At 47.5% G+C, this 144,179-nt stretch overlaps 2 protein-coding genes across 2 annotated transcripts in view; one reads left to right on the forward strand and one right to left on the reverse strand.

Moving 5' to 3' along the window:
* The window catches only part of LOC107123070 (cullin-9-like), a 29,972-nt gene extending 17,713 nt beyond the window's left edge, over positions 1–12,259 (forward strand). Inside the window, 19 exon segments of the mRNA XM_015426243.1 lie at positions 37–262; positions 1,433–1,538; positions 2,212–2,439; positions 2,970–3,060; positions 3,164–3,335; positions 3,754–3,859; positions 4,691–4,786; positions 5,146–5,321; positions 5,664–5,797; positions 5,878–6,063; positions 6,633–6,748; positions 7,718–7,900; positions 8,206–8,363; positions 8,636–8,876; positions 9,034–9,219; positions 9,863–9,895; positions 10,388–10,493; positions 10,708–10,904; positions 10,990–12,259. Of these exon segments, the coding sequence (XP_015281729.1) occupies positions 37–262; positions 1,433–1,538; positions 2,212–2,439; positions 2,970–3,060; positions 3,164–3,335; positions 3,754–3,859; positions 4,691–4,786; positions 5,146–5,321; positions 5,664–5,797; positions 5,878–6,063; positions 6,633–6,748; positions 7,718–7,900; positions 8,206–8,363; positions 8,636–8,876; positions 9,034–9,219; positions 9,863–9,895; positions 10,388–10,493; positions 10,708–10,904; positions 10,990–11,271 (3,023 nt within the window). The 3' untranslated portion in view covers positions 11,272–12,259.
* Positions 12,260–15,536: 3,277 nt separating this feature from the next.
* LOC107123071 (phosphofurin acidic cluster sorting protein 1-like) lies at positions 15,537–83,808 on the reverse strand. The gene is made up of 25 exons (XM_015426244.1): positions 83,804–83,808; positions 81,579–81,666; positions 54,416–54,505; positions 53,953–54,078; positions 53,601–53,763; positions 53,112–53,203; positions 51,121–51,201; positions 48,220–48,279; positions 40,812–40,963; positions 33,060–33,153; positions 32,574–32,645; positions 31,286–31,410; positions 29,304–29,436; positions 28,990–29,094; positions 27,824–27,930; positions 27,289–27,443; positions 25,548–25,658; positions 25,322–25,424; positions 24,828–24,899; positions 21,592–21,634; positions 21,299–21,341; positions 19,304–19,445; positions 18,215–18,438; positions 17,927–18,040; positions 15,537–17,663 (listed from the first exon to the last, which is right to left on the reverse strand). Exons 1-25 carry the CDS (start codon positions 83,806–83,808, stop codon positions 17,548–17,550), a joined length of 2,616 nt encoding a protein of 871 aa, XP_015281730.1. The 3' UTR covers positions 15,537–17,547.
* Positions 83,809–144,179: the final 60,371 nt, after the last annotated feature.

Here is a 144,179-nt window from a genome sequence, read left to right on the forward strand (position 1 = left end):
GTAAAGTTCTCCCAAATATTGTTTCTCCACAACCAGGCTCTGCAGCCTCCTTCAAGCTTAAGGAGACCGAAATTGCAACGTTGCTGAGCAGCCTGCACGAGAGCGGCATTTCCAAGGAGATGGTGGCGGTGCTGAAGCCCTGCTTGCACGGCTTGGGTGCCTGCCCTGGAGAAAACAATTATGAGTTTTTCACAGAGGTGCTGCTTCTCAGAGACTTGGCACAAGGGGCATCTGAGAAAGATGTCATGCTGGGAGCACTGAAGTAAGTTTCATGTCGTTCAGCGGTAGAGCACGTGTGTCGTACGCATGAGGTCCTAGGTTTAGCTTTCTGTTAGGCTAAGAATCCCTAAAGCATTCTCACCAGCAAGGGTGACCGTGCTAAGATGGGTGGATCGTAAAGGCATTGAGATGGAGTATAAAGATCCTCGTGTCACATGAAGCTGCATTATACTTAGTCAGACCTTTGTCCATCCCTGTATTGTAGTGCTCCTGTAAACATCTATGGTGTGGCCTCCTTTGGAATACTGTGTACAATTCTGGTCATCCTATCGTAAAAAGGACGTTGCAGATGTGGAAAAAGTACAGAGGAGGGCCACCAAGGTGATTAGGGGTTTGGAGCACCTTCCCTATGAGGAAAGGCTGGGACTTTTCTGTTTAGAAAGGAGACAGCTAAGGGGGCGTGTGGGGAACATGATAGAGGTTTATAAAATTGTGCATGGGGTGGAGAGAGTTGACAAAGAGAAACTTTTCTCCCTCTCCCAAAATACTAGGACTTGAGGGCATCCAGTGAAACTGATGGGCAGTAGGTTCAGGACGGACAAAAGGAAATACTCCCGTACACAGAGAGTGATTAAAATGTGGAATCTGCTGCCCGAGGATGTCGTGATGGCCACAGGAATACCTTTAAAAAGGGATTAGATACATTCATGGAGAATAAGTCTGTGAATGGCTATTAGCCATGGTGACTAAGGGGAACCTCCACATTCAGAGGCACTAAGCCTCTGAATCCCAGAGCCAGGAGGCGACATCAGGGGAAGGCCTCGGCCTCTCTGCCCTGTTGTTGACCCTCCAGAGGAACTGATTGCCCACTGTGTAAGACAGGATACTGGCCTGGATTCCAATTCAGGGCTCTTCTTATGTTCTTAAGGTCAGTATTGTCTGTTCTGACTGGCAGCAGCTCTCCAGGGTCTCAGGTCAAGGTCTTTCACATCACCTCCTACCTGATTCTTTTAGCTGGAGAGATCGGTGATTGAACCTGGGACCTTCTGCATGCCAAGGAGATGCTCTACCATTTGGTCATGGCCGCTCTTGATAGGTCTGGATAAACCGTTCAGTGAAGAACTGAATTTCCCTGAGCTGTTTTCATTGGTATATCTGTTTTCAGACCCTCCTTTCAGCTTTCATCTTCTAATGCTCTTTTTCTTTGGCGCAGGCTTTTAGACAACTGTGTGGATAGTCCATGGTGGGATAAAGTGCCCTGGCATGAATGCATCGAGCCCTGTTTGTCTTCCATGACTGCCCACATAAATGACAGACAGGTAGGGAGGAGGTATGAGGGGGAACCGATAGCCACCTCAGAGTAGCTAGCCCCATTGGATGCCATTACATGTAGTAGTAATTCCATGGAGTTCACATACGAGAATATTATTGACTCCGAAAGAAAGACATTTGGGCTTTGCATATCATCAGCACATTTTTGCATGACACAAAGCAATATTTGTTTCTTGTTTTCCATGACAAACACAAACATTTGGCTACTCTGTGTCTCTGTTAGCTGACTGTGTTATGTGAAAGTGCTTAAACAGGCTGTATTATAATAGTGAGTGTCTGCTTTGCCCGCAGAAGATCCCAGGTCCAGTCTCTGGTATCTCTAATTAAAATGCTCTTTTGTGATAGTTTTGAGGAGCCTCTGCTTGACACACTTCAGTAGCCTGACATTATATGATATGAATTTGGAATATAAAATTCATTTCTCAGAATTTTCCTCCTCCCCATTTGCTCTTTAGATGAACAATTTCTTGCCTGCTTTATTGTGACCCTAGCATAAATGCACACAGGCCTATTCTGAGAAAGGAAAAAACACTGAAAAAGAGGGGCAGAGAGAGAGAGAAAGAGAGAGAGAGAGGGATGTGATCTGCTAAAAAAAAAAAAAGTCCCACAAACAGCTGTTACTCAGTTAAGTGAACAATGACACCTCTCCCTTGCTGACAGATTGTTCAGGGGTTCATCAGCTTCCTGTACTCCCTCGCCACCCTCGACAAAGATTGTGCTGTCATGTTGTGCTGTATGGGTGCTAAGGATGCCTTGACTAAAGTCCTGGAGAAACACAGCTCCGGTGTGCTGCTGGGGATGGAACTGAGGGACCTGGTGATCCACTGCGAGAAATACGCCAGCCTATATAAGAAGATGACATCCAGTATCTTAGCTGGCTGCATCCAGGTAATTTGGTGCCCTTTGTCAGGTCTGGTTTGGGACAACAGGCCAAGAAGGCAGAGCAACCTGCAGGAGGGGACATGGAATGCTGAGCTGAGAATGAGCTACATCCAGAGGAAACCAGAAGAAATGAACTGGGATAGCAGGAAGTGAGTGGCATAGAAACAGGCTCCCCATCCCACTCTGGCTGCGGTGCAGTGGTTAAGAACGGTGGACTCTAATCTGGAGAACCAGGTTTGATTCCCCACTCCTCCACATGCAGCCAGCTGGGTGACCTTGGGTCAGTCACAGTTCTCAGAGCTCTCTCAGGCCCATTTACCTCATGAGGTGTCTGTTGTGGGGAGAGGAAGGGGAGGCGACTGTAAGCTGCTCCAAGACTTCTTAAAGTAGTGAAGAGTGGGGTATAAAACCAACACTACTACTACTTCCACTTTTGGGTCAGGTTTCATTTTATTAAACTGGTCACGTCTTGCTATTAGTTTCATACCATTTTTACTACCCTTGACTCTCTGTTCCCTGCCCTTCCTTACTCACAGATAGCTCTGGTCCAGATAGAAGAACACAGGCGGAGCCATCGGCCTATCACCATCCCACTCTTTGACAAATTCCTGTGTAACCTTTGTGAAGGTGAGTCTCCTTGTAGGGTTTGGAGGTCATGGTGACGCGTTCTTTTCGGGCCCTTCCCCTGCTTTCCAAGCTCAGGTCCTTTTGTAGTTTCTCCCTCGCTTAGGCTGCAGCTCAGAGGTAAAGGAGGACAAGTGTTGGGAGAGAGTGGAAGTTTCCTCCAACACCCACCGGGCCAGCAAGTTGGTGGACGGAAACCCCCAAACCTACTGGGAATCAAATGGCAGCACCAGCTCCCACTACATTAATGTCTATTTGCATCGTGGAGTGATAGTCCAGTGAGTGGATTCGGGGGTATAAATCGAACTAATAAAATAAAATAAAGTAAGCAGGGGTCTCTTGGTAGACAAGATCTGGGAGTTGGGTGTGATGAGTGAAGGGTACCCTAGGCCACGGTAATATATGGGGTTGAAAAGAGGGGGCATTTCTGCCTGAAATGGGCTATGTCCCCAAAAGACAATCAGTCTTTGCTGGAATATCCAGCTCTGGGAGGGTTTTCAACTGGGCTTTCTTGTGTGTGTCATTTTGGGACCAACAGAAACACAGCAGCAGTGTAGAGCTAGCTTTCTTGTTGAGCCCAGGTGTGTTGGTTCTTAAGAAACAAGCCAATCATGCCTTCTTGTTCTGACAAGCTGTCAGAATTTCAACGAGTCTGCCTCTAAATCTAAAGTCCACTCTTCTCTCTCTCTCATACAGGAAGATGTCTCTTTTGGTGGCCAGTGAGGATTCCAGCTACATGCCAGCCCGCATTATAATCATGGGAGGGGAGAGCGCCTCTAGTATCAGCACCAAGCTCAATATGGTCAGTGCTGTGGCCTGTCTCCATGCCCAAAAAGTGTACAGCCCAAAGCTTATTCGCATGCCTTGCTTTATTGTGAGGAACATTGCACATCATTATCCTAGTTTTCCTTCCTTTGGCGGCTCTGTGAACCTCTGCCTGCTGTCGGAATGTTGCTGGTCTTTTAGATTGTCACTCCTTTTGATGTCCTCTCACCCTCATTTAGACATTCTGGGAAAAGCTTGCCAGTCACCTTTGTGCAGCAGGCACATAGGTGGCTGGAATCAATTAACAGCAAATGCCTCTGTGTGCTTCGTGGATTAGAGAATCTCTCTTTATTGAGAAACACAGAACTGCGCAAACATAGCATGCCCACTCAGTTTTTCACATGCGGCTTTGGGAAACGAATGGGTGATGTACTGAACATGTGCTTCACAATCCCCAAGAAAAATATGGTGACTGTAGACTGCCTTGCATATACCAAGGCCTTTTAACTTGGCACTTAGGTCTCTGCGCTGTGTTCAGCTGATGATGTGAAAGCTGTTGCAGCATGCTTGGAAGACTTCTCGTTCCAAATCTGAGAAAGCTCCTGAGTCTGTAGAGCTGCATGCCAGGCATTCTGTTTCCCACCTGCTTTGGCTTCTTGTGGCTTCTTCTCTATCAGAGCAATTGACTTCTGGCTGGAGGAGACTTCTTGTGGTCTGTGGTGGTTCCTTGTTAAGGGTCAGTTGCATGGCCTTGCCTCCTCTACAGAAGCGATGAGCTTCTGTACGTATTTAAAGTCCCTTCCTTGTCTTCACAATATTACCCTGTTCTGTGCGGTGGTAATTACTGTGCCTCTCTCTCTCCCAACAGGTGAATGTCCCACCATCAGCCAGCAGAGTGACCCTCTTGGAGAACATGAGTTGCTTCTGGCCGGTCATACAGATTAAGATCAAGCGCTGTCAGCAGGTAGAAGGGTCTATATCCTAAAGTTAAATCGGTTAGAAGGGAAGGACTCCAGACCTGCTCGTCTTTGTTCTGTCAGTAGTCCTGGCAGCAGTGCTGGCTCATGTGAGGGTCCTGTGTGGCCCTGACCTAGATAGCTCAGGTTAGCCCAATCTTGTCAGATCTCAGAAGCTAAGCAGAGTCGGCCGCAGTTAGTATTTGGATGGGAGACCACCAAGGAAGTCCAGGGCTTCGACGCAGAGGCAGGCAATTGCAAACCACCTCTGAATGTCTCTTGCCTTGAAAACCCTGTGGAGTTGCCAAAAGTTAGCTGTGACTTGATGGAATGTTACACCTGCAAGGGCCCTGTCTTCTCTCTGCAGGGAGGGATTGACACACGTGTGCGTGGCATCGAGGTGCTGGGCCCCAAGCCCACCTTCTGGCCGATCTTCAAGGAGCAGCTGTGCCGGCGCACCTTCCTCTTCTACACCACCAAGGCCCACACCTGGTGCCAGGAAATCTCTGAAGACCGGAGGCAGCTGCTGCAGCTCTTCAACAGGTATCCTCGTCCTTCGCCTGGGGCTGCAGATCAGGGGGCCGCCCGGAGAGCCTCACCCCTAGCCGGGAGGGAGGGAGGGAGGGTCTCACCCACCTCTCGTTCCCAGGCTCGGGATGAACGGGAAGGGCTTAGCGGCCTCGCAGGCGGAGATACTCCCGGCTCAGGTGGCCATTCCCAGCACCCGCTCGCCTGTCGGTCTTTATCCACTGTTGTCCTAAGCATCCGTATCCTACATGGGCCATCGTAAGGGCCCAGTCTCTGGTCCAGATGTGCCCACAGCCAGGGGTTCTCCGGGCTTCTGTTGGCAGTCATGGCTCACACAGCACCTCCTTGGTGTTGCAGGCTGAACAGTGCTCTGCGCCACGAACAGGACTTTGCCGACCGCTTCCTTCCCGACGACGAGGCTGCTCAGGCCCTGGGCAAGACCTGCTGGGATGCTCTCATCACCCCCCTGGTGCAGAGTATCACCTCTCCAGGTACCGCCTCTTCTTCCCGGCAAGGCCCCTTGGCTGCCGCGGTGGCCCTCTGCTGACACGTGTTCTTCCCGCCCTTCTAGACCCCAGTGGCGTCAGCCCCCTGTCGTGGCTTCTGAGCCAATACCTAGAGAACCTGAAGGCAGCGGCAAGGGCCAGGAAGCGAGCGGCCGCTTTCAACTCTTGCGTGCGGCGACTGAGCCACCTGCTGGTGCACGTGGACTCCAGCAGCCCCGAGCCCGAGGAGCTGAAGGCCCCTGTGAAGTCCAGTGAGTGTCGTCCCGCCCCGTGGGGGGGCAGGCGGGTGGATGGGCAGCAGAAAGGACGGGTCGTCCCTTCTGAGCGGAAGGCGGGAGGGTAGCCGGGCGGGCGGGAGGGAGGAGTCTCCTCACCCACCTCTTGTTCCCAGGCCGCAGGATTAACAGGAAGGCAGAAGAACGGGAAGTGGGGTGGGGTGGTTCCGTAGGGAAGGAGGGGAGCTGGGAGTGGGGTGTGTCGTTCTCGCTGGGAGCCTCCCACCAGGTTTCCAGAGCCCCGTAGGATCGAGGGGCGTGCGTGTGTGCGTGCCTGCGCGTCCCCTACCCCGGCTGGAGACCTTTGTCCCCTGCCCCGGCAGGAGAACTTTGTCCCCTGCCCCGAGACCTTTGTCCCCTGCCCCGAGACCTTTGTCCCCTGCCCCGAGACCTTTGTCCCCTGCCCCGGCATGAGACCTTTGTCCCCTGCCCCGGCATGAGACCTTTGTCCCCTGCCCCGGCATGAGACCTTTGTCCCCTGCCCCGGCATGAGACCTTTGTCCCCTGCCCCGGCATGAGACCTTTGTCCCCTGCCCCCTTTGCAGACGGGAAGGACGGGAAGAGCAAGGAGTCGAGTTCCGGGGTTGCCAAGCCGGTGGAGAAGAAGCCCAGCAGCACGGCCGGCATCACGCGGTGCTGGAAAGGGGTGGTCCAGCAGCAGGTGAGCTCCCCTCCCAGAGGCACAGGCTGCCCATTGATGCACGTGGATGCACGTGGATGCTGTCACGTCCTCACCTTCCCCTGGCAGGCGGCCAGCGGCCTCCAGTGCAGTGTCCGCATGTCTTGGGGTGTCTGTGTGTGCCTGTGTGTGTTGGGAAACTGCTGTTGCACGTTCAGAAACCCCGAGGCTGTAGCTCGGTGGGGAAAAGGCTTCTGGGCTCCGGTCCTGGGTGGTGCTGGTGACTCACAGGCCTGGCCTGAGGGGGGGGGGGGTTGGGGCCCTGGGGGAAGGACGACTTTGCCCCCCCCTTTACCATACGGACGCCGACATAATGAAACATCACTGTTGTTTTCTGTAGCCCGAGAAGGTCGGACCAGAGCCAGTGGGTTGAAATTAAATCAAAAGAGTTTCCGGCTGAGCATTGGGAAGAACTGCCTGGCCGTTTGGAAGGGGCTTCCTCGGGAGGGGGTGGGCTCTCCTCCTCTGGAGGTTTTCGAGCAGAGGCTGGGTGGCCACCTGGCAGCAGCAGCACGGCTGGTTGTGTGGACGTGGGCACAGCGGGAGAGGGGGGGTAGGGAGGGTTGCCTCGGGGCTTGGTTCTCGTGGCCCTTTCTGACACGCCCAGGGAAATGCCAGTCGCCACTTTGGGTTCAGTCAGGAAGCGGTTTTTCTCCAGGCCAGTTTGGCCCCCAGGGATCCTGGAGGTTTTTTGCCACCTTCAGGGCATGGAGCAGGGGGGTCACTGGGTGGGTGTGTGGTGGTGGGGGGTATTTGTCAATGTCCTGCATTGTGCAGGGGTTGGACTAGATGACCTCGGAGGTCCCTTCCCACTCTAGGGTTCTGTGATCACCCAGCTCATTCCAAGGGCTGCACCCCTAAGCATGCTTGCCTGGGGGTGGTCTTTGGAACGTCTGAAATGTCCCCACGGGCCGCCAACGGGTTTGCCTCCGCTCCTGCCGTTCTGCCCAGGTGAAGCGGTTCCTGGAGTTCTCCTGGCAGGACCCTGACTTCGTGGAGCAATACTGCAACGTCTACCTGCGGCTCCGCATGGCCATGGAGGAGCTCTTTGGCCAGCAGATGTGCTTCATGCTCGCCCTGCGGCAGGGATTCTCCGGGGGGCTGCTGCAGCTCTCCTTCCTGACGGCCATGCACGTGAGTCGGGGCTGACGGGGGCTGGGAGGAGAAGGGCACTTGGCCTGTCTTTGGTCTCCTCTGAGGCCCCTCGTGCCAGGCCTGGCCGTTAACCTTCCTTTGGGTCTCCTGCAGCTTCTCTGCCTTCTCCAAGCCCCACCAGAGGGCTGTTCATGGGCCGTCTCTCTCCCGGGCTTCAGGCCCCAGGGAAATCGTACCAGCCCCTTCTGTGGCGTTCTTGCTGCTTGTCTGGTGGGAGGAGGAGTCCCTTCGCTGCCCTCTTCCTGTGGCTCATCTGGCTTCTCCCGCTCTGTGCGCCCCTCCAGGTGAGTGAGCAGTTTGCCCGTTACATCGACGTGTGGATCCAAAAGAGCTGGGCCGACTTGGGCAACGTGGAGACCCTGCGGCGCCTGCAGCGGAGCCTGGAGCCTGTCCTCTTCCTGTCCGGTCTGGAACTGGCCAACACCTTCGAGCACTTCTACCGGTGAGGCCTTTGTGGTAGGGAGGAGGTGCAGGACCATGTGGTGCTGGTTCTGCGGGCGGCGGAGGGGAGGAAGGCGTTCGGCAGGGCCTGCTCGGGACAAGGGAGGGCCAAGCGCCTCCGGGGGGTGGTGGTGAATGAGGACCGGTAGAGGCTCAGCCATTGGGATTGGAAGGGGAAAGGCCTGCCTGCGGTCCAGGCAGGGCAGGGGGGGCCTGCGGGACCCATCTGTGGCTGAGCGAAAGGCCTGCGGTTGGTCCTCCTTGTTTCTCCAGGTACTACCTGGGTGACCGGCTGCTGTCCCAGGGCAAGACGTGGCTGGAGAGCGCCGTGGTGGAGCACATCGGTCTCTGCTTCCCCAACCGCTTCCCCCAGCAGATGCTGAAGAACCTGAGTGAGCTGGAGGAGGAGCAGCAGCAGTTCCACCTCTTCCAGCTGCAGCAGCTGGACAAACATCTGCTGGAAGTGGATCAGGATGGGAAATACGAGGAGGAGGAAGAGGAGGAGGAGGGCGAGGTGAGCGGAGGAGGGGGGGGAGGGATTGTGCAGAGACTCAGTGGTCAGACCCTCGGCCGCCAAGACCTTTTCCCCTGGCCCATCTCCCCGGCTCCTTGGGACCCCCTGCTTGTCTGTCAGGGCTGCCGTCTGGACACTGGATCTCTTGCGCTCCCAGGTCATGGAGGAGGAGCCGAACGGTCAGGAGGAGGAGCCGGAGGTGAAAGTGCTGGCTTTGTCTCCCCGCTGCTGGACCATCTCCCCGCTCTGCTACCTGGAGGAGCCGGCCAGATTCTTCCCCCCATCCCTCAGTCAGCACTTGGGCAGGTTTGCTGACTTCTATACCCAGAGTGAGTGTGGGGCTGTCAGAGCGCTGAGAGGGTGGGCCAGTCAGTGCTGCTCATGGTATAGCTGTAAAATGGGGAAGGGCCCCAAAATCAGGAAGTGGCCAGTACTGAACCCTCTGCAGTCCTTCTGTGCCCAGGCCCAGAGTTGAAGGCAGTGCAGAAGGTCTGTCTTTTGAGAGAAGGGGCTCTCTGTGGCCTCTCAAGGACACGCTCACGCACACGTACGCTGGGCTGGTGCCAGAGGAGATCCTGCCCCAGCACGGCTGCATCCCGTCCCTACATAGTGGAAGAGAGAGGATTGTTGTGCTGTTGGGAGAGGAGTTCGCCTAGCCCTGGAAGAGTGGCTTCTTTCTCATATTTTCACCCTTAAGGCCATTGTGTGGTAAGAGCTGGCGTCCCTGGCATAGAGAGTGGCACGTCCCCGTTTCAGTCCTGTTAGAAGGAGGAGCTCGGTTAGGTGGGAAGAGGCTCACGTGGGAGGGCTGCAGCCAGGCAGAGTAGAGGGGGGGGGGCGAAAGGGACCCACGGTCTGGATGGTGAGAGGCAGCATCAGATGACGTATCCTTTGCGAGGTCTCGTAGAGCCGGGATTTTGAGGGCTTGGAGAAACGGGGGGGGGGGGGTTTGGGGGGGGGGGGAAGCACGATCCCCCTGCCTGCAGATGTACATCCTTCTGTGCTTCAACAGTGCTGAGGTTCTGCCTGCCTTGATATTAATGACTTCCTTTGCCTCTCTGGTTTCCCGTAACTTGTAGGACTGAGCACAAGCTCTCATAACCAAACCCCTGTGGATTTTGCACTGTGAGGTCCCAAGCTCTACGACATGGGTATTTCCCAGTGTCAAGTCTGCTCCACCCCCATTCTGGTGATTTATGCAAACCTTGTACTGTTCTTGCTGTAAAACTTGCAACATCTTAGTGGAATTTGGAAAAACCCCTGCCAAGAGGCATGGGGGGGGGGTGAGAATTAAGAAATGGTATTGGGACACTGGCACATTGGAGATGAAGGCTGAGATCAGAGTAGCAAGCGTCACTGCACCAAATGCCATTCTTTAATTCTCACCTCCACACCATCTTGGGGTAGGGAGTTCCGAATTCCCTAAGGTTTCCTGTCTCAGAAGGGTCTCATACTTGCAATACTAATCCCTGTTTGGTTGTGTGTCCCCCCGTCCCCCCCGTTGACCCTAGGAAGTTCTTCTGGAGACATTGTTACAAGCTACAGGTCTCTCCCTGACCCTCCTGGGTCATGCACTGAAACCTCTGGTGGAGAAGGAGCTCCTGATCCAGAATCAGGGTAATTATGGAGGAGAGAAAGGGAAGGTGGCATGTAGCTGGCTCTGTGTGAGGCGGGTGGGGCTTTGATAGCTTCCTTCTGTGGAACACTTCGCTTGCCAGGCCCTGCTGGAATAGCAGTGCACAGAGCCTTCCCAGCTACATCTCACAGAGAGGAACCTGGATTATTCCTGCTAATCTCAAACCTTCTGTTGTTGTTGTTGTTTTTGCACTAGGTGTGTTGAGGCTGAATGAGAAAACGCTGGCCCAGTTTTCTGGCCAACACTTGGCTCTGCAACCAAAACAGGCATACTTGAATATGGTGGAGAATGAAGGAAGCGCTTTGGAGAAGAAAAGGAACTTCATCTGTGGCCTGATTATCCAGATCCTCAAAGAAGAGCGGGCATTGCACATCGACAGGCTCGTGTTCAGGGTACGGAATGTCAGGATTCTGTCTTTGCAGTGCGGTTCTGCTGGTAGCCGTAAAGGAGGTTGATTCACTCTTGTGCTCTTCTCAGGTGATAGATGACTGCCAGAAATTGGACTCTGACTCTGCACCGAAGTTCTTGAGCTACTGGAGCAGCACAGACGTCCTGGCTTGCATTCTGCATCTGCTGAATCAGGGCTCCATCCAGCGCCAGGACAACAGGCCACAACTCCTGGAGCTCGTCTCCCCAGATCTCCCACCCCCGGCACTGCCAAAGAACCAGCCTCAAGTAGCATTTCAGACCGTCCAGATCAAGAAAGTGCCCAGCGTGCCCTGCGTGGAGAAGAGACAGACTTTCTCTACCTTCAGGTAGAACTGGCTGCTGGCCTGCGTTTGTGGGCCTGTGTGCAGGACTGGTTGCTTATGAGTGTGACTGTGTAGACTGCTACCAGTGAGTTCAACAAAGAGCATAGTGTCGGGTCAGCAGCACAAGCTTCCACCGCAAGTGCCTGCTCCATCTGCAGGAAAGGGGTGTCCTGCCCGGTGATTGTCCAGCTTGTCTTTTACTGCCTTGTGGCATGTCTGCCGTTGCAGAATAAGCAAGCATAGTTGGCACCAGAGAATGTAGAAAGCAACACAAGCCTCCCTCAAATGTCCAAAGTAGCTTTTGCACCTAAAAATCCAAGCCATTCGGAAAGTTCCTCCTTCCTCTAATTTATCTAATCACCTTCTTTTTGGAGTATGAAATTGCCACGGGAGTTTGGTCATCCCCCCTCCCCCCCGTTTCCTTACACGGAATGTCTGATGAATGGTCCCTTTCCCTGTCCCTAGAAGCACCTTCTCTGATTGATGCCTCTGGCATTAAGGGAGGGAGGAGCCGTGCTGATCCATTTGCAGATTCATCCCGCTACAGGCCAAGGATGGTGACTCAGTGAGCTGAAAAATGCTGTTCTCTGGGCGTCCTTCAACCTGTTATCTCTATGAATTTGTCCTTGAAGCCTTAAGCAACCTTTGCTGCAGAAAAGAGCAAGAGTCCAGGAGCACCTTAAAGACTAACAAAATTTGTGGCAGCTTTTGTGAGTCACTCTGCTGAGCAGTTTTCTGTCACAACTCTTGTTAGTCTTTAAGGTGCTGCTGGACTCTTGCTCTTTTCTCCTGCTGTGGACAGACTAACACGGCTCCCCATCTTCATCATTTGCCATCATCTTTGTCTTTACCTATGTAAGAAGCCAGTGCAGACGTCCATATTCAGCCACTCACATACCTGCCTGATGGGTGCAATACAGAATGAGCTTAATCACAGGAAGCTATGGGCCATAAGAACATAAGGATCAGAACAGGGGGTCCTGTCTCACACAGTGGCCAGCTGGTTACTCTGGCGGGCCAACAACAGGGCGCAGAAGCTGATGTTGCCTCCAGACACTGGAATTCAGCAGGTCGCTGCCTCTGAATGTGGGGGTTCCCTTTAGTCCTGAGTAAAATGCCAGTGCTTTAGGCCTCCACAGACCTTGGGCATGTGCTGAGAGAGCTACAGATTGAGCCATCTGCCGTCATTCCACGATTAGAACTCAGCAGGAAAAGGTGGCTGAGTTCTAATCTATGCTTGTGGCTGTTCCTAGGTTTGTGGAAGCAGGTGGCAGCTTTTGCTCTGGGCCTGCGTTCCTTAATTCTGGATTCCCTCAACCATAACTGCGAGCTGGTCCATTATATAAAAGTGTGTTGTGCTTCATGATGTCATAAAGTGCAAAATATAAGTAAGTGTGATCTGAACACTGTCAGCGATCAGTCTCGTTTTGGAGAGGGCGTGTGCAAAACGTCACTTTTCCTGGCACAGCTCTGGCAAAGCCCTTCTTTCTGTCTATTGTCTGGGTTGCTGAAGAGAGACTCAGAAGTGAGCGAGGTGGTTTCTCCCTTATTGGGACTGCTGTAGCCATCGTTCTGTTCCCCGCTTTCCTCTTGCCTACTTCCAGTGCTACCCCCTTTCTTCCCCCTCAGCATTGTCTTCTCGCCCTGTAGTCCAAAATCCACAACCCTAACACTTGGGAGTGTCCCAATAAATAGTCACGTTTGCCCAAAATGTATTGTATGGCTTCCTTGAACTACTGGAGACAGGAAGGGGATGGAGCCATGGGGCATCTCAGTTCAGTTGCTTTGGAAACTAGCCCAAGACATCCCACCTGTCCCAAGGCCAGTGCTTGGAATGATCAGTGTTTGTCAGCTGCACGGCCTGGGGCAGCTTGCAGCTCCTCTCTTCCCTTCCCTTCTTTAAATGCTTTGAGCTCAGTACACAGGAGGCCATTCCGAGGCAGCTCCCAGCACCTTGTGGGTTCCCGGTATCCCAGGCAAGTGCCTTTGTTCTTAATGCAGGCAGTGGAGGGTCCACACAGCCAGTTATCCCAACCCCACACGCGGCAGCTGTTCTACACAAGCCAGGAGGCCATTTGTACATACCATTCACCTGTCATTTATACAGGCCTTTTCAGGAAGCCTGTGCACTCTTTTCATCCCTCTCTGCCTTCTCGCTCTGTGTGCAGCACAAGACCCAGCAGTTTTTAGGTGAGACTGCCAAGACGCCAAGGAGGGCAGAAGGGAGTAAGACCCCATTGTGGCCGGCTTGCTCTTTTAACATAAGAACATAAGAGAAGCCAATGCTGGATCAGGCCAGTGGCCCATCTAGTCCAACACTCTGTCACACAGTGGCCAAAAATACCAGGTGCCATCAGGAGGTCCACCAGTGGGGCCAGGACACTAGAAGCCCCCCCCCTCCAAGCCCCAAGGATACAGAGCATCACTTGCCCCAGACCAAGAGTTCCTATCTATACCTTTGTGGCTAATAGCCACTCATGGACCTCTGCTCCATATGTTTGTCCAATTCCCTCTTGAAGCCGTCCATGCTTATAGCCGCTGCCACCTCCTGTGGTAGTGAATTCCATGTGTTAATCACTCTTTGGGTGAAGAAGTACTTCCTTTTATCTGTTCTAACCTGACCACTCAGCAGTTTCATGGAGTGCCCATGAGTTCTTGTATTGTGAGAAAGGGAGAAAAGGACTTCGTTCTCAACCTGCTCTATCCCATGCATAATCTTATAAACCTTGATCATGTCACTTCTCCAAGCTAAAGAGCCCAAGCGTTTTAACCTTTCTTCATAGGGAAACTGTTCTAACCCTTTTATCATTCTAGTTGCCCTTTTCTGCACTTTTTCCAATGCTACAATATCCTTTTTGAGGTGTGGTGACCAGAATTGCACACAGTATTCCAAATGAGGTTGCACCATTGATTTATATAGGAGGGCATTATGATACTGGCTGATTTGTTTTCAATTCCCTTCCTAATAATCCCCAACATAATAATAATAATAATAATCTTTCAATTTATTAATCGCTCAATCCTGCAGAGCTTGCTGGCTCTGAGCGATTTACAGTTACTCATTCACGCGGGACTAACAATGATTTATGGGGGTAAGGGAGGACAACATATATCTTTTAAATCACACACATTCACAACCGGCGGGGATTTGTTCAGCTGCAGGGTCAGACGTGTTCCGGCGGCATATTCACTTCGGCTTGGCTAGATGACGTCAGCTTCTCCAGGTCTTCAAGTGCAGCGCCGCACTGCCACCGCCTGGCCGGAACGGCCCATTACAGGCTTCTCGGAGTTGAAGAGATTTTCTTAGGCTTTTCGATCTTGCGAGCTGAGCATTCCGTTAGCCGGCTAACACCTCCCCCACCAGGGTTTTTTTTTGGTGTGCCCACCCTCTCTAAGGAGTGGTACCCATTTTATCTACTCGCCGAAGCTTTCAAACCGCTGGGTGGACGGCAAGCTGGGGACAAGGCTGGTAGCTCACACCAGCACGGGGCTAGAACTGACAGCCGTACTGTTCAGCTCAGATGTTACTATAACCAGAGGATAAATCCTCTGTGCCACCGCTCCCCGGTGGCCTTTTTTATTGCAGTCGCATACTGTCTTGACATTTTCATTGAGTTATCTACTATGACTCCCAAGATCTCTCTCTTGGTCAGTCTCTGCCAGTTCGGACCCCATCAACGTGTCTACTTTTCTCAGTGGTGGCAGCGGCATTTGTACTCTTTCTCCTCTGCGGCCAGCTTGCTCTCCTCCTGGCAGCACTTCACATGCAGATATGAGAGTGCAGAGACGACAAAGAAGGGTGGGAGCTGTTGGAAAGGATGAGCCCTCTACTTCCATCCCTGGCACGAGGCTCGCACTCTACCCAGCCTCCAGTCTCTTCAACAGCAGCTGTGTCAGAGTGAGAACCACCTGCCAACCACTGGCCTCACCAGGCAATAGCCTTGCCCCATATTCCTGAAACACGGAGTGGGTGCCACACTGGGGACACAGTCCTTGCATGAGCCACAGGCGCCGTGTCACAGAGCCATTTGGGGCTCCTGAGTGAGTATCGCTGCTTTAGACTCTTTGAGCTCATTCAACCATTTCCATAGTTCTCTGGATGGACTCCAACCCCTACTGCACAAACAGCCAGCCAGCCGGCATTTCAAACCGACCCACAAATCCAAGCAGACACCTAGTCACAATGGTACCAGCATTAATTTATTAAAATTAATCCCGAAAGCAACCTTACATTAAAGTTTAACAAAAATAGAATCTTGTAAAAAATGGGGTTAACCCACCATCCCTGCTCTCCTAACCATGAGCAGCTGCGTCCGCCAGGCAGGCGCAATACCACAGTTTAGGTCTCTTGAGTTCGGTAGGATACACTTTCAAGGGGGGGGGGGGTCCGGTTTGGCAGTTCTGGTGGCACAAGCTCCAGGAAAGCCAAAGCTCTCGCCTTGGAGCCTGCCTTGTTGTGGGGGGGGGAGGGGTGTAAGAGAAAGGAAGAAGGGGTGTGTAATCCGGTCAGGGAGGGCAAGGAGGCACCAGCAGCTGCCACAAGAAGGCTACCCTCATGACGCCTTGCTGTGATTTCTGGCTGTCTTGTTGAAGCCACGCGCGTACTTTCTGAAAAGGACGAAGAAGAGGCCCGCCTTCCTGTTTCGACAGCCGTCCCATCCTACGGTTTGTGACAGCTGATGCTGCCACTGCGCTGCCCGCTTGCCTGCCTCTGGTCCCTCCTGACAGGGTGAAGTGACCCACGATGGTAGCCCAACAAGGAGTGGGGCTTGGCTCAGCTTACGGCTCCCGAGACTGGCCTTGGGGCCGTTTGAGAGAAGGGCTGGTCTAGGGGGCTGGTGCTGGTTACAAACGGAGTGTACGACTCCAGCTCCTTCCGTTACAGGAGACGGCCACCTTCCGTGCTGGAGCCTGAGGCGTGGTGGAGAGGGGCTGGGACCTGGCCTGCCCCTCACCGGCATGAGCAGCAGGACTCCCTGGCACCAGGCTGGAGGACACAGCGGTGCTGTTGCACACAAGCAAACATGCAGTGGTGACACGTAGTGGAAGTACAGCCGGGGGGGGGTACAGCCGGGGGGGGGGGGGCGAGGGGCAGGGCTGTCATGGCCCAGCCTCATTCCCCGCCCCCCTCCCGGACCCTCTGTAAAGGTGGAACAAAAGAGTCTGAGGAGGAGTATGCCTCTCCCCATAAGGTATTTCCGTCTTTTTCTCGCTGAAGAGCACTCATCTAAACTTCTCTGCTGTTCCCTCAAAAGGCAGCTTACTGTGCTTTAAAATAGCAAAGAACTCATCCTCTTGCCCTTCTGCAGCTGCAACAGCGGGTCCCCTCCTGCCTGCTGAATTCTAGCAGGTCCTGGCCCAAAGGCTGCTTTGAACCCTGCCAGTTATGTGCCATCACCTCCTTGTGCGGCCAGAGCCGATGAACAGGAGACGCTTCTGCCGTTGTCCCCCCTCCCCCCCTCACTCACACACACTGCTTGAACCACAGTAGTAGGAACCGTATGCAGCAGCTCAGAGCCTGCTGCTGGAACAGAAGCCCCTACCCGCGTGCCTTTCCCCCCTGCCATCTCAGTGCCTCTTGCGCTGGCTCGGGCACACATCCCAAGAGAGCATGAAGCTGAACACCCCCAGTCCTCTCGCAGCAGGGACAGAGCGAGCTGCTTCGTGTTCAAAGGAGACGGGATGCTGAGGTCCCAGCAGCCCTCTGTGAACTCTGTTAGGTGTGACTGCAGAGCAGCACTTGTGGGCAGAGGTCCAGCTTGCCCAGAATGCAACTGGGAGAGTTTGGCTGGGTAACCCTACAGGAGGGCACTAATACAATATTCCCTACTAGAGCAGTTACAAAATAGCAGCATGTCAAGAAACCAGCTTCCCCTTTCTTGCCTGTGACAGGAAGGGGACGGGGTTCCCAGCCGCCACTGGCACAAAGCCCCACAGGGAGCGGTAGGAATCCCCTCGGCCTCCGCCCCACCTGACCCCCTCTACTGGAGAAGGCTGGCCTGGCACTCTAGTCTCCCGTTCAGGCTGAGAAGCCTGCTGTGTCTTTTCTTCCATTTCCCTAGGACCCAAGTTCATGTTAAACTAAAATTCATGGGTGAGACGTAAAGCAAATCAGGATGCTCCGTGCCTGGGGCGAAGGGATCGAGCAGGGCCCCAGCCAGATCGGGGATCCAGCACGGGGCAAGTCAGTCTTCAGCAGAAGCGACAGAGCTGGGAACGTGTTCTCTCCGTTCGGCGCGGCTGAGCTCCGGCCCTTCCAAGCTGCCCATTCTGCTTCGTTCGATCACACGTTCTTTGTGTAGCCAAAGATGCCAACCGGGAAATACTTGACATGTGTTGGCCACTGTGCAGCCAGCTGGAAAAACTTCACATCATTCCACTCCACACCATCAATACAAACTGTAAGAGGGGGGACAGAAAGATATTCAGGGGGTGGCAGGAGTGAAGACGGGACCAAGTGCTCAGTCTCACAGCTGGGGTGAGGAACCACTCTTTTGTTAAAGTTTTCTGTGGTAGTGGAGAGGGCGTTCAGCTTAGCCAAAGATGGGCCATTTTCTGGAGTATCGGGGGGGGGGGCTGCTGGGGATCACGGTCCAGCGAGGTGTTCAGGGAAAGGACCACAACTCACCCGTGATAAACCCTGCGCAGGGGAGGCGACTTACCACGCAGCATGGTGTTTTGGTGCTTGGCCGTGCAGATCAGACGAGTGATCCCCTCTATCACTTGGCTCTTGGGTTCCAAGTCCTTCTCTTTCGGTTTCTTGCTCAGAAACATCACTACCAAGGACAACACAATAGATTTTATAACAGAGGCATGGCCAGGCAACAGGTGAACCAGCACACAGTCAAAGGCCTGGCCTATTCCTCAGACTATGCAAAGAGCCGGCCACCAGTTTGCCCACAGGAATGGAACAAAAGCGATGGACGGACAGAATGCTTGCGGCCTGGTACCTTTCTTGTTCTTCTCCTTGGTGACCACAGTCATAGCCATTGTGTTGGGCGGGGCCAGCTCACCGGGGCTGGGGATGCGGCTGACCTGGAGGGAGCGGAAATTACTTTTCAGGGTGTTCTTGATGCCCGTTTCCCGCTTGTCAGCCTCTTTTCTTTTTTCTGGCCCCTGAGCTGTCCAGTAGTCGACCTGTAGACCCATCACCTCCACACCAGGACTCAGAGAGCTGGAGGAAGAGGGAAAAAGTTACGACAACTCTGAGCTGAGACATAATCAGCGGGATCATGGGTGGTGCAGCCCTTCCTGGAATGAACCACTTCCAACAGGAAGGAGGAGGGGTGTCTAGTGTTTAAATGTCCCATATAAAAACTGCCCAAATATAGAAAGCTAGGAATTCAGAGAATGGTTCTAACTTAGCATTCATTCTGACATGCTATTTTCCCCCTGCAGTTTTTAATATAGGGTAAGCATTCAAACATGTAAAACACTGTCCCCTTACAGTCTGCAGTACCTATGTAGTGCAAACTATACCGCATCTGAGCAGCCATCTCTACAACTCACCCTGCCATCCTCCATTCCCACAGCAATCATAAGAACATAAGGAGAGCCCAGCTGGGTCAGACCAGAGGTCCATCCAGTCCAGCATCCTGTCTCACACACTGGCCAACCAGTTCTTCTGGATGGCCAGCAGCAGGGCACAGAGGCCCAGGCCTTCCCCTGAGGTTGCCACGCAAGCATTTGTCTCCAACTATGCAAGCGGTTGTCTTTCTACTTCCACGCTCAACTCCCTTCTAGCAGTTCGTGCACAGATGCTGCCAGTGAAATCTCCCAGCCTAATGTTCGACAGCAGGCTCTAGCCCTGTTATGCACCACAGCCTCACTGCACAGACGGACCTATCGTCATCCTCCTGCTCTGGGGAATGGGCAGTCTTTCTAAACCCAGCTGCTTTCTCTCACTGTTATTTATCCTTGCACTCAGCACGCTAGCTGAATCACTCACAGAAGATTCAACAGTGAAGTCACTGGCAGTGGTCAACTGTTAGTCCTCCGGGCCAGAATTCCCACCGTGGTTGTAGCTGAGAGGTGCTTACCCTGCTCCCGAGAGCCCACTGCTCACTGATGGGGAGGGCGGCGGGGTGCCCACGACCTCCTTGGTATAGGGGACCCCTCCGCCGGATGGAGAGGATGAGCTAAGTAGCGAGGGGGTGCAGATGGTGGCATCATCAGAATCAACTGCAGGAAAAGGAAAACGGACACACCGGTTATAACGGGGAGGTTCTCACCTCTCGGCCTCCGTGCACTAGGGTGGTCCCTGCCTGACTGCGGTCGGGCGCAAGTGACCCCACTGGAGGCAGCTGGCTGCCGGTTGCTTGACAGCAGGGCCTCCCGAAGGATGGAGTCAGGCTCCCTGGGTGCCCCCCCCCCCAACTCCTGGTGGGGAAGAAGTGAGCTCTCATTGTCTAACTCTTCCCAGAATGGATGGATTCGGGCAACAGGCGTGCCGGCCTGTCCTCCCTTCTTCTCCAGAGAGCAATGCCCCCTTGTGACCACAGATGGCACTGCAGGCCTCTAGGGCAGCCCGCTGTTTTCAGGAGCACTCTGAGCTTTTTGATTCCTGACAGTCTCCTCTCCAGGGACGCACCAGCGCATGAGAAACGCAGGCACAGCACACAGCCAAAAGAGTAAGCACCACTGGGGGTCACACCTTCCTCAGATGGGCAATGCAGGAATTCTACAGGCAAACGAGGCAGTGCCCCTGTTTCTGATTGGGATGATAATTTTTGCCTCAAGTTCTGATCAGTTGTTTCCCCGTCTTCAATGTAACAAGGCCTGAGAGGCTCCAAGGTCCTTGTGGGCTTCTGTCGTCCATGCACAGACTGCCTTGAAGTGTGTAAATGTTTTACGACCTTTGCCTGGTGGGCTCTCAGAAGAACTACGCAGACACCTATTTAAAGCATTTGTGCCCTGACCTTTCCACTATCAAGATTTAAAAAAATAAAGTCCATCTCAGTCTTCGGAGATGAAATGTCTGCTACAGTCACTTTACAGAGCAATCGTTTGCCTGACGTGATTTCAGTCTTCTAGGGCCTGCCTCACACTGGCCCCACTGGAGTCTGGAGCCAGGGTGGTACAGTGGCTAGAGTGTCTGACTAGGATCTGGGAGACCCAGGTTCGAATCCCCACTCATGCCAGGGAAGCTTGCTGGGTGACCTCGGGCCAGTCACACTCCGCCTAACCAACCTCACATGGTTTTTGTCAGGATAAAACAGAGGAGAAGAGAATGTTAGAAGCCACTTTGGGTCCCCACTGGGGAGGAAAGCTGAATGCAGAGGTCATTTCGGGGGGGATCGCGGGGGATCGCAGTTCCCCCGGGTGAGGTGCGAGGGGGTGGGGCACACGACGAAGCCCTGCCCCTTGCTTCTGGCCCTCATTCAGCCAGGAGGCGGCAGGAGAAGAGGGAGGGTAAGTTGCTTCCTCCCCGCCTCTCCCCACCCCTGCCTGCCTGGGGCCAGGGAGGGCCTTGGCGGGGCTTCCTTGCACTCCCGCCGGCCTTGCAGGTTCACCGCCGGGCCCCTGATGTCAGGGGGTGTGGCATATGCTAATAAGTTATGCTAATGAGTTCCCCTAGCTCTTTTTCTACGAAACTACCCCTGGCTGAATGTAAATAAAGTAAAAATTTTAAAAGATTTTGGGGCCCTGGGGCGTTGTTGGCTAGCAACCCCTTCCAAATGGGCCTTCTCTGCAGCAGGCCCCAAGCGGTGGAGCCTGTTGCCAGAGGAGGTGCTCCAGGACGTAGATCTTTGCCCATTTAGATGGAGCACAACATCCTGTTTATTCAGCCAGGCTATTTTTTTCCCAGGTTTGTTAATGTGCTTGCATGTTCTGATTGCTGCACAGTCTCCTGCTTTCATCTCCTGTTTTGCATTTTGTTTGATTTTACTCATTTGGTGGAGAGCTCTCACGACTGAAAGGCCAATTACGCATCCTCCCTAGCGAAGGAAGGAACCGGCAGGAGGGGAGAACAAAGGGAGGCCGGCTTGGCAGGAGCCCGGAGGGCCCGTCTTGCCGCCCCGGCTGCTGCTCACCTGAAGTGCTGAAGGACTGCTCCACCAGCCCCACCTTCACCACCTGCCAAGCAAGAGAGAAGAAAGGGAGAACTCTGCATCAGAGCTGAGCCCAGGGTCGTCTTTCAGCGCCCTCCCTCCGACCTTCAGCCCAGCAATGGAAACTGCACCTCTTAAAGGCAGGGCTTTGGCTTTCTTTCCGAAGGCGAGCCTCTGTCCTGTTCAGCCTCCTCCTGAGAGCACCTCAGGGCTGGTACTCCACCAGAGAGTCCTCCTCCTGCTTATTTACGGTCCCCACCCCTGACAATACTCACCCCAACAAATGGCACAAATTTCTGGCAGGAATCCTCGTCTGGGCTGCAAAATGGAACACAGGCATTTAAAGGTTAAGAGTCCTCTGCCTGCCAAGGCAACTGTGAAGCGTGGCTCGTGCGCCTGGCTTCACCTCCCAGAGTCCCTTGCGTCTCACATCACCAAGAGCCTTCCAATCTGCAAGGGAGCAGCTCTACCCCTACCAAGGTGCCATCTGACACAAGCAGAAAAGGCCAGGCTTTTTGCTGGCTCGGGGGCTTTGGCTGCAGACGTCCCAGCAAAAGCCTGGCATTATAAACAAGCAGTGATTGCAGAGCCAAGCAATGAGAGTTCTTCCTCTTGGGAGGTGGGAGCAGGGGAGGAAAAAGGGGGGGTGAAGCAGGACCGGTTCTTCTGATTCACACAGCACAGCACTCCACCACCACCCCCAAACACTGGAGTACAGGATCACACAGTACCGGGGGGGGGGGGGACAGCAGGAGTCAGATGCAGCTCAAAAGGGGAATTTTCCCCTTCCTTCTCCTCCCCCCCCCCACTCTATTTCCACAGCAGGGAATTCACACATGCAAACCAGAAGCAGCCAGCAGCCCCCGCCTCACACAAAGGCAGGCAGGGAGGGGATCGGTTCTGTCCCTAGACAAAGAGATGAGATGGACGGACACGGGAAAAGGCAACACTGCAGCAAGCCACAGTCCAATACCTGATATAAAAATCAAAATAGAGGCTTCTTTTCCTTGAATGCCAAAAAACCAAGAAGAGGGACAGGCATAAGCACTGCTGGAACACAAGCGGTTAAGACAGCGGCGCTGGGAGGCACCACACGGCGCTGAGTGAGGAGGCCGAGGCAACCCATGTTGCTCGCTCCTCCATGGAGGAAGGCGTGGGCTGCACTGGTTCTCGTGACAGCTACGACGAGGCCAGATATTTTCCTCCAAGCACCCCAGGTCTGCCTAAGCAAAGAGGGCTCCAAAACCCTTGAGGACATAAATGGGACTTCCCTTGGTGTATTCAAGCAGTGGCTTTCTGAAGCTCTTAATTTTATACTTGCAAACTAAGCCAGAAGCACAGAAGGATGGCGGAGAGGAGCTTGCAAAACACGGGAACCCTTTTCTGTTTGCATGCGCGTGTAATGCTTATGCTGCTACCTTAGCCATGGAGGCTCCGCTGTCATCTCCACAAGTGACCGGAGACTGATGCCAGAGCAGCTTAGGTGCTGTTCTGATCAATTATAAAAGCACCTGTAAAGTATTCCAGGGCACAATATAGGAATCAAAAAGTTCTGCCTTCCATGCCATGCCTTGTAAGGAACCCCTGAGCACTGGCACACACACCCGTGGAAAATGTTTGAGGACATTCTATGCCGTGTGCTCAGTCTATTGAAGGCACTGATCAAGCCTCTTGGGTTCACTGTCAACCCATGTGAACGAAGTGCGCACTCAGCACTGCACACAATGCTCTCCTATGGCTGCATGTTGCAGAGTATTAGGGCAGGAATGTTCCCTTTCAGTGGGATTTTGTCTGTCATTATTAGCCACAGCACTGAGGAACCCCAGAAGTCCTGGAAAACAGGTCTGAAAACCACTGTGTTAAGGGAAGAACTGCAACTGCATGAAGATCGGTTGCCAGTGGAGTGGCGTCCTACAGCTGCAGAAGGCTTCTGGTCTACTTTACTGCAATCACTTAGACAAATGGAAGGTGCGATTGCTGATTTTTAAGGGGGAAACAGTGCCGAGGCCTACTTCTAGTTCTAGACCTTTGGCACAAGTCTTGCCTACTGTTTCATAGATTCTATGTGCGGACACCATGTTATTGACTATTTTTTTAAAAAAATCACTGGTTTTAATATGCTGCTATCGTATCCATTCTTGAGTTGGGTCGCCTAAGCGATTTTGTGTGTATCTTTGATTGCACAGCATTAGCCCGCTCTCTCACATGACTCATCCAAGGCATGGAATTCAAGCAGCCAGAGAGTCCTCGTGCTTGAAACTCAGCTGCTTCCCGGAAGCCCAAAGCCTGCACAGGGCAATAAAGACCAGCCCAAGACGTTCTGAGATCCCCAAAGCACCTGCAGTGCACTGTCCTCAGACATGTGCCCCAATTGTCCCCCGCCACCTTGCAGAAGGCGCAGGGGGCACACTCTTCTGATCAGACGCAGCTTCCCTGGCATTCCCCAAGAGCATCACTGAGGGTGCTGATGCTGCTGGGTCAGCTCTGAGCGCAGTGGGCTCATGCAGAAGCCAAAGACATGCCAGCCCAGAGCTCTCAGCGCCCTCTCTCCACTCAGCGCCCTCTCTCGATAACGCTCACTCCTGATCTGCAGCCGCGCAGATTCTTGACACAGGCACCTGTGGGCCTGCTTGGACAACCCCCTGGCTGTGTGGGGAAGCCGTAGCGAAAGCCTGTTCACATTGGCCCCCCAAGCTGGTGGCAAGCTAGTCAAGAGCATACATAGCTTCATGCAGCACTAAGGTTTTGGGTGCACCGCACGGCAATTGTCTTGCAAAGCAATGCTTGAGGTGACATGCCAAAAACCACAGCTTGTGCACAAGGTCAGCCCACCACAGGCTTTCCCCATAGCTCCCATGCCCCCCCCCCCAGGTGCTTGTGTCAACAGGCCGGCTGGAAGCAACTTCCAGAGCTAACCCCACCGCCACGTCCCTTGTCTCTTCCTCCTGGCACAACATGGCTGCCAACGGCTGCTTTGTGCAACGGCTATTCCAGCAAAAGGTCTCTCCTGTTGCTCTGCTCATCAGTGCAGGCCAGCGGCTGTCACGTTTGTCTCAGGAGGCCTTAAACGGCCACAGGACAAGAGTGGGCGATGAGTTCATGAGGCAGCCTGCCTTGCTAGAACAGACTCCTTTGACCTGGCCTGAGTCGGTGGCTCCTCTGAACCGGCAGCAGGTCTGCTTACAGGCTTCACTTTGCCAGCTGCCATTCCCTGCCACAGGCTTCAACCGCTCCCCTTTAGTGGCGATTCAAACTAAGCGGTGAACTGGCTGGAGGGGAGCACAGGAGGCACCGAGAGCCGAGTATAAGCTGGTGCCCGTTTCGTTGCCACCTAGGCCAAAACCCCGGATGGTGGAATGAAAGCTCTTGTTCTACAACTGTGCAACGGGCATGATGTCTAGATCTTGGAAGCCTCTCCATGGATGGGGCATGGGAGCAGCAGAAAAGCAGGTGCTCGCCCCTCCTTCCCCAGGCACCCCTGCAGTGAATGCAGCAAGCCAGCCGTACGTACTGCGTGCCGATCCCTGTTGGCTGTAGGGGCAAGCAGAGAACAGCAGGGAGTGAAGTACCCCGCACACCTGAACTGTGGCAGGAGGAAGCACAGAAACAGCACTTGCAATTCCCAAAGTCACCGTCTGGACGTGCCTTTATGCAGGCACAGAACTGCCTTCTCCCCGCCAGGAGAGGAAAAACTGCCCGTCTGTTGCACCCTGCTGTCCTGTGCTTCAGGGGAGGTTCAGGCAAACCAGAGCCACAGAGTAGCCCACTTACAAGGTTACCCAAGTGGCCTGATGAATGCATGGAGAGGCAACGGTCTGTAGCCTCCAGCTCCCTTGGCTGCCTGTCTCACTGCCCGACCCCCTTGGGGAACTGCTGGGAGCAACCGGAAACCGTGTTGGATAGGTCCAGCACAGATTCACGAGGGGTACAGTGTGGGGCCACATCTTTTGCTGAGCTGGGGGGGGAGGGATGGATGTAGAAGAGGAAGAATGCCGGCCCCCTTACCTCTTCTGCTTGTAGGTTAACATGGCTTCAGAAATGGGCAGCTGGTGGGACAGGCTGGCACCCGCAATGAACTGGGCAAGCCGGCCAGGGACATCCACGGTGTCTGGGAGGGGGACAAAGAGAAGTGTTAGACGATGCAGAGAGTGGGCAAAGCCCCTACAGTCCCCTTCTGCACAGTTGCTTTCCCATGGCTGCTGGTGCTCCTGCCTGTCTCCTGGGCTATTACCTGAGCTAGGGGGCTCCGCTCTGCTGAAGAGCTCCCTCCACGCTGTGTCCAGGAACAAAGTGCCGTACCTGTTGTCCACAGAACCAAGGTACTTGGCCAAAGGGTGAGAGCCTGGGAATGACACAGAGGAAACGGAGGCATTAAAGAGAGTGTGTGTGTGGGGGGACACACACAGTAGAACCCCCCATTGTGTCTGTGACCCACAGCCATACCCTATTTCGGTTAGCCTGTCTTTCGCCTCTCTAGCCCAGGTTTTCTTTTCCATCCTTGGAAAAGCTGACAAGACAGTCCTGGTTGATTCCACAACAGCCATTTCAGCTTAGCATTGCCTTGATTCATTCCCTCAATGTTTACGGACAGTCCAAGTGATAGATGTTCCAATATCCTTGGTGTGTTTCCGCCTTCTCTTTGTAGCAATTTTCTCTCTGATCCGTGGCAACTTTTTAAAACTAGAAACCACTGGAGCACCAGCACAATAGCAAAGCACTACTAAAGCTTCCCAAGGCTACTGTCCCTTTAAAATGTCATCTTTTCCATCTCCTTCCTGCTTAGTTGCAGTCTCTTCTCCCCTGCAACTGCTGGTCCCTCTTGTAGCATTCATGAATGAATTATAAATTATAAATTATCAGCTGGGAGGAGGATGAATTAAGGGGGGGGGGGTTTGTACATTTTAGCCCAGCAAAATAAGAAACAGGAGCTGAGGAGTATCCATTTGTTCATGAGTGGTGGGAGAAAAACAGCCAGTCAGGGAAGCCCAGGAGATAATTAACTGGCAGGAAACAAAGAAGTGGGACCTTAGCGGAAAGGCAGTTACTTCTGTGTAAATCTGTAGAAAAGTCTTGCCTGTGGGGACGGATCTTTATGGGGAAAGTAGCTCTGCAAGCTGGTTAACAGGTGAAGGAGAGGGAGTCCCTCCTCCCCAGCATCTCCACCATTTATTTATCCACTTGCTGCATTTATAGTCCGCCTTTCTCCCCCTGGGAACCCAAAGCAGCTGACGTTGTTCTCCTCTCCTCCTCCGTTTCGTCCTCACCATAATGATGTAAAGCAGGTTAGGCTGCGAGTGTGTGAGGGAGCTCAGGCGGTCTGCTTGTGACTGGGCCAGGGCCATCCAGTCAGTTAGCTCCATCTGCTGCCCCCTCCCGTATCCCCCACGGCACTCGCCCCGCGTCCCTGCTGCCTCCACCTCCATTCCACACACCCCTCCCGCCTTCTCAGTCTTCCCTCCTGCCTACCCTTCACCGCCTTGCTTCTGCCTTGCCCCCCGCCATGTTCCTTTCCGCTCTCTTTACCCTCAAGTCCTCCCTTGTCTCTGTAGTCCCCACATGGCAGATGTCTGTTCACTGCTTTGGTTTCTCTTGGCGGCCCAAAATGGCAACTGAAATCCTGGCAATGGGTTTTTGTGAGATCTCATGCAACCAGTGTCTGTGCACCTGATGAAGTTGCATGTCTGGGGTTTTTTTAAGCTTTTTGACCCACCCAACTTGGGAGGGGGGGTGTTCTGCCACCCTGGAGGTTTCCCTGGGTTTGCAGGAATATGTATCTCAGCCCTGGGTGACTTTTTCTGATCCACATAATGGGGCCACCCATCACTATTGGGCACGATACTAAGTTTTAAGTGGAACCCCCGCCTTGAGCGTATTCTTGTTCTAAAATAGATCATTATAAAACCACACTCAGTCAACCAACATCAGTGCCCTAGGCTAACAGAATGCTCTGGCCTTTCTGCGTCAAGACTTACCCAAGGGCACCACCAGGAAACGGAGGTAGTTGAGCCAGTCGGGGGTCTTGCTCGCCAGCTGCTCCACAAAGAAGCGCAGGATGATGCTCAGGTAACTCTGGTCCCCCGCCACAGCCACTTTCACAGGAGGAGGCATGTGGGAATTACAGTTGCAGCTGCCGGAGAAAGAGAGATGCTGAGAGGTCCAGAGCGAAGCAGCACCAGAACAGGAAAAACAAAGCAAAACATGCACGGCGTCCTCTCCCCGCCCTCCAAGTGTTCACAGATTCTGGATTAATGGCAGAGCCTTCGGTCAACCTAGAAAACCATCCAGACTCAGACTTTTGATGGAGCTGGGATAAGCATGTGCTCCAAAGATGGGGAAACAGTCTCTGTAAATGCCTCTTTGGGATACAGGGCCTGAGCAGAATTCCCTAGGAGAAAGCAGGAATCACTGCGTGCTCTATGGATATTGAACTGCAGAGAGGGTGTTCTGGCAACAGCTAATGCGTGGCACACACCAGCTGGTTCCATGCTGCCTGCGGGCTGTACTCACTATCTCTGGATGCGAGCAACAATAGTGTTGAAGGCAGCCTGGACATCCGCCATGGAGCAGGTGGAGACGATGGGCTGCTTGTGTTCCTGGAGCTGATCACAGAGATACTGCCAAGACAAAGCCAAAAATAAGAATATGAGGGCCTGCTTTCTACAGAAGCAGACCCACTGACCCATCTAACCCGGTATCGGCTCCTGTGACTTGACAGCCACTTTCCGGTGTCTTGGGAAAAGGTCTGGCCCAGCCCTGCTGCCAGGTTCATGTGTTCTGAAGTTGACAGAAACGGAAAAGTGTCTCCTTTCTCTGAAAATAAGCTTCCACCACACCAAAATCTTATTCTAAATTTCTTATTTTTAAAATCGCTTTATCGATATATTTGGTGGGTGCCGCATGACGGAGTGAGTTCCTGTCTCTGGCCCAGCTCCTGCCAACCTAGCCGTTCGAAAGCAAGAAATTGCAAGTAGATAAATAGGTACCACTTTGGTGGGAAGGTAACAGCGTTCTGTGCGCCTTGGTGCTTAGTCATGCCGGCCACATGACCACGGAAACGTCTTCGGACAGCGCTGGCTCTTCAGCTTGGAAACGGAGATGAGCACCGCAACCCTAGAGTCAGATTCGACTGGCTTTCGAGCAAGGGAACCTTTACCTTTATAAGTACTGTCCAGACACAGCCAACTTGGGTTGACCCTGGAGAGTTTCCATGGCAAGAGACACTCAGAGGTTGGGACCCTGGACTTCCTTGGTGGTCTCCCCCATCCAATCACTAACCAGGGCCGACCCTGCTTATCTCCCAAAATCTGATGCTATCATGGTTAGCCTGGGCCATCTGTTTATTTTATTTATTTACCTCTGTTTATTTTTATATGATTCTATCTAATCCTTTGTTAGAATCTGAGGACTACCAAACTCTCCCAGTGAAACAGGAGAACCACCCCAGCAATATTTCACCTTTGCTTGGCTGGCTCAGCTGAGTTATCAGGAGTGGCTGCCTCGCCGCGTCCCTCCTCCCTGCTGGGGCGCTCTGGACTGCACAGGTTGATCTTGGGAGGGCTGGTCTTGGTCATAGCAACAAGGGGGTCGGGATCAGATGCGTTGTCACCAGGTAAGGCATGCAAAAGATGCACCAAAGCCCTACCTGCCTACCCAGCACACGATCCAGTGTTTACCTGGCCTTGCCACTCAGTGATGTTCACCAGGATGATGCTCTCTGGCAGCTGCTCATCCGAGACCAGGATCTGGTTCAGTTGATCATATACAGACTTGCGGGGCACCTGCAGCAGCCAAGCAAAGCGGCCTTCAGAGCAGCATGAAACCCACCGTGCCTCTCCTGGGCTGGCAGGTGATTTGAAAACATGGAAGAGTTCCCCCCCCCCCCGCAAAAGCAAGAAGCTGCCTCTTTCCTCCACCCCTCTGCCCATCCATCCCTTTCTATGGGGGTCAAGTCAATCCCAAGAAAAAGAGGGCTCCCCCACAACCTGACCTGAGTGCTCTGCCGTGAGTCTGGGGAGCTCTCGCTGTCCAGGCTGCTGGTCCGGTCCGCCTGGCCCTTGGAGTTCTGCCTGTCCTTGACGGACATGCTGCGGGGTCGCCACAGCGGCTTGTTCTCAACTTTGCTATAAGACAGAAAGGTCAAAGTGAACAAAGGGGTCCCCAGGGAAACGCTCTCCTTAGCGACTGAGCAACCACAACAGCTGGATTGTGCAAGTCGGCAGTGATGCACAGAGGTCCAGAGAGAGACCATCCAGCCCATGATATTCACAGGGACTCCTTTTCAGGAGGCTCCAAAAAGGCAATTCAAGTGTCTGGCAGGTCTCATCACCTCCATTGAAATCAACTGAGTGTGTCCTCCTGCACCAATGTCCATGTGCCAAACTAGCACTGGAAGGATTTTAGGGATTATTAGGAAAGGGATTGAGAATAAAAGGGCCAATACTGTAATGCCCCTGTAAAGATCCGTGGTGCAGCCTCATTTGGAATACTGTGCACAGTTCTGGTCATCCTATCTCCAAAAGGACATCGCAGAGCTGGGAAAAGTACCGAGGAGGGCAAACAAGATGATGAGGGGGTTGAAGCCTCTTCCTTTTGAGGAAAGGCTGAAGGGTCCGGGACTTTTCAATTAAGAAAAGAGACGACTAAGGGGGAATAAGTAAATATTGGCAGCTGTGTACTTCGAGAAGTGTTGTTTTCTTCCATTCATAATGTGATGGTAAATTTTTAAGAAGTCAGAAATCTGCCTAGCTAATTTATTTGCTGTATTTGGGTTATCATACCGTAACACTGCAAATGACAACATTTTCAAAGTATTAGCAGCAGATTTCTACAGCAAAACATCCAGAGGTAAAATGGTGAACTCCTTGGGGATGGGGAATGGTGTGATACAGCTTTTTGTCTATTGTGTTTCTGTTTAAGCCATCTGTTTCTCACTCATGTCCTTAACTCTGCTGGGAAAGCATTAATGGCAGACTGTAACCAGGAAGGAAAATTGGCCAAAAAAAGAAGAAGCCCACACCTGTTAGTACATGGCTTGTGTGGTTTTTTAGGTATTTAGAAATAGTATTGATTATTGAGTGAGTATTGGAGCGCCGATATTTTTAATAACTGTATTATGTTGTGTTATTGTATTTTTATACTGTTCTTACTGTTTTAATCTGGCATTTATGCCCTTGTTAGCCGCCCTGAGCCTTCGGGGAGGGCGGGATACAAATCTAAAGAATAAATAAATAAATAAATAAATAAACATGACAGAGGTTTACAGAATTATGCATGGAGTGGAGAGAGTCGACAAAGAGAAACTCCCCCCCCCAAAAAAAAAATACTAGAACTCAAGGGCATCCAATGAAGCTGATGTGCAGCAGATTCAGGACGGAGAAAAGGAAACACTACTTTACACAGAGAGTGATTAAAATGTGGAATTCACTGCCAGAGGATGTAGTGATGGCCACAGGATTAAACAGCTTTAAAAGGGGGCATCAGACAGATTCATGGAGGATAAGTCTATCAATGACTACTAGCTATGGTGACTGAGAGGAATCTCCACATTCAGAGGCACTAAACCTCTGAGTCCCAGAGCCAGGAGGTAACATCAGGGGAAGGCCTCGGCCTCTATGCCCTGCTGTTGGCTGTCTAGAGGAACTGGCTGGCCACTGTGTGAGACAGGATGCTGGACTAGATGGGCGTCTGATCTGATCCAGCAGGGCTCTTCTTATGTTCTTAGAAGCTTTCCTGATGACTCCCTTTCAGATGGAGTTCATTACAATTAATTGAATTTCAGCGCTTTCAGTGATTTACCTTCATAGGGCAAGATGGCCAGAAAGACAATAGCTCAGCCAAAGCTGCCAAGGGAGCTTCCCATATTGGTGGGTCTCTGGCAGACAAAACCAGCACACTCTGATCCTCTGGCATGTGGCCAGTGTGGCAACTATTCCCCATCAGGCCGGTGAACACGGACCACACCTTCCTTACCTGGGGGAGACAGTGGCTGGGAACTCAGGCTTACTGGTGCTGCTCAGCTGGGCTAGTCTGTCCACACTGCTGTCCTTCAGGGATGTCTCAGTTGTTCCTGGGCAGGATTCGTCCACTTCCAATTCCTGAGAGGGTGCACAGAAAGTATTGGGGGGGGGGGCTTTAAGCCCTAAAAGAACATCAAGTGGAGGTTTCAACTTGGCAGCCCCCCCCCACCCCCGAGGCTTCCAGAAAGCTGGTTACTTCACCACACAGTACACAGTCACTTTTCCCATCTCCTCCAAATTAGGCTCTTGTCTGCTCCTCGGCTTTCTCTACACACTCAGTACCATGACTATATACAAGTTTTCAGACACATCTGCTAGATTTACTGGCCACATCCAGAAGGAGAAGGAAAGAGAAGTATTTCCTACTTCTTGGGGACATTCCTACTTCTTGGTGGCCCAACACTTTCAGGACCCTGACAGTTGTGGGAAGATCCAGGAGGGCAATGTGGGTTTCATGGCTCTACAAGGCACATGCTATGCAACCGAGCCACAGATTGAGCCACGCAGGTCAGCTGGCTAGCAGGACACAGCTTCCATTAAATGGACCCACGAGAATGATACTGGTGCAGAGGATACCATTTTAAACAATCACACTGCTATACGCACCCGTTTTCCCCAGCCTGTGCTTCCTACCAGTGTTTCCTTTCGGGTCCTGACCAAAAGTGGGTTGCAAAGCCTGTGAAAGTGGGTCCCAGGATTTTGCAGTTTTATTGATCTGTGCATGTTGGGTGTTTCTAAGTGGGCAGCCACAGAAAGTAATTTTGGGATTCTGGACCACTCCACCAAAAACGTTGGGGACCTCTGAGATAACGCTAGCAACAGATGTACGTCACACTGCCCTCGTGTGTTCAGACTGCAGAAGTGCAACATAAACAAGCAGGGCTGGAGCCAAAGCGACATACTGACATGTGTTGGAAAACCCATGTCGCCACTGTTAGGGCACAGCTGTGGTCCCTGGGAAAGGCAGGCTCCTGTCTCCCATGACAACCTCCCCCCCACCCCATGCAAAGTAGGTAAAGCCCCCCAAGCAGCCTAAATCTGGTCACACCCATCAGCTTCACGCGCAAGTGCTTGACAGGTGTCTGGCAAACCCTTTTTACGTACAGACTACTGGGAACAAATGTGTTCTATGAAAATATTCAGTCTCCCCAAACTGAGCAGCATTCAGATCTACCTTCAAGCAAAACGAGGCAACTGGAAAAGGTAAAGACCATGCCCTTAACCTGGCATTCTGGACTTACCATCGCCGCTGTTTCCATAGCAGCTTCATCCTGGGCGCGGGGAGCACCCATCTTCCGTTTCTCTGCTTCTCCCTGGGCGAGTGGAGGAGGGTGGGAAGGCAGGTGGGGGGGGGGAAACAATCAGACTAGAAGTGAGGATCTCTGATCCACGCATCCCGCAAGCAGGGAGTGACGGCAGGATGGTTCCAAGGAAAAGGAAACATCAAAACAAACGCTCTCCCCGCACACTGACCAAGCCGCCCCAGGAGGGGAGACCACTGGCCCCTGGTGCTGCAGGGACCAGGGTGGCCCCGGCAGAGCAAACGCGTCCAACTGGCCTGCTCTGGACCGCTCACGAGAGAAAGACAGGAGAAAGAGAAAGAAACACAGGAGGGATTGCTCCCGATAGCACTCTCAGGTTCTGGCGGGGAGGCCCAGACAGAAAGGCTCTGCTCGCAGGGGAAGGAGGAGCAGGAGGGAAAGAAGGAAGCGGGAGGAGTAACTCACAGGGCTGCCCGACTCTCGCTCCTGCCCTTTCTGGCCGTGCAGACTGCTGATCTCAGTCTGGGAACCAGAGTGTGAGACGCCCTCAAAGAAGCGCCTGCAGAAGAAACAGACGGACAGACAGAGAGACAGACAGACAGACAGACAGACAGAAAGAGAAGTGAGGAAGAAGTGAAGTCACCGTGACCCCAGCTCAAAGCCCTCCTCCGCCTCTGCGCCCACGGGCAAACCCGCCACCAGAGCCCGGAAGCTTTATGGTGATACAAAAAGACAGACAAAGAAGGGGCAGGGCCTGGTGAGCAGCATTAAAGAACAAAACCACAAAAAAACCCTTGAGTACAGAAGGGATGCAAGCAGTGTTCCCTCTAAGCTGAGTTAGTGTGAGCTAGCTCACAATCCTTTAGCCTCCAGCTCACACATTTTTGTCTCAGCTCAGGAAGGATGGCTCCAGAGCACACTAATTAATGCAGTAGCCAAATCGCTCACTCACAACTTCAATGCCAGTAGCTCACAAAGTAGAATTTTGGCTCACAAGACTCCACAGCTTAGAGGGAACATTGGATGCAAGAGAGCAGAGCGCCTCTATTCCCAGCCAGGAAAGGTTGTTGCCCCCCCTGCCCTTCCTCCTGCATCAACTAGAACCTCTCTGCGCAGGCAAACAGGAATCCTCGATCTGGGAAACTGGGGAGCTCCCAAACTACAGGATGCTAAGGCATAAAACAGATGAGACGGCGTCTTCATGTCTGCCACAGGGCTGCCGCTGCCACTATTTTAAAAGCCTAAAATGGGCATTTTTACGTTACCTATTTTAGGCTTCAATAGGATGGTGGTGGCCCTGTGGCATTCTCATGTCCAGTCGGGCCCTGAATAACAATGGAGAGCTTAACCAGACATGATGCTTTCCACACACACACGCTCACAGAGAACTTGGAAGTGCTGGTTCCATTTGGTTATGGCCTCTGAACATGGAGGCTGTTGCTCCTCCCTCACTGGTTAAGAACAGCAGACTCTAATCTGAAGAGCCGGGTTTGATGCCACTCTCCTCCACATGAAGCCTGCTGGGTTACTTTGGGCCAGTCACAGTTCTCTCAGAACTCTCTCAGCCCCTCCTGCCTCACAAGGTGCGTGTTGTGGGGAGAGGAAGGGAAAGGTGAGTGCAAGCTGCTTTGAGACTCCTTTGGGCAGAAAAAAGAGGGATATAAAAACCAACTCTTCTTCTTATTCTTCTTGAAGGGGAAAAAAAACTTTTACCTTGAGGCAGGGACAAAAAAGGAGTCACAAATCTTCTGCTTGGAAAGAAGGAAATGAGGAAACTGAAAATTCAGAGAGGACCAAGAAGAGGATGTTAGAAGATGTACCAAGAGGATGAAGAGCCACCACTGCCTTTGCCAAACGCATTCTTTCCCCCAACTCCCTGCCATCCTCCCCCCCCGCTACACCCTGCACTATGAAATGCCTCTGGGGAGAGAAGAAGCCCACGTGTTGTGTTGTCCTCCCCTTCCCTACCTCTCCCGCTCCCCCCCCCCCAGCCCCTTCTCTTTGTGTCTCATAGCGGGATTTTCAAAATTTCCCCATGTTCATCTTTCCAAGCACAATTACGATTCCCTTTTCCCCCTGTCCTCCAAGGTTTTCCCTTCTATCCTGGAAGAGCGATGACCACCACACTGAGTGGTTATAATTAGATGGACACAGTGCTTTAAAGCCACCTGCGCACATATCCTATTAGGCCCTTACCAGAAGCCTGAGGCAAAGAGGGACAATGCGAACAGCACTTCTCTGGCTCAAAGCATGCCCTGATGCACAACCAAGTCACAGGATCTGAACGGAGGACGGGTCTGACCTGCCTTCTGCTCCCCCACGTAGTGCAGGTGCCACATGTTCTGAGAGGACATAGTTCCCCATTTGATGCGTATGGCATAGTCTGGACTGGGGTCTCTAATACAGTGCCCACGGGCAGCATGGTCCCCCCCCAACACCTTTCCTGGCACCTACCAAGTGTTTCTTGAAAGTGGGCAGGTTCAGATGGGCCTTTCCCCCCCAGCAGAACTTCTGACTGGCTGTTGGGGATCTTACAGGCTGTGCAGATTTTGTAGAGGTTGCTTTGGCAAGAGCTGCCAACACAGAACAAGGATCTTCACAGCACGACCAAAGGTCGTGCAAGAAAATATTTTAAAGCAATACATTCATTTTAAAAGGCATCTTGTTATGCAGAGCTTCTGTCTGAAATGTTGAAGAGTTTCTGTGAAGAAATGCATTTTTCCCCCTGGGAGGTTTGCAAGGAGCGAAATTGTGTTTTAACAGTTTTTTCCCCCTCTAGGCAGACACCAGGCCAGGAAGGAGGAAGTCAGTCAGTGGCTTTCCAGGCTCACCTCAGCTACTTCTTAAGATAGGCTAATTGTTGTTCAGTCGCACAGTCAAGTCCTGCTCTTCGCGACCCCATGGACCAGATCCCGCCAGGCCCTCCTGTCTTCTGCCATCCTCTGAAGTTTGCTCAATTTCATCTTCGTTGCATCTATGACACTGTCTAACCATCTCATCCTTTGCCGTCCCCATCTTCTTTGACCTTCAATCTTTCCCAGCATCGGGGTCTTCTCCAGTGAGTGCTCCCTTCTCATTTGGTGGCCAAAGTATTTGAGCTTCAGTTTCATTATCTGGCCTTCCAGGGAACAGTCAGGGTTGATTTCCTTTAGGATTGACTGATTTGATCTTCTTGCAGTCCAAGGGGCTCTCAAGATATGCTAATAGGTCTAGCTAAAGACAATGGCATGGTCAAGCTCTTCCCCTTCTTCAAGTAGGGAACACAGACTTGGAGGGCTTTAGGCTAGAACGGATCCAAGAATAATCTCCAGGAAGAGGCCCTAGGAAATGCTTCTCTGAAATGGTGTGACTTGGTCAGTGGGTGGAGAAAGAGATATGACAAAAACTCCTTGCAACAGGAAGGAGGGCTCTTTTTCTTGGGTGCTGAGGCCATGAGAGGAGACAGGACTCCTAACTAAGGAGGCAGCTATTGACCACAGATGACACAAAGTTTGCAGATGACACAAAATTAGGTGGGATTGCTAATTCTGAAGAAGACAGAGTCAGGATTTCAAAATGATCTAGATAGGCTGGAACAGTGGGCTGAGACAAATAAAATGAATTTCAATAGAGACAAGTGCAAAGTCCTACACTTAGGTACAAAAAATCAAAGGCATAGATATAAAATGGGAGGGACTTAGCTTGACAGCAGCACATGTGAAAGGGATCTAGGTGTTCTGGTTGATCACAAGCTAAACATGAGCCTGCAGTGCGATGTGGCTGTGAAGAAAGCTAATGCAATCTTAGGATGCATTAACAGAAGCATTGTGTCCAGATCAAGGGAGGTGGTAGTTCTGCTCTATTCTGCTATGGTCAGGCCCCACCTGGAGTACTGTGTCCAGTTTTGGGCACCACATTTTAGGAAGGATGTTGACAAGATCGAGCATGTCCAGAAGAGGGCAACCAGGATGGGGAGAGGGTTGGAATCCAAGTCTTATGAGGAAAGGCTGAAAGAGTTGGGTATGTTTAGCCTGGGAAAGAGAAGGCTTAGAGGGGACATGATTGCAGTCTTCAAGTATTTGAAGGGCTGTCATGTAGAAGATGGAGCAGATCTATTCTCTCTTGTTCCGGATTGCAAGACTAGATCTAATGGGTGGAAATTACAAGGGAGTCGTTACCAGCTAAATATCAGGAGAAACTTCCTAACTGTAAGAGTGGTTGAGCAGTGGAACAGTCTGCCTCGGGAGGTGGTGGATGCTCCTTTGCTGGACATTTTCAAGCGAAGGCTGGACGACCATCTTTCGGGTATGTTGTAGGTATTTAGGGCTATCTTTCAGTATATTCCTGCAGAGTGCAGGGGGTTGGACTGGATGACCCACAAGGTCCCTTCCAACTCTAATATTCTATGATTCTATGACCATGTGATTGGCCTGGAGAGCTGAAGGAGAGCTGAAGGAAGCCTCAAGATAATGGTAACTATGTAGAGATCTGTAACTTCTTGAAGCTACAGAGCCTGTCCTATATTTCAATAGTTGATAGGGCATGTATACAGAGAGAGAGAGAGAGAGAGAGAGAGAGAGAGAGAGAAAGTGCTTTTTACCTATTTCTTTTGTATCCTTTGCTCAATTTGGTGCTGTGCTAAAAGTATGCGTATTCTCTTTTAATAAATATTTTATAACTTTTAATGCTGGTAGTGGTTCTCTGTACCACACAGACCTCCATCATCTCAGACACACTATTTTAAAAGGAGCTCCAGGAGGAAGGCAGGCAGCTGGCAAGTGGTTATTCCTCCAGGGGCACACAAGGCAGTAATCCTTCCCCAGCGTGACCAGGCACTGGGCAGTGGGAGACACAGAGGCAAGGCCTCAGATCTTGGAAGAGAAGCTGGGAGTCTTAACCCTACCTGCTTCTGTACAAAGGTCAGGTGGTCGTGGCAATCTATCCTGAGAGTGGAAGAAAAGGCTCTCTCTAGAAGGGCAGGGTGGAATAGGGCCTGCAGGCCAGAGAAGGCAGTTCCGCCACAGTTACTATGAGTTATTCACCATCTCACTCCAACATTTTGCAGTTGGCCCCGCCTCCTGTGGCAACTACTTTGTGGCTGTGCCCACCATCCTGTGTCAAAATTCCAAAGGTGCCCACAGGCTCAAAAAGGTGGGGAGGCCCTGGTCCTGACTGTCCTTTCCACACCACTTCCTTCTGCATCAGAAACAACACTTCTTACCACCACGGACACAACTTAACCATCAGAAACAAGACTGAGCACTGCTGTACATTTAAGGAAGCATGTGTATCACAAAGGGACAGTGGCCAAAGGGGCCTAAAGCACAAAGTCAACTGAAAAATAAGCTGGGAAAATGTTAATTGGTAACTGACTTAAAATGCCAGGCACCAGAAAGGACAATGTGCACGACAATTCCAGGCTGCTGCCACTGTGTGGCAGAAGAGGAAGAAGGAGACGTCTCAGGCACTTCCAGCTTGCATCCCACCCCCAGCTATGACGGAGAAGAGGCAGGTGCAGCCATGCTGCAACACAGAGCCCTCCAGCAGGCAGCACAGGCTCCTGGCATCATTGGACTGGCCCAGGATAAGGACTACGGCAACCTTGCTGAAGCTAAGCAAGTCGAAGATCTTGTCAATGGCTGCACAGGGAGACCTTCTGGGGACTAGGTTGCCTCAAATTCCATGACAGATGGCAGGCAGAATACAAACGAAATAAAATAAACCATGGGTAAATTAATGAGATGGGAAGGCTCGGTTCAAAACTCAGCTTGGGCATAAATAGAGTCAAGGGACTGCTGCTATCTCAGCCTCATTTCCATTGTGGGGATAACTCTGGCCTGCCTTGCAGGTATGGTGTAAAGACTGCTGAGGTACTTATGAAGGCCTACTTCCTCTTGTTAGAAAAAAAGGTTTCTTTCAAAACTTCTCCACAATGCCTAAATAGTGCTGGGGAGAGGGGGAACAGCTCAGTCTGCTTAGCAGGAAGTGTCAGATTGAATTCCAAGCATTTATTGTTCAAAAGGGGTGGGATAGACCCTGCACGAGACCCCAGAGTCTCACTACTGGCTGGAGCATGTAATAATGGACTAGATCGACCAATGATTACGATACCACAGAAAGCAGCTTCATCAATGTTACACAAAGCAAACAGACCTCGGTGTCAGTCAAGACTAGCAACAATAGAGTAGTAACACCATATATAGATTCCACAAGTAAATCTATATAGTATGTGTATATTTTATCAGAGTGCAATAAACAAAAAAGAATAATGTGTCAATATCTCATTAACGTCTCATATAGTATGTGGGTGACTCTTGAAAAAGACTGCAAAACAGTACTTTACCAGTGGACCATGGACTTTGCCACTGTATCTGATATTTATACTTACTAAATACCTTGTACTATATCCTTGTACTATATTTATACAGAAGCAGTACTGTATATATATATATGGTATTATTTATTGTTGTTAGTCTTGACTGACACCGAGGTCTGTTTGCTTTGTGTAACTTTCCCACTCTTGTGGGAAAGATTATATGTCTTAGTATTGGGTGACACATGTACAAGGCTGCTTTGATATTTGTGACTTTCCACTGATACTTGTGATTTTCCAGTTGTGAATTTGTGAAACTTACATGATGACTTGTTGATGAATGCATAATGATAGATATATAGTTATTGAATGAGACATTAAATGGGATATTGACACATGGTTTTACATTTTTGTTGTTTATTGCACATTGATATAATATACACATATAGATTTACTTGTGGAGTCTATATATGGTGTTGTTAGTCTTGACTGACACCGAGGTCTGTTTGCTTTGTATAACATTGATGAAGCTGCTTTCTGTGGTATCGTATCATCGTATTGTTGATAGTCATAACTGTTAAACAGCAGCAACACAAATGCATGTGGAACACCAAATCTAAACCGATCTTTATCCCCCAAATCATGCTTCCAATACAAAAAAAAGCTTGCTGCAGAGCAAGAGTGCCATTGTTTGCCAACTCCAACACAACTGATTCTAGCAGTTAAGCAGGTAATGCCATCAGGCTGATGAAGCCTGAAGTGAGAATATATGGTAAATGGATGCTGATCAAGGAAGTTCCTAGGAATTGTACAGGAACTGTCTCTGTCTCTACAAATAAGGTCAACAGGCTTCAGAATCATTCCTTTGGTCACCTATGGTGAATAAAAATGGCCTCCAGGTGATCAGGTAGGGGAAACTCCAGTAAAATCGATGAGTCGTTAAGATCACCAAAGAGCTGCAAATAGCATACATGGGCATATATGGTAGGAAGACTTGTAGCCTTTGTGGCTTCTTTGCAAAGGTGAAGGACGCCCATTGTGTCCCACGGCACTCAGGACCACCTGAGATGGGCTTCCACTTCTATCCCCCAACCCCACACTCATGCACAACGTTTAGGATACAGGAAGAATTTCCTAGCAGCTCAGCCACAACTATGTCATTCTGTTTCCTCAAAACTCTTCCACTAAGCAATATTCTCAGCCGCAGCAATGAGAAAGACCTCCTTCTAGCATCTAATAGTTGGAGGTGAGCATGTATTGAACCTAAAGGACTGAGAGAGATAGAAAATGGAATATACACAAACGTATTCTACTTCTCCCATTGCCATACAATCACCCAAAGGTCCACCAGAGAACGCTACCTGGTCCACAGGATAACAGGCAATTTAAACACTGCTAACAACAAAACAGTGTTCTTGCTCCCTTCCCTTTTCTCTCTCCCCTGCTTCTACAGGCAAGAAGGCCAGTTACAAAGGAGGGATGGATGAGAACAGTAACACCTTCTTTCAGTTGGAGCCGTTTCCCACTGAGGTACTTTGCTGCTCTATCAATCCCTGCTGGTCCACTGCAGTTTACGCAGGGCTCTCTATCAGCCTGTCAAATCCAAGGTCAGCCTCAAGTTATCAGCATCCATCAAAGAACTGTTTTACAGCCCCAAATCTCCCTTTTCCAAGCAAATGAATCAAAATGCAGAAGCCGTCTCATAAGTCATTGCTTTGGCACCCTGGCGTTAGGGCACCATTAAGGAGTCAAGCTCTGCTATGGGAAAGGAAACTAGATTTCCCATTTTTAGCAGTGACTCAAAGTGGAGACTACCTTACCTTTGAGGAGGGAGGAGAATAAACAACGCCCTGAGATGGGCAAAGCCAAGTTTTCGCACTGAATCCAGAGGTAGCTAGGCCTCTGTTTCTCCTGCCAGTTCTTACCTTAGGGTGGGCTTTGGAGTGCTGTGGACGCTTTCGTTATCTTCTATCTCAGGACCACTGTCACTGTTGTTGCATTCCTCTAGGCTATCGTAAAGGAGACCCAAGTCTTCCTCCACTTCTTGAGTCTGATCCACTGGATCAGAATCCAAAACCTGTAGAATCAGAAGCCAAAGAAGGAAAAATACCAGCTAATAGCAAACAGTCAGAATGGCACTTCTTCATTCTTGGAAGAGGGACATTTGTGACCTAAAGAACATGGGTCCAAACACCATACCGCTGGTGATAACAGAAACCTTGAGTGGCATTTAGGGGTCCGCACACATACACACACACACACACACTAATCGGGATTTTTTTGGATTCGGATATGTTGGACTCCAAAAAAATTGGGATTCTCGAAAAACCTGAATTCCAATACCAGGAAGGTATTTGTATTTGGGTTTTTCCAGAAATCCTGATTTTTCCAGCTACATTATACCTTATGGGACCATTATAGTCAATGGGGAATCTATTTGAGGGTATCCAGGGGTCTGGGGACTGTTTTTTGAGGTAGAGGCACCAAAATTTCAGCATAGCTTCTGGTACCTCTCCTCAAAAGACCCCCAAGTTTAAAAAAAATTAGATCTGGGGGTCCAATTCTATGGGCCCCCAAAGAAGGTGCCCCCACCCTCCATTGTTTTCAGTGGAGAGGGAAAAGAAAGCATTTAAGGGAAGGCACTGGTTTTGCTGGACCTGCTGAGCACTCTGTACATGGGCTGGCTTTTCTGGGCTTGAAACCCTGCCACTTGGATTTGTTGAGGTGGCATTGGTTCTGCTGGGCACTCTGTACCTGCACTGGCTGTGCTAGCCTTGCAACCTGCCCTCCCCCCGCTTGGATTTGTTGAGCTGGCATTGCCACAGTGGTGCTGGTTCTGCAAAAATGCCTCCCCCTCGCTCTCTACTGCAGACACTCTCTGGTTTGACATCAGTCCCTGTTTTTTGGAAATAATGGAGGATGGGGGCAACTTCTTTGGGGGCCCATGAATTTCGACCTCTTGCTCCAATATTTTGGAAAAATGGGGAATCTTTTGAGTAGAGGTACCAGAAGCTACACTGAAATATGGAGCCTCTATCTCAAATATTAGCCCCCCCAGACCCCCACATACCCCCAGATAGATTCCTCATTATAGCCTATGGGGATCATTGACTATAATGGTCCTCAAGGGCTATAATGGAGCCAAAGGCATTTAAAGGTATCATGGGCCCTTTAGATGTGTTTGTGAAGCTGCAGCTTCACCGAGAATAGCATTTAAAGAGAGTGCACTCTCTTTAACACCATTTAATTGTCGCTATTGTGTTTTCCCGGATAATCCGGATTTTGTGGGGGATTATTAGGTTTTGGCCATGTTCAATAGCCGAAAATATAACCCTCTCTGTATCTGGTTGAAAGAATAGCTGATAAATACCAATAAGGTATTTTCTGGCTATTTTTCCAACTTGGACAAAGCCAAATGCATACCCCCAAGTGGTATTAACTGCCCTTTCCCTTGTGACAAAGAAGCCCTCGTATGGCACCAAGAACAGGGAAACAGCAGAATGGGGTGGAGTGGCACTAGGGGCAGCCTTCTGCCAAAGGGACTCAGGCATGTCACCGCTACAGTTCTAAGACATCAAAACATCTGTCAGCCTCTGCAGCAGGCACCAGATTTTAGACAGAATTATTCACAGGAGTTTGCAGAAGACCAGCCACCAAGAGTTCAGCCAGTACTCCATGAAGGAACACATATTTGCTCTCCAAGTTCATAAGAGAACCCCTGAAACCCCATTTCTGCTTTGTCAAGAAGGCTGAACATTTTTTTTTTCTTCAGAAACCTCTTTCCTTTACCTTTCCAAGACAGAACTATGTCACAGCAAAACCAGCTCCTCTCAACAGAGTTTGCAGTGAGAATTGCATTTAGTACAATCAGGGCTTTTTTTTGTAGAAAAAGCCCAGCAGGAACTCATTAGCATAATATGCCACACCCAACAACAGAAACCATTAGCATATTAGGCCACACCCATGACAACACAGCTCATTAGCATATTAGGCCACACCCCACGTGTTACCAAAAGTGTGGTCATCCAACCACACCCACCTTTTGCTTCGTATTCTGTTTACTTTGTTGTCAAAACCCAGGGCTTTTTTTTGTAGCAGGAACTTCTTTGCATGTTAGGCCACCCCTAATGTAGCCAATCCTAATGAGTGTCTGCTGTTAGGTGTAGCCTATTATGCTAATGAGTTCCTGCTGGGCGTGGCCAACTCAGAAGCCAGCCGGAACTCCGTTCCTGTGCGTTCCTGCCCAAAAATAGACCTAAGTACAATCTTTTAACCCATGAAAATGCAAAATTAAAGAAGAGAATACAAATTCTGCCTCTTAGATGAAACTGCTGCATGCGTAGAGAGTCCGTTTGTTCCCATGGGGAAGGCTCAAGCTTAGTTAAGACCCAGTGAGACCTAGGATTGGCTCCCCTGTCCTTTTTAAAATTAGTTAAAATCAGCTGCTGGGGGGAGGGGTGATTCAGATCGGAGCTAAAGTGATTTCCCAGTACATCTATTTCCCTATACAAATGGTAGCGTCTGCCCCCCCCCAAAAAAAGCTGCACTATTGCAACCAAGATAAAAACACAACTGAGGTGGGGGGAGGAAGAGAGATTTGCATTGAGAAAATGGTGTCATAGGAGAGGGTTAAACCTCCAGAACTGTGGCACCAATCCAAACAACCTGCCACAAAGCTGCTTTTAAATGATTTTTAAAAACTGCGGAGATCACAGATCTCTCTGCAACCTGTCTAAATGTGGGCCCTTAGTAGCACGACTGCTTTCTGCAGCAAGAGTGTAAAAACACATTCCATGTTTAAGCCCATATGCTTTTACATTGACAAATGGTGTCTGCATATAGTGTGTTCTGTCCATCTGCCTGGAATGCAAGAAAACCGAGGAACTCTTCAGCTCGCCAAGAACTCTGCTGATGCAAGCCCTTCGTCCTCAAGGGTATTGTTCCGTCAGCTTCAGTGAGAGTGGCCTGACCTGAGTTCACCCTGCTGAAAAGATGCGCTGCAGCTATTATATTACCCCGTTGCTTCAGTGGCATGCACGTGGTCAGCCTCACGCATTAGGGGGACTGCTGAAACTTAGCCCAAATTCCTAGGTTTAAGCCTTAGCATCTTCAACTGAGGGGATTTCAAAGCAGCAGGGCTGGGAAACCGGGCATGCCCATGAGCCTTCTGAGCCGGGCAAGAGACTTCATGATACTACATCAGCCATTAGACTGATTCAGCTCAGGGTGGCCCTTGGGTAACACAGTCCAGGGGTTGTGCCCCAAAAAACCTGTCTATCCTTCAACCTGTAACTCAGTCACCACAGCTGTGAACATGGCTTCATTTCTTGGCATGATGACCAACAGATGAGTATGTGAACTGACTGCACTGAAAAGCACTGCATTGGAAAGTTCTGCCTCTTCAAACGCTGCTGCAGTCAACCAGAGACAGACAGACAGTGAGAGACCATGTTTAGAACACTAGAGGAGGATGGGGCTCAAATCCTCATTCTCCCACAAAGCCTACCAGGCAGCCTTTGGCCAGTCACTCTTTCTCAGACCTCACAGGACAGACAAAAGGCAACACTTCTTTACACAGAGAGTGATTAAAATGTTGAATTCCCCACCAGAGGATGTCCGGATGGCCACAGGAATAGATGGCTTTAAAAGGAGATTAGACAGATTCAGGGAGGATGGGTCTATCAGTGGCTACCAGCAGAGGCAGTCAACCTCTGAATCCTAATGCCAGGAAGCACCATCAGGGGAAGGCCTCAGCCTCTAGGCCCTGTTGTTGGCCCTCCAGAGGAACTGGTTGGCCACTGTGTGAGACAGGAGGCTGGACTAGATGGACCACTGGTCTGATCCTACAGGCCTGTTATGTCCTTATGTTATTGTGAAGATAAAATATGAGGAGAATAGTTGTGGTACAGCAGATAGAGGCTCAAGACTAGGATCCGGGACACCCAAGCTCAAATCCTCACTCTGCCACGGAAGCTCGCCGGCTGACCTTGGGTCAGTCACACACACTTCCTAACCCACCTCACAGGAGAATGATGTAAGCCACTTTGGGACCCAATGGGGGAAGAAGGCAGGGTATAAATGAACTGAATAGATGGGGGCAGAGAAGAGACATTTAGCTGGATGGGCGTTTTAAAAAAGGCAAGACAAAAAAAAAAGACTATATGGCTGTGAATTTGGCCTCAGGAGTTAGGTGAACACTTTTTAAACAACAAGTCCCTCACAACCTGACAGAGCTTTTTCTCTAGTAGAGGTACCAGGATGGCAGTGCAAGTTTTTCTTAGAAAGGGACTGTGATTGCTGGAGTATTTTCTACCTAGAAAGCAGGCTGCACCACACACCCCAAGGCAAAGTAAATTCTGCGGGGGATCTATCTCAGCTCCCCTAACACGGTGACCTGTTGGAGCCAGGACGTGCTGGCCACACTCCAAGACTGTGTTTTTCAGCTATTCAGTAACTAGACCACAACAGCCGATCTCCCTGTTCCAGCTGCAGCCTTTGCTAACTCTTCTGATCAATGTGATGCAGTCAAACAGATGGAATCCCACCTTAAGGCAACCTGGGCCCCCTAACAGCATCTGCCATACCTGGCACTGAAAACCTTAATTATGACAGCTGGAAGAAAGACCCAGACCAAAAAAGATACTAAATAATACAATAAAAGACAAATATATTGGCCATAGGGAAGTGTATGGCAGGAAATACTTTCTGGTCCCAAAAATGGTGGCTTTAAACAGCACGTTAATGACATCCGCAGATTTTACTAATGAGAAAAGCTGTGAATGCTAAATGAGGACGAGGAAGTGATAAAAGTGGGCCGAGCAAGATTTTCAAAAGGAAACAGCAAGCGCTGGCTACAAGGCAAGCGTGGGAGGGAGGGAGGCGCCCAGCTAGTCTACTTCTCATGCATGAGAGTGGGGCAGAGAAGGGGGGGCCTTGGAAATCCCATCTGCGCATTGCCAGGAACACATCAACATATTAAGCTGCCATACACAGTGTGTCTAGATCAAGATGGGTATTTGTGTTATTCTGTCTGTAGCAGCAGAAAAGAGCAAGAGTCCAATAGCACCTTAAAGACTAACAAAATTTGTGGCAGGGTATGGGCTTTTGTGAGTCGCTGCTCACTTCTTCAGATAAAGAAGAAGAAGAGTTAGTTTTATAACCCACACTTCACTACATGATGGAGTCTCAGAGCGGCTTACAATCACCTTCCTCTCCTCTCCCCACAACAGACACCCTGTGAGGTAGGTGGGGCTGAGAGAGCTGTGAGAGAACTGTGCCTGACCCAAGGTCACCCAGCTGGCTGCATGTGGAGGAGTGGGGAATCAAACCTGGTTCTCTTAACCACCTCTCTTAACCACTCTTAGCCACTACAACAAGCTGGCTAATGCTAGAATGTGAGTCCATCTGTCCTTATATCTTGGAGAGTGGAGTGATTTCAGATGTTGAATGACAACAGCAGGCAAATGACAATCACAGGTAAATAACAGGCGTGATTAGATTAGGTGTGATATGTAGAGGGGTAGTGGGCATGGAGAAATCAGAAATGGTAACGAGGCAGGAAACCTAGGTCTCAATTCAGTCCAGGAAGATGCATTGTAATAAAATGCAGAGAACAACTGCAATTAAAGTAGTTCCATGACTCTCTGCTTGCAAGGTGTTATTGCTGATGTTGCTATCACTGCCTCCAGGGGTAGCATTAAACTCATGCCACCTAAATTGTGCTGTCACTGTAAATTTGAGATATTACCCTACGGTTATTTCTGCAAACCATGTTGAATACTAACCATGCCTCATCTGCCTCAGGGCACTGCCCATACCAACCTGGCACTGGAACCAGCTAATTCTGTTTTCTCTGACAGAAATGTGCACTCCCTGACATTGTCACAGCAGGCACTGTAGTTGGTCCATTGTCTATAGCCAAGCCCTACACTATAATTGCATCTGGTCCAACCCCTCAGACAGAGATACTCACCTGAAGGATTTACAGCAGACATTTTGCAACTAAAATATCCTCCTGATACAGTAAGTAAGATGATTGGAAAGGCCAGACTGATACCCAGGGACAGCTTGCTACAAGACAAGCCCAAAGCAAATGATAACAGAACACCACTGGTGGTCACGTAACAGCTCACAACTCAAGTCAGCGTATTATTAATGACCTACAACTCATGCTGGATAGGGTCACTTCCTTCACACAGGCACTGGGGAGCTGACCTTTTCTTGCTTTCAGACAGCCTGCTAACCTAAAACAACTTCACACTCACAATTATAAACTACTTAACAGTAACATGGACTCTGGTACTAAGGCCTGCCACAAACTGAGATTGCTGTCATATAGATCTGAGCAACACCATCACTGGACCCAGGAACATCAGCTGTACAATCTCAGGTTCATACTCCTGCTCATCCTCTAATGTGATTTATGCTATCACATGTCAACAGTGCCCTGCCACCCTCTACATTGGACAAAGAGAGACTGCGGAACTGCAACTGATAATGAAGCTCAAGACAATGCATCCTCCTGGACTGAATCGAGACCTAGGTTTCCTGCCTCATTACCAATGCTGATTTCTCCATGCCTACTACCCCTCTGCTTATCACACCTAATTCCATTTGTCTGCTATTTTTATTCGGCATCTGAAATCATTCCACTCTCCAAGATATAAGGACAGATCCTAGCTGTATCTGAAGAAGCAAGCAGTGACTCACGAAAGTGCATACCCTGCCAAAAATGTTGTTAGTCTTTATGGTGCTATTGCTCTTTTCTACCGCTACAGTGTTTCTAGTTTAGACTGGTCCACTATGCTTGGTGGTGACTCGTCAAGGTCTCAACCCAAGACTCTTTAAGAACAGATAATGGAGACTGAACCTACAACTTTATATGAAGGAAAGCACATGATCTATCACTGAGCTGTGGCCTCATCCCAGGTTACAGTAACATGCACAGGTATATTATTAGTTTCCAGTGCAACAGCACTTAATTTTAACACAATCTGTAGCTTTTTAAAATTTCTGTAAACTACTCTGGGAGGCCATGGTGGCTAGAAAGAAATATAAAAATATTTAAAAGGATCGATTTAAAATGAATGTATCCCGTCTCTGTGACCAGACATCCAGCACTTGGCCCCACCTCCCAAAGAAAACAAATATTACATCTATGGCACAAAGATCACAGTGCATCCCTGAAAAATGGGGGTTAGTATCCACCCAAGAGATGTTGTACAGTGGTTTATTCTTACAGGCAGGTGCATTATGGATGGGGTGGTGGTGGCCAAAAAGAGAGAAACCAAGCTGACAACACATCTGACAGGGGCAGATAAAATAATTTCTTACCTCATCAGTCACTTTAAATCTCTTCAGCAGGGCAACAAATTTCTGCTTGAAGTTTGGTTGCTAAAACAGAACCATTAAAAAAAAAGAACACTGTGTGAGATAGCTGGGAGGGAAAGGTCTCCGCCCTTCTATCCTTAACTCTTTTCTGAGGCAGCGCAGGCACCAATCGATGGACTGCCACAAAACCCCTCAGCCAAGGGCCTCTTTGCACATTATGTTTTCCTACACAGCAGTCACTTGTCATGCATAAGCTGCATAAGCCATAACACATCTTGATCCTACGTGTAAATGGCTGTGTCTTTTCCATTTGGGGAGGTGATTTATTCTCTCGTATTACCTATCAACAGAGCAAGGTCTAGCGCCTTTCTCTGACCTTCCCTTAAAAGCAAGAGACAGATGACTATGACAAAAATATAATACTATTTATTAAACATTAAATGCCAGCGGCGCTTCGGGCACTGCATGGAACACAGAAGAGACATAGTCTTTACCCAAAGCACTCACAGTCCGCAAGGCCAGAATGCAGAGGGGAGAAATGCCAAGACTTATTATCACCTCAGCACTGACAGAGCTGTCAGTCCTTTGACAAGCCATTCCTTTCTGTCATGGCTAAAGGCATGCCAATGTGGCAGCCGACTGTGCATTCAGAAGTTAAGGATGCACAGTGCACAACTGGATGCATGGGACCTCTGCCACATCCCTTTCAGCCACAAGGATGCAAAAAGAGGGCTGGGATTCAACCTGTATTATTTATTTCTGCCACCTCTCTGGGGCATTAAAACCCAGCATTACAGACCCAGCCACAGCACAAAAACAAAGACCACTAAGCGGCTTGAAATAACAGTTCAATAATAAAATTACACTAAAATGGTATTAAAAGACCACTTAAAAGCCTGGGTGAGCACAAACATTTTGACGCAGCACCTAACAGAGAGCAGAGTAGGTGCCCGACAAGCCTCAGAAGGGAAGGGCCTCCCTAAAGTGAGGTGCCACTGCCTGGCTCCACTGCTGGACCTCCTGATGGCACTGGTATTTCTGGCCACTGTGTGACACAGAGTGTTGGACTGGATGGGCCTTTGGCCTGATCCAACATTGGCGTCTCTTATGTTCTTATGTTCTTATGTAAAAAGCCCTGTCTCCGGTTGCCATCTGCCTCCTACTGAAGGTGGGGACAACAGAGCGCAGGGCTTGCAAAGCAGATCTTAACTTGCCGGCTGGGCAATATGGGAGGAGGCGGTCCTTCATGCACCCTGGCCCTAAGCCATTGAAGACATTAAAGGTAAGAACCAGCACTCTGAATTGTGCCCCAAAAGAACTGGGCAGCCACTGCAGATCTTTCAGCATTGCGGTGACATGATCCCTATATTCCATTCATGAGAGTAGTCTGGCTGTTGCATTTTGGAAAATCTGGAAAAAAATTCCAGACCATATTCAAAGGCAGCTGCTTCACGTGCAGTAATCTAACCTTGATACAATCAGAGCATAGTCATTCTGGCCAGATCACACTTTCTGGGGAACAGCCATAGACAGTGTACCAGCCAAGGCTGATAAAAGGCACTATGTGCCGCAGAGGCCAGGATCCAGCAATACCCCCAAGTGGCATCCCTGCTCCTTCTGGGGGAGTACAACACTTTGCAGGGCGGGTTTACTCCTCAATCCTTGAGCAACGGTACCTCAGTCTTGTCGGGACTGAGCTCCAGTTTGTTGGCCCTCACCCACTCCATTACTCTCTCCAGGCACCTGTTATGCACAGACGTCCTCTGCATGCACAGACTTCTGGCATTAGGCATGCTGTGTGAGAACATCTGCCAAGTGCCTTAAAAGTCTCTCTGTAGAGACATTTAAAAAGTGCAAGTATGCCTATGGCTGCAATCTTAAACATACTTAAGAAGGAGCAAATGATTTTAGTTCCGTGGCATGACTTCACAGTGGGCAAGCTTAGGCTTTCACTCCATGGATCTTAAGTGGAACAGCACTTGGTCACAAGGAATCAGAAGAATGTACACTCCGTGCTTAAAAACAAAAACATTCTGCAAAGTAGCCCAAATTCTATTTCCCCCAAAAGCTGACGTCCCAAAACAGATCTGGGCTTGGAAGTTGTCTGCATGGATGAGCACCTGAAAACCACTGGTCTCTCGCTACATTCAGGCTGGAGGTGCTCGGAGTGCACCTATAATTGCCATCATCTTTTATCCCATCCAGCCTCCAAGGAGCTCAGGGTGGCAAACATTTCATTCTTACAAGAAGTCTGTTGGGGGACTGAGAGACTGGAACTGGGCCGAAATCACGTAGAGAGCTCCACGACTGAGTAGAGTTGGAACATGGGTCTTCCCTCTCCTATCCAGCATATGAACCACTACATCACTGTGGTTCTCCCTATGCATAGAATACTTAGGGAAAAAACAACAACCCATCTCTTGGTTGTTTTATTTTCCTTTCTTTTTTTGAATGAAAAATTTCAACGTGTCACATAAGCTGCTCAGAGCTTTTGGGATGGAACGGGAAATAAATCAAACGAACGAATGAAGCCACTCCGAGCTTCTTTGGAGGCAGAGTGGGATAAAAGTAACTAAGTAAATGAGTTCCACAAACTGTATAAATCATGCAGATTAAGCAGCACATATGCCTACATTTGGGTATTTTGCATAATTTATTCTGCTTCTGCTAATCATGAGGAGAGGGTTACGGGAGGAGTCCTGCTGCCTTTAGATATTGCCAGGGCATCAGCGGCATGCGGAGTGCCCAAGAGTTCCAACTGGACAACAATACCTCTTCAGATGGACCCCTGTTCTCTCGGATATCATCTGCTGCAGAAAGCACAGAGCATTCCAGACTGGGAGCAAAAGGAGTTCCATTCCCAGTAACCTCCCCTTTGGAAAAACCGAGAAACATTGTCCTTACTCTGGTCATAGATGTGGTCCTGATCATTTTCCGCCGGGCTTTCTTTGGCTTCCTTACTTCGTCCTCTTCATCATATAAATCCTAAAAAGCATGAGATGTCAGCAAATATCAGAAGAATCTAATGTCTGAGGCCAGTGATTTCAAGACTGTGCCTGGGATTGCTTGGAAGCTGATCAAAAATTCCTCAGTCTGACAGTCAGTAATGGCAAAGAACCTTCCTCCAAAGACAACTTGAGCCATAACCGCAGATCCCCCATTGAGATGCCGTTAAGGAAGAACTGGGTGCTTATTCAGGGCCCATTCTCAGTTGACAGGTGGGAATGGCAAAGCCCAAAATTCTTGGACTGAATTTGTTGCTGAACTGAGAACGCCTCTTAGAGCATACCTCAGAGTCCTCTCTGGCTAGGGTTGCCAAGTCTCACCTTGTTCCGGAGCGGGGGACTCCCGGGTCGATCCCGGAGCGCGTGTGCACGTGCCGCATCCACGTCACCAGGAAGTGACATGACGACACTGGGGGCGGGGCCACGACCATCCGAGGGAAAAACATAGAGTTTTCCCTCAGATGACTGTGGCCCCGCCCCCAGCGTGCCCGGCGTGGTCGCTTCACTTCCTGGTGACGGGCACATCGGGGTGGAGTTCCCCCCGGGGCCCGATCCGGCGGTGGTGGGGAACGGGCCTCTGGGGCGGGGGTTTCCCCGCCCCCTGGGGGGACTTGGCAAGCCTATCTCTGGCATTCAAGGACTCCACTGCCAGATGCTCAGGGGCTCCCCATCAGCACACAAACATATCCTCAGATGGTACAGAGGTGGAAATGGTGGGCCATCTCCCTCCCCTAAGGGAACAATGGGTCATCAGAGGATGGCAACGGTCTATCCAGTACTGGGATTCTTTGACTTCTCTTTTTAATAAGATAATTTAAGGCATCCTGAGTAGTCTAATGAATAACTGGTGCTGGCAATTTTAAGGGTTTTTAAAAAATTTGCATACCCTTTGGGATGACCTTTGCACCTCCTCGCCCCAGGTTTGACTCTTCACTGCGTCAGGAGTGCAAAGGAGGAGTTAAGGCTGGAAAGAGCTCTGCATGTCCACAGGAGCTGGTTCTTCACCCAGTAAAATGACCGCCTCTCTATCTGCTTACAAATGTACCCCACTACCTTTTTCCCTTGTGCAAGACATGGCACAAGGGATTTCTTCCCATACAATTTCAAAACCAAATTAAATGTAGTCATAGGAACCAACTGTTGTACATTTTTATACACACAGTTATTTCATTAAAACTGCATTACAGCATGATGTGTTGCTGCAGCTGTTGTGCTAGTGCTTGCCCAAGAACTGCCCTAAGGACATTTCCCTTTCTGTTTGCGCATACTGGATGCAGCCCACAGAACACTGCAAGGCCTGGGACCATCATACCTACGGAACCGCCTCTCCCCATATGAGCCCCAGAGAGCTTTACGCTCTTCTGATCAACACCTCCTGGTGATCCCTGGCCCGAGGGACGTCCGCTTAGCCTCAACCAGGGCCAGGGCTTTTTCGCCCCTTGCCCCAACCTGGTGGAACAAGCTCCCACCTGAGATCAGGGCCCTGAGGGACCTATTACAGTTCCGCAGGGCCTGTGAAACGGAGCTGTTCCGCCAGGCTTTTGATTGAGGCGATTGACATTCAACCATTCTGTTTATGGCCCCTGTTTATGGCCCCTCCCCCAGTGCCTGCTGACAGATAATATTATTGGGCACTGGAGCACTATATTCACCTGATATGGGACATGAGGTTGATGATATTGTTTACCACTGATTGTTTTATCGCTTTTACTGTTTTATTGTTTTACTACATGTTGTAAGCTGCCCTGAGCCCACCTGTGGGATAGGGCAGGGTATAAATTGAATAAATAAATTAATTAAAAGTGTGTGTGTGTATAAAAAAAATAAAACACACACATACATTCTTAATCTTCTTGGAGAGAGGGTGACAGATAGAAGACAAAGCGATACCTGGCCTTGCACTGCATCATCACTAGCTTCCTGCTCAGAGGAAAAGCTGTCATCTTCTTCTTCAGAGTAGTTATCAATATCCGGAGAGCGATCTGGGAGAGGGAAATGCACACACCATGGGTCAAACTGCCCTGAGTCAGTAAGGAGAAGGGGTCAGGCGAGAGGAGCAGTGGAGGAAAGAGGCACCAAGAGTCAGTGAGCTTTAATGTATAGCACCAGAAATTTGTAGCAGCTGACCAGAAGGCATCGTTTGGCCACTGAAGGGCACGTCATAAGCTGAGTGGCAGGAGATCTATAAGCTTAGAAAAGGAGATTCTAGATTAACAGGGAACGGAGATATTGCCAGACAGATGGAAGATCGAGCAAAGATGAAGCTACAGAGGACAGCTGATCAGCCAAAATTCCTGGCTGCTAGTGCAGAGATGAAAGAACTTCAATGAAGCCCTTTCAGGTCTAGAAACATTCTGAGAGTCTATAATATATATTTACCAGAGGCTTTGATTTTGGGACCAGAGGGGACACTTCCATCTTCATGGTCAATGGGTTGGCTGGAGAGGGAGTAAATGCTGATCTCAGCTACCCGGATGTTCACATCCTTGATGTTGCTGTGCAGTCCCAGGAGCTGGCCTCCATCTGTCGGGTGCTGCATTACCTGAGTAAGGGACAAAGTGTGCTACAGGAGAACTCTGGGGCATCTAGAACAGGTGCCAACTGCTGCAACTGAACCAGACTTCTTTATGACCAACCTCCTCCTCCCCATCAGCTCTGGCATTGCCCAGAACTCAATTTTCAGAGATGGCAGAAGACACAAAATGCCTGTATCAGTCTCTGCTTCCCTTACCTCAGCCATGTTAATGATTCCCACTGCCAGTGTCTTGTAGCCCAGAATAGTTCGGTTCTTGTACCTCTTTCTCCGTTGGAGCATAATTTGGAGTTTGTTGCCATCTCTCTTCAGGAAGTGCGGATACTACAGAAGGGGAGACATACAGGCACTGCAGTGGTTTGCCCTGTCAAACACCTTCTAAGTCACCTTCCTCCATGCTTTGCCTTGGCAGCCCTGTAAGCAGTTTTCAGTCATCCTAGCCTCCAGGGCATGGCGAACTCAAACTGAATCCTCTGAAGACCAATTATATCCCATGCTACGCACACAGAAGACAAAAGCCACTTTAACAGAGACGCAAGTGAATTTCCCGTGCTGCTGTTCTCCACTTCCTATGGGCACTAATCTATTCAGAAAGCAAAGGTAGTAAGTGTCCTGGTCGTGGGACAATTCTCCGCTTCCTAGCCAGTGAGGTTCAAATTACCTGCAATGAAAACGTCAATTCCAGATCAGTCTCCATCAAGCCACCAGGGGGGAGAACATATTCATTGGATCTCAGGACTCTCTTTGAACCCTGTAATAAGACCAGGAGATGTGTGTGAAGAACCTGTCAATGATCACAAAATGAGCTGGTCTAACTTTAGTCTTTGGAAGCAATCTAATATTTAAAAAGTCCCCGGAATTTCCTGATTTAGGTTGAGCCCTCAGAACCAGAAGGTTTTCACAAAGTTTATGAGAGGAGGAGGAGGAAACTGGATTTATACCCTGTGCTTCACTACCCGAAGGAGTCTCAGAGGAGCTTACAATCTCTTTCCCCTTCTCCTCCCCATAACACAGGGGACGCCCTGTGAGGTAGGTGGGGCTAACAGAGCTCTCTTGAGAACTGCCCTTGAGAGAACAGCTCTGAAAGAACTTATGACTGGCCCAAGGTCACGCCAGCAGTTGCATGTGAAGGGGTGGGGAATCAAACCCAGTCCTCCCAGATTAGAGTCCATGCTCTTAATGGGCTCTCAAGACTTCCTCCTAATAAGTGACCGCAGCAAGCAAAATCTATTGGAATGAGTACAAAAGGTATATAACTACAGATATTTTTGTTTAGTGAGTATAATGTTCAGTGAGTGCCTCTCCACACAAATACCTGAAGCAGCAAGGTAATGTTATGCCCAAACACACATTCTGTAACTATGAAGCCTCTACTGTTACTTGGGTGCTAACTTGGTTATGGCACCTGACTATTCACTAGAGGAGGGTTCGTTTCTATAGTTAGTTTCTATAGCATAATATATTTCCAACTCCTGGACTGCTGTCTGTAAAAGAAAGTGACCCCTGTGAATACAGAAGATATCCATACCAGACAACTGACCACAGGAGGCCCAAGATTCCACAAGTCTTGCACAATTAATCAGGAAAAACGTCTGGGTAAGTACTCATTATAAAATGCAAGATTTACAGAAAGGAAATTGCTATTACCAAGGAATCTAGACGTATCAGCAACTTTCCCCTGGGCATCTAAGAGAAAGCTGAGAAGTAAAGTGTTCATGGCCTCGGATGCAATTGAACAAGATCTCTAAGTACCCAGGAACACAGAATTAGCACTACAAAAGAAATTACCTCAGTAGAGGAATCCCAGGTAGTAGCATATGCAGTTCATAGATTCATAACAGCACGCAAACAACAGTCAGGTTAGTCAAGCCTGATCCATAAAGGAGACTGCCTACTGCACCTCTGCATGATTCACTGAACTGGACTCTCATAATACATGTTAATGGTTTCTGTTGCATCTCTGCACATCTATACTGGATGACAGAGAATCAAATGCAGCATCATTATTGACTCTGGGCTGCTCACTGCATATCTGTATGAGTAACTGCTCTTCCCCAACATTGAAGGGTGGGGTGAACAAGTCTGACTCTTATACACGGTGTTATAATAGGTGTCATAACACTTATAGGTGTTATAATGAAGTTGCCTTGAACAAATGAGAGGAGTATAAACCTTTTTAAACAAATAAAAAAGGACACCTCTCATTTTAATTCAAAACAGGCCTTAGAAAGCATTACTAACAACAAAGCTAGTGGAGGTGATGGTATCCCAGCTGAGCTATTCAAAGTCTTAAAAGACGATGCTGTTAAAGTGCTGCACTCAATTTGCCAGCAAATTTGGAAAACGCAACAGTGGCCACAGGATTGGAAAAGGTCAGTATACATTCCAATCCCAAAGAAGAGCAATGCCAAGGAATGTTCAAACTATCGCACAATTGCACTGATATCACACGCTAGCAAGGTCATGCTCAAGATCCTACAAGCTAGGCTTCAACAGTACGTGGATAGAGAACTGCCAGAAGTACAAGCTGGGTTTTGAAGAGGTAGAGGAACTAGAGATCAAATTGCCAACATTCGCTGGATTATGGAGAAAGCAAGAGAGTACCAGAAAAACATCTACTTCTGCTTCATTGACTATGCTAAAGCCTTTGACTGTGTGGATCACAACAAACTATGGCAGGTCCTTAAAGAGATGGGAGTACCAGACCACCTCACATGACTCTTGAGAAACCTGTATAAGGGTCAAGAAGCAACAGTTAGAACCGGATATGGAACAACTGATTGGTTTAGCATAGGAAAAGGAGTACGACAAGAATGTATATTGTCACCTTGCTTATTTAATATATATGCAGAGTACATCATGCAAAATGCTGGCCTGGATGAATCACAAACGGGAATTAAGATTGCTGGGAAAAAGATCAACAACCTCTAGTGACAGATTTCACGTTCCTGGGATCCCAGATCACCACAGACTGTGACAGCAGCCATGAAATTAAAAGACGCCTGCTCCTTGGGAGGAAAGCGATGGCGAACCTAAACAGCATGATAAAAAGTAGAGACATCACCCTGCCAACAAAAGTCCGCATGGTCAAAGCAATGGTATTCCCAGTAGTCATGTATGGCTGCGAGAGTTGGACTATAAGGAAGGCCGAGCGCCGAAGAATAGATTCTTTTGAACTATGGTGCTGGAGAAGACTCTTGAGAGTCCCTTGGACTGCAAATCAGTCAATCCTAAAAGAAATCAACCCTGACTGTTCCCTGGAAGGCCAGATAATGAAACTGAAGCTCAAATACTTTGGCCACCAAATGAGAAGGGAGCACTCACTGGAGAAGACCCTGATGCTGGGAAAGATTGAAGGTCAAAGAAGACGGGGACGGCAAAGGATGAGATGGTTAGACAGTGTCATAGATGCAACGAACATGAAGTTGAGGAAACGTCAGAGGACGACAGAAGACTGGAAGGCCTGGCGTGATCTGGTCCATGGGTTCGCGAAGAGTCGGTCTCGACTGTGCGACTGAACAACAAAAAACTTAGAAATCCCCAACTGGGGATTTCTAACTGGATGCTAACTGGATTCAAAACAGTGAGTGTAACTTAGAAATCCCCAACTGGGGATTTCTAACTGGATGCTTTCTGAAATTCCCCAGACTTGCTGGAAATTGCTCAGATCTTCTTTCGCTGGCTGCCAGGCCATTGCCAAAACTCAGTTGCCTGCTCCCATACTGCAGTGGAGGATTGTTTCCTCACTGAGGGAAGTTCTTCTTGCCAGCGAGAAATCTTGGGAAGGCCAAAGTGAAGCAAGAAGGCTAAGTAATCCATCCATCTCCAGTCATTAAGTGACATGGCATTAACTTGAGTCAGGTCAAATATCACACAGATCACTCTGATAAGAGCACTGCTTCCAGCAGGATTAATAGCAACCTGGCTTAACGTGAGGGAAAGAAAAAGGATTAGCCTATGTAAAGTTTCAGGACTGTTTTAACAGCTCTCACACTTGCTCATCCAGACTCTCAGACTTTATGCTAGTAATGCCCTTTTGATTAGTTTAAAACTAATATCAATCAGGTGATTATTATCAAAACAGGTCCCCAGAAGACTCTGCACTTGAAAGGGTGACACAATGCTCTAGTGTTAACCTATACAATAAGACACAGCAGCCAGAGAAGGCACCTATTTCGTTCCAGAGGTGGACAGCCTTCAGGACTGTGGGATCTACTCCTCCCAGCCCTGGAGTCAGCCTACCAGTCTGAGCCAGCCGCAAAATGATGGCTCAGGTAAGCCGTGTCAATTGCAACTGTTGGCTCAATGAAGGCAAGAGGTTGGATTTCACAATGAAGATGAAGTTATGCTTCAGGACACTAGAGAGTCCAGGTTCTTCCAAAATACCATTTACAGAATGCCTTTACTTTTCCCTTTTTTAATATTTTGGGTTTTTTAAATGTATTCGATATTTAATGTTTATTCATTAATATTTATTAAACAGTTCAGCACCTCAGCCCAGTATCTGATACACAAGCCTTTCCCCAGGTTTAATTTTGCTGGGTTTCACTCTGAGCAGCAGCCATCCATTAATCTTAGGGGAAGGGAGAAGACTGTAAGTCAGGGTTTGCCAATAGATCACAGGCCGATGCCCATGACTTGGTGGCTGCTGAAGTCCTTACTTATATATACACACTTACATATACACACAAACTGAGGCTCATTGGATGTTCTTTTCTTAAAGATGTAGGCATTGTTTCTCTTATTTGGGGAAATTTTAATCCCCTATTTTTTAAATATTTCAGATTTTAATGCAACTTTTGGACTTCCTTCAGGTTATAGAGAAATACCCCCAATCTGTCCCTAGCTTCAGTTTGGAGATCTACTAATCCATAAAACAGTTTGGAATTAAGATATACAACAAGGAGACCTGCAAGACTCGGGGGGGGGGAAACCTTTTTATATCCCCCCCCCTGCTCCACCATGGACACTTTCCCTCCCCTTTTGGCCCCCCTTCCCTCACATCTCCTGCCTCCCTTTTTTGCCTCCTCTGTATTCTCACGCTTTTCCTCCTTCCCACCAGTGTTCCCTCTAAGCTGAGTTAGTGTGAGCTAGCTCACAGTTTTTCAGCCTCCAGCTCACAGATTTTTGTCTTCGCTCAGGAAGGATGAATCCAGGGCCAACTAACTTATGCAGTAGCCAAATTTCTCACTCACAAATTTCATGCCAGTAGCTCACAGAGTAGAATTTTTGCTCACAAGACTCCACAGCTTAGAGGGAACATTGCTTCCCACTACCCTCAGACTGCCACGTCCTCTTCCTGGGCTCACCCAGCTATGTCACTTGCTTGCCCTCCCCACTGCCTCACTCACCCACTTCCTTGTTCACCAGCCCACCTGCTCCCCAGCCTGCCCGCTCATTTCTGTCTACTTCACTTCTGCCTGCCTGGCTCACTTGGTGGTAGCTTCTCTTACCCTCCCCATCACCACCTCATTTCCCCCTCTGCCTCCTGGCAAAGCAGAATCTCTCAGTTGCTGCCCGGCCACCCCCTCCTCCTCCTCCTCCTCACCACCACCACTCCAACCATCATCATTGTCCTCATCCCTAACTGTCACTTCTCTTTCCTTAGCATTGTCTGGCCTTGCACAAACAATGCTCCTCCCTTTAGCAGGGAATTTAATCCCTCATCCCATTTTTGAATAATTTTGGGGTTTTTCTGCAAACTTGTGGAGTCTCCAAAGCCTGTAGAAAAATATGTAATGTGTGTACCTTGCCCCATTCTCCAGGTTTATTGATCCACATGGGGACCTGGTTCACTATTAAACATAGGATGCTAGTCGGGTTGACCTCAATGACTGAGAACAGAGACTCCAAGTCCTGTTCCTTTCAATCTGCTCGGATCTGTGTGGGAGATGCCCAAACCTAACTACATCCACTAAAAACACCTCACTTCACTGGTGGTCAAGTGACCCCAACTGCTTCAAACTCTCAGGAAGTCAACAGTATTTACTTTATCGAAGGACAAGGCCCCTGGGCAAGTCTGAATTTATGGTAAATGCATTGACAGCATGCCACTGATGGATGCTCAGTATAGTCCAAATGAAAGATGAGCCAGAAAGAAGGAATGGAAAATTACTGAAGCTCAGCAGGGCTAATTTGGGATTGACTTGAATGATGAAAACAGTCCTAGCATGTGAACCAAGTCCCTGCCGGGAGAAAGGGGAAACAATGACCTTGGACTCCTTGCTGAGAAATGTGGAGGAAGGATGGTACCTCTAAGCAGAGGTGTTATCTGCTCCTATGCGGCTTACACTGGTGTCCTCCAATGTGGCTGGAAAACATGACTATGGCCCAATGGGAGTAGATGAGGCCCCAAAAGAGATATCTTTAAAGCTCAACCTGATCAAAAACTTGCCATATACATAAAAGAAAGAACAGCAGCCTATTTTGGAATGAAAGGAAAATGAAAACTGCAGGTCTGTTTTTGCTCACAATGTGCAAGCAATACTCTAGAAGGAAGGTCTTCTATCCATGGAGCAATTTCCTCCATCTGGCTTCAGCCCAAAATGTCACCACACCCCCAAAATGCTGTTCCTAGGGTTCCCCTGTGCCCCAGGAGTAGCATTTCAGGAAGACATTTATGGGTGTAGTCAGAGGAGCATCATCTTCATGGACTGAAGTCCTTCTGTCCATAGCAACACTCTGCTGGATCCAAGATTAAGTCTAGGATTGAGTCCCCGGAAAAAGCATTTAGCATGGCATATTTCTGGGTGTGCCTTCACATCTGAGCACCGTTAAATTACATATATTATTTCTCAACTGTTGATAATATATTATTGGTGGTGATGAATGAAAACATGGTAAAAACCTGAAAGCCAGAATTATCTCCCAAACATTGCCAACTTGCCCTGAAATGGCTGGAGAAACGTGTCTGTGTCAGACAAAGAAACAGAACCTGTAGAACTGAGAGAGCACAGAAGCCTTTTGAATGAATGCCTTAAGGTGGCAGAATTCTCTTGCCTAAATATCCTTTCTCAACAGAATGGAAGAAAGAACATGCACATACACAACAACCCCAAACCAACCACGGGGAAAAACATCTTTTGTTGAGCAAAAATTGTAAAGGAAGCTGGGAAACTCTTTACTGGTTGTTAATATTATAGCTGCCCAGTGACCCCCCATTCTAAGGCTCTAGATGCTGTTTCATTGCTGTCTGATCCCTTGTTCCTATTTCATTTTGCTTTCCATTAATGCAGGTGCAAATTTAGGAGCAAAGCCAAGCCAGTTTGGTGTAGTGGTTAAGTGCACGGACTCTAATCTGGGAGAACCGGGTTTGATTCCCCACTCCTCCACTTGCACCTGCTGATGTGACCTTGGGTCAGTCACAAGCTCTGGCACAGCTGTCCTTGAAAAAGAGCAGTTTGTGTCAGAGTTCTCTCAGCCCCACCCACCTCACAGGGTGTCTGTTGTGGGGAGGGGAAGGGAAAGGAGTTTGTAAGCCGCTCTGAGACACCTTTGGGTAGTGAAGGGCGGGGTATAAATTCAATATCTTCTCTTCTCTATTAGACTTCAGAATCCCCCCTGTATGCTCACAATCCAGGAATTGTCAAAAAACAAGATGACTAATATCTGGAGCTGCGGAGTGGACTACAACCCAACAAGGAAAAGATATACAGCTCCAACAACATGCAACTGCTATGTGAGTGTCATGATGCCTGCCAACGGGTTTCTGGTACCCATTTGCTTTTTTGCCAAACTAAGCAGGTCTGGCTTTTTGTCACCCTCAATACAGGAATGGGCAATGCAATTGGTCTTGCTTGCCCTTTTTGACACAGTGGCAGAGTTGAAAGGAACCACAAAATAAGGGATTATTTTTTTAAAAGAAAACCGCAGTCTCCGTGGCATCTGGGTTGCAGCAGGAGCCTCTTGCAGCTGTGGTGCTCTTCAGAGTGCAAACTTCAGTCTGGGCAACAACTTAATATGTTTGTGAGTACCAAAGGGAGAAATTCATGCTTGGAGAACTGCTATTTTCCTCTTCAGCGCCCTCCTTGAGGGAAGTGAGCAAGATTGGAGAGGGGAGAGGGTGATGCAGAAGCCAAGAACAGCCCAGACACAGTTTTCTTTTGTGTCTGATACCCTCTGTACAGAATGCTTCTCTGTATGCTTCCATACAGATGGAAGAATCAAAATTATGTTAACTAAATTCGTGGGTGATTATTTTGGTGTGAAAAAAAGTTGTTAAGGGATTGGGATTACACCCAAAGAACCTAGAAAGAATAGAAAAGAGCAGAAGAAGAAGAGCAGGGTTTTATACTCAACTTTTCTCTACCCGAAGGAGTCTCAAAGCATCTTACAATCACCTCCCCTTCCCCTCCCCACAACAGGCACCTTGTGAGATATGTGGGGCTGAGAGAGTTCTGAGAGAACTGTGACTGGCCCAAGGTTATGCAGCAGGCTTCATGTGGAGGAGTGGTAAATCAAACCTGGTTCTCCAGGTTAGAATTCGCAGCTCTTAACTACTATACCACACTGGTTCTCACAGTTAGAACAACACAACAAACATTCCCCTCCAACTGTTAAACCTAATCTTCTTTGAGAGAGCAGAAAAAAACTGGAATGTTAATGCTGAGATGCAGAATGTTTTGCCATCTGTAGGATCTGAGGTGGTAAAAAAGGATTCAGCAGATTTGACCCACATGTGTCGTTATTCTCATGCACAGTTGAAATACGAGAATAAATTTTATTTCAGCATAAACCTTTGTGGACTAGAGTTTATGGCAGAATAAAATGTTGCCCGCCTTAAAAGTGTCACAAGACTCCTGTTTGCTTTTGCTGTAACCAGACTAGCACAGGTACCCCTCTGAAGTCTCCCTGAAGGACCACATAAGATTCTATCTGATAGGTCTGATGTTACAAAACGTTGGTCAGCTTCAAGTTGATGTGACACCCATAAACATCTTGAGTTCTCGCTACTTGACACACCTGTGCGTGAACGCGGTACTGCCAGGCTGCTGTCACAGTAGGGGTTTCTTTTTCCAATGGCTACAAGTGCCTTACTGCTGGAAATGTAATGTTGAAACTACTGTGCCCGTGTGATCTGTCCTTGTAACAGATTAAGAAAGTATCTTAGAATTTCACTGCCCTGATCCTTTCATTTGCAAAGTACATGGTCATGTTCTTTGGTACGTCAATAAGCAAACAACAACTAATAGACTTGTCCTGCTCTGGAATTATTGTACCAGCACTTGATTGCTCTATCTTTATATCTCAGCTGTTTTATATTGTAGTAAGTGTTCTAAACATTCAAGAATAGCCGGAAATTAAAGCCCAAAGATGTATGTTTCCCTCATGATCTCGGGAGAATAAATAGCCCCGTGCTAGGTCCCCCGTGGCCAGTGGCAGGGAGGGGTGGGTGGGGGTAGGGTTGCCACCTCCAGGCTGGAAAACTCCAAAAGATTTGAGCATGACGCCAAGGGAGGACAGGGACCTCAGTGGCGTTACAATGCCCACAGAGTCCACCCTCCAAAGCATCCATTTCCTCCAGGGGAACTGATCTCTGTAGTGTGGAGATGAGCTGTATTCTGGTCCCATCAGGAGGCTGTATGGAAGGGTGGTGGCTAATTTGGTGTGGAATAATTTGTCCCACCAGTAAAACTAGTGTGAACAATTCACATCTCACTCTGAGTTGTCAAGTCTTGCCTGGAAATGCCAGGGTTAAGAGAGAAGGATCACAAGAACATTAGAGGTTTATTGCAACCAGGGCATAATGGGGCGTTTCACTTAAATTAATACTAATTTCCCACCCCCCTGAAATGCAGTGTAGCCAACATCATTCAAAAGAGACTAAAGGTTTTTTATAGTTTCCATTTTGAGTAGCAGCCTGCGGGTAAGGGTGGCAGAAAGGACAGAGCTGTTAATGTACCATTCAGGCATTTATACTGATATTTCCATTCTGCTAATACTTCCATTCTGTTTAAATCATTACTTGCACAGTTGATCCCATAAATGCCTGCCACGTCATTGCTTGTGGTTCTGTTTCCCTCCACTGCCCCACAACACTTTGAGATTTAGGAACTTCAGTTTTTAACTCCTTCTCTTTCTCATGGAACAAAATTGTGTCTTGGGGGAAAAAACAGGCTTGTTTAAGAATCTTCTAGCAGCAGTGGAACAACATTAGGCCTTTGAGAAACAGGGATTCCATGCATACCAGCTGGAGCATGGCCCTTCACTCTGCAGCCACTGAATCACGCTCGCAGACTGAATTCCCTCTAAAGCTAATTCATACATTACATTGGCAAACTCATGTCTGTAGGTAAACAATGCAGGGAGCAGCAGTCAGTAGGATATTCCCACCAAGTTCAGATGTACGTTATATGTTTATAGGATGTACAAAATAATAATTTTAACATATGTTTATCCCTCCCTTCCAGTAGGCTCAGGGTGACCAAGTTAAAGACCATCTCCACGATTTTAGAATGTAACTTACAAGAAAACTGTTGAAATCCACCCCATGATCAAGGGACTAAAAGCTTAAGAAACATTCGCCCCCTCACAGCTCCTATAATTTATAACTTTATCAAGCAATAAATGTTCATTTCAGAATCTAGAAGCACAATACCTACAAACAGAAAGCCCTCTGGAATTGCCGGATTTTGAAGGCTTTGCTAAATGCTAAAAAGACTGGGACACATATTACGAATGGTCTCTGGGTTCCATAGTTGGCCGCAAAGAGCACCTGATTTCTGACCAAAGCCAGACACACTATCTGGGATGATGGGATGATCAGAAGAAATTGCTCGGCTGATTTCAGCTTGCACATTTATGCCAGGAGTGGTGATTCCTTGGACAGCTGTTAACACTAAAAAGTAACATGTACAGCTGTCTTTACCTAGATAGCAGGGGGCCCAACTTCACTGTGCCTGTGGACACTTCTGGAATGTTGAAAACAGGGAATGGGCACCATCACAACCCCCCCCCCCCGGCACTCAGCATCCCTCACTCACCCTAACCATATCTGTGCTCTGAGATGGCTGACAACCAAGGGGGTCTGGTGCTGAAAACCTCTGAGTAGGATTCTCCTCAAGCAGTCCTTAGTAAACCAAACCCTCTGAGATCCTGCGAGTAAAAGAACGTTAATGTCTTTCTGTCTGTCTGGGTCTCTATCTTAGAAAGCACAAGTACTTGGGAACAATCTATAGACAAAATGAAACAAAGCAGAACACTTAAAGAAGTCAAAAAAGTGTACTGCTGGCTAATCCTTACTTACAGTCTCTACGTTGCCTTTCCTGGGAATGGGTCCAAGATGGAACATCTTGGCACAGCCTTTCAGAACCTGTCCTGGATACCAGAGTCTTGATGACACAGAACTGCCACCTAGGATAATATATTTATGGACTTCACTGCAGCCTGGGAGGTCCTTCCTGGAGCCAACCAGAATGTAGGGTGCAGGTTCCTAGTTTCCCTCCAAGCTAACTCTTGACCAGTCTCTACAAAAGGTTGGATTAAAGGAGTTTAGCCTGCCAAAGGGAAAGCCAGTAAATAATCCATCACAGCCACTTGGCAGTTTAGCCAGATGGTTAAACTGAGGCTGGAATTCAGTTTCCTTTCCCAGCTCAATCTGTCATCATATACCTGTCCTTCTGTTCCAGGGGATATAAGATTTAATCGTCCCATTCCAGTGGATAAATAAAGCACGTCTATCGTTTCATAACCAGTCACAACCACCAAGTGGCTGCTTTGAGGCACTGAGGCCAGTCACAAAATGTTGGAAGATTGCAGTGACTGTGTGGAAGCAGCTGTTTCTGGATGGATGATCCCGGAAGACACGATAGTGATGTCTCCTGGGTTCTTCTGAAACACAGGCCACACTTTACACTACCAGTGTGAGGGGATCATAAAGACACACCTTAAAAAAAACAACTGCCCTTATACATCCAGGAGCTCTAACTGGGCCAGGGTTTTTCAGAGACTTACATATTTCACTTTACCACCTTACTCATTGTCACTACTCCAGATCTCCAACTATTTTTAAAAAATGACACCCCCCCCCAAACATTCCCCTCAATTTTGTACATTGAACTAATGGGGGGGGGGGGAAATAAGCAGAACTGTCTAATTTTCATAATACTTTTTGCAGTATTTTCAGGAAGATATCAAGACATGGACACACATATGCACAAGTATTTGTCCATCCTCAATGCCACAGTAAACCAAAACCTCATTATACTACAAGTCACAGCTACAGGTTTAAGCCAGCATTAGGGAATTGCTATCACACAGACATCTCCATTTGTATTCAAAAAGCAGCTCTGGGTATTTGGGCAGTTCCATTCTGGCCTGTGTTTGAATTGGAAAGGGCCCCCATGAACACAAGACATTCTACTAAAGTTGCAAAGCTGTTTCCATTCTGTGCCTTTGTGTCCCAGATTCTAAAAAGCCTCAAAAATGTTCCCCTTTGGGGCACATGTTTTCTATTTTCTGAACATGTTTTTGTTTGGTTTCAAAGAAACTGCTCCAGTCCTTTGAGTCAAACAAAAAGGTAGGGGGAAAATATTGTCTTGTTTACTGCAGGAAAGAATGAAAACAGCTGAAAGCTGCGGTGTGAAAATGATAGAAGTTAATTCTAAGCACCAAACAATTTGTAAACATGGGGGAAATTAGACCAGAATTAAGAAAAGATGTAGAAAAGTCTACATGGACACACAAGAGATCCATTAATTTTTAAGTAACAACAATCTGGGCAATGGAAGACTGCATTCGACTGACATTTTTCCTCCATCTGTTCCAGCAATGGCATTTATCCTTATATTAGTCCCTACTATGGCAGCATTTGTATTTTTAAGATTAAAAATACTGAGTTAATCCAAGAAAAGGAAAATATAGGCTGCAATCCCAAAGCACTGAGATAAAGCCCCACTGAATAAAATGGGAGTTACTTACGCAACCTGTTTAGGCTTGCTTCCACGGCTGCCCACAGTGGTCTAAGATGTGATTTTATGTCAACAAAATTTAACTACCCTCATTTAATCTTTCCGAAGAAAAAAATGGCCTTCTTAGTCTGCATGCTTGCATTTAAACCCAGTCCTAAACCCCAGACGCTGGTGTGTACTTCTGGCACGGCACTGCTAGTCGATATCTCACGCTCCTTCAGCAGAGAAGGCAAATGCAAACAGACCCAACTCAGAGGAGCTTGTCGCACCCACCCACCCACACCCATCAATCATGGAGTGGCATGTCAGCCCCCATGTCAACCATATATGGACACCAGCAACCAACACCATCTCACCATCTCACCTCCCAGAAGTCACCCTGTCTCCACCCACCCACAAAACACAACAAGGGCCCGCAATGTTCCCTCTAAGCTGTGGAGTCTTGTGAGCAAAAATTCTACTCTGTGAGCTACTGGCACTAAAGTTGTGAGCCAGTGATTTGTGAGGCTAAACACTGTGAGCTAGCTCACACTAACTCAGCTTAGAGGGAACACTGCGAAGGGGGTGGATTCAGACTAAATTTTCCACTAATGGAGGGGATGAGATAATTTTCACCAATTTCCCTCTCCCTGTTGCAGACCCCTGATCTTCCTTTCATGCTGCTACTGGGGGTCCCCTGTCCCTCAGGAGCAGAATTTCAGAGAGATCAGTGGGCTGAAGTAGGGCAGTGGGGAGGAGGCAGAAGTGCCTTGCATGAGCAGAAAAATTTGTTTAGATTCAGCCCAAAGGACAGAACAAAGGAAACATGGCACTCTTCACTGCAAGGAGGACTCTATAATCCCTATAATCCAGCTGTCTCCAGCTCAGAGTGCAGAGGGAAAGCCCAAGGCTTCTCCAAGGCATGGGTCCTGAGGAAGTAGGGGGCAATGCACCAAGGAACAGCCTTTTGCAAGGCAAGAGGGAAACAGATAATGAACAACAGACCTCTTTGTCATGTAACCAGGATGGTTTATCACACACTGGTAGAGACATGGGAGATTTTGACCCAGAATAGCTTTCCACAGTCCATTGCTAAAGCACAAATGAAGGACCCTACACCCACTCTTCACACGCATCCCATGCTGAAGACAGCTGAGGTTCGTAACTGGCAGAAGATAGGTACAGATCCTTATGTACCAACCCCTCTTTTTTAAAAAAAGAGATACAGCTCTGAAGCAATTCAAAGATTTACTGAACTGCATTAGGAATGGCATTCTGAAGGCAAGTATGGAATTGATAACTCTTCTGGTCTGGAAAGGTTGCTGTGCCTTTCAAAGCTAAGAAGAATTACAGGGAGAGCTGTCCTTATCGCTACATGCCCATGACAGGTGGAGCTGTCCTAGTCAAGCAACTGTCCGTGAAGCAGCTTGCAGTGTACCAGGAGCCATGGTAGAACCAAGAGAGTTGGCAACCACACAGCAGAGCAGCTAGATGCACACTGGGCACTGCAACTGTTGGCCATGTTGTGGGTTTAGCGGTGTTTGGCACTGTGCCAGGGTCCATTCTGGCCTCTACTCTTGTTTGAAGGTTTCTCCTTAGTTTTCTCCTGTTGGGGAACTCAGAGGCCAATATTTATCCCTATATTTTTAGGGAGCTGCATTGGAACTTTGGCTCCAGATTCTGCTGGGGCTGCTCCCCGGGCCTCTGATCCTACAAGGAAAAAGGTACCATGAGTGTTAGTAGTATCAGTGGTTGTAGGAAAGTTTGTTGAGTCAATATATAACAGCTACATGTTCTCAGGGAGGGAGGGTACAGAAGTCACACTCTGAGGCAAGGAATCCCCCTTCCTTGCTTACCTGTACATGATGCAAGATCTCTGCATCCCTACGTGGAAGAGTGGAGACAGTCCACACTGATGTCTGTCCCCATAAAGTACCTGCAAGGGTTCTCAGTACAGTCTGGTTAGCAATAAGCTGTTTGTGCCAGCGCTACCATCCCCCAAGACCCCCTGTGTGTGTTCTAAGTATGCAAGACATGAGACCAGGCAGGTATAACCCCAAGCAGCACACCCTATCTTCTGAGATACAGAGGTCCTTGCCGAGTGTATATTGGGCTTAAGAGAGCTGTCACTGGCTACAGATTTTGTCAACAATGGCTGTGTAGGTGTGGGAGGCATGGAGGGGGAAATTTCGTTTCCACTCCCATCAACTTCAGTGGGAATGTTTACACTTAGCAGTTTGGTGTAGTGGTTAAGTGCCCGGACTCTAATCTGGGAGAACCGGGTTTGATACCCCACTCCTCCACTTGCACCTGCTGATGTGACCTTGGGTCAGTCACAAGCTCTGGCACAGCTGTCCTTGAAAAAGAGCAGCTCCTGTCAGAGGTCTCTCAGCCCCACCCACCTCACAGGGTGCCTGTTGTGGGGAGGGGAAGGGAAAGGAGTTTGTAAGCCGCTCTGAGACTCCAAGTGAAGGGCGGGGTATAAATCCAATCTCTTCTTTCTTCTTCTTCTTCATCTAACATGACACTGGTGCTGCAAATGAGAAGTGGGCTGAGAAGAGTCAGAACACCAACTCAGCCCTACTTTCCCCCTCAGCACATCCCTAGTTCTGTCTATTTCTGGTCCGATGCAGGCTTAGCTGCAGTCCTAAACTGTTTACAGGCTGGATTTAGGATTGTGCTGTAATAAGCTGTATGTTTCAATATTTAATGGTGTTGATTTTCACATCATGGTTTTGTTCCCTCCATTCTCAGCACTAAAATAAACCCTGACACATTTGATTTTTTATCTCGTGTGAGAAGTCAAGAGTGTACAAATGCACAGAAAAATATCAGGATGACTAAAACTGGAACTCACATTTCGAGAAACATGCCTCTAAAATGTTACCTTCCAGCTACTGAACCTCTACGGAGTTTGGATCCAGTATGGATATTACCCCAAAAGAGAATGGCAGAAAGAGAGAAGGCCCATCCTTCGTTTGGAGTGGGGCATTTAATGGTATATCCTATTCGAGTTCAGTGGTGCATGTTCCACATAGAGAAGGAAGATAACCGCTCCACTATTTCTCGCCAGTTCACCAAAGAGCAGCTTGAGGCTGTGTAGCCCCTTAGGGCATCTCTTTCTACCTCTCTGACTCTCTCGATGCAGTGGTGAAACTGACAGCCTAGAATGTGAGAGATGGACAAGGGAAACATGTACATCAGAATTCTTTGCATTTTGTCTTCATCCGGAACTTACAACATCTTGCCTTTGTTGCGAAAAAAAGTCTAAAGACAAAGGCATAATTCAACCTTGTCTTCAATATTTTTTCATCGTAGCAACTGCTCTACATTTCTTATTTTGTAGGAACAAAATGGCTACCAACACAATGTTGTGGAACAGTTTTTCCCTGTCCCAGGGCAGAGGTTGGAACAGAGATCAGCACCATATCACTATATCTAATAGCCAAGTTGCCCCCTCTGTGCGGATCGCTATATCCGCACTTCGGGGGCACTTGGGGGGCCGGGGGAGGTTTGTGCACACGTGGGCCAGTCCCCACGTGTGCACAAAAATCTAAAAATTGGACAAAAATATCGGGGGGATACTTAAATCCCCCCGAAACTTACAGAACGTCCCCTGCGCGTGCGCAGGGAACGCTCTGCTGCCGTCCTCGCCGCCGCCGCTTTGGAGCCGGCGGCCCGGCCGGCCATGCAGCCGGCCGGGACCCAGAGAGGCCTAGGCGGCTGCAAGCTGCCCGGCCTCGCTTCGGCAACGGGGAGAGGGGAGGGGGAGGGGGGAAGAGACGAGCAAGGCCCGGTGGCTGCAGCCGCCGGGGCTCGCAATGGAGGGGAGGGGGCGGGAAGAGACGAGCAACATTTTGTTGCGGGTCCACTCTTGTAACTTATCTAAGTGCCTGCATAAAGAGATGCAGGCTATAGTTCTTCTCCCCATCCAGCAATACAGAGTGGGTCTTCATAAGTTTATTACGCAATGGATGACACATTTCTTCTAGAGATCTATGTTTCCACCTTGGCTGTCCACTGCTTGCAACAGAATACTGAACCAGAAGTATCTTCAGACAGGCAGGTTATCTCTTTCTTCCACACTTTCTCTCGGACCTTAATGAAGGACATTACACGCACAGAAGCATGTGGTAAAGAAGGTGTGTGTGTGAGGGGGACAGAATCGAAGAGAGATGTATGTAAGAAAGTCGCATTGTTCCTTAGAAGCATTTCCAGAATAAACATTTCCTTCAGACCCTTTCTATAACACTCCTGAACGACATACAAGAAAAATTAAAGTACCAGATCCCCAGGAGCTATTACAGGCCCATGGATCTTTTTTCAGTAGAAAAATTGCATTTAATTTCGACACGCTAACAGATACCCAAGAAAGCAAGTCTAGGGAGACACATTTATCAAACTTAACTGTACTGCTTTACTCTGTATCTCCAGATACCTGACTCGTGTGAAATTTTTAAAGCTATCTGCATAAAGCAATCAGAAGGACGCCCACAAAACTTGTGAAAGGCTACAGCAAAGCACGGACATGAGTTGGACTTCCAAGTCTAGCTTATAGTGTGCACAGCACAAGGCACAAACGCATAAACAGAGGTTGGGGAGAGGGGACACAAAACCAACTCCCCCCAAGTGCATTTCATCTGCTGTTACCCAACTATCTGAAGACAGGAGCAGAGAGTCATGCCCTACCTAGCCCATCTCTGGCCCCTGCCACACGGGGCAGAAAGGGACGGGCTAAAGCGCGGCTTCTGAAAGCCGCACCAAAAAAAACACACCGCGGCGGGATCACATTGATCCCCTGAGCCGCGGCGCATTCCCTCCCCGGCACGATCAGATGCCGGGGGAAGCGACGGAGGGGAATGGGAGACTGCCGAACTGCGCATGTCTGAGCATGCGCAGTTCAGGCAGGAGCCGGGGATGCGCCGGCAGAAAGATGGGCCGGCGATCCCACGGCCGGCGTTGATGCGGCCGTCGTGGATGAACCACCTTGGTAGGTGGTTTATTTTTGATGCGTTTCATCGGGGGAAGGGCCGGATCGGGGACGGGTGCGCAACGCTGCCCAGATGTTGCAGTGGGATCGCGCCCGTTTGCTTCGGCCCCGATCTGGCCCACTCCCGGCCCAAAACCCTTCGTGTGGACAGGGCCTTTATTTCACACAAATCATGCTTTATTTTATAACAATCTAACATCCATTACTTGGGAGTCAGGAAGACAGGTAACAGGCATTATATTCAGTAGTGTCTCAACAGAGAAACCTACACAGTGTTCCTTGCAACTTGTTGCTATCCCATTGACTGACACTTTGAGAACTTGACCTACGGCATGCCACTTTTACACGGATGCAGATTGCCCTGGATACTGGGCTGATGACAGACAATCCCCAAAGGCTGCACACTGTCAAGTCTTTCCTTTACCCCACACTTTTGCTCATTTGATGCATGATCTGGTGAAAGAATGTTATATGCTGGTGTGGGTCCTGCCACTAATTTGGGATGAATGGGCCAGTCTAGAACAGAATGTGACTCCAGAAACCAAGACACAGTATTGATCCTCAAGCTGCCTTCTCATAAGTATCAGCTCACCCAGTACTTCCAGAATGGCAAGTCAAAGGCATCATGCTCATTCTGCTCCTTAAACCAGGCACTCTAGTAGGATTTTAAGTTTCCTAGATGCTATTCCTCCTTTGACGTTTGATGGGGGGGGGGGTATTGCTACATGTCAAATGGTGAGGAGTTTCAGAGAAACCACAGCAACGACGAGGGTAGACTTCTCAGACAGAGGAATTTTTGAAATTACACTAGAGGCTGAAAGTGTGACAGCTCCATAACATATTTACTAATTCAAGTCACCACCCAAATAAGGGATGCCATCAAACTAGAGTGTGTCAGAACAGTGGGATCTTTAATGGGTCCATCCAACACATCCGACAGTGAGAGAACAAGGTTCCTCCCATCAGCCTGCCTGGCTCAGTGTCATCTCTCTACTCCCACTCAGATTCCATCGCCTCACACCACCCGGCAGAAGGGGAATGAGAGAGAGAGACGCGCACACAGCATGCAAGAAAGAGAGAGTACAAAGCCCCTTATGCTGAACCACAGACAGAACAACAGGAAGACTTCGCTAATTTGCAACTGTGGCATGTATATTCTCTGTAAGCCACCTTCGGAACAGCAGAAGTCTCAAAAGCAGGGCGCAAGGGCTTCCTAACATATAAATAGATAATATTCAGTACAGATCAGGACTCCTGTGCTTTCAAGGGGTAATTTTTCCTTCCACAGCAGCAACAGGACACTCTGAAATTCCCCCTTCCGAATGCTTATTAAAAGGCAACAGAGTACTGATCCCTACTGAATCCAGGAACTCTAGTGCTAAATTGCCGGCATCCATTGTTCATGCCTTCCTAATTGCGATACAAGGACAAGTGCAATTTCAACTCCCACCAGTTTCACTCCTACTCTCAAGGCCAAAGGCAGCTTTCCCTTATGATGTCTAAAAAAGAGAAATCATGCCTAGCATGGTAATTTAAAGAAACCTGTTCTTAATCCATCATATTCTGACCTTTATTTAGCTTGCCCCCCTCCCAGCACAAAGTCCTCCCCCCCACTTCTCCCTATGACTCACTTTTTTTTACAGTTCTTGCAAAATCTGCCTTAAAAAGTGCATTGTGTGTTGTTAAAAGGCGATTCTTTATATTGTTACATACTATTGATTATTTAGCAGACCACAGAAAGCCACAATCCAGATGTATTATTTTTAGAGTAGTTGGGTCGATTTGGAAGTGCCATTACTGAATTTGGTCCAATGTACCTTTCCTCTGCAGAGCCAAACTCTGAAAAAAAATGTCTTTGCAAATGTGAAGCGGAAGCTGGCTGTGTATGTCTTATGAATAACTATTTGTTTAAAAAAGAAAGCAGCAAATAAATTACTATTACAGATGCACAGGGATGCTTTAAAAAAAAAAAGAGGCTCACAGCCAACGTAAAGTAGGTGGTGGGGGCTGTACCGGAGTTTGGTATGTACATCTTGTTGATATGTACCTCTGTCATTCACCTGGTCAAAGGGCGAAGAAGCCAGGCTCACAGTGGAACAGACTGGCCATCAAGCCACAGCTCACTTACAGTGACCTGTAGGATTTTCAAGGAAAGAGACCTGCAAAGGTACTTTACTATTGCTTTCCTCTGCATGGAGACCCTGAACTTCCATGGTGCCCTCCCATCCAAATATTAACCAGGGAAGACCCTGCTTAGCTTCCAAGATCTACAGAGATCAAGCTAGTTTCTTTGGTTTTAACCCGTGGGAGCTTCAGTGTGCCCAATTCTGTCTTTTATTTATGACCACAGCATTTTTGCTTCCATTCATTTCAGCTTATTGAGTTCTCTGTAGGCAACCCTATACCAAAAGTCACATCTACTTTTCTTTCATGTGCTCTCCCACCAAAAAAGGGCATATTTCCAAAGCATGATTTATTACACTGATCCCACAAAACTAGTCAAAAAGTATTAGTTTCACGTTATAAACTGTGCTACGCCTTATGCTCTGTTGGCAGCTTGCACCTGAAGAGTATTTCCCCATCCTACTCTAGGTAACTCCCCCCACCCCTGACACCCGATATCCCATCTTTCCTTAGCCAGTCTTAAATCTTAAGGTACAATATTTTAAACACAGGTGCATTCCTGAAATAACAAATATAGGAAGTCAGACCACTGGTCCACCTAGCTCACTACTGTCTGCTTTGACCAGCAGGGGTTGACAAAGGTCTGTCCCAATTAAACCCTGACAACGGCTCTCTTTTACTGGCATTGCCAGAGATTGGACTTGGGGTCTTCTGTGTGCAAATCAGTGGGGCTACCCCTCAAAATTACAACAAAATGCCTTATTTTATACTGCTCTGCCCATCTAAACCTTTGCTTTCCGATATAACCTCCCTCCTTATCCATATCCCCAGGTTTGTCTCTAGGCAGCTGATACCACTGTTGCACAACTCTTACTGTAAAAAAGTTTTCCTTAATATCCAGCTGGTACCTTCTTGCCCTCAATTTAAATCCATTATTGCGAGTCCTATCCTCTGCTGCCAACAGGAACAGTTCCCTGCCCTCCTCTAAGTGACAACCCTTCAAAAACTTGAAGAGAGCAATCATATCCTCCCTGAACCTCCTCTTCCGCAGACGAAGAAGAAGAAGAAGAAGAAGAAGAAGAAGAAGAAGAAGAAGAAGAAGAAGAAGAAGAAGAAGAAGAAGAAGAAGAAGAAGAAGAAGAAGAAGAAGAGATTGGATTTATACCCCGCCCTTCACTTGGAGTCTCAGAGCGGCTTAAAAACTCCTTTCCCTTCCCCTCCCCTCCCCACAACAGACACCCTGTGAGGTGGGTGGGGCTGAGAGAACTCTGACACAAACTGCTCTTTTTCAAGGACAGCTGTGCCAGAGCTTGTGACTGACCCAAGGTCACATCAGCAGGTGCAAGTGGAGGAGTGGGGAATCAAACCCGGTTCTCCCAGATTAGAGTCTGCGCACTTAACCACTACACCAAACTGGCTCACCAAACTAAACATTCCCAAGTGCCTCAGCTAGGCTTGCCAAGTCCCCCCGGGGGGCGGGGAAAACCCCACCCGAGAGGCCCATTACCCACCGCCGGTGGATCGGGCCCCAGGGGGAACCCCACCCTCAAAGCACACGACATGCCCGGCGTCAGCATGTCACCCGGAAGTGACGCAATCACGTCGGGCATGTTGGGGGCGGGGCCACAATCATCCGAGGGAAAACTCTATGATTTTCCCTCAGATGATTGTGGCCCCGCCTCCAACGTGCCTGACGTGATTGCGTCACTTCCAGGTGACGTAATTGCGGCGCGTGCACATGGACTCCCGGAACAAAACTGGACTCCCCCACTCTTCAACAGGTGAGGACTTGGCAACCCTAGCCTCAACCTTTCCTCATAGGGCTTGGTCTCCAGGCCCCCGATCATCCTCCTCGCTCTCCTCTGCATCCACCCTTTGCTTAACCTATCATCTAACTGCACGACTACTGATCTGCATCCCCTCCTTGTCACGCAAAAACAATGCCAAGCTCCCCATCAGCCAAACACCAGGCTGGAGCATTTATCAAGTGGTCTTAAGGCTGAGGTTTTGCATTTCCCTGGCAGCATGAAGGCCACAGTAGCACCAAGGTAATGTAAGAAGTTCCATGCCACACGGGAGGAGTCCACACTGCAGCTTTCCCTCACATTCATATTAATCCAGTTATTCCAAGAGTTCATACTGGTGTGGAGGGGAGTCACAATTTGGTTTCCTCCAGTTGTTCCCAACTTCAAGCATCCAAACCTGCTTAATTTAAACAGTTAAGCAATCTGCCAGACTTTACTGATCCATGTTTTATATATTCAATCAATCCCTGATTTCCATTTTGTATTTTTTGCAAATAGCATTTTTGCTACAAGGTCCAGAATCATGTTTATATTCTGCTTTTTACAATTTTCAGACACAAACCCCAACAGAATGATGTTAGGGTTTTTAGGAAGCCAATGATTTAACCTACGATTAACATCTCCAATGACCTTTTCACAAACATTTTTAACGGCTAAATATTCCCGCTATCTATGCATATAACCTGCTGATCTCAGGCCACACTGCCAACATTTATGGGAAACTGTTCTGAATTACTTATTCAGCCTTTGTGGCATAAAGTATCAAAAACAGACTAATTATAAAAGTTTCCCTTGCCAGTTCTGGGTTGGGAAATACCCGGAGATTTTGGGGGGTAGAGCCTGAGGATGGTGGGGTTTGGGGAGGGGAGGCACCACAGCAGGCTATAAGGCCATAGTGTCTATCCTCCAAGCAGCCATTTTCTCCAGGGGAGCTGATCTCGGTCATTTGGAAACCAATTGTAATAGCGGGAGATCTCAGTTGCCACCTGGAGGTTCGCAACCCTACAAATAACGTCTTCCGTTCCACTCCAGAAATAGATTCAGGTGGGTAACCGTGTTGGTCTGAAGCAGGGGTCATTTCGTAGGAGAAGAGCGGCAGGAGCTCATTAGCATAACTTATTAGCATATGCCACACCCCCTGACATCACCGGAAGTGTGCACCAGCCCCTCTGACAGGCAGAAGCACCTGGGATCCATTCTTTCCCCCCCTCTCCCTTCCCTTCGCCTCCAAGTCGGGAGAAGGAAAAGGGGAGGGGGAGGATCTCAGGCGCTTCTGCCTGACAGAGGTGCTGGCGTGCCCACAGCCAGCCTGGGTGAATTATAGAATCATAGACTCATAGAGTGGGAAGGGACCTCCAGGGTCATCTAGTCCAACCCCCTGCACAATGCAGGAAATTCACCAATACCCCCCCCACACCCCAGTGACCCCTGTTCCATGCCCAGAATATGATAAGAAAAAAACCTCCAGGATCACTGGGGGCCAAACTGGCCTGGAGAAAAATTGCTTCCTGGCCCCAAAGTGGTGATCAGCATTTCCCTGGGCATGTAAGAAAGGGCCACAAGAACTAAGCACTGATGCAACCCTTTCTGCTCTACCTCTCGTGATTTGCCTAAGTTCACACAATCAGCATTATGATCCTTTTAAAGTTGAAAGCATGATATAAATGGAAAGGACTATTTGTAAGATTATCTGTAAAACACAAGACCAGGACGCATCTCACTTCTGGCAATCACTTGGAGAGACCCTATCTCTCAGCTTCCATTGCCCCACACACACCCCACACTGGAATAAGAACATAATATCAGGCCATACCACATTGCAATAAAGCCCCTACAACTGTATACAGCCACTGTTTAAACCACCTTCCCTTCCCTTGCTCAGGATCCCCACGGCTGCAGAGAGCCCGAGCAAGCCAGCTGCTGGAGGGATGTGCATTCGGTTCGTCTGAACCAAATGCACCGCCGAAATTAGCCCATTCGGGCCCCTTTCAGGCTGCTGCGGGCCGAATCAGATTCTCTGATCTGAATCGGCTTCCCGCAGTTCGGCCCCATTATGTCCTATGGGCCATTGAAGTCAATGGTGAAAACATATGGTATATCCTGGGGGCTGGAGGAGAGGGGGTTTAAGAGTGAGGCTCCAAAATCGCAGGGTAGCTGCTGGAGCCTCTCCTCAAGATACCTGCCATATTTCAGGAACATTGAACCAGGGGGTCCAATTCTACGGGCCCCCAAACAGGTTGCCCCATCCCCTCCATTGTTCTCTATGGTGGGAAGAAAGTTACTTTTTAAAGAGCCCCTCCAGAGATCTGGGGGAGCCAGAATGACATCACACGTGAGAGGTGGAATTTGCCCCTATGAGTCCAAGGCCACCACCCCGGTGCTCAGGGAGGCAAGGGAACGTTCCCCCCCCCGCGGGCTTTGCGGCGGCCTTAACTTTTTAAAGAGCCCCTATCAAGAGCTGGGGGAGCCAGAATGACCTCTTGCGTGTGATGTCCGAGCGGCAACGCGAGAGGTGGAATTTGCCCCTACGAGTCCAAGGCCACCACCCCAGGGCTCAGAGAGGCAAGGGAACGTTTCACCCGCCCCCCCCCTGCCGGCGTCGCAGCTGCCGCCAAAACTTTTTAAAGAGCCCCTATCGAGAGCTGGGGGAGCCAGAATGACCTCTCGTTGTCGCTTGGGCATCACATCCGAGAGGTGGAATTTGCTCCTACGAGTCCAAGGCCACCACCCCAGGGCTCAAGGAGGTGGGGAAATGCCCCCCCCCCCCTGCACTGGCCCCAGCCATAACTTTTTAAAGAGCTCCTAATGAGAGCTGGGGGAGCTAGAATGACCTCTTGCGTGTGATTTCCGAGTAGCAACACCACTCGGAAATCACATGCGAGAGGTGGAATTTGTCCCTACGAGTCCAAGGCCACCACCGCGGGGCTCAGGGAGGTGGGGGAACCTTCCCCCCCCGCGGCTGCCCAACTGATGGCTGGTGGGAGCAGGGGGTGGGGCTTATGTGCCCGCCCCCTCTGCTCCTGACTGGCGGAGCGGTGCTCCGGTGCGCTCTGGCAGGAACGGAGGCCTGGTCTGAAGCAATAGAACAAAACAAAGTTTGTTCCTCCATCTGTTCCAGCAATGGGAGAGGCGGGGGCCACGCACCTGCACGCTGAGCCCTGACTTCTGAGTGACTTCGTCACTCTGGGAATTCCCCAGTCCCTCCAGTAATGCCCCCCAAAGTCCCCCGCTGGGGACTTTGAGGGACCTGACAACCCTAGGGCCTTGTCTCATGGCTCCAGGTAGGAACACTTACTTCTTTCAAGATTTCCTATGCCAGAACCATACTCCTTGGCAATGCATTCTGCTTAATACTCTTTGTGGATGGTCTTGAGAACATACTGTATACCTTTAGCGTATCTGAAGACATAGCTTGGTCCTACGTAATTTTATATAATAGGAAGTCCCATTGGGCTCAGTGGATCTTATTCTTGAAGTAAGAGTGCGCAAGACTGTGGTATTACAATCCCACATGTAGGCACTTTCTCTTAAAAGACACACATACACACACATTTCAGACTCACATGCTGTTCCGCTTTTTCAAGTGAATGAGACTGGAGTGTAGACTAGTGCACAGTTTACAACCACTGCATGACGACTACCTGAAACAGGCTACCATGAGGCAGCCATACCATGTACAAATGGGCTCAGCACACGGATCATCTGCAACACATAGAGACTGTACATATCACTGCAACGAATTTCAGGCAGTGTCAGGGAAGCTCTCCCTACATCCATGCAGCAAGGTGCTCTGCACATTATGGCTGTCACGCAGCTTGTTGCTTCCTGTGACTGCCATGCGCTGGGCCTCTGGCATGCAGGCAAAGACAAGCTTCCGGTCCTGGAGCAACTTTAAAACACCAGCTTCAGTGGCTAATCCCAGATTTAAATCCTAATGACTGCTGTACACAGAAGGCCCTGGGCACAAGGCAAAGCCCTTCGGCTCCTCACCCCCACCTGCTGTCAGCGGCCTCAGTGGCTTTGCTAACAGCTGACAAGAGCACAGGAAGGACACCCGGACTGCCAGCTGAGGGGGGGCAAGACCTTTGTTTCCATCCAGGGAATCCGTGCACCGCTACTCTCGCAAAGCGTGGAGGGAGAGGTCACAGATCATAAGCAGGCCTCTCCGACAGAATGGGGGGGGGGAGAGACCGATTTGCCACATTCAAGGTGGGGATCATCACAACAGTCACACTGAAAGGAGAAAGTGACAATCTTTATCTCACCTCATACACAACAAAAAGGAGAAGGGAAGGCAGCCCTGAAAAGATGTGCGAAGACATTCTAAAGAGACCACAAATTCTTCCAATTTGAGCACAAAAGATAATCACCATAATCACATAATCTGTTACGCACTCACATACAAAGAGTAGCCAGGATTAATTTAAAAAAAAAACCTTGCAGGCAAGTATAAAAGCTCGCACACCATTTCATGACTGGTTGCTCTGGATAGAAAGGCACGGCACGACTTGTTTTCAAAGTGTATAAGAGAAGCTCCTGGAGTGATTACCTCCCGCCATTCATTTGGCATACTGCTAGCTGCTCCCTAGGCGCAAAAGCCACTGGTGGAGAGATTCAGTGTTTCCCTCCCTGCTCTTCCTGAAGCTCCACATCACACGCAACAAATCTAGGTTTGCCACCAAGTATGCACTTGACAGGGGGATGAAGCCAAGCCTGGGACGCCTTCATGTTTCCAAAGATATCCATACATTATGTGTTCAGTGCAGACCTAACATACTTATTGTTTGAAGTAACCCTGGCTTTTTATTTCTGTTAGCCCGTGTCGGGAAATTAAGCACCCACTTTGGGAAAGATAAGAGCGGGATATGAATGAATCTATAACCTACACTTCCTATTGTGCTGTGCATAAACATTCAAACGCTACTAACAGCTACTGCTTTCTTGCAGAGAGAAGGCTGCCATTTCAGTGGACCATACTCATATATCCTTCTAATGTGCATCGTATTTTCTTTACTTCTAGAAGGTTATGAGGCCCAAAGGAGAAGAACACAGCATTTAAAATCCCCAGGTGGAAGGTATCCAAGAAAAGCAGGAAGCGTAGAGAAGGCTGAGATGCCCCTGACAGCACTGAGGAAACTCTAAAGACAAGGTCTGCCGTGTAATAGGCAAATATTTCATTAGCTAAATGACTGTCAAGTTGACAGGAGGGTGGTTTTTGCTCCAAATTTGAGTCATGCCCAAGATCAGGAAATATTTGCTCTGCAAATAACTACTTAGAAGTGGGGGGAGAAGTCAGGCCACAGTCCTAGTGGTCCTTCGGAAGACACCCTTAAGAACAGGAGGAGAATTCTGCATTAAAAAATCAAAAGCAAGTTACCCAAATTGGTTGCATTTCACTTGTTTCATCGGTTTCATTTTACAAATCTTTTTCTGTCAGACTGGGAAAGAAAACTGGGATTTGAAACAGAGGAGGAGTACACTCCCTTAAGAAACAGACCTCGGTTTCCAAGTTAACCGCTTAAATCCCATAACTGCAGGCAACACCACCCCACCCCACTTCATTCTCCATTACTTGGAGACAGCAAAATCGGCTGTTTTCTTAAAATATGGCATAGCAAATATAGGAAGGTCTACATTGACCTGGAGACCCTCGCTGCCGAAGGGCTTTTCTGCACAATGGCGGACAACGTTCAGCCCCTTTCAGGGCCCTTCCTTCATAATCTTATTATTCTACAGCAATCCCAGCACCCTGCTGGGTCCAACACATCTATCATCCTCATCGGAAAACACTCTGTACGAGAAAACCCAGAGATAAGGAGGACGGCGCTTCCTCCGGCTTTAAAGTTAAATCCTGTCTCAGCATGTAGCCTCCATGAGAATTTGTTAGCTTCAGGGGCTAGATATGTGGCACAACATAAAGGAATGAATACAGGATATTTTTTTTATTTAAAAAAAGGTTCCCATCACACCCCAGTCTCTCTGAAGGCACAAAGCAAGGACACGGGATCAGCTACTTACCTGAATCTTCACAGCAATGAGCACAGAGCTTAGCTCCTTGTCCAGTTCCCTCAGCACAGTCAGCTTCTTCAGGCGAAGGCTGCACAGCCTGTAAGACAGAGAGAATGGGACACATTCAGGCACCACCATCCCAGGGCCCCTGCCGCATGGTACCAGGAGCTCCGAAGACAGAGAGGATGGCTGGCAGGCCACCACTGCTCCTCAGCCGGTCGCTTGGCCGAGGGACATCGGGATTCGTGCGACACAGAGAAAGCGGATCAGGGAAATAGGAAAGGAGGAAAATTAACAGAGCTAAAGCAGGATTAAGGGGATTATGCCATGACAGTCACAGCCCATGCGGAGGAGAGATCCCTGCCCAAACGGGACCACTGCCAGCCCTGCACACAGACACCTTCGCAACGACGAGTGCCAGGTCTCAAAAACTGCAGCACTTCAAGCCATCTTTAATTTTTTTAAAAAGGAACATTTGCCCCTGGTTGTTTATATCACACCTGACCATGCTTTAAGTGACATTTATTGTCACCGGTCTCTGTCATAGGCAGCCGATCTTCCAACTGGACACTGGAGGAAAACTGGAGATGGGCAACAGCAAGTTGTGCAGGCTGCCAAGAGCGTTTCCAAGTGTGTGTTCTAATCTCTGCTCTGCCAAGTCTCACACTATTCCCTGGACCACACCAGTTCTTGCTCCCTATTTGGTCAGCCATGCTTTCTTTTTTTAAAAATCAAGCGCATAATGGCCCCATTCTTCACCAGTTCATCCACACTGAATAAAGAGGGACGGGCAGAAGAAAACCAGTCTTGTCTAGCAGCTTCATAAAACTGAGATGGCTGAATAAAGGGTTGAAGCTGGGGGAAAGGAGGCAGAAGGCATTAGTAGAACGTATTGCTGCAGTTATCACTACACATCTTAATGCACAATGTGACTGGAGGTATCCAGCCCCTGTTTCTCCAAGACCCTTTGTCAGCATCAATATGGGGGTCAAGAATAGCACTCTGCTTGCCAGGTGTAGTTACGCAACAGCCATACAGGACCAAGAAGGAATACAGAAGTTCTCATGCAAATGTACCCTGCCGGCAGAGATCCACGTGTATGTATTTTGTAACTGTGTTCTACAACAGCGTATAAATTAGTATTAAGCAAATAATTCAGCATCTTGAGAATATCCTTTCCACTTTTTAAATGTATGCTTCTAGCCTCAAGTCTTTGAAGACAACTTTGTTTTCAATATTTTATTGAATTTCCAAAGAGTTGTTGTGACTGAAACACAAAAACTAACATCATGCAGTTGTATAATAATTCTTTTCCAAGCATCATAATAGTCCAATGTTTTCTTCAACATTACTAATTGTGTTTTGGAAACTAAATCATGAACCAGCCCCACCACCACCATAAAAAAGCGCCAGTTTACTTGGACAAGACCCACTGGAAGTCTGCCCTCTCTGTTTCCTCTGCACAAAGTATCCCACATCTTAATTAACCACATCTTAACATCTGGCACGTTAGAATCTTTCCAAAGTCATGTCAAACATATTTGTGCAGTAACGATTGGATACTGAACAAGGCTCTGCCAGTTGTCTTCTTTCTTTCCTTTTCAATATCTGCTTGGATATTTCCAAGTAGCGAGGTCTCACAGGAGTCCAATTGCTGATAATCATGAAGACAGATATAAAAACGTGTGAGCAATGCCTGATGAAATCTCAGGATTCAGAGGGAGGCCTTCCACCGGCCAGGGTGAAAGGCTTCAATACCCTGTACTAGAATTTTGTAGCAGAAGCAAAACTGTGCAAGCTAAGCAGCTATGCAAATGTGTGCAATATGCATCATGTATACTAGTCGCAAATTCAGTTCTTCACAGCATACAATCAGGGTTACCTTAAGGCAGAATTCCCTATTCCATTTACTAGCATGCCTGTTAACCCTTTTTTGGCAAACACTGATGTGGCGGAGGGCATAAGAGAGGGGGATCAATTAACAAGCCATATAGCTACTTAGGTGTGCTCACAACAGCTAGAGTGGTAAAAACTTGGAAGCCTCCTGGTTAGCTTAGTTTTGTGTCCGAGATCTACTGCGCAGATTTTGGGGAGGCCATGGAGCTTGTTGGTTGCCTCCAGTTCCGTATCCTTCCAGGACAGGCAGCACTGATCCAAGGGCAGCCACTAGTTCCCAGGCTTTAAATGGCTTGGGATGTTAAAGGCTGAGCTCGTATTAACAGGATCAGCCTTACCTCATTGCTCTCAAAAGAAGCAGCCAAGGACCCCTTTCTGCAGGTCAGCCCAGCATGTAGCAGACTTGTTTATGAGTGCCTTTCTGTGCTCCTCTTTAATCCTGCTCAAAACCCAGGCTGATTTCGCACAAGGAGCTGCGCCGCCGTCACGCCTCCCTTTGCCCCGTTTCCATTGGTCAATTTCCCACTCGAAGCCACATGGCCGCATTTTGACCCGCGGCTTCGCCCTATTTCCCCCCGCGGTTTCATGATCCTGTTTTTTGAGGATTAGGAAACCGCGGGGAAAATCGGGCGAAGCCACGGGTCAAAATACAGCCGTGCGTCCTCGAGTGGGAAATTGACCAATGGACATGGGGCAAAGGGAGGTGTGACGGCGGCGCAGCTCCTTGTGCGAAATCAGCCCCACTGTTATTCACCATCCTGTTCTGGAAGACCTGCTGACTTACCCCAGACATGATAATTCAGTGCTGAAGGAACATCCCCTCTCCTCTGTGTGTTTGTTCCCTAAATCAAAGTCCATGTGAACCTGGTCCATGATAAACATGCCCCACCCCCAGCTCTGCACTAAAAAAATAGCTGAAAGAAACTCTCTGCTGCCCACCAGTGGGGTAAGAGCCAGTGTGGTGTAGTAGTTAAGAGTGGTGGACTCTAATCTGAAGAACGCAGTTTGATTCCCCCCTCCTCCACACGAAGCCTGCTGGGTGACCTTGGGCCAGCCACAGTTCCCTCAGAACTCTCTCAGCCCCACCTACCTCACAAGTTGCCTGTTGTGGGGAGAGTAAGGGAAGGCGATTGTAAGCCACTCTGAGACTCCTTTGGGTAGAGAAAAGTGGGGTATAGAAACCAACTCCTCCTGTTCTTCCATACCAAGGTCACAGCAGTCACCGGACATGTGTACTCCATCACGTCTCTAGGGAATATCCAGTGCAACATAACCCAGCACAATAACTCTTACCTGAGAGTCCTGTGAAAACATATGGAGAATTTCTCTCCCCCTTCCCTTTGCCCACCAATCCAGGGGCAACTAGTGTGACATGAGGAACTACACAACTGGATTACTTCCGTGGGCAGCAGGCAAGCGTGGCACAGACCCCCCACTTGTCTTTATTACTGTTCTAATGGCTCCAGGACAGAGTCGCCACATTCAAAGAAAGCCCTGTCTAGTCACAAAAAGTGTTTTGACATGCAGGTCAGGTATCCATATTTATCTGAAAGTGTGCTAACATGGGACTTACTGCCAGGTAAATTCAGTGCAACTCCAGGGAAGCAGAATGTTATTAACTTTTTTTGCTAACACGGAGTTTAATTAGGGGGAAAAACCTAAATCGAAAACAAAGGATTAACATAAAAATCTGAAGCGTCACAATTCATTTGCACCGTTATGACGGTCAATGTCCTTCAATAAAGTACAAAATAAAAATGTCAAATGTCAGCTATTAACAGTATACACCTGTCAAGGACCCAAGCCTGGGTCCCTCAGAGCCACTACCCCTTGGGCAAGCAAGTAGAGCTCAGAGCTATGGGTCCTCAAGGTTATTTGCACACAAGAAAACAGACCTCAGTAAAATCTATGAAGTTTTATTAAACACTTTTAAGAAATAACATATCAATAGACAACACGGTCTCTACAATCCTACAACAAGAAAATAAGAAAAGCTAACTTCTTTACCTAATATTCAATACCTGGTATTAGATGGCTCACCTTTTAGAATATCGAGTCCAAGCTAGAGGCTTAAGCATTGTCTACATAGCAGTCGATCGCAATGGGGCTTGGCATAGGCAGAGCCACTGCCCAGTTGAATCATGACGTTATCATGGCTTCCTTCTTGTCTATGGCTTAATTATAGTCTATAGCCATCTGGCACCAGGTGGTCTCCCCAACTCAGTCAGGGAGCTCGCCTGATAGAACCCTCCAGAAGATGATGATATCCACTCCTGCTTCCCCCCTCCCATCTAGTTACAGTACTGAACAAAGGTTCTCACAATAGCCAATTACCACATGAAGGAGGAGGAGGAGGAGGAGGGGATTGGATTTACACCCCGCCCTTCACTCGGAGTCTCAGAGCAGCTTACAAACTTCTTCCCCTTCCCCTCCCCACAACAAACACCCTGCGAGGCAGGTGGGGCTGAGAGAGCTCTGACAGAAACTGCTCTTTTCAAGAACAGCTCTGACAGAACTATGGCTTGCTCAAGGTCATCCGGCAGCTGTGAGTGGAGGAGTGGGGACTCAAACCTGGTTCTCCCAGATTAAAGTCCACGCACTTAACCACTACACCAAACTGTCTCTCTGTCTTAATAAACTGGCCTTGAAGGAGATAAGAATGGTGTAGGCAGGGAGGCCCAATTATGGACAGCAGAAAGCCGGAGCAGGCCTGCTAATATTCGTGTTAACCCTTGGGGGGAAATCAGGATAGTTTGCCTCACAACATCTATATTGCATTCTCAACCCTCTCAGTAAAATCCACATATATCATGACAAAATTGTTGGTGTTTCAGAGTTCTAGTTTTGGTGTCACAACCAAGAAGGCCCTCTCGGAATGCTGGGGGCACCCAAAGCAGGGCCTCAGAAGATGACCATAGCAGTCAGGTAGGTTCATAAGGGAGTAGGTGGTCCCCTCAGGTACACTAACATACAGACAAGGCTGAAGTAATGTCTATAATGCAGCTTCATCTTGCTGCTCAGGTGTGTATGTGCATGAGGAAGGGGGATTTTCTGTTACATCTTATATTTGAAGAATACCTGATCAAGACAAATCACACTTCCAGCAACTGCCTACCTAAGCATACCTATTCCGAGCCTTATGCCTTTCTTTTTTTTTTTTTGGTAAACAAATTTTTTATTTTCTCAGGAATACAACATATAAAACATTTCATTCTATCAATTGTCTACCCCATTCCCAGTTCCTCCCCTCCCTCCAATGGCTTCCCACAATGCTTCCACCCCTGCTCCAAATTACTTCATATCATCAACAATATCAGTTTTTCATCATTACAATCTAAAGATAACATCATTTGACTTAATATTGATCTAAACATATTAAGTTTTGTTTCACATCCCAGTTCTTTTCCAGATAAATTTTAAAATCATTCCATTCTCCAAAAAACTCATCGTCTTCTTTGTTATTCAATTTTTTTGTAATCTTATCCATTTGTGCCATGAACAGAACTTTTTGTATCCATTCTTCAACCTCTGGTACCTTTTCTGTCTTCCAAAACTGAGCATAAATCATTCTCGCTGTCACTATCAGGTACCAGAGTAAGGTCTTTTTAGTCGTATTGACTTCTTCCATTTTAAGTCCCAAAAGCAGAATTTCCGGTGCTTTTTTAAAAGAACATTTCAATATTTTTTGCATTTCACTGTGGACTTTTGTCCAAAAGTCTACAGCTTTCTCACAAGTCCACCACATATGATAAAATGAGCCCTCATGCCTCTTACATTTCCAGCATTTGTTTGACATATTTTGATTCATATTTGCAATTTTCTTAGGTGTCCTTATTCATGTTAATAGCCCATTTTAACATTTGTTCTTTAACAGTTTCATCTTCACACGGACCTCTTTCTTTGTTACACAAGCCTGCTCTTCCCACGTTATTGTTCGTGAGTTTCGATTTTACAGTTGCGCACACGCCTCAATCTTCACCACAGGAATGTTAAACAATAAGCGTTTTTACAGTTTTTAAAAGCTTCAATCAACTTTTTTTCTCTCCGGAATCGGATTTCTGGGATTTACTATTCATTTTCCGCTCAACCGCTTAATTCAAATTGGCTCCAAACTCAGTTCAGGTAAGCGGCGCGTTTTTGTTATCTAGCATGTTCAAAACGGGTTTCGCATTGTTTCTTTTAACTCACAGTTGTTGTCCTTCTTCAAAGAGGTCTGCTGACGAAGAATTTATGCCGGTAGTCCGGCTCGATCGGCCACTATAGAGTTGCTTGGCACTTGCCTTCTTCGTGGGAGGAGGTCAAAGCCCAATTCAGCTTCTTCCGAAGCTGGATTACGCCAACCTCACACTCCCTCTAGGGCGCTGCTGCCTGCTTGTCCCCCCCCCTCGCTGGGGAGTGATGCGTTGGGCTGTATATTGCCCAAACTGTCGAAAGTGGCCGTCGCTCGCTTCGCACGATCGCGAAACGCTTCAGTCCTCCATCTTAGCTAGACCGGAAGCCCCGAGCCTTATGCCTTTCTGATGAAGTGTCCTTTGACTCTTGAAAACTCATACTCCAAAATTCTTGTTCTCTAATGTGCTAATGGACTCAAATCTAGCTGTTCTACTGCAGACCAACACGGCTACCCTCTGAAACGTGTTCCTTTCTCTTACCTTTGCCAATCGGGCAGAAACAACTGTATGAATTTACTTTCCCCAGCATAAGGTGCCCTGCTAGATCACACCTTTGGTACATCTAATGCAGGGTTGCCACGTCCCCTCATTGCTCCGGAGGGAGAATTTGGTGGGGCGTTCTGGGACATCATCACACTGGGGACACTGCACATGGACGCTCTGGTTTAAGGGCAAAACTCAATGTTAGAACCTACTTAAAACCATAGAGTTTTGCCCTTAAACCAGAGCATCCCAGCATGATGATCTCACTTCTGGTGACATCATCATGTTGGAGAAGTTGCATGGCAACGTGGTTGTTTAGAGGGGTTTTCCCCCACTGGCCACAAGACCGGTAGGAGGGAGAAGCCCCAAAAACCAGGGGAACCCCCTCCCCGACCTGGGGACTGACAAGCCTAATCTAGTGCAGTATCCTGTTTCAACAGTGCCCAACCAGTTGCCCTGGAGGCCCAAAGAGGGCATAGAGGCCTTCACTCTGATGCTACCTTCTAGCACATGGTTGTATAGCCTGTGGATATGGAGGCTCCCTTTAGCCATTGTGGTTAGTAGCCACTGATGGATCTATCCTCCACAGATCTGTCTAATTACATTACTATAGCCACTGGCTGTGAATTCTACAACTTAATAACTCGTGTGAAAAAGTGCTTCCTTTGTCCTCTTAGAGAACGCCATTGTGATGACTAGTATATGATCTCTGTATTTTTCCTGATTTAAATGCTACACATTTCATTCTGTACTCCCTGTATTTTATGGTCCCCTGAGCCTGCATAGTGGGGATCCACAGGTAGCATCTGAACAAGTGCAGGCTACTCCACAAAAACTGAAACTCCTGTATATTTTACTGAAAATGCATTGTCATGTCACTTCCCTCAGAACAGCTCCATGTGGACTGAAAGTCTACTGTGTAAGAACAGCATTGGCCCAAATAGGCCACTGTGATTTTGGAAAGGCTCTTTAAAATTTAAAGATGTTTTGCCCTGAAATTCTGTTTTATCACTTGTTCATATTTTAAAAAGAGATTGAGGTTCAGGGTGTTTTAAAAAGTCCTTGGCTAGAGCAGACACTAGCACTGGATATTTTAATTTTTTATTCATGAACGTAATTTCATCCTTCCTTTCCATCCACATGTGGGACCCTCAGTGTGGCTTATAAAAACCAGTAAAGTAGGAAGCAAACCAAATACAAACAATATTAATAATACAACAGAAAACTGGAAGCAAAAAAGCAGCAGATCAATAAAAATCAAGCACAGCTAAATCAACAGAAGCTAATTTTAAGAAAAGGCAGAAGTAATCGATTATAAACCAGGTAAACAACATATTGAAATAGCTGAGCCCTGAACTGACATCTGAAGGCAAGCATGGAAGGAGGCAGGCAAAATTCCTGACACCGAGTTCCAAAGCAGAACAGGCTACCGAGGATCCACTTAAGTTGCCAACAGTCTTCAATGAAACAAACACCATACCAGAGAATTTTGTGGGATGTAAAGTAAATGGGATAAATACATCCTAGATCTGGATGGGACCTTACAGGCCATCTAGTACAATCACTAGCACCCCCATCCCACTGAATACAAGAAATCCAAACTAAAGCAGTCCCAACATGATGACTATCCAGCCTCAGCTTGAAAACCTCCAACACCTCCAACACAGGGGGCTTTGGGGGTCAGTGCCCCCCGGATGACCCCCCCAGCCCTCCCCGGCAGGATGCCAGACCCCCTCCCCCAACCCCTGGGAGCCTTATTAGTAAAGAAATGTGCCTGCCTGTCTCCTCAGCTCTCCCTCAGCAGCAGTGTGGCAGCTGGGCAGGCTGGGGCAGGCACAGTGAGGCGCTGGGGCAGGCCATTCCCTCCCTAACGCCTCACTGCACCTGTGCCAGCCAGCCTCAGCCACCATGCTGCTGCTGAGGGAAAGCCGAGGAGGCAGGCAGGGCGGGCAGCGGGCGGCAAGCAAAAAGAGACGGACGTCTCTTTCTGCTTGCCGCCCACTGCCCTACCTGCCTCCTTGGCCCTCCCTCTCTCTCAGCTGCAGCGTGGCGGGTGGGCTGACTGGCACAGGTGCAGTGAGGTTCTGGGGTGGCCATTTCTAATGGCCCACCCTGGTGCCTCACTGCACCTGCGCCAGCCACCATGCTGCAGTTAAGGAAGAGCCGAGGAGGCAGGCAGGCAGGCAGGCAGGCAGGCATGGCAGCGGGTGGTGAGCAGAAAAAGGCGTCATCATCTCTTTCTGCTCACCACCCACTGCCCTGCCTGCCTCCTCGGCTCTCCTTCTCCCTCTCCATTCCCAGCATGCAGGAGGCTCTTCCATGGAGAGAGAGAAGGAGAGCCGGCCAATAATTGGGCCACTTATGGGTGACATCACAAGTGACGTCACCACGTCAGCGGCATGCACACCCCTGCCCCCTCGCCCAAAGTTGTCTGGCTGTGGGGCCGAGAAAAATCCTTCCCTTCCTTGCCGGCCTACAGCCATTGTTGAACTGCTCTTACGGTTAGGAAGTTTCTTCTAATGTTCAACTGAAATCTACCTTCCTGTAAATTAAGCCCATTACTTCTTGGACACTATGCTTCCATTATGGTGGAGAGTGCTGTCACGTTGCAACCCACCTATGGAGATCCTGTGGGGTTGTCAAGGCAAGAGACATTTAGAAGTGGCTTGCCATTGCCTGCCTCTGTGTAGCATCCCTGGACTTCCTTGGTGGTCTCCCATCCTAATACTCACCAGGGCTGGCCCTGCTTAGCTTCCGAGATCTGATGAGATTAGTCTAGCCTAGGCTGTCCAGGTCTGGGCATGCTTCCATCCTAAAACTGAATTAGCCTTTTTTGCAGCTGCTGACTCAGGTTCAATGTACAACCCACTGCAACTCCAAGATCCTTTTCACAGGTACTACTGCCAAGCCAAGTATTCCCATCGTCTTATACTGCTGTACGTACATATTCATAAATGCAGAACTCTGTATTTCAACTGTTAGTTTCAGCCCAGCTTTTGAAGCTATCAAGGTCATTCTGAACCATCTGAACTGCTGGAAACATTTGTCCAATCCACTTATAGCAGGTTTTTTAATGCAGGCAATTATTTCTCACACAAGTCAGTCTCTCTTCCTCTCGCACACACAAGGGCAGGCTGGAATCGGAAGGAACCATGTCATTATACCTGTCCACATGACAACTCTGTTCAAAGGAAACATTTGGCCACACATTTCATTTACTACCTGAAAAGCAGCGGACTGTTGGAAATTCTGAAGCATCCTCCAGTCAATACTCAAGAGAAGCTAGGAAGCGGTTACCTTGACATAATTTTGAGAGGAAAAGATTTTCTTAGTTAGCTTCATCTGAGCAAGGCCATGAAAGAGGAGCAGGAGAAGAGGAGGAGGAGCAGTTTACAATCATCTTCCCTTCCTCTCCCCACAACAGGCACCTTGTGAGGTAGGTGGGGCTGAGAGAGCTCTGAGAGAACTATGACAGTGGACTTCATGTGGAGGAGTGGGGAACCAAACCCGGCTCTCCGGATTAGAGTCCGCGGCTCTTCGCCACACCAGCTCTATTGGCCAACAGCAACAGCTTTCCCCTCAGCATGACTTCAGGGCAACTACTTCCAAGCTTTCCTTGAGAGTCAGCAAACCAAAGGGTGACTTCAGAAGTCCCAACACTTAAAGCCTGACCTCTGTTCATATAGTGAATACAATGTGCAGTCAGGATTACACAGAAGCAGTGTGGGATGAAGCCACAGAAGAATGGCAACCACACCACTCCTGCAACACAAGACCCAATTCCTTACCAGTGCATTCATTTTCTAGCAGGCACGCTCCACTAAAAGTTTATTTCTACACCAACTCTCCTCAGGCTTTTACAGCTCCCTGTGCACTCTCCCTCCAGTCAGAAGTCTACATTTATGAGGATGCTTTCCTCAGTTCAATGGGCAATGTTAAAGATTTATCATACGTTTTTTTCCCTTCACGGTTCTTTATCCAGTCTGCAAACTACAATAGCCCTATACATAAGTCAATTAGGAGAACAGATTTCCTGGGACACTGTAGAAAATACTTCACCAAAATCCCATTACTATAGCTACTGAGAATTGACTTTAGCTGATCCTAAACTCACTGTACTAAAACCTGTGCTGATGCCAGTCACAAGCCCTGCCGAGAAAGTTTGGGTCCCTAAGCATGCTACAGTCAGATAGTGTCATGGGCCGGCCAGCTGCCGCCACCTCCTCCTCCTCCTCCTCAGAATCAGAAGAATCGGCCCTGCACCAATGGAATCCACAGCTGGGTCCAGCAGCAGACCCAACAGTGGAAGCAGCCTTGCTCGCCACAACTCTGTGAAGCTGACCTGCTTAGCAAACAGAGCTTCACCCTGACTTGCTGCCTTGTACCTTGCTGCTGGTAACCTGTGCTTGCTCCTACAGCCTGGGACCCAGACCCTGCATCCTGCACCTGTTCCCCAGCCCTGGAACTGGACCCTTGAACTCTCAACCCTCCTTATCCTGATCCTTGGACTGGACCTGCGAACTCTGACTCCATCCTGGTTTGTAGACCTTCCCTCTGTACCTATTGTCATGCTTATTGTTACTGTATTTGTATATCCTGGAAACCCCGGGTAGAGCAACAGCACCAGGCTTGGCCCTGAATGCAACATGTAGCTTCCACCTCCACAAGATGGAGGCTGAGGCTGCAGCAGCCCTGGTGGCTCAGAACCAGGTGCCGCAGGAGCAGGTTAACCAATTGGTCAATGCACTGGGCCTGCTCCAACAGCAGCTCTAGCCACCTATCCCCCCTCCTGTGCCAATGGCCCTGCATCCAAAATGCCCATAAGCACACCGGAGAAATTCTCAGGGAATGCTGAGGCGTTCTTGGCTCAGTGCCAGCTCTATATTGGGTTACGGCCATGGGATTTTTCCAGATGACTGAACGAAGGTGAGGTTCATCCTAATCCTGCTTGAGGGGAGGCAGCCAAACAGTCCACCCCACTCCTCCTCAGCCAGTCCCCCTTCTTACAGGATTATGATGGGTTCCTGGAGGTGCTGTAGACAGCATTTGCTGACCCAGTGAGGTCAGAGAATGCCAATAGGCGGATCCGCCATTTGTGGCAGGGGTGTGATACTGTGGCAGCTCGTGCTGTTGAGTTCCAGCTCCTGGGGCAGGATCTGACTGGGAACGAGCCGAGCCTGATGGACCAGTTCATGGACAGCCTCGCAAATGAGGTCCTGGATGAGCTGACCCGTACTGAATGGCCTAGCCTGCCACTCTCCGGGCGCTGCTGGTGATGTGTCAACCCATCGACCACCACCTGGAGGCCTGAAGGCAGACCTGGAGAGACTCACTCTGGAAGGCAGAGCCTCCTCATCGCTCAGCCCAGTCCCCTGGCGCCAGTGGGGGCAAGCGAGGTTGAGCCCATGCAGTTGGGGGCGGCCTGGCCCCACTTGACACCTGCAGAGAAAAACAGGAGGAAAGTCTTTGCCTGTACTACAAGGGTTGTTTATTTATTTATTATTTGCATTTACATCCTGCCCATCCCGCGGGAGGGTTCCGGGCATTTTGCCATTTCCTGCCCCAAGAAGCGACAACCTGAGGGCCCATTAAACGCTCAGCCCTGGCTCACCACGGCCCATGTGAGCTGGGGCGAGCAATCTGATCCAGTGGAGCCCTCAGCCCTGGAAACAGGTAACTCCTCTTCCTGAAAGAGCTGCTCCTGCCCAACAATCAGCGCCAGAAGACGCAGGTGATGAATGACTCAGGAGCTTCCTGGTGTTTCATGGACCTGGAGTTCGCCTGCCAGATCCCAACCCAGTTCAAGGAGAGCATTGCCCTGGTGGAGGCCATTTGACAGCCTCCTGTTACCATTAGGGCCTGTCACTCATGAGACAGGCCCGATCCTGTTGTACTCTGGTCAACATTAGGAGTGACTCTCCTTCGACTCGGTGTGCATGCCTCGATTCCCGGTGGTGTTGGGCATAACCTTGCATATAAAATGGTATTATTAACATTTTTATGGAATTCAAAATTATAAGTATCTTAATTTTCTATTAAAAATTCAAATATATCCAATATCTGAGAAACAGTTGCAAACTATTGTACCTTATTGCTAACACAGCACATGGATCTCACCCACCCATATCATTTTCCCAACACAGCATGGGTAGGGGCACTTTTTGGCTCCACTGGGTGGCTGCACACACAATATTCAGTGCTCATGCAGCCCCACAACTCAAGCTGTCCTCACACATGACAAATATCTGGTCTGCTCTCCAGTCAGTTCTGAAACAGCATTCCTGATTATCTGCAGTTGTGATTAAAAAGGTAAAGGTAAAGGTCCCCTTGCTTGAAAGCCAGTCGAATCCAACTCTAGGGTTGCGGTGCTCATCTCCATTTCAAAGCCGAAGAGCCAGCGCTGTCCGAAGACGTTTCCGTGGTCATGTGGCCGGCATGACTAAACACCAAGGCCCACAGAACGCTGTTACCTTCCCACCGAAGTGGTACCTATTTATCTACTTGCAATTTCTTGCTTTCGAACTGCTAGGTTGGCAGGAGCTGGAACTAGAGATGGGAGCTCACTCCATCATGCGGCACCCGGGTCTCGAACTGCTGAACTACTGACTTTCCACAGCCTGCAGTTCAGCGTCTTAACCACGTGAGCCACCGCAGTTGTGATTATTGGATGCCAAAAGGTTGTTAGTATGGTGCCATGGTGAACATATTTATTGCTTGATCAGCTCAGCTTTGGGGTTCATCAGACTGTCTCTTTTCCCTAATTGTTCCAGGAAGCCTATTCCAAAACTCTATTCTGCCAGTGGGTAGAAGCTTTCTTCTGGTACTCAAGATAAATATAACCATTCCCATCCATTTGTTCTTTTACCCAGGCGCTCCTTTAAGAGCAATTTATTTTATTCTTTTTTTAAAAAATAAGCTTGATTAGAATGCAATAAAATTTAGGCCAACGTCTGTTAATGTCTCCATTTATCATAATCTATTGAAGGCATTTAAATCAAGATTTTAAATGTTGGCTCACCCTCATCCCCATCGTAAGCAACCAGCAGCATTTTGCTTTTATACACACAATTATCAGGGGAAACACATTTTAAATTTAACGCAGCTTGATGTGTTACATGTAATTTTTAAAAAATGTATAACTATATTTTACTAGAATGTTTTCATATTTGATTTTAATAGGGTAATTAGCATTGAGCTAGTAATCAAACCTATTATCCTGTCTTTTTATGAATCCCTATATATCAAAATAGCAATACTTACATACATAAAAATAACTTACATAAGTGTGATCCTAAGCAAAGCTATGTCTTTCTAAGGCCACTCACTTCAACAGATTTAGAACACTGTAACTTTATTTAGGATTGCACTATAAGCTGTTCAGCTGTATTCTGAGCACGTTTACTCAAAAGACCTCCTCCGAAGCATTTAAAACTATAGTAGCCTTATTTTAGTTTTTCCAGCATTACTTCAGAATCCTCCAAACAAGTTAGTAGCCAGTTAAGAATTGGGTAGTAGCCCAATTTGCAAAGAACATAAGACAACAATTCCACGGAAGTCAAAGAGACTGACAGCCAATCCTCACATTCAAACGCAGATCAAGAGACTGTGGGCTAAACAAAGCTGTACTGAATGTATTTACATTTTCATCCTGCTTTGCTTCACTAGAGTGCAGAACTATGTATACGTATTTCCTTCATTTTATCCTCACAACAATCCTGTGAGACAGATCAGGCCTAAGAGATAGCAAGCTTGATGGCAGAGCAGGGATCTGAACCCAGTGTACTCCAGTTCAAGTCCAATGCTTTATTCTCTATGCCATATGAGTTGTGCTTATGGCAAAGCCATCATGTAAGCCATCTGGCTAACTGCAGTTTACAAAAACACAAGACACAATCTCCCTATTTATTAATATGCCCTCTTACAAGTGGTCTTCCCCTTCACAGCAGAAAGAAGCTCTTATGCTTGGGTAAAGATACAAGGCAGCACACGTGGGAACTCAAACCCAATTTCAGGACTGGTCAATGAGAAACCCTCCCATATGGTTTAACACACACTGTGAAGAATGGGGAGAAATGGAGTGAAGTCTCCATTCAATCAGCCTCAGTTTCAAAGCCCCTGCTTAGCTTGTGTCTATTCTTAAGACAGGAATGTCAAGGTAAACCCAGAGACTTGTACAACCAAGTTAGTTTTTGGTTTTGTTCCCTTTTATTTAGCTACTGTTACATTGCTGCTAATGTTCTGACACTATTTTTCCAGTGCTTCTGCGCTCCTAGAAATTAAAAATGCTTGTTAGTAAATAAAGACCTTTTTCCTTATTAAAAAGACCTCAGACTGTGACCAAAGATTCTTTCCCAAAGTGTCTGGTTGTTCATCCATGTGTAGACTTAGAATTCCTGGCTGGCCTAGAGGGCTAGCAGGGCAGGAAGAAGGACAGTGTGCAGCGGCTACTACTAGGGGTATGCAAAAAAGAAGAAGGTATTTCTCGGGTTCAGATATATTGAACCCCCAAATATCAGTATTTTCCAATATTCCCAAGTCCCAATACCCAGCATGGTATTCTGATTCAGGAACTTTCGGAAATCCCATTTTTTTGGCTCCATTATACCCTGTGGGGACCATTATAGTCAACAGTCCCATAGAATATAATGGGGAATTAATCTGGGGGTATCCATGGGTCTGGGAGGGTCTGTTTTTTGAGGTAGAGGCACCAAATTTTCAACAGATTTGCTAGTGTCTCTCCTCAAAACACTCCTCAAGTTTCAAAAAGATTGGACCTGGAGGTCTGATTCTATGGACCCCCAAAGAAGGTGCCCCATCTTCTATTGGTTTCACTAGAAGGGGGGAAGGCATTTAAAAGAAATGTGGCCCCTTTAAAATAAATGTCCTTTGCAAGCTGTGAGTGAACTCTGTAGGTGTTTAAAGGGATTTCAAGCCCTTTAAACACCTGCTCCAAGCCACGAGATCACTCAGAAGGTGTTTAAGGGGGACTACAATCCCTTTAAACACCCTTCAACATCAGCTATCCGGCAGTCCCAAAATATCCTGAATATTTTTGGGATATTTGGGATAGCTGAAAAAATACTGAGATCTATATCTGGTGGAAACGAATAGCCAGAATATACCAATAAGGTACTTTTAAGTGATTTTTGGGGGGCTCAGATATAGCTGAATGCACACCCCTAGTGGCTGCTGTGTATGCGTGCAGAATGCTGCTATCAGTGCCTTGGAAAAGTTTGAAGGAAGATATGTTTGAGTGGTGGTAAGGACCTACCCCATATGATAGAAGGGAGCAAGTGGGCTAGCCCCTCACTCACATACAGATACCCCACTAACTCTCAGGCATTCACAGGCAAGGACAGCGGGGGGGGGATCACCACGGTTAGAACCTGACGTGTGGAGTATTCCCAAGGGTCCATTTTATTTCCAGTGCTCTTGACCTGTAAAGCCTTTGGCCAAGATCACTGGGAGGCTCAGTGTGGATTGTAACCAATATGCAGATTGCACCCAGATTTATATTTCATTATCTAACCTCCAGAAGGATCCATAAAAGTCCTGGGCCACTGTCTTCAGAATGTGGTCAAGTGGCTGAGAGTGGACAAACTAAAGCTTAATCCAGACAAGATGGAGGTGATACTTGGCTGGGAAGACAGAATGTTTGGCTAGTGACGATCTACCAGATTTAGAAAGAGTCAAGTTCTCTTTAGTAGATCAGGTCAAGAGCTTGGGGGTGCTCTTGGACTCAACCTTGCTGATAAACAGATTGTACTGTTGCTATGAGTACTTTCTCTCCATTACATCTAACTCATAATCTGTCCCTTTATTTAGACTCAGCCAACCTAGCTATGCTGATCCATGTTACTGTAAACTCCCGGCTGGACTACTATAACACACTCTGTGTGAGACTGCCTGTAAAGAAGTCTTGGAGAAATTTCAACTGGTACAAAAATGTCTTGGGTCAACTGATCAGGACATACAGCGCCACTGCTGAATCAACTGTGCTGATTATCCATTTGCCTCTGGTCCCAATTCAAAGTGCCAGTTATCATCTTTAACACCCCTCATGGCCTGGGGCTCTCAGACTTATCAAACTGCATCTCCTGGTATTCTCCTGTGATCCAGTTCTGCTCTTCAAACAGCCTTCTCCTGATTCTACTCCTAGGATTATCTGTACAGCAACCTGTCACAGATTCTTTGTGTGACAAACCAATTCCTCTGGGTACAGAGGGTGTTTTCACTCGCTCCATTCCAGAAGGTGTCTAAGACTGTTTTATTCCAGAGGGCGTTTGGTGGAGGGTGAACTGTTTTGGCAAATTTGACTATGTTTTTAACCGGGTACCGTTTTTCACTCTTTCAGCCCTTGCTGCTTTGTCAGCTACCTTCAGTCCAAGGCAGGATACAAATACTTTAAATAAATAAGTGCCTTTGCATGTCTTCTTTCCGTATACAAAGGGTACAGCAGCAAGTAACAATAAGTATGCCAGGGTTTATTTCAGTTGGCAAAAATACTCAGGAAGTGGGATGGCGCCTTCTCCCCTTGCTTTGCATCCAAGTCGAGGATCCACATAGCTACCATTTCCGTTCAAAAAACTGCGGGAAGACTTGTTCACATGTCCCCCAGCATCACACTGAATTTGGCTCATAAAAGGCCCTTATGTACATTGGGTATCAAGAACGACTCAGTAGCTTTGACCAAACCATCCTCTTACCATTATATACTCAGACTTCGCCAGGTCAAGAAAAGCAATGAGTAAAGTGCCTGCCCAAGGCTGATGGAGCTGTTGCCTCACAATGAAGGTTTCCCTTGCTTGAAAGCCAGTTGAATCCGACTCTAGGGGGCGGTGCTCATCTCCACTTCCAAGCTGAAGAGCCAGTGCTGTCCGAAGTCATTTCCGTGGTCATGTAGCTGGTATGACTAAATGCCGAGGCGCATGGAACGCTCTTACCTTCCCACCGAAGCGGTACCTATTTATCTACTTGCAATTTCTTGCTTTTGAACTGCTAGGTTGGCAGGAGCTGGGGCCAGAGACGGGATATCACTCCGTCATGCGGCACTCGGGTCTCGAACTGCCAAGCTACAGACCTTCCAGTCTGCAGCTCAGCGTCTTAACCTCTGAGCCCCCTGCGGCCCCCGTAGCTTCACGATTACCACAGAGCAAATGTCTTCAGACAAGAGCAAATGTCTCCAGACAAGTTAGCCCAGGGGAGATCTCTCTTCATGTTATGAGTACCTAGCTTATGCCAGCAAATACCAAAGGGCTGCAATGAAAGAGAGCAAGGGCAGGACTAGGCACCTGGAAGAACAGTTCTTCACTTCCTTAGAAGCGGAAATTGAGCAAAACAAGCCAACAGTAACCCCGCCCTCCATCTCCCTCAACAAGTAACAGAACACAATCCAGAAATTGTTAGAAAGAACTTGTACACACTGCAGCCTTACGGCAGCACTTCCACAGTACTACTGAGCCACTCTGACCAGGATACTACGTCGGACTGCATCTGTGCACTTCCCTCACCGTTATTCTCCTTCTTCTCTCACATACAGCCATCGTGGATCAAATTCCAAAACCAATTACGCAAATGCAAGCAAATCTGCAGCTATTTTTTCTTTGTGCATTTTATTATGTTTCAAGATCTGGGTTTTCAAATTGCAGGCTGTTTTACAGGAAAACGGCAGTCGTGGAAGGGCCATAAAAGTAATGTACACACCACGGAAGCTCAACTCAGCTGCTTTCAAGCTTCTAGGAATCCATCAGAGGCTGCCCATAAGCTTCCGAGCTTTTCATAAGAGCCAATAACTTTAAAGTGGGGATTCCCAAGACCCAGAATTTTATCCCAAGTGCTGAATTTGGCTTTGATGCCGCAATTCCAGGGACACGCAAAATATAAAAGGCCCTAGCTAGAGAAACATTTATATACATATACATAACTAGTCTTGCCTCAGCGGATGAGAGTGGATAACAGTAGATCAAAATTATAAAGTCATCAGTTAAAATGCAATTAAAAACACCCATTACAAAAATATCAGCTCCCAAAAGCCAATTTGAATAAAAGGATTTTTACAACACTTTCAAATGATACAAAAAAAGGCAGCTAACAAATTTCCACAGGGAAGGAGTTCCCTGATACTGTTGACAGCGTGCTCCCCCCGTCAGTCTTGCAGATTAGAATGAGGTGTATAGAGGAGGACTCTCTTGGGGCAGCTGGGGCCAAACTGACAACAGTTTCAGGGGCTCAAAATCCATCATCTTCAGTCATATCCAAAACAGAGAGACAGTACAGACCCTGGAACACTAATGCTCCTGATGATAACCCGAATCAGGAGGGCAGCTACCATGCTGGTACCAGTTCAAGCTCCCAGATATTCCCATGAAAGACCCACAGAGTGTGCATTGCAGTAGTTAGATTTGCGATTATGAAACCATGAACATACAGCAAGAATGCAGGCTTCGGTATCTCCAAACCAACCTGCGACTGAGGCATCCCCTAGCCAAAACTGCTTTCACACATCATTGGATAATATACTCTCAAGGGACTATAGCAATCGTTTACAACTGGATTTCCCTGTGTGTGAAAGCAGCACAGATCTCATGTCAGCCACACCAGGCACTTCCCTTGCAAGCACAGATCTCCTAAACTGTTTCACAGAACAGGATGCAACAAAAGCAGACAGGAGCGAAATACACAAAGCACAGAACTTTCTTGTAGATCTACATTTCTTACTATTAGCACACCCTGTGTCTGAACTGTGAAGGCAAGGACATCAGCCCTCCTTGACCATGAAGGCTAAGCCGCATGCCATGCCTTCCATGTTGGTAGCTTTCTTCTATTTTCTCCAATGGCACAGGCAGATCTACTCCAGAAATGACCTATTCTAGCCAGGGTTCCCTCTAAGCTGAGTTAGTGTGAGCTAGCTCACAGTTTTTTGGCCTCCGGCTCATACATTTTTGTCTTTGCTCAGGAAGAATTGCTCCAGAGCAAACTAATTTATGCAGTGGCCAAATTGCTTGCTCACAACTTTAATGGCAGTAGCTCATAAAGTAAAGTTTTTGCTCACAAGACTCCACAGCTTAGAGGGAACACTGATTCTAGCCCATTTCCATAGCTTCAATCATCCACTCCTTATCTACTAAGAATTCTGCTTAGTTCCGGCAAATGGCACATCTACGTCACTAGCTTAGAATGTCCTGAAGGTGGCAGCACTTTCATAGCTTCAGCCCCCCTCAGACAGTACCAGTCAGAAGAGGGGGGAAACCAGCTAGCCAGGTTAAATTTGGACAGGAGACTCTTCTCTGTTCTCTCCATCAAGGTTCACTATAACAGGTAGGGTAAACACGTCTAGCCAGGCAGCACGCACAGCCTCAACAAGAATGGTATCCTCTTATCTAGTCAGACTTTCAACACACACTGACAGCAATGGTTTAAAAAAAAAAGAGCCCGACACAGAGAGAAGAAACTGACAGGCTCCCTCTTTGAAATTAATGATATTAAAAGACGCCTGCTCCTTGGGAGGAAAGCGATGGCGAACCTCAACAGCATGATAAAAAGTAGAGACATCACCCTGCCAACAAAAGTCCGCATGGTCAAAGCAATGGTATTCATGTATGGCTGCGAGAGTTGGGCTATAAGGAAGGCCGAGCGCAGAAGAATAGATTCTTTTGAACTATGGTGCTGGAGAAGGCTCTTGAGAGTCCCTTGGACTGCAAGGAGATCAAATCAGTCAATCCTAAAAGAAATCAACCCTGACTGTTCCCTGGAAGGCCAGATAATGAAACTGAAGCTCAAATACTTTGGCCACCAAATGAGAAGTGAGCACTCACTGGAGAAGACCCTGATGCTGGGAAAGATTGAAGGTAAAAGAAGACAGGGACGGCAAAGGATGAGATGGTTAGACAGTGTCATAGATGCAATGAACATGAAGTTGAACAAACTTCAGAGGACGGCGGAAGACTGGAAGGCCTGGCGAGATCTGGTCCATGGGGTCGCGAAGAGTCGGACTCGACTGTGCGACTGAACAACAAAAGTGGAAGCTGGCAGACATTGTTCTGTCATGGCTGAGCCCTTCGTCTTGCCACTCTGCTTGGGCCCCTGCAGCCGATGCCTGCTTCCTTCCAGAGGCGATCGGAGCTAAAAACAGTTCAATCCCTGCACTACTACTCTGAGGCTGAGAAGCTCCTAAATCCTAAGGGCACTGGGCGATTTGCTGGAAGTGTTCCCAAAATGTGGATGCTAAGAAAGATGAGAAAAGAAGGCTCACAGCACAACTGTTTGACAGGTTTGAAAATAGCAAGCCGAAATCCCCCCCCCCTCCCGTAAGTGGGCATGGTGTTTCCTCACCACTGGCCTGAATTCCCCTTAGTGGAAATAACCTAAAGGCGTAAAACAGCTTTGCGAAAGAAACCAGCTAAGCCTCCAAGCATCCCTCCAGCTTGGCTGAGGCAGCAGCAGCAGCAGCTCAAGTTACATTTCTCTTGCAGCCAAGTAAGCCTGCCTGTGGGTTTTCCAAGAACAGCCTCGGTCTGCCTCCAAGATTCCAGTCCTGCTCTTCATTCCCTCTCTCTTGCTGGCCTCGGGCTCTCCTCTTCCCTCTCTGAACAAGACCCCAAAGGCAAAACTGACGGAAAGCAGAGAGAGAAAGAGAGAGAGGAAAAAGGAAAGAACTCAGCAAAACACAAGCTGCTTGCCAGCCGTGAATTAAGCAACACAAGAAGAGAAAGATTCATAGGAACAGTCTGTAAAACAGATCACACTTTTAAAGCCTTTTAAAAAAAAACCCCTCCAGTACAGGCCCACACGTTAAAAAGTTCGTCACAAATATACTGGTGCCTATTTTGTGGGCTTTGGAAACATGGGGGGGAGTGACTGTGCATCCTAGAATATGCTTCCAAATTCTCTTCAGTGCAGAGGGTTCCATAGCAGATGTGCAGGGTCCCCTCAGCAGACATAGCAAAGCAAGAATGGCTCACTGAAAGTAGAAAATTTGGAAGCCTACAAGTTATTTTCCAGCACATAATGGCCCCGGTCACACGGACCGGATATCGCCGGGGGGAGGCGTGGCTAATTGCCCCGGCGTAGTTTGATCTGCAATTACGTGATCAGACGCGCCGGCGGCACACCACGGGTCCGTCCCTCCGCGCCAGCGGGTAAACGAGGTTGGCGATCACACGACGATCCTGCAGCGCGGCAAAGAAGCGGCACGGCGCGATCACACCAGCAATGGCTAGGCGCCGTGACAAACGGGGTCATTTATTTTTAAGCCAAAACGGCACTTTCACTTTCCTCTTTGTGCGCATGCGCCATTGGGTGCTTGTGCGCATCTTGTGGAGACTTGGGGGGGGGAACCCTGTTTGCAAAGGGACATGGGTGGGCGCCAGATGCCACCACCGGAAACGCCATCAGACGCCAGCCCTTGCCCCACGGTTTCCAGCAACTAGTACCTCGGAGGTACTAGTTTTTAACTCCGCATCTTCGGCGGGAAGCCTCGGGTTCGCCACAGGAGCTCTACGCTTCCCAGATGTTGCGGTGTGATCGCGCCCGGAAAATCCGCTTATCTTCTGTCTCTGTAGCGTGGCTAATGCTCCGTGTGACCGCAGCCAATGTAAACCTTCTATAAGCACATGTCAGCCAACCCTGCTTCCATAGTAAAGTGTACAAAGGATACCCAAAACCAGATGAGTGGGAGCATTCCCCCAACATGTCCACACTGCATTCTTTTTGAAAGTTGCTTGTAGGAACATTGCTAGGTTTCCAGTTGGTGCTGCAACACAAATGCGGAATGCGGGCAGTTGGTGTGTGATTATGCCCCATGGCCACATCACCTGCCAGATAATGTTGCTGCCTCACCATAAATTTGAATGGCTTTGACTGCTCATTTTGTCCTTCTTCCTTTAAGAACATCCAGTCTAAGATTCTATATTGTACTCAGTCAGAATATAGTAATCTAGAGGAGAAAAGAATTTTACATCTTGAACAATTCAACTTTTTCAAAGCGATAGGTTTCTAACTGGCATGGTTGTACAGAGGATCCATATATGCAGGGAGGGCCCACAATTCACAGCATATTTATATTCCACCTTCCTTTCATGATGGAACTCAGCACAGTATAAGACGATGTTTCCAGGAGGTCTTCCACTCAGGTGCTCACCAGACCCAGACCTGCTTCACTCCAGTGACGTTTCTGTATCATGTGCCTCCTGACCATTCCTTAGTATGCACTGGACACAGAAGGTCCCCGGTTTATTCTGTGGTATCTGCATTGTAAAAAGGCTGGTAGCAAGGATGGGAAGATGTGCCAGAGATCTAGGAAAGGTGCTGCCAGTTGGATAATTATTTATTATTTATGTATTATTTTCTATTTATATCCCGCCCTTCGTATACAGACAGGTCAACTCAGTATAAGGCAGCTTAATAAACAACTCAGAAATATGTGAGGTGTATCATGGGAGGACTCTGAAACAAGGACTGAGCTGCACACACTGTCGGGTTGTTGCCTATTCCTGGTATATACAAAGATGTAGTTCTCTGTTGTTGTACATTCAACATGCAGGTGTGTGGGACAGGAGTGCTAATGATGTCCTGGATCAAGGGAGCAGAAGGAACAGCAAAGCTGTGGGCACTGGAATAAGATTTCACAATGACAGGATGGAGTTTTTTTAGCACAGTAACTAACTGAGCGGCACTGTGTTCAGCATCGGGTCGGGGGGGGGGGGGGGCCCCTAGCAAGGGAAGGTAGCAAGTGAAGGTTCACCCTTCACTTCTTCCTGACATGTTTTTCTCTGTGGAGGGGAAGTATTTTATGGGAGACCAGTTCCAACCATGCAGTCCCGCATCCTGTCTGGGTTTAATTTTACCATTTGAATCTGCTGCTAGTACACATCGGTTCTTAGTCTGATAACTGGATCCCCCCCCCCCCGAGAGCTGCAGTTCTCTACTCATGGTGTCTAAAACTCAACTCACTTCATCTGTGGTAAAAAGATTCACACAGACTGTTCAGGCTCATTACGTTCATCTCACCATCACCCTGCGTGCACTAAGAATGTGCTCTAGAACCCCTCAGTACTGTGCTGTGGCTGCGCATTGCAAGGGAAGGCTGGCAGTGCTGGGTGGGCGTCCTTTCAGGGAAGCCTGCCCATCATCACTGATCTTCTCTTCAAGGTACCCCAAGGCGCTTCCAGAACGCCCTGGGTCCCCCCCCCCCCAGACACCATTTGAGAACCAGGAGGCTACATAGTTAAAGTTAAGGCTGCCAATCATAATCCTAGTTTAGTTGGACCCGTTTGGAATACGTTATCATCTGGCTAGCCATGTAAAGGCTTCAAGTCAAAGGCAGCTTGTCCGAAGAAGGATTGTTATCTTGAGTTATCTTACCCAAGTTAAAAATAAAAGGCAACTCTGGTGCAGAAGACTAGCGGAAACCCATGAAATGCTTGAGCTTTCAATCTAAGAAGGGTTTTTTAAGTGATGCAGGGGCTCCCTCGGAGAGGATAACTTTTCACTAAAGGCACTCTGAAGGCTTTTTTAAGATTAGAACCAAGCGATGTGTTTTACGGCTGCATTAGCATTTTGATATGCCATGCAGGCAAGACAAACTTGGATATTTGGACACATTAGTTGCCTTATTGCCTAGGTTCCTCACAGTATGAACAACAACCCGTTAATAATTCACACCAAAATGCAGCACTCAGCCTTTAAAAGTAACTTTAACATAAACTTATACTGGAATACGACATAGACAACTGGCTGCCTATGGAGTGATTAATTCAGTCCCCTAAACAGTACTGTCTCTTCCACATACACACACATACACCCATCCCTCCTTCTAGATACTTGAAAGTTTCCCTGGTGGACTGGAACAAGGAAGAGATGGCTACAAATTTTCCTCCTCATGCTCCCCTTTGTCACTAAACTCCTAGCTGGAAAACAAGCAAACAACAAAAAAAGAAAATCTAGATGAGGTGAAAACTACCTAAAGGGCATGGAGAAGTGGGGGGCAGGTACAGAAAAGGGCTGCTATGGGGAGATACTACACAATACACTGTAAGTCCGGCTGCTTCAAAGAGCCAATTTGTATGCCGCAAGCTACAGGAACAGACAGCGCTTTGGCCAGAGTTAATGTGCCACCCTCATGCACACTGCCACTTTCAAAAACAAATTCCCTATGGTACAAAACTCTATGTGCATTTAACTACATGTGATGATCTAAAGGGCAGGCTCCATGTTAATCCCTACAAGGCGGTATTTCCTGAGCAGAAGTCTGCGGCATCCCCAACTGGTTTATTAGCTGGGTTGCTTGTCAGCTTTGGAAATTAGTACATCTTAAACTGCTTGTCTGCGCTTCTCAGGTTTGTGCACTCAAAGAATCATTGTGCAATTTATACTGCTTGTATCACATCATTTATAACATTTAATAAATAAGATGCATTCATATACTTCTAATTACTGGAGAGCTAGGAAAAGCAATGAGATGTAGCCACCTTGAAAATGAATCCAATAGTTGGTCAGCTCCAAGTTAATAAGAGCTCTTGGTATTTAAACAGAAAGATTAAAGGCTATGTAATAAATAAGAAAGGGGATGACTAATGTTCTTTAAAACCCCATTACTGCAGCTTTGTCTTTTCTCCTCATTAGTTCCTTTCCCACAAGGATATGGCAGAACTAAAACCCTCCGCCTGACTCCCTATTCAAAGCACCTTGTAATACACATATGTTGAGAGACAAGAGAAGGCACAAAGAAAAGGGAACATTTGAAACCAAACCAGATCTCAGAATGAGAACACTTTCCAGGATTTCAGTTTTCTCTTTTTCTTAAAGCTACCAGACCCTCCACAACAATGTATTTGCATATAAGGCAAGCTCTCAGAATGCTTACTGTTCCTGGAAAAGGGCCCAACAATGATTTGGGGAAAATACATGAGCAAGAATGGAATCCATGTAAGCAGATGCCCATTTGCAAGCTCGGCCCTAAAGCAGAGGTCCACAAGCAATGAAACCCTCAACGACTCAGCCTGGCTTGGGGGGGGGGCACTCACACAGCAGAGAGATCTCCTGGGGCTCTCATTTTGCTGCAGCTGCCAGTTAGGCACAGTTGCAAAGGCTCTTCCAGGGGTGGTGTGTTTCCCCACATTCATTTCCCCTGCTCCAGCCCCTTGCAGCAGTCCATATGCTAGGAAGCGTTGTTGTTTTTTTAAATTAACAATTATCATTATTTCCTGGGTCCTCTGGATTAATCCACGACTTTCATTAAAAAAGAAAAGTCTCTAGCCCTTTTTATTGCAGAGATATGCCTTTCCCTTTAGGTCTCTGCAACAAAATGGGTCAGAGGATTTTCTTTTTTTTAAGGAATGCTGGGGATGTATATTTATTTATTATTTATATATTTAATTCCATTACACCCTGCCTTTCTCCCCAACGATGACCCAAAGCAACTAACATCATTCTCCTCTCCTCCATTTTACCTTCACAACAAACCTGTGAGGTGGGTTATGCTGACAGAGTGTGACTGGCCCAAAGTCACCCAGTGAGCTTCCATGGCACGAGTGGGGATTTGAACCTGGGTCTTCCAGATACTGATTCAACATTCTTAACCACTTAACCACATAGGGAACACTTTCCCTATGAGGAAAGGTTAAGGCGCTTAGGGCTCTTTAGCTTGGAGAAACGACGACTGAGGGGTGACATGATTGAGGTTTATAAGATTATGCATGGGAAAGAGCAGGTAGAGAAAGAGGTACTTTTCTCCCTTTCTCACAATACAAGAACTCGTGGGCACTCCATGAAATTGCTGAGCAGTCGGGTTAGAACGGATAAAAGGAAGTACTTCTTCACCCAAAGAGTGATTAACACTTGAAATTCCCTGCCACAGGAAGTGGTGGCAGCTACAAGCATGGACGGCTTCAAAAGGGAATTAGATAAGCATATGGAGCAGAGGTCCATCAGTGGCTATTAGCCACAAGGTATAGATAGGGACTCTGGGGCAAGTGATGCTCTGTCATCTTGGTGCTTAGGGGGGTCAACAGTGGGATGGCTTCTAATGTCCTGGCCCCACTGGTGGACCTCCTGATGGCACTGGTATTTCTGGCCACTGTGTGATACAGAGTGTTGGACTGGATGGGCCTTTGGCCTGATCCAACATTGGCATCTCTTATGTTCTTATGTTCTTAACCACTATGCCACACTGGCTCACGGTCAGTTCCATAGGACCTAGCAGATACATAATGATATTGTGACTCAGAAAATGTTGATTAATGATCATAATGATGATGATAATGATAATCATCATCATCCCTCTTCCTGGTGGGACAGAAGGAGGAAAGGCCACTGTCAGGGCAGAGAAAATGTCACCAATGTAGGTGGTACCAGGAAAAATCTGGATTTTTCCATCTATAAAGGAGATTCCACAAAATGACAGAAGTAAAATCGGTTTGGGGGGAAATGGAGAAAAGCTGGAATGTGCACAGATGTACCACAAAACTGTGTTGAAGCGGGAGTGGGGGGAGACCCTATTTCCCAATAGCTCCCAAACAAGACCAAACAGCCACAGGTGGAAACAACTACATTTTCATCTTTATGGCATTTTGTAGACAATACAATCTTTAGTTATCCAGGTTTGTTACTCTGAGGGTTCTATTCATCATTCTTGAAGAAGACCCCCTCTCAGGTTCTGCAGCAAGTAAATCTCCACACACGTTTCCCTGGAAGCGTTATGCTTTATTAGATTACAAAACTGGTACCATATCCACAGGATTATTGTTAGGAATGACCATGGGGCGGAAACATCCTTACATATAGCAGGACGAGGCAAATGGCTAAGCAGATGAAATTCGAGCACGCACGCAGGAATTCTCCCGGCAGGAGGAAACAGGATAATCAGGAGAGTCGCAGTGCCTCATGAGAGCCGAAAGATTCACACCAGGGGTGGAACGCAAGCCCTCCCTCCTTCACAGGCCAGACAGACAACGTCGTCTGGCAGTACTGGCTCTCATGGTCTCCCTAGCACTGTTTACAGCAAGCGGCAGAGCAGCAAGCAAGCCAGGATCAGAGACGGGAACAAGCAAAACATGGCAGCTAGCTGACACCCCCGTGTTCTCAATAAAATTTATCACAGAGATTCACTTTAACTGCTCCTGCAATGAGATAGTAACTTGTTTATTTGCTGGAGTACCAAACAAGTGACCTAGTTAGCTTTATGTTCTCTGGGTAATGATGGTGAAGGGGGAACTTGGGCAAATAACTGGAGGGGAAAGCTCAGGATCTTTTTGGTATTATATATCAGTTTTCTGTCATACACTCAAAGTAGTTTCCAATTACACAGGTAATATCATAAACAGTAAAACCAACAATAACAGATTCAATGAGGGCAAAGTAATATGAACATATGAAGCCGCCTTATACTAAGACTATTGGTCCTGCTAGCTCACTGTTGTCTAGTTTGACTGGTAGAAGTTCTCTAGGGTCACAGGTAGAGGTTTGGTGTATTTTTTAAAAACACCTGATAATCCAAAATTCTTTATCCTGTCATTTGGCCCCACATTACCAGGAATGGGACTAAACCTAAGAGATCAGGGGTTAATTCAGCATGCCTAGAAAGTTCAAGGTCAATGCAACATTTAAAACTCATAGATATATCATATACTCAACAACTACAGCATGTCGGCAAGGCAGGATACAAATAGAAACAATAAAAAAAAAAATACACTATATCAGCTGTACAAGCCCTCTTTGAGTTCTTCAGTAGTCTCACACTGCACATCACACAGAATACTGTTTGATATTTCATACAATACACGCAAGGGGGCATGGCTGTGTTTCCATTTTTCATGGAAATGCAAGTCAATATTATCTGGTGCAACAAATACAAATGGCAAAACATAATTCTGCAAGTCACAAAAAGCTGAATTCATCTTATCTGGATTAGCACAACAGCAACTGTTTGCTATCTGCATTCTCTTCTTCCATTTCTTTACTGTCATTTAAAGTTACAATCCATCACATAGTTCCCCAGGGCTGTATATCTTTTAAGAACACAGAATGCTAGATACCATCTTAATTGTTGAAAACGTTGTACAATTTTACTAAAATAGATAACTGTTGTCCCATTTAACTTCTTTAAAAGAAGGCTTGCAACCTGCATAAATTCAAGAATGAATAAAATCTATTAAACTGTTATACACATATAGATTTGCTTCGCTTGTGTCCAAAGGTAATCACTGTGTTTTTTCCTGAAGTCTTCTGGAGATACAATGCTTGCCATACTCCTAAACATGGTTAAGAGCAAAGAAGCATTTCAGAAGCTCATGGGCTTCACTATCAGTTGGGTAATCAAAAAGTGTTCCATCTCCATCAGGCACTACAGACCCAAAAGTGTACATCAAAACAACAGAGGCGGACTCTTTGTCTGAGCAGGGGGCATCAGCCCCGAAAAGTTCCTACAAACTGCGGAAGAGAGAGAAGAAGAAGTAAAGGCTGAAGGACTCTGAATTGTGCCTTTGAGAACTTTGGTTCTAGGGGATGATGGGGGCCACTGTTATTGGGCAATTAAATGTAACTGGGGATGGTTAAAAGGGTTAAAAGATTGACACAGTTCATAAGAAGTACAAAGATGAAAAGTCTGAATGAAGTATAAAAAGCTAGTTGGAGATCTCCTCTCTTGGGTTTTTAGTTAGTAGTGGGTTCTTTACTTTCTCCCTTATATGTAGCTTTCCCTTTCCCTTTTTTCTATTCTAGTTTTTTTAGTGTTTAAAAAATCAATAAAAAATCCCCTCCGGGGGCTTAAAAAAAAACAGAGGCAATATCCCACAAAGTTACCAAAGATAATCTTTACAGGAGAAGGATTTTTAATGGCTTGGTTTTTTAAAAAAATATTGTGGTCAGCTGAGAAGCCTTCCTTCAGAGGAGAACTGGTGGCTCAGTCTCCACCAGACCACAGAGCCCTCCAGACCACAGATGGCCACCTGAGAAAGCACATCAAGACTGCAGGGGTTCACTGAGAATTGCAAAGAATAGCTCACCAAGCCCAGAGCAAGATTCTGCAACCGATGACTCCAGAGCCAAGAGCCAACAATCTTTAGGCATGGCAAACTGGAGGGGGTAGGTGCAGCTCTGGATTAACCATGAAGCAAAATAAGCATGTGCTTAGGGCACCAAAGGTAGGGGGGGGAACCACAGAGCGTTTCCCCCCCTATTTGCTTACTGCAATTAAGTGTTTAATAAAGGGAAAATAAATTTTATATTATATTTAATATAGCTGTGGGGTCTGGCCTGGAATAAAACTGAATTTTAATCTCTTATTTCACCTTCAGAAGTTATTGAGTCTAAATGTCTTGTCAGTAAACAATGGAAAAGCCGAGGGGCTGTACTTGTGGCATCAATTGGCCCTGAGTAGATGGGATGTTATAATAACCAGTATGTGAAGAGAATGGCAGAAAAGAGATATTTATACTTTTGATCCTTTGTTCACCTAACCTCCGGCCTGAGGTGGACTTCCCTGCTTGGTCAGAATAGCCTTGCACCTTGGCATTTCATATTCCTCTAGAATGGACCCAACTTAGAGGCATTTGCTTTGCAGCCAACTGTTTCCTGGCTAATACTCCCCTGTCACATGCTTAGGCTTAGAGTGCAAGGGCAGAAATCCACATTTGGAGGCAGAAACAGTGCCTCAAAATATAGAGTACTAAATAGCAGAGATGGGAAGGTGCAGACGCTTACTGAAGCAAAAAGCTGGCCAAGGAAGCAGAGCAGGAGAACCAAAAGTTCGAAGAGACAAGTGACTCACATTGGAAGATCAAGAACAGGGAAATCTGATCTACTAACCAGACTCCTCATATTTATATATATGGCTTTGCCTAACCTCTTATCATTCATCTAGCAACAGAAAATTGAAACAAAGAGCCTCCCTTGAACAAACTTCAGGGCTGTTTGTATTTGCTACTGAGCTATATGGTAGCAGCGGCAGTAAGGAGTATTTATTAAAACGTGGCAAACTGACAAGGAAAGAAGAGAAATGATTGTTTATAGCATGGGAAAGCATCAGGTCTGGGAACAGGTACAGAATTCAAAATCTAGAGTATCTCCGTTTCCATATTTTTATATTTACCATATTTTTTATACATACCTAAAAAGTCAATAGCCGTTACACTGTAAAAACGAGCTTCACGTCAGATAATCTCAGGCACTGGAGTGGAATGTGTGAGGGGTACGGTTTTAATGCCCTCCTCACCGTTCCCCATGACTAATAAAAACAAGTATACGTAATACGCTTAACATCTCTATTTCAGATATGGCAACAGAAGTCAGCTTCTTTTCCAAAGAAAAGTTTTCAGTGCTGAGGATTTACAGTGTTAAAAAAACTAAGTAAACACCCTTGTGTATAGTCCAACTCAGCATACCGAAAGAGGCCCCACCCTCATTCCCTGACATCAGGCTGAACATGTTCCCAATTTAAACACCCCACATTTTATTATTAAATCTTTTTTATGCTGTTAGAACAAAAACTGACAGGCTCAATTGCTGCTTCACTTAAGATGCCTCTCCTCTAGCGTCCCTTAAAATCCATTAGCCCCAGTTTTCACTTCTCAAACGATTTATGCATTCCTATTCCATTCTACATTTTCCCCAAATAGATACTTTTATCTTCATCTAGTACTGGGAGTCAATCTTCTGCACCACGCTCACAAGGCTCAGGAGAAGGCCTTCTCTTTAACTATGACATTTATCTGAGCATGTTTATTCTTTATAGATCACAAACTGGAATGATGATCTTCAGGAAGAAAAGAAATGTCCAAAATTAACTAGTGGAAATATTCTCTGGACGTGTTACTAAGCAGTGCCTTTCAGAAGCCAAGTAATTGCTAAAAGATAACAAGCATATTATATTCTTCAGCTCATCCGCCTTGAAATGGTAGCTCTAAGTATGATCTAACGTAAGTTGCCCCATTGGCACCACCACTGTTTTAATTTGGGTTTAATTTTAACAAACAGGAATTGGGGAGACAGTGAGAAAGGGGTGACCAGATGCAAAGGAAGACAGAATTCCTTTATCTTTGTGTAGGAGAAGATCATTTCACCCCTTTCATAGTAACCTGCCCCTCTACAACTTCTCTTTTATATAAATTATTAAAAGGATATGAGTCTTGCCCTCCTTTGAATCTAGTCTCCCTAAGGAGAGAAGGAAAACAGCCACATATGGCAAAAACATGCAAGTGGGACCCATACTGCATTTTGGGGCTACAGTCATTTCTTGGATCAAAAAGAATGAGATGACTATTCTAGCTACTGTTGGCCCAAGCCAGCACCTTTATGAGCTGTTCTAGTTCCACACCCCATTTGTCACCATGGTGTCTATTGTTCCGTTGATAACTACAGTTTTAAATTAAGCCCTGCCAGGAAAAGACAGTGCTGTTGCCTCATTCCCTTCCATTATTCTAATCCCTTGGGATCAAATTCCAAGGTTCTATGCCAGTTTATCAATGCTTAACTCGGGTAAGATGCCTCCTGAGACCAATAGAGTGGAACAAAGCAACCCAAGGAAGAAATTTTATTATTGATTCATGGCAAGATAATCACTTCAGCAGACTCTGACCAGAAGATGAGCTGTAAGTGGTGCAATCTGGGGAGGCAACAGAAAAGGGGCAGGGAGGTTAAAAACAAACAAACAGAATAGCTGAGTGGGGGGGGGGAATCAATAGTTTTTAAAAATACAATTGTCTCTGAAAGAAGAGAATGGATAAACAAGAGTGCTTCTGAAATTTAGCTCAGAGAGGTGATTGAAAACCTCAGCAAATTACAGTATTTCTTGAAGAGTACCAAGTCCATATGAAAGTGTAATAAACAAAATGCACTCAAGTGTACCTTGATATTTAATACAGAGCTATATGTACTCATAATACAAAAAGCTTGCTGAGTGACTTTGGGCCAGTCACACACTCTCAACCCAAACTACCTCACAGGATTGTTGTGAGGATACAATGGAGAAGAGGAGATTGTTGTAAGTTACTTTGGGTCCCATTTGGGGAGAAAACATTTCCCGAGCATGTTCCTAATCAGGGGTCCTTTCACAGAAAAAGAGGTGCAGGAGCTCATTAGCATAACTTATTAGCATAACTTATTTGCATATGCCATGCACCCTGACATCACCGGTAGTGTGTCAGAAGGCAACACCCACCGCTCAGGCTCCACTGGACTCTTTTAGATTGTTAGCTATTGGGGGGAGAACATGCAGATTTGTCCTCGCAGAGAAGGGAGAGCTTGTACCTGAATAAAACTTGGTCTTAAAGGTGCCACTGGACTGTTTTGGATTGCCAGCTATGTTGCAGTGCAGATCTGCCCTCACAGAGGGGGGAGAGCTTGTACCTGAAGGCAGGGCCGGCCCGAGGTTATCCTGCGCTCTAGGCGAGCGCAGGTGCCAACCTCCCGGCGGGGCCTGGAGACGCGCTCTAGGTGGGGGAGGAAAGTGGTCGTGTGTGTGTGTATGTGTAAAGTCTGGGTCTGCGCAGCCCCGGCCCTCCTCCCCCTCCCCCCCGCTGCCGGACAGGAGGGGCAGATGTGTGTGGGGAGTCTGGGTCTGTGCGGCCCCGGCCTTCTTTTTATTCCCTGCTGCCGCCAGGCAGGAGAGGCAGAGAAAAAAGGCGGCGGGGAGGAGGAAAGCGCCGTCTTCGGGCGACTCCACGCCGGAGAAGGGGCCCCAAGTTCTCATGTTCTGGGAGGGGGGGGGGGAATTGCCCGTGCCACTTTGTACAGCCAGCATCTTCTACAAATCTCTGTTCCTCCCCTTAGTCCTCTTTCCTCTCAATGAAAAAGCCCCACACTCTGTTGCCTTTCCACTCCCGCCCGCCTGCCAGCCGCTGCCACCGCCGGCGGACAGGAGAGGCCAAGAAAGGCGGTGGCGGAGATGGCCGGCCGGCCGGCAGGCAGCCGGGGAGGAAAGAACCGCGCCGGAGAAGGGGCCGCTCCCGCCCGCCGGCAGCCGGCGTGCAGGAGAGGCCGAGAAAGGCGGCGGCGGCAGCGGGCGGGTGGGGAGGAGGAAAGCGCAGGAGAGGCCGGGAAAGGCAGCGGGGGGAGGGAGGAGGAAAGCGGGCGGTGTGTGTGTGTGTGTCTTTCTCTGGCTCTCCTCCCCCCCTCGGCCAGAGTCGCCCGTCGGTAAATTCATTTGGCAGCAATTTCCCCCGCCCGAGCGGCGCCCCCTCCCTCCCTCCGGGGACCTAATTGAATTACGCTCGCTGCAGGTCGGCCGAGCCTTCCCAGCGGCGAGAAACAGCTCCCGGGCGGCGGGCTCTGGCTGGGCCTTGCGGAGCTGTCGCCCGTCGGTAAAGCGGGGGAGGAAGAGGGCAGCCGGGCAGGAGAGGCCGAGAAGTGCAGCGGGGGCGGCAGGGGGGTGGGGAGGAAAGCGCCGCGCCCTGCCCACCCCCGCCGCCGCGTCCTCCTCCTACAGCCGGGCGGCAGAGCTCCTCCCAGCCCCGCTCCTCCCAGCTGCTGGCGGCGCCCCTGCCTCTCCTCCTGCGCCCTACCGGCCGGCTCGCGCTCCAGGCGAAGGCCTAGTTCGCCTAGCGGGCGAGCCGGCCATGCCTGAAGGCGGGCTTGGGGGGGCTCTGCAATTTACCTGGCTGCTTCTTGCTCCTTGTGGCCCGACTGAGGGCTGCTGGGAGCAGGGGGTGGGGCTTGTTGCATGTGCCCGCCCCCTGGGATCCTTAAAGCCAGAGCTCCGCTCCTGTGCACTCCTGCAGGAAATGACCCCTGTTCCTAATCAAAATTGTTGTAAGACACCTAATAACTAGCAACCAAAAAATACCTAGGAATGTTCATCAGTCTCTCAGACTCTCAAAAGAAAGCTTCTTCACATATCTTACGGGTCTCCAACTTCCTAAGCCTAAGGGCACCTTTGAAATTCTGACACAGGGTAATGGCCACAACCACAAAATGGCTGCTATAGTAGGTGGAGCCAATCACAAAATGGCTGCCGCAGGAGGCAAAGTCAACCACAAAATGTCAGAGTGAGTTATATATAACTAAGAACATAAGAACATAAGAGACGCCAATGTTGGATCAGGCCAAAGGCCCATCCAGTCCAACACTCTGTATCACACAGTGGCCAGAAATACCAGTGCCATCAGGAGGTCCACCAGTGGGGCCAGGACATTAGAAGCCATCCCACTGTTGACCCCCCCAAGCACCAAGAAGACAGAGCATCACTTGCCCCAGAGCCCCTATCTATACCTTGTGGCTAATAGCCACTGATGGACCTCTGCTCCATGTGCTTATCTAATTCCCTTTTGAAGCCGTCCATGCTTGTACCCGCCACCACTTCCTGTGGCAGTGAATTCCATGTGTTAATCACTCTTTGGGTGAAGAAGTACTTCCTTTTATCTGTTCTAAACCAACCGCTCAGCAATTTCATGGAGTGCCCACGAATTCTTGTATTGTGAGAAAGTGAGAAAAGTACTTCTTTCTCGACCTGCCCTATCCCATGCATATTCTTAGAAACCTCAATCATGTCACCCATCAGTCGTCGTTTCTCCAAGCTAAAGAGCCCTAAGCGCTTTAACCTTTCCTCATAGGGAAAGTGTTCCAACCCTTTTATCATTCGAGTTGCCCTTTTCTGCACTTTTTCCAAAGCTATAATATTCTTTTTAAGGTGTGGCGACCAGAACTGCACAGAGTATTCCAAATGAGGTCGCACCATTGATTTATATAGGGGCATTATGATATTGGCTGATCTGTTTTCAATACCCTTCCTAATAATCCCCAGCATAGCATTGGCCTTCTTTATTGCAGTCACACACTGTCTCGACATTTTCAGTGAGTTATCCACTACAACTCCAAGATCTCTCTCTTGATCAGTCTCTGCCAGTTCAGACCCCATCAATGTGTATTTATATTTAGGATTTTTGGCTCCAATGTGCATCACCTTGCACTTGGCCACATTGAACCCCATTTGCCATGTTGACGCCCACTCGCCCATCCTTGACAGATCCCCTTGGAGTGCCTCACAATCCTCACTGGTTTTCACCACCCTGAACAACTTTGTATCATCCGCAAATTTAGCCACTTCACTGCTTACTCCCATCTCCAAATCATTAATGAACAAGTTAAAAAGCAGTGGACCAAGTACTGATCCCTGCGGTACCCCACTGCTTACCACCCTCCACTGAGAAAATTGCCCACCTACACTCACTCTCTGTTTTCTATGAACTAGCCAGTTTTTGATCCATAAAAGGACTTGTCCTTCTATCCCATGATTTTTGAGCTTACTTAGGAGCCTTTGATGAGGAACTTTATCAAAAGCTTTCTGGAAGTCAAGGTAAACAATATCTATTGGATCCCCCTTGTCCACATGTTTGTTCACCCCCTCAAAGAACACTAACAGGTTAGTGAGACAAGATCTTCCCTTACAGAAACCGTGCTGAGTCTGCCTCAATAGGTTTTGTTCATCTATGTGCCTACTAATTCTTTCCTTAATAATGGTTTCCACCAATTTACCCGGTATCGACGTCAGACTGACTGGCCTGTAATTTCCCGGATCTCCTCTGGAACCCTTTTTAAAGATGGGAGTGACATTAGCTACCTTCCAATCCTCAGGAATGGAGGCAGATTTTAAGGAAAGATTACATATCTTTGTCAGGAGATCTACAAGTTCACATTTGAGTTCTTTCAGAACTCTCGGATGTATGCCATCTGGGCCTGGTGATTTTTCAGTTTTTAAGTTGTCTATCAGTTTTAGGACCTCCTCTCTCATCACCTCAATCTGACTCAGGTCTTCCAACACCCCTCCTGAAATCAGTGGTTCTGGAGTGGGCAAGCACTTCTCATCTTCCACAGTGAAGACGGAGGCAAAAAATGCATTTAGCTTCTCAGCCATTTCCCTATCATCCTTCAATACTCCTTTTACCCCTTGGTCGTCCAAGGGCCCCACTGCCTCCCTGGCTGGTTTCCTGTTTCTAATGTATTTGAAGAAAGTTTTATTGTTGGTTTTTACGTTTTTTGCTATATGCTCCTCATATTCCCTTTTTGCCTGCCTGACCTCAGACTTGCATTTTATTTGCCATAGCCTGTGTTCCGTTTTATCAGCCTCACTGTGACTAGCTTTCCACTGCTTAAAGGAATTCTTTTTACTTTTTACAGCCTCCATTACTCTGTTTGTTAACCATGCAGGCTTTTTCCTATACCTGTTTGTGCCTTTCCTAACCTGCGGAATATATATTTTTTGAGCTTCTAGGATCGTAGTTTTAAATAGATCCCAAGCTTCCCCAATTGTTTTGACCCTTTCTACTTTTCCTTTCAGTTTCCTCCCCACGTGTCCCCTCATATCAGAGAAATTACCCCTTTTAAAGTTAAAAATGGTTGTGTGAGTCTTTTTGGCCAATTCTCTATTTGTACAAATGATGAACTCAACAACATTATGATCACTGTTTCCAAGCGGTGCAATCACTTTTACATCTCTCACCAGGTCTTGAGTGTTACTTAGGACCAAATCAAGGATCGCCTCTCCCCTGGTAGGTTCCGTGACCATCTGCTCCATAGCACAGTCATTTAGAGTGTCTAGAAACTCAATCTCTTTTTCCCGACTAGAACACATATTGACCCAATCAATGTGTGGGTAGTTAAAATCACCTATTATTACACAGTGTTTTTGTCTAGTTGCTATCTTTAAGGCATTCATCATTTTATAATCCTCCTCTATCTTTTGATCTGGTGGGCGATAACAAACTCCCAGTGTTAAGTTTCCTTTTGGCCCCCCTATTTCAACCCATAGAACTTCCAGAAGCGAATCCAATTCACTTAGCCTCTCAATCTTTCTAGACTTTATACCCTCTCTGACATACAGAGCTACCCCACCTCCAACCCTTCCCCCCCTATCCTTCCGATATAATATATAACCGGGAATCACTGTGTCCCACTGATTTTCCTCATCCCACCAAGTTTCAGAAATACCCACAATGTCTATTTTTCCCTCCGACACCAAGCACTCCAACTCCCCGATTTTACCTCGGACACTTCTAGCATTTGTATAGAAACAGCTGTATGACCAGAATTGCACACAGTATTCCAGATGAGGTCGCACCATTGATTTATATAGGGGCATTATGATATTGGCTGATCTGTTTACAATACCCTTCCTAATAATCCCCAGCATAGCATTGGCCTTCTTTATTGCAGTCACACACTGTCTCGACATTTTCATTGAGTTATCTACTATGACTCCAAGATTTCTCTCTCTCTTGATCAGTCTCTGCCAGTTCAGACCCCATCAACGTGTATTTATATTTAGGATTTTTGGCTCCAATGTGCATCACCTTGCACTTGGCCACATTGAACCCCATTTGCCATGTTGACGCCCACTTGCCCATCTTTGACAGATCCCTTTGGAGTGCCTCACAATCCTCACTGGTTTTCACCACCCTGAATAACTTTGTATCATCCGCAAATTTAGCCACTTCACTGCTTACACCCAACTCCAAATCATTAATGATGATTAATGATTTCCCTATTTCAACCCATAGAATTTCCAGAAGCGACTCCAATTCTCTTAGCCTCTCAATCTTTCTGGACTTTATACCCTCTCTGGCATACAGAGCCACCCCACCTCCGACCCTTCCCTCCCCCAATCCTTCTGATATAATATATAACTGGGAATCACTATATCCCATTGATTTTCCTCATCCCACCAAGTTTCTGAAATACCCACAATGTCTATTTTTCCCTCCGACACCAAGCACTCCAACTCCCCGATTTTACCTCGGACACTTCTAGCATTTGTATAGAAACAGCTATAATTTCCCATACAAGTTAAGCCTGCAACCTTCCTCTTGCTATCTCGAGATCTTGTCAGGCAGTCCATGTCACTAGCCATGGTCTCAGTGGACAATTTCAATCCACCTCCCTGTAGAAAAGCAACAGGTACCCCCTCATCCCTCTGAGATGAGCCAACCCGAACCAGAGACTTTTCATCTCCTGTCGGCTTTCCCCCAATATTCAGTTTAAAAACTTGCCAGCATTTGAGGGAGAAGCTCTGTTTAACAGAGTTGCATATCCAATCAGAAGCCCTGCTGTACAAAAGTCCTACCTAGCACCACCTACTTTCTAAAAGCACTTGGTGGGTGCCAGAAAACGTATTGGTGGGCGCCGTGGCACCCGTGGGCACCATAGTGGGGACCCCTATCTTATCTGGTATGCAACAATAACTCTCAGACCTGCGGCATCTAAGGACTGTAAAATATTATCCAGGTAGTTTACCAAGATGGGGGAAATGTATTCCTGAACTTCCTGTAGATGAGGCAGGACAATTCTGCAATTTCCTTTCTCAATGGGAGGAGATCACCCACTCTGGAGTTGCCCGTACGTGAGCATGAACATGAAAAATACTTTCCTTTGGACAAACTGACTTCCATTGTCAACCATCACAGATTGTTCTGGATCCCTGTAGATGGACACACATGGACCATCACGTTGAAATGGGAAGAGAAACCACTGCATGACTCTGTCATGGAATTTGATGCATAGGATGGTATCCAGGCACAAAATCATAGACCCTTGCAGGTGAGCAAGGAACATCAAATCTGCCTTAGAAGAGGCGGCCACTTGTGACTCTGCTATTCCAATGGCTATATCTTTGCTGGAGGTAAGAAGAAATTTTCCTGTGCTGTGCCCATGATCCTTGTCCCACAGTTACCACTGATATACATACCAGAAAGACTTGCGGTATATCAAGTCTTTAATGTGACATCCTCTGTGTAAAAGATATACACACACCTCAGGACCAAGTAGATTCCAGCCCAGCCTAATCCTTGCTGACCTAGTTTTCTATTTGTACTGAAGTTTGTTCTAACATGGAGCAGCATTTAAAATGGCAAGTCCATCTGCAGTCGGTAGTGGTGCAGTCCCCTCCTATTACAACCCAATTTCACAACCTCATTCTGCTGCATGGATAAGCTTCAGTTCCTCTCCATCATACCCAGCTATACCTCACAACACAGGATACCTCCCCACTTTCCATCGTATTGTGGGAATGAGGCAATAAAGCCCCCCTCCCCAATATTCTTGTACCTGGACGTTTCTGCAATTCACCGAATGCACACACACCCTATCCAAACACTCCTCCCTACCTCCCCCCTTCCATGTTTTACCATTAATGAATGAGGCCTAAGAATGTCAGTCCTCATTAACCTGTAGGTGGGGAAAACAGTTTCTACTGACAGAGAACAAAAGTAACATAATACAATTGTACCAAGAGCAATATGCCTTTTGTGCTTAAATGTAGTAAACCCAGACCTCCTCTGGAGAAAGCCATTGAAAGTTCTTGCTCTGAGCGCTGAACCTGCAATCACACTCACTAAGAGGCTGATTTAACACCAAACATATAAAGTTTATTAATCACCTCTCTATGCAAAATGCACCCATGGTAATGGGCAATAACCCCAAACTGTAAAACCAACTAACCAAAACACAATAAAAACAATAACTAATAAGAGTATCAAAGACAGCCACAGACACAGTTTCCTTGGTTTAACAATGGTCTGAGAACACAAAACATTTCCCTCGGCACTTGAATGCTAATCATTAGCAAGCCTCTCCTTGGTCACCAGTCCCAAAGCTGTGTGTGCCAATGTTAGGACATCCCTCCTCCGTGATTCACAAGATGTTACATCAAGGAAAAAATGGGTCTTTAAGCAAACTAAAATGCTACACTGCATGCCAATGATCATGTCCCATTTCCTATGCTCTGCCTAGAGGCTATAGAAATCCTTCATATTGATGAAGTTAGCAGTACCATCCCAAGCAGAACTACACCTTCCATACACGTAGAAGGCCAAGCTTCTGCTCAGAATGGCACCACTACTGTTGTAATATTTCCAAGGACCATTCCTAGCACAACATTTTCCTACCAGAGATGCAAAAGCTTTGGGGGGAGGGGAATGGGCAAAGCACACTCTCTCTGCCAAAGGAAAACTTGGAAACGCCTACAAAAGATTTTCTTTTAGAATGGGTGATTTTTTTTTCAAAAGCAGATTTTAGTCATGCAAAATGTGCAGCCAGTGTGGAATAGTGCTTAGCGCTGGCCTGGGATCTTGGACACCCAGGTTTGAATCCCCACTCCATCATGAAAGCTGAGTGGATGACCCTCAGGCAAGTCATTTCCTCTCAACCTAACCTATCCCACAGGGTTGTTGTGAAGGTAATATGGAGAAGGTGAGAACAATGTTGTAAGTTGCTTTGGTTCCCCCACTGGGGAGAAAAGCATTATGTGAACATCCAAATTTCTAGAAATTTCCTATTACCTCCTGCTCTGAATGTCTGAAAATGACCAAATGTGAGTTGGAAACATGCATGTGAATCAGAGAGATCAAAAAGCCCTAGGAGCTTTGCAGAACAGTTATTCTTCAACTTATAAGTTTCTCACCTAAATAATATAAATAAAATCTCTCCTTATACATAAAAGAGTTTACGTGTGACTCTTTTCTGAACGTTCCACACGCTTCCTGTTGGGATTCTTTTAAGTAAGCCAGCAGAGTATTAAGAGACTGAGTCCATGGTGTGTTTTAAAATATAAAAGGTTTACTATAAACCCAACATGGGAAAAAGGTACACAGGATATAAAATAACAAAGAGCTAATATGGCTACATCCTTACAGCTAAAAGGTAAAACGGGAAGAGAATGGCGTCTCGTTCTCAGTCAGAACAAAGAGAGGAAGAAGAGCCAATATGCTAAATACTTGACACACTGGTTTCCAATCAGAGTAGCAAGTTAGCTCCAAAGTTCCCGGGCATTCTATTGTCTAAACAGATTGGTTACAAACAAACATGTGACTTCCTGTTGATCATAACAAACATCATTAACCCTGTAATACTGAAGTGTTTTGACTTGTAACACCCAACACTTCCCCAGCCTTTGGGTCCCTGATCTGTCATCCCTGGGGCACACTGCCTCCTTCCGTCGCCTCTGTCCCACCCAAAGAACCGCCGGGCAGCATCTCACCCTCAGTCTGCGGGAAGCCGCCGGGCAGGATGGATGCTCCGGTGGCCAGACACATCCGAGGCCCATGGCAATCCTGCCAGGAGGCTGACTCCAGGTAGCTAGACACCCTGCCACTAGGCAGGGGCCGCCGGGCTGATGGCGGTGGTGGCGGCCTGTGGGACGCCGCCACCCAGCTGGACAGGGAGGCAGTGGCAGGCTGTTCCATCGCTCCTCCACCCTGGAATCTGCGGTGAGGAGAGAAACCGGGGACCAGAGGCTGATCCTCCCACTCCCGTCAATGCCGCCTGAGGCCCAATCCACCTCAGAGACAGTGCCAACCCATTCCACTGCCCTTCGAGCCTGGGGTCTCACCAGGGGGCCGACAGCGCGGGCCCGGCCCTCATTCCCCTCACAGGCGACATGCAGCCGAGCCGCCACACTGGGCGGAGGACCCTCACGCCGCCCCCCACAGCCCAGGACCAATGTGCAGAGCCGGCTTGCAACCTAGCAGCTCCTGCCGTGCTGCCAGGGCAGCCAGCGGTGGAGCCATCCCAGAGGACGCTGCCCGCGCCCACACAGGGACACCATCACGGCCCGTGCTGCCACCCCGGGATCTCTGCGGCGCATCCAGGGTGGGGGCGCAGGGAGTTTTCACGTCCTTCTAGGGCTTGTTGTATTGGTCCTACAACGAGCCTTGCTCCTAGTACATTTATATTACAGTATAATATAAATGTGCCCTGACCTGAATGGTTCAAACTAGCCTGATCTCATCAGATATCAGAAGCTAACCAGGGTCAGCCCTGGTTAGTACTTGAATGGGAGACCACCAGGGTAGTCCAGAGTCACAATGCAGAAGGCAAACTACCTCTGAACATCTCTTGTCTTGAAAACCTTCAGGGTTGCCAAAAGTCAGCTGCAACTTGACAGTACATTACACATACACACACAATATAAAGTGTATAATTACTTTTATAACACCACACAATAGCAATAATTTTAAGAAAATGCCATAAGAATTTTAAGAGAGATTTAAGAAAGAAAACAAATGCTTAAACAGAGAGTAAGCTCTGAGTATTCTGACCCTGGAAAAGGTCCATGTAGGTCATTTCTCTATGCCAGATTTCAAAAGAAAAATGCAAACAGAGAATGTAAATATGCAGGCTGCATATTTTGTTATTAAAAAAGAGACAGTGAGGTTTTCAAGACAGGAGATGTTTTATCTGCGATGGCAGAAATCTTCAAAGGGGTGGAGGCACCAAGAACGGCAAGAAAGGCTCCCACACAGTCCACCAGGACACATTGAATTATTTATTTTTAAGACCTTGCAGCTTTGCTTGTCAGAAGGATTCCATGTCATCAAGGCCTGTCCCTTCCATTCAGGTGCCTTCCCAGCCAGAACTGTCTTTGTCAGCTTGGCAAGAAGGGGCAGTTGTCTCAAGGGCAGGGCCGGCCCCAGCTTATTTTGCACCCTAGGCGAGGATCCCTTCTGGCATCTCCCCCCGCCCCGTGCACCCACCAATTTTCAAAAATAAATGCATTTTAGGAAGTACGGGGCCGGGTTCAGTTTGGTGCCCCTAAGGGCCATCCCGCTCTAGGCGATTGCCTAGTTCGCCTAGTGAGTGAGCCGGCCCTGCTCAAGGGAGAAAGAACTTCAGCAAGAGCTCTTGCAGAAACTGAAGAGGGCAGACACCCTGCTGGGAGCTTCTTCCAGGTGAAATGGTACCTCTTGCTGCCTGTACAGCCCCTCCTGCCTTCACAGCCACTCTCTCTGAGCAGGTTGAGCCGACTCAGCCTTTTACAAGGCTTATGGAACCATTTTGCGTTAATGATCAGAATGCAAAAAAACCCAAAAAAACCCTGCCATATCTTTCTATCACTCCTCCAAATGTTAACTTGTTTTATTGGTTATATAACACCATGCGTGCTACCACAGGCAATGGGTAGTCATGATGGACCAGCAGAGGAAGAGTTAGTTGTACTTAGGGTAAATGCATCCTTTTAAAAAAAGGGGGAAAAAGAATTTTATTAGTTTTTCAAAAGTAAAAGAAAAAGAGGACAACTACAAACAAAGAAAGACAAACATAAAACAAATATGGAGTCTGTACTCATTGTAACTACTTAAATTTTACATAGACTCATTCTGTTATGCACCTAGAACAATTTAACCATTTAACAAATAGAGCTTATGTTTCAGTTGTTATGATCAGCGCTTTACAAGATAATCCTTGAGGCATGTCCACACAGCAGTTTTCTGCAATCTTGATTCAGTGTTGTTGCAGCAGTCCCTGGTAGGAGAGGGAAGGGAAAAAGATTTTCCCATAAGGAGCCCCTGTGCATACAAGCAGAAAGTAGGCCATGCAGAACACACTAGCCAGCTATAAACAAAAACGGAGTGACTAGTGCCAAGCACACGAAAATACTGGGATGTTCATCCAAACTGTCAAGAATTCTCTCCGTACAGATATGGTCCTCTTACTTCTGCCCTTGGTAGCTAATTGTGTCACATCATTGGGTCACACTGAAGGTCTAGGTATGCTGTGAAATAGACATGCCTTAAGCTTTCACCATAGAGTTGCAACCTCCAAGAGCAGCCTATTTTGGCATTCATTTTTCTAAAGGGGTGGTAGTGGTCTTAGGGACATTTAGGGATATTCTATCTCCCTTAATCATCAATACCTGCTAGAAGCAATGGTGAAAATAACTAATTGGGTTCTAGTGCAAAAAGAACAAGACTGGACAATTCATGGCAGGGAACTATATGAATCCTGATGCCAATATGCATAAGCAAAAGCTTCTTGATGTGGCCAGCAAGGCCTCTTGTCATGAATCAGAAAGAGCCCCTCAAAGCATGAGTGTACTCTCTGGAACGCAGCTCAAATGCCTACCCAAGACTGACAAAACGAAAATTTCAAAATATAATGACAAGCACTAAATAACAATTCAGAATAAACCCACACCTTTTGCAGACTTCACATGAAGCTTGCAGATATTGAACTAAATTGTGTTCTGTTTATGGCAGCATTAAAAGTGCAGTATGCCCACTAGCCATGTATATGATAATAGGCACATTAATTAGAGGAAACTAAAATATGCAGGCTAGATAAAGCCTTGAGGCACACCACTCATTTCCCATTTGGCTCTCAGCATTCAGCAAATTTTGGATCCATGTTTGGGGTGGAGTGGGGGAAGGATTGCATCCTTCTGTGGCTTGGTTCTCTTGCATAATTACAGAGATCATCCTCTTTGGTTCACAACTCCCCAAAGCCAAGAAGTCGATGTATGAAAAACCTAGCAAGCCACTTGTCAAGTTTAACAGGCAAGCCAAGGGAGGGAGCAAAGAATTCTAGCCTTTTCCTGACCCCAGCTCTACTTCTTCCCATACTACTCTCTCAAATCTAGGAGTAGGTCCAAGCCTTCTTTCCCAAACCTATACCAGCCACTGTTCCCTCTAAGCTGAGTTAGTGTGAGCTAGCTCACTGTTTTTTAGTCTCCGGCTCACACATTTTTATCTTAGCTCAGGAAGGACGGCTCCAGAGCAAACTGATTGATGCAGCAGCCAAATTACTTGCTCACAACTTTATTGCCAGTAGCTCACAAAATAGAATTTTTGCTCACAGGACTTCACAGCTTAGAGGGAACATTGAACCAGCCCCCTTAAAACTGAACTCCAGGCTTTGAGTGAGAAACTAGCAGCACCCCCCTCACAACCATATCCAACCCAGAAACTGAAGAGGGGGTGAGAAAAAGAGATAGTTCTCTGCAGTGCCTGTTTCCCCCTCCTCACAATTGGAGGCAGAGGGGAAGAAGCATCAGAAACATACTGACCTTTTCCCAAAACAGTGAAGCTGCTGAGGGGGGTGTTGCCCTCCTCTCAAGACACCTCTGCCCATGGTGTCCAAGTCACCCAGTACCAGGTGATGCACAACTTGGCCACCCATTTTAATATTGCCACCAAATGTAGTGTTTTGCTCTTCCCTATGGGAATGAACAGAAAGCCTTCATTTGTACCTAGAGAAAAGTAAAACCACAGACAGAGGGACACCATCTTCAGAAATTTAGGCAATATGGTTGTATTTTTCAGAGTCATTAACAGAACCTTTATTCAATGCAGGAAAGAGTATTTTGCAGGAATTCATGTTGACATTGCTGAGGTAACCCAAGCAAAACCCACTATTATTCTGCCTTGCAGCCTTTTGTCGCAAGAGTACCAGGTTCTCACACATACATTATTTCAGGCAAAAGAGTTGTGCTAGTTGGTGCAAGTACAATAAATAAAAACAGAGACTTGCTTCACAGTTTTGGAAGAAATTGTACAAAATATGTTGCCCCACACCATTACTAAACTCTCCTGCAGCAGTGGGAAGGGATGGAGAATTGCCTCCAAGGTGACACTAGGCATTCATATCGCACCTAAGCTTCCAACAGCAATTTGCACAGAATGTACATCCCTTGCGCATCTCGGAAGTGTTGCCCCAGCACTGACAATCGAGGAGGAAGAGGAGGAAGGTGACAGGGAATGAGAGAGGGCTGCAACCAAAGTTTTTCTCCATGGAGGATGAAAAGCCAAAGCCAGCCATGTTCTTGACATATGTAAGAGTTCCAAAATGATGGATTCCCTTCCACCAACCCTGTTAATGAACAGAGAACAGGTGGTTTTCCGCACCACTTATCAGTAGGAACCTACCCAAACTGTCAACTAATCTATACAAAGTGTTGCTCAGCCATCCTGTACAAGCAAACAAGGTGCTGTTCTCTGGGAAACCGTTCAATGCAGGTGTGTTTGGGCATAAAAATTGCACGATTAAAGTAAATCAATATCAACTAGTTGTACACTGCAGTAAAATGTTGCCAGAGAGGAGCCGGCATTCAATCAGTTGTAAATCCAATTTTAGTTAAAACCAGCAAAGTTGTCCAATTAAGGATGCTCCCAAACAGGTGGAAAGTTTATAGAGCTTCTTAATCTTTACAGAGCCACAGGAGACAGTATTCCAGATCTGTCTGAAATAGAACTCAGAATCAGCATACATTAAATTCCAACTGCCTCTGTAACCACTTGAAAAAGGACTGCTGTGCAGCACTGGTGGCATCCCAAAGAAGGAAGAATATGGTATGAAAGAAGAAAGGGAAGATCCAGTAACATGCCTGCTGGCTAGAACAATACAGTATAGTATGAAATTGAAGCAATGCTAATCTCAGGGATAGCATTTTTACCCAGTCTCTGAGGGTAGATTTCAACATTCAGTAGCAGGCAGAAACCCAGGTCAAAACCAAACAAATGAAAAGTGTGTGTGTGTGTGTGTGTGTGTGTGTGTGTGTAGGGGAGAATATAGTCTGATGGGCAGAATCAGTAGGTGGGCTTTAACTCTTCACCTACCTGACATTCATAGCTCCAGCAGCAATGAACACACATCTGAGAACCTTGAAAGGGCAGGGAATGCAGGGCAAAAGCAGCTGTTCAGTAAAAAATGGTCTAAGTTCCTCCTTCTCTTCCTACCCAAGTCTTCTTTCCAAATCGTGCCCATCCTCTGGCTCTTTTCAAGTGTTCAATGGCCAACCCAGGAAAGTTCTCACTGAGCATTTAGTTCCACCCTAACAACCAGGTAATAAAAATAAAGGGCAGCCAATACTCACCTATTACAATGAGAAATGCATCAATGGAACTAGTTCTCCTCTCTGGAAGAAACCCGAAGGGCTAGATTTTTTCAGCAGCAGGCCCCACTCCTCCTGACATTTTTTTTAGCAGAACCCCAATATTAGACAGAAGCTGCATTCTTCACTAGCTACTTCACAATTAATTCTTTACAAACAGCTGTGCATTCTGGGTATGCACACAATGCCGGCTATTCATCAGGAATGATAATCTTTTCATCAAATAACTCTTGGGCCTGCTTTGACCCTCTCAGCTACAGTTTCATTATGGACTTCAGCTATAGAGCCAAAAGAAATTCACTTTTAAACCTTTCCTATTTAATCTCCGCTCCAGCAATCTTTCTTCACAGCAGGGACCCGTCTAGCTACCAGGGTAATACCAACCTTTACCTGACCTCATAAAGCCTGCAATTCCAACCCACAGCCACCCCACTGGCACCAAGGTGATGATCTGGGAGTTTCTGCCACAAAGTTAAAGTGAAATTTATCTTTGAAGGAAAACCATGGTTTAAGCTTATCAGACAATTCGGGGGGGGGGGCAGACTTAATCCAATAGCACGCAAGAACTTGCATTAGAATTTGAGGGAACGATAAAGAAGATTAATGCCTCCAGGAACAAGAGAGTTTATCCTGCATCAGGGGAAAAACAAACATAACAAAGGTTGGAGGTTCCGTTTCTCAGAAGGTGTTCACAAGATCTAGTGTCACAGATTGTGCCATAAAGGGTAACCAGCCGTTTTGTGTATGTGAGAAAAGAAGGGATATTTTGGGTTTTATCTGGATGAATGGCTGTGAGCACTCCAAATTACTTACTCCCAGTTTCAGAAATTTCAGTTGGAAACATACATCAAAAGCTAGCTACCAGATGAAGTTCTGGGTCTAGGAGTCCAGAGCCCTCAAGGCAGAGCCCGCTAAGTAGCCTTGACCGAAATGCCAGGTGCAAATTCTCCCTTGAGAAGTGGATTAATGATGTTATTTGCAAAGGTGAACCCAAGAGGGACTATAACTCTTTTTCCTGTTAAAAAGAGCGACATTCTGAAAATGTAAAGAAAATATACCTCTAAATCACCTCCAAACAAATGATAAAGGATAGCTACTCAGCCTCAGCACTGTCTTGAAAATACACCCCAAAAGTATCATGCAGTACTTAAAATCTACAACAGTGACAAAAGGTAGTCAAATAAAATTGGAAAATATTTTTAAAAGAAGGACAAAAAGGGTTTCTAGTTAGTATTTAGACTGACACTCAGGAGATCTATGGGAAATTTCCTGTTGTGATGGATTTCTCGCTTGACCCTGAACAAACTACTTAACCTTCCTGCTTCTGTTCTTCTTGCTCTAAAGTATCTTCTACTGATGTTATTGTACAATGGCAGGAGACTTCTAAAGGCATGCCAACAAACCTTCCCCACAAGCTTGCTCAGCGAGAAGATCAGTAAAGGTGAACAAGCTTCTGAATTGGCAATTTGCCCACTTCCACTGATCTCCCTCTAGAGCATACAATATAATCAAGAAAACAGAAGATTCAGTATATTCTGGATCATGCACAGTGCACAAGGCATTGCTGAGGGCCATTAGAACTAGCCAATCTACCAGATACATTGAGCTTTTGCTTGTTCTGCAGCAAATGTGCAGGTGTCAATGTTTAAAGGGTCTTCTGAAGACAGACAACAAAGAACTGCCACACTATGGGTGCGTTCAGACGGGGCATTTACAACGGTATAGGTGCCGGTTGGTTGGAATCGGTGTACTTACCGGCATTCAAACGGCGAACATCTGCCTTCCGTCCCTAACCATTGTAAAGAGCTTTAAACCGTTGTATTCTGCCACTAGGTTCCCAAGTGGTGGTATCCTGAGTGCAACGGTAGTAATCGCTTACCCCCCCCCCCCCGTCTGATTGCTCTCCACCAGTATAGAGCCACTTCCGTTTGGAAGCCCGAGGCTTCCGTTTTTTCGCCCGCCTTTTTTTTTAGGTCGGTGATATGCGCTTGGGCGAAGCTTCGCCCCAGCGTTTGTTTTTTTAAAAAAGAAAAGGTCCTTAGTTTAACGTTTTAGAGGAGTCCGGGACCTCAGGGAGGCAAGTTTGCTCTTTAAACTTTAAAGGTAAGTCCTCTCTTCAGGGCATGCTTTTCTGGATGGGGTGTTTTGCGCATGCACGAAGATCGCTATTCTGTGGATGGCTGCCTATGTGCATGCGCAAACTAAGTTAAAAACAACAACAAACCGCTGATGCCCGCTGTGTGTAAACGGGCATACAGCGATGGGCTCCGCAGACAGGAGGTAAGTGTGATCGCGTTTCAGCCGGCATAAACTGCAACGGTTCCAACCGGTACAGTTTATGCCGGCTGAAACGCCCCGTCTGAACGCACCCTGTAAAATGTATCACCTTAATTCTACCCTGCCTATGTTAAGGGATTAACTTGTATTGCACTTCCTGACTTTAAAATCTGACAAAGGGACAAATTCTTCAATTGTCATCAACTAAATTACAGTGGCACATAGTATTTATTGGTTCAAATGACTCCAGTGCATTTCTGACTAATCCAATATATACAGCACAAACCAGCATTAGCATTCTCTATTAGCCATCACTTATTAATCCTTTTTATAAGGAGACTTCTGGTGATAAGAGGCTCTCCAATCTGGACTGAAACATTTAAGTACCCCCCCCCAAAAAAAGTTCAGGCCATCCAAACCAACTAACAAAAATCAATCAGATGTCTGCTATCTATTAGCTCCTTAGAACTGCCAGTTTTCATTAGCACAAACTCTGGAGAGCATTCAATAAGCCATCTCAATTTTCAAGATATCTACAACCTTTAAAAGGCTTGGAAGTGGAGAGACAAAAGATAAGGTGGCCTGAGTGTTCTCCAATTACCCAAAATGTACATTCATACATCTATACAAATACACTTTGCTCCCAAATTGGAAATTAAAATTAATGGTCCCCACCCCCCTTCCTTTTTTATGTACACACTGGGGCCTCTTGATGCTTTTGCTTACTCAGTTGTAAAACCAATTTAGCACAAAAGATGTCGCAGGCCAGCTCTGCACAGTGTGTAGTCAAGTTGTTAAAATGTTCTCTAGCATTGTTAGTGGAATTAAAACTGCAGCTATTGAATACAATGAATCAGAACCGGCCCCAACGGGATACATCTGGCTCAAGCTCACACAAGGCAAATGGAGCTGTAAGGTGTAGACCAGGTATACCTTGAAGGACTGCAGAGTAAAGGAGGAAGAGGAGGCATCAAATGCCCAGGTCTAAAGGCTGGTGAGTATTAGAGACAGGGAGGGAGGTGACATTCAAATCTGCCAGCACAAAGAGAGTGCTTGGTCAGCAAAGGAATGGCTCAGACAGCAGATCTGGGGACCAGATAACAGGCAGCAGTACTCTTATCACCAGATTCTGGGGAAGATTCTGGACTGCAGTGACGGCTTCCTGGACTGAACTGTCTATAGTTCCCGCCTTGGACAAGCAACCCTGCAGGCACCAAAATTAGGAAAGTAGTGCCTGGCCTGCAGAACTTCCAGTTCAGTCCTGGGTCACCTACCAAACAGATTAGTCATAGCTTTATCCAAAGAGAGCTGTTCAATAAAATAGTAAATTTATACACTACAGCAGCCCCAAGTCCTGTAGTAAAAATCTGTATAGTTGGTTCACGGCCATGTTTCCACCTACCAGCTTTAAAACCTACAACACTAAGTCTCAACAGACTCCAGTGTTAAAAGGATATGAAGGAGCTGCACTAAACCAAGCTGAGCCAACGGTTCATCTTGCCCAGCATTACTGAGGGAGTTTCACTGCAGAAGTCCTTCCAAGCCCTGTTACCTAAACTCCTTTCACTGGAAGTGGCAGAAACTGTACCAATCGTAAGACCATTTCTCACGACTGCAAAAAGCACCAGGGCTCTCTCCAAATGGGAGAATGAATCAGAGAGGAATGAACACTATTAAACTCCAGAACTACACCGTAAATAGGAATACAGCTGTGGGCAGCCTCCACAGGAGACAGCAGATTTAATCACCCTGGTTTTGGTAGGGAATCCCGCAACCTGGTGCTGACCTGCCCCATTTAATTAATCTGAAGGCAAAAAATGTTTGTTCTTCCCACAAGTGATTGGCAGAGAGTTATTTAAAAATGGGGCAGAAATGAACAGCTCTGCTCACGATGATCACTAAATGTAGGGCAGTTATCCCCAACACCCTTAAACCAGCCCATCACTCTCACAATCAGGGTGGCTAAGAACTCGCAAAAGGGTGGGTTTTTTAAAGTTTCAATACACAGACGGGCAAAGTGAGGATTCTACTCTACACTAAGGATTAAGAGGACAGATCGGGGGACAACAGCTACTGTATAATTTATGCAGAAAACAATATACCAGTACAATCTGGTATACGTAATTCAGTACACGACATGGAGAATCACTAGTATAAATTACTAAAGGGTTAGGGTTAGTTTTTTCTGGTAGCAAAACCAGTGAACAAGACTGTGACATATTCTTGCAGGTGACCTGGGACTCTCTGTGTTCACAGTCATGGCCTCTTTCAGCCACATAGCCATTCTAAGAATGTTCTAACACAATTGCCCTCTATATTTTCCCCTCCTCCAGCATTTGCTCTCAGAATAATTCAGAGAGAGAGAGAGAGAGAGAGAGAGAGAGAGAGAGAGAGAATCTCAGACATATTCCCAGTAGAACAAGAACCGGCCCCACTGGTGATGCAAGAGGAGGCAGCAACAGCAGGGAAAGACAAAACACAGTTTCCTAGTGAAGAGGAGACAAAAGTAACTATTCCTTCACCGCCACAAAAGAACTAGCCCATTAGAGTAGCTCTTACCCAGGAGGCCCAAACAAGCTACAATCAAAGTAGCTATAATTTGCTCAAACAACTAGGCAGTCAGTGGACATGGCAGATGTGCTTTAACCTTTATCAACACCTCCCCACATACACCAGTTTTCCTGACAGGCAGACGCATTTCCGCAACCTACTTTTCCTACAGAAAACTACAGCACCTGAATTACAACAAGCTCCTCTATATCACTGGAAACGGCTAACGTGAGTCATACTGGGTAGGGAGGGGTGGCAGTTCTTTATCAGGGGTGTTGGAAATATATGGCAGGAATTAGTACTAAATATGCCAGTTGTACAAGGCAGTTAATATACACAGATGCAAAAGTCACAAAGCATTTGACAGCACTGAATTTGAAGCCTCCTCTATCAGACAAGAAATGTGCTAAGAGACTAGTGATGTGAAGCCCCCTCCCATGCAAACCTGGAAAGAATTTGGGGAGGGGACTTTTTCTATTTTCCCCAATGGAAATATTGGGGAACACTGAAAAATATGAAGACTTTTATGAAAAACAACCTCAACTATCAGAGAATGATTCCTGTGTAGACTGTAGAGATAGACAGTACCTAAAATCCAAAATACATTTCTGTACCAAGAAGATGCTGCTACCTTCCTGAGAGGAACAGACCTTCCTGGCCTGCGGATTGTAGCTGGCCTGAGAAGCAGACAGCCCCAGACCAGGAAGCAAGCAGTTTACTGCCCTGCCTTACTGAAGACAACACCAGTTTTTTCAAGGATATAGTCATTGTTTACGTATGACTTATTCTGCCTACACTTATTATGCTATCTATATACCAATAGCCAAGGTCCCCACTGCGTGTGGATATCTAAATCCACACATCTGAGGCACCTAGGGGGCAAAGAGATTTTCCTGCACACTTGGGGCACTCCCCAGGTGTGCAGAAAAATCTGAAATGTAGAAAAATTATAGGGGGGGATACTTAAATCCCCCCAAAAGTAAAAGAGCATTCCCTGCGCATGCACAGAGAACGCTCTAGGAACTGTGCCTCCCCACCATTGTGGGGGGGGCAGGAAAGAAGGCTTGGCACCCTGGCAGCTGGGAGCCACGCAGGCCTTGCTGTCGGTGCCGGGGTGGGGGAGAAGGCTTGGTGGGCCCGGGCCTTGCTGTCGGTGCTGGGGGGGCAGGGGAGATGGCTTGGTGAGCTCAGTGGCTGGGGGCCATGCGGGCTTTGCCATCAGTGTCAGGGGGTGGGAGAGAAGGTTTGGCAGCCCGGCAGCTGCGGGGACCTCACCGTCAGTGCTGGGGCAGTGGGGGAGAAGGGTTCGCGGGCCTGGGCCTTGCCATCAGTGCCGGGGGGCGGGGGAGAAGGCTTGGTGAGCCCAGCAGCTGGGAGCCGCACGGGCCTCACCGTCAATGCCGGAGGATAGGGGAGAAGGCTTGGCGGGCCCAGGCCTTGCCGTCAGTGCCAGGAGGCGAGGGAGAAGTCTTGGTGAGCCCAGCAGCTGGGAGCCACGTGGGCCTTGCTGTCAGTGCTGGGGGGTGGGGGGAAAGGCTGCTTCCTCCTCCTCCACGGGGATCTCCCCCACCCTCCCTGTGAGTATCGCGGGTCCCCATGTCTTGTCTGATATTCTAATAGTGAAGTCAGGATATCTTTAGATACTTAAATCCAGTGACTGGAGCTGTGAACAGGCAGGACAGATCTTTTTGCAAATGGGCCCCTAGGTTTCCAGAAAAATTCAAAATCTAATAAAAATACAATAAAAACAGCACTTTAGCTTTAAGCAATGGATTCCCTCATTGGCTGTTGCTAGACAACCACAGCATTTCAAGCTTGGCTCTGTCAGTAAAAGTCCGGGGGGGGGGGGGGTGTTCCAGACCTAATTTGTCTTTTGAGGGAGAACTCCTGAGGGCCAGGCCTGGCTAGGGTTGCCAGTTCCAGGTTGGGAAATTCCTGGATATTTTGTGATGAAGTTTGAGGAGTGCAGGGTTTGAGGAGGAGAGAGGCCTCAGCATGGTATAATGCCATAGAGTTCACCCTTCAAAAGCAACCATTTTCTCCAGAGGGACAGATGTCTGGAGTTCAGCTGTAATTCTGGGGGATCTCAACGTCCCACCTGGAGGCCGGTCCCCCTAGGCCTTACAGCAACCTCTGGATGACTTGCTGCCACCTGACTTGCATGACTCAAGTAGGCCTGGCTGCTTGCTACTGTTCAACAGCAGCCACCCTGTGAAAGTCAGTATGGTAAAGCAGTTAGAACTTCAGATTAGGGTCTGTGAGACCAGGTTCAGATCCCCATCTTGCAGTGGAAGCTGACTGGGTGATTTTGGACCAGTCAAATACTTTCAGCCTAGCCTACCTCACAGAACTGTTGTGCAGATAAAAAGGAGAAGAGAATAATGTAAGCTGCTTTGTTCCCCACTGTCGAGAAAGGTGGGGTACAATTATGTTTGAGGAGGGGCGGGACCTGAGAGGGTATAATGCCATAGACTCCACCCTCCAAAGCCTCTATCTCCAGGTAGGGGCTGGAGATTACCTGGAATTACAACTGCTTTCCAGATGACAGAGATCAGTTCCCCTGAAGAAAATGGCTGCTTTGGAGGATGGACTTTATGGCATTATACCCTACTGAGGTTTCTTCCCTCCCCAAGCCTTGACCTCCCAAGGCTCCACCCCCAAATCTCCAGGAATTTCCCAGCCTTGATCTGGCAACCCTAAGGGGAACTGATCTCTGTAGTTGGGACATCTGTTGTGATTCCAGGAGATCTCCAGCCCAGGCTCAGAGGTTGGCAGCTCTAGAAAGAAGCAGGAAAAGGGGAGACTATGAGGTCTTTCAGGAAGAGGAAAGAGGAACTAGTGGGAAAGGGGGAAGTGAGATGCCTCCCACAAGTCCTTGCAGGTTCCCACTTGTCATGTCTATTATGAGCAACCCATTGAAGACTTCTCTGTTCAAAAAGTTTAACTAGATCTGCAAATATGCAGTTAATGCTATCGTGGCAGTATGAAACTGCTCCTGTACAAGTTAAGAGTCCATTTCTGCTTTACTACAAGATTTGTGTTTTCTGGCTTCAACTTTCACTTTTTTTCTCTCACATGACAAAAACTAACATACATGTGCTAAGACAGCATAAGGTGCAGTATTTGGTGTAATTGAAATTTCATTAGTAGAAAACTCAGACATTTATGCTTTCCAATTAGCTAAATAGTACAATTTTACAAGCTAAGACAAATGATAATTTTTATGCTTCTAAAATAGTAAAATAAGTATAAACCTGATTAGTAACTCTTGCTCCGGATTGCAAGACAGATATTATTATTAATATTATTATTAATATTATTATTAATATTATTATTAATATTATTATTAATATTATTATTAATATTATTATTAATATTATTATTAATATTATTATTAATATTATTATTATTTCAATTTATTGATTGCTTTTCCCCACACACCTGTGGGCTCAGAGCGATTTACAGTTAGGACATTTGGACTAACAATACTCATGGGGGATAGGGAAGACAACATACAGTATTTTTTAAATTACACACACTTTGTAGCTGGCCAGAGGATTCATCTGCGGGCTGGATCAGTCGTGTTCCGACGGCATGTATTCTTGTCGGCTGGCTGATGACGTCAGGGCTTTTTGATGTCGTGCTCCCACACTACCACCGCCTGGCCGACTCGCTCCACTGCAGGGATGCCGAAACAGATCTTTCATCTTTTGATCTTGCCGCGCCACAGAAGTCACACTCGGCAGCTAACACCTTCCCAAAGGGAGTGGTGTGCCCACCCCCTTACGGGTGGTCCCCAATTTATCTACTTGCCGAAGCTTTCAAATTGCTGGGTAGACAATGAGCTAGGACAAGGCTTGGTTGCTCACAACAGCACGGGGCTAGAACTGACAAAGCTTGGCAGTTCAGATGTTACAGTTAACATTAACTAACATTAACTAATGGGTGGAAATTACAAGGGAGTCGTTACCGGCTCAATATCAGGAGAAACCCTGTTTGGCAGGGGTCCCACGCTTTTTGGGGGCTTCTACTTGCCGCTGGCCAGCTGGCCGCCGGGAAAAGCCCCACCCCCAAGCCCCAACGCCCGCAGCCACCCTCTCCCTTCTCTCTTGAGAGAGAGGAGGGAGAGGGGTGCATGGGGGGGGGGAACGCCAGCTCCTTTAAGTGCAGGAAGCCGGCGTTTCCCACGCACCCAATCTCTGTTGGGTGTGGGGGACGCCAGCTCTCTGCACTTAAAGGGGCCCCTTTAAATGCGGAGAGCCGGCGCCACTGGAAGATCGGTTGGGCAGGTGGGGGGGACTTCCCCAATGTGATGTCATCACAATGGGCATGCCCTGCCCCCTCCAGGAACGACCCCACCAAGTCCCCTGCTGGGGGTGAAGATGGAACTTGGCAACCCTAGGAGAAGCTTTCTAACTGTAAGAGTGGTTGAGCAGTAGAACAGACTGCCTCGGGAGGTGGTGGATGCTCCTTCGCTAGATGTTTTCAAGTGGAGGCTAGACGACTGTCTTTCGGGTATGTTGTAGGGCTATCTTTCGGCTATGATCCTGCAGAGTGCAGGGGGTTGGACTAGATGACCTGCAAGGTCCCTTCCAACTCTAACATTCTATGATTCTATTAATCTACTGCATATATTTAATTTTTTCCCCCCAAATTCCATTTTCCGAGGAATAAAACTGGGGGGGGGGGGGTGCTTGTTTTCACTTAAAAAAACGAGGAGAAAAAGAGTGGGGGGGGGGGGGAGATTCTGTGCCTTCAAAATTTCTGAACATTTTATGTCTCTACTCATGACTTAACACCAAACCAAGAATCTGCTCTTGATTTTAAAACATTTCCCCCCATTTCTGGATAGTAATGTTGTCCACAGCAGAAACATTAATCTCCCATGGTCTGGGCAAAAGAAGAGAGAGCCATCAAAACCTCTCTCTAGCACTGGCTTGGCTACAACAAGGCTTAAGCTGCTGAGTGTGCCTGTGCATAAATGAGCTCAGAAGAAAAGGCCATTATTGGTATGCAGACAACTGGACAATCCCACTAGATAGCATTTGGGAGGTCACACACTCCTGAAAAGAAGGCTGATTCTGCTGCCCAACAAACATTTAAGAGACTCATCGTCAGGTTTCAGAGCAGCCACCCTGCAGAGATTAAATGGGGGATCACTGCTGCAAGCAGGCTGACTTGTCTGCATTTATTTTATTTTTTTTGGTTGCAAAAATGAGCAATGCTGGGATGCCAGTTTATTCAAAACAGACAAAAGCTTCTGCGCTAAGTACACACTGCTGTTCTGGCTAGATTTAGACAGCTTTAAAAAGCTTGTTTATTCAAACTGAACATCAACACCCCATAGGTTTGAAATCATGGGTATTCATTAAAGCGAATGGACAGGAGTGCTTAACAACCAATTCGGGCCTAGTTATTATGCTGCTTTTGCTAACACTAGCCCATAACAGTTCAGGAAATTCAAATGGTGGGATATACGATCTCCTGTACATAAAGTGGGAGGTGTGTATACTCAGAGTAAAAAGGGTACATCTATTCAGACAACTGACACTGGGTTTCAGACCAGCTTAATTTATACCATGGCTTCTCCCCTAAGAATCTGAGAATCACTCTTTGGCAGAGGTCCTGATAATGCTCAGCTAGCGATCCCCACCCCTACTCCTCATTTCCAGCAGTTCCTGAAAGGTAATGGCTATTATAAAAAAGTTATGTCTGCCCCTTGTTCCACCATCCAAACATTACCCCATTAATGCAACAACTGAACCAGCTCTTACCACACTAATTCTCATCCACCTCTTAACAGACTCCCCATTTTACAAAAAACCTAAAAAGGTGCAATCAGCCATGAGCATGGTTCTGCCTTCATGTCATGCTAGAAGGCGAAAATAATCCTAAACAAGTACTGCACACAAAGCAAGGAAGACTTAAACACAACATAAGGTAAAAATATCACCTCAAAGGATGGTCTGGTCTTCTTCAAAAAGCTCACCTGCAGTATGAAGATAACATTTCCCACCTACTTTATAGGATTGCTGTCAGAATTAAAACAAGTTAATGTATGTGAAGCACTTTAAAACTAAAATATTAGATAGTCTAAGACCCAAAACATCTGGGCTCCATTTTACTGATCTGAACCAAGATGATTTTCAGGCTTTTCGTGTACAGAAGGCCAAAAGTAGTTTACGTCAACATTCCATTCTGGACTAAATATGTTTGTTTTTAATTTTGCTGCTCTTCCAAAGACAGAGATTGCGCATGAATACAACAAGCATACCTACAGTTTTGGAAATGAAACAGAGGATGTGGAGAACATCAGAACCCCAAGGAATCAAAGGAGTTAAGGGATTCCCTGTAACTATTCAGCAAATAAACTGGAGAAAAGACTTCACGGGCTAATACTATGGCCCACACACTGCACTGGAAAAAAAAATACTGGGCTTGGTGTATATGCAACAATGCTCATCATAATAATCTCTGCTGATTTTCATCATTGGTTTTATACGCATGACCAGAATTCCTCTCCAATGAACACACACCACACCAACCCATATATCTGGAACTTATTACATTTCATAGATTAATGTTTGAACAACAAACTGCTGATGAGCAGAATTCAGTGCCCAGGCATCTGGAACGATACGTGTTTACCACAGAATTTTAGCTAGGCAATTTGGCAACTACTGCAAAACATATAAAGTGCATCTTACACACAGTACAACAATAAACCTGTAGCAGTGTCCAGCTGCAGCCACACCCACTGCTAAAGAGGGTTAACCAGGTGGACACCTGCCTACACTTTTATTCTTGCCCTGTGAGAGAAGAGACTCATGCCACTTGCCATGCTCTGGGGGTATCCATCAATGATCCCTTTAATCAGGAGTCATTTCGTAGAAAAAGAGCTAGGGGAACTCATTAGCATAACTCATTAGCATATGCCACACCCCCTGACATCAGGGGCCCGGCGGTGGACCTGCAAGGCCGGCGGGAGTGCAAGGAAGCCCCGTGAAGGCCCTCCCTGGCCCCAGGCAGGCAGGGGTGGGGAGAGGCAGGGAGGAAGCAACTTACCCTCCCTCTTCTCCTGCCTCCTCCTGGCTGAATGAGGGCTGGAAGCGGGGCGGCCAGAAGCGGGGGCGGGGCTTCGTCATGTGCCCCGCCCCCCTGCACCTCACCCGGGGGAACTGCGTTCCCCCGCGTTCCCCCCCGAAATGACCTCTGCCTTTAATATTCTTAGAACAGTCACCAGCCCACACTCAAACTATTCTGGTGCTCAATGTTTGAAGTGACTGTTCTTTACTCCTCCCATATGCTGCCATGCCTGAGTTTCCTCATTCTTCTAAAGAAGCCCAGGAGTTATGCCACTCCCAAGGCTCAGCACAGTCTATCTTGTTCAGTTAATAAAAGGATTAGGAGCCAAAGTGCATATTCCAATTCAAACAGGAAACTCTCAGGGCTACCCATGATCTCTCTCCCAAACCTACTTTACAAGGGTTTTGCAGAAATCAATCAGGATGATTTCAAAGCCTGCCATGCTGAGCTCCCTGGAAGAAGAAGAAGAAGATATGGAGAAAAAGAATAAAATAAGGGCAGACACCAGCCTCTTTGCCATGCTGTGCCTTTACAACATGCATATCGCAATTTTCTCTCCCCTGTACTACGCATTCGCACAAGTACTCATAAACTCTGCACTTCTCAGAAATTTAACATTAGTGCATTTTAAACTGCCACTGCCTGTTAGATACATGCAGCGTAAGGTTGCTGTGAGGATAAGATGCCCTGAACACTCGAAAGAACTATGTTATTTAAATGCTAAGAATTATGACTACTCGTATGTATATAAATGTTAGTCACAGGGCTCACAAAGAGCATTAAACTACCACCCCACACTGCCCAACCTGATAACACAGTTCTCCCAACACCTTCTCCTTAAGCCTGGTACTATCTTCATCAACACATCAAACCACAGGTTATAATGCAGTTCCTCTTGACAACTCCAGCAACACCAGGAGGGATCTGTGGACTCATGTACCCCAGATGTAGATGACACACAGCAAAAATATCCAAGCACCAAATTTTAGCCAACATTTGTCTCAGGAATCTACTATCCCTATATACCTCAAGCAAATGACGAAAAGCACAAGGACTCATATTATTCTAATAAGACTGTGCCACCAATGAGCCTAGGGGAAAGACAGGATTCAGACAAAGGGGGTGTTCGGATTTGCAGCTTCATCTCTCAGCTTTGTCGGTGCAAGATGAGGCAGAAAGGCAACCCTGCTTGTGGCATGCCCATCACAGGCAGAGGCTGAGCGTGCTGCTGACACACCCTCCCCGTTACATCAGCCCCTGTGGTCACTGCCACCCTATCCATAAGCCAGCTACAGCCTTAGTTTGCGATTTCCAATTACTTCCATTGTCCATTGACATTTGGTTTATCCAAATGGCTCACTTAGCAGGGATGAAGTCCATCCCCAAAGGCGTTTATTTGTTAAAACATTTCTATGCCATCTTTCACACCAACCAGGGTGGCTAATAATGCCATTCATTTCTACAGCGTGATGCTACAGACCAAGCTGTAGCATTTCAGAAGCCACAGGGCTGGTGTTGGGTGATAGTGAGATATTGAAAAAAATGGTATTTAGCAGAGATAAGATGGTCCAGCAGAGCCAGAGTAAAATAATTCAGACTGAGAGTCCGTGTGTGATTAAAATACAAAGTTTTTACTAAATTCTAGCATGGGAAGGGTAACTGGGATGAAAATAACAACAGAGCATAATCGGTTACATCCTTACTCTACAAAGACAAAACTAGAAGAGAGAGAGTATGGCTACTCTTCTTCTTCTTCGGAACACCAAAAAAAACGGGAAGAGAGCCATAAAATGCTAATACACCTTGACACTTTAGTCCCAATCAAATTCCTAGATCAGGGAGAAAATTCCCGGGTATTCTACAGCTAAAGAACATTGGTTACATGAAAAACATGTGACTTCCTGTGAGTAACATAAACAAACATTCAACCCCAGATATACTGAGTGTTTTCAACTTGTAACACCCAACAGCTGGAAACCAGCGTGACTTTTTTTTTTTTTTTGAAGGAGTGAGATTTGTCACTGGAACACTTTGACAAGATGAAGAGTCTCCATAACCCAGCTATGCCTGCTTTTCATGCATGGCACGTAGTATGTACTGCTAGCACTTAAAAGATTATTACGGTAGGGAAGAACATTATTTGAAGAGCAGCATGAGAACAGCAAATGGGAGAAATGCCAATTATTTCCCAATCTAAAAAAGAAAAAAAAGAAGAAAGAGGAACACCACAGGTAAGACCATGGTCAGCTAACTCTTTGGCAGCCCTGACCCTTCCCCTCTCTCATTCATAACAGGAATCTTGTCACTTAATTGAAAATATGAACAGGGGACTCTAGGTACTCATGGCTGTTACGCTAAGACACCGCATCAACACTCATCAGTCAGCTCTAGTGTTGTGCTCACAATCCTCTTTTCAGAAAAAATTCTGCCTGTTACACAACAATCCTATGTGATACTCTTAAAAAGAAAGATAATCTTCATCTCCTGAGGGAGAGTAACTGGCCAAGGTCACCCAGAGAGCGGCATGGCTGAACATTCTAGCCTTTTCTACACTGGCTCTTTTGAAAACAGCTGGAGGAAAGGTTCATGGGAAGTCAAAGGGGGGAAAAGGAGACTTTGCCCTCAAAGGCAAGCACTGTAATTCTCAACATCTCTTCCTCTGGACACCTACCTGGTGCCCACCTTACAGTTCTTCAGGAGATGGGCCAAAACTTTAGTTTTTATCCAGGCTTTTAACTGAAGGGTTCCATCTTTTTAGAAGCTCATTTTATGATCTGCCTCTAGCCTGAGGACAGTTTTACACTGTTTTATGCTTCTTACTTGTTTTTTTATGGCTTGTCTTTGTCTTTTTGTGGGTTTGTTTCAACTTTGTAAGCCACCTTGAGGAAGTGAATTTTCTAAATAAAGAACAGAAATGCCATGAGGAAGAGCTAGCCACAGGCAAGCTCAAGGCTATTAGTGCACCCTAAGCAGCATTTCCCCATTCCAAGTCCAGTGAAGTCAATGGGAAGTGAAGCCAAGTGAGTGAGGACAAATATACCAGGATGCTAAAACACACATAGCTTGAGCAGGCTGCGGCACCACTGTAGCACAGCTGCACCACCAATGACTTGCATTTAAGAGATCTGGTATTAATGCACCAGAAGGCAGCTGCAGATCTTTTTTGACTTATACAGAGCCAAAGTTTTAGTGGACATTGCACTTGCAGGAGTCAGATGTAACAGTGACATCATTAGTGCCATGTATCCAGGAGTTCCGTGAGCAGAGCACTCTAAACCCTCTTTGGATGGATTTGCATGGTCTTGCTGGACAAAGAAGTCTCTGCTTCCACAGACAGCCTGAGTTCTGTACTACTGGCGACAGGAAGAAGTGGACTGATATGTGGTTGCTAGGAAAACTGCTGAAGATCTGAAAAATCCTTGAGAATTGTTTGCAAGGGATCTAATAAATTCCAGACACATGCCTGATCTTGCATGGGAACTCTTAAAATCCTCAAAATCCAAAACTGGTATTGGTCATGATGTCAGATTTGGTCATTGTATTTATATCTAAACTTTCTCC

The sequence above is a fragment of the Gekko japonicus genome, unplaced genomic scaffold, assembly GCF_001447785.1.
Source record: "Gekko japonicus isolate JY-2015 unplaced genomic scaffold, Gekko_japonicus_V1.1 scaffold405, whole genome shotgun sequence".
Taxonomy (NCBI): domain Eukaryota; kingdom Metazoa; phylum Chordata; class Lepidosauria; order Squamata; family Gekkonidae; genus Gekko; species Gekko japonicus.

Excerpts from the sequence above, each read along its gene's own strand:
- LOC107123071 (XM_015426244.1), bottom strand. Across the intron at positions 48,280-51,120 it reads GGACCACATCTATGACCAGA|CAACCAAACTTCAAGCAGAA; the intron begins GTAAGGACAATG and ends GTTCTGTTTTAG. Across the intron at positions 33,154-40,811 it reads ACTCCAAAGCCCACCCTAAG|GCGCTTCTTTGAGGGCGTCT; the intron begins GTAAGAACTGGC and ends TTTCTTCTGCAG.